This window comes from Anomaloglossus baeobatrachus, chromosome 3 (genome assembly GCF_048569485.1).
Source record: "Anomaloglossus baeobatrachus isolate aAnoBae1 chromosome 3, aAnoBae1.hap1, whole genome shotgun sequence".
Classification (NCBI taxonomy): Eukaryota; Metazoa; Chordata; class Amphibia; order Anura; family Aromobatidae; genus Anomaloglossus; species Anomaloglossus baeobatrachus.
Genome location: NC_134355.1, coordinates 365,573,006 through 365,717,184, shown reverse-complemented (window position 1 = coordinate 365,717,184; position 144,179 = coordinate 365,573,006).

The following is a 144,179-nucleotide window of genomic DNA, read 5'->3' as shown; positions in this document are numbered from 1 at the left end:
TGTTGGTGCAGAAAGTGAAAAAAACGGTGCTGTACAAATGTCCGCCAAGTGACGACGTTTCAGCTAACAAGACTAGACCTCTTCACTATGACCCATACTTTCTCATAGGATCTGATCCTACATGCCGGTAATACCCAAGGACTCCATATAGGGTATGTCCATGCATACATCATTAACTGAACTCCTATTATCACCTCTCTCTTTCCTCTTACGTATTTATCTTCCCTTTTAGTAGTTTCTGTACGGAGGGCACTGTATCATTACAGTTATTGTACATACTCACCAGGCTCCAAATCTATCGTAAGTCAAGGTGAGCGTCCTTACCATGTTCTCCATGCCTGACGGTCACTCCACGTCACTCATCTCTCTTGTATTCACTGTGCTATGTTATAACGATAATCAACGGGTCCCATTCACCTGGTACGTGGTACACCCCAGGTTCAATCTCTATACATTGAGTCCTGCACCCTTGTCTCTACGGTTCTGTCATTACATACTTTTTCTGATTTTCAATTTTGCCTTATGTACTTTGAAAATGCAGTTATGATCCAAATTGATTGATCTCCTTTCTTTGTTTTGTCTTTTTTTCATTTTGTAAATATGGTATTCAGTCTGTCTGACCTGATGAAGGCTTGTTAGCCGAAACGTCGTCACTTGGCGGACATTTGTACAGCACCGTTTTTTTCACGTTCTGCACCAGCAAAATAAAAGAAAAGGATTTTGACATCTAATTACTACGTCCTCCTTTGGTTCTTATGGGAAATCATTAGTGTGCCGGAGTTAGCCTCCAGTTACTATTTATTTTTCTCCTGAGCACCCATGAGAGGTGATGCGAGGTCTTCTCTCTTTCATTATCAGTTCAGAGGTCAAGGCCGGTGTCTCCTTCTGCGTGTCCTTTCCAGTGGTTTTCCCTCCACCCCAGTTCCTAGACGTGGAACGGGTCACGGACGCCTGCTGCACTCCCCACAAACCCAGGGATCCCCCTTCTTCCTAAGAACCCGGGTCGAGCTTCCATCTCTTGACCATGAACCCCTTTCTGTGCAGTGTCTTGCAACGTCTCTCCCTGAGTCTGACCTGGTGCTTGCTGTGCCCGGAGCTAACTGAATGCTGTGTGAGATGGCTCCTCACTTCCTCTGCAGGTGCCCCGCCTCCCGGGTTGCTGAACTAGTGATACCTCATAATGGCTACCCCTGGCACCTACCTTGGCCCAGTTACAGTGACAGAGCTCCTGTTTTATGTGTTGGATGTGTTGTGGTGGTGATTTACTGGCGATTACCTCATCTGCACCCGAGATGAATACTGCACCTCACCCGAGAATATAAGGAGACAGGGAACCCAAGATATCAGTGGTGCCAAAAAAGAGAGCTATTGAGCTCTTTCCATGATCCTCCTTATTGAAGCACTTTGCTTCTGCTCTTTTTTGGCACCAAGGTCTACAGAAAAGTGCGGGTTACAGATAAGTGCTTCATAGTTTAAACACAATAACATAGTTTGACACAAGAACATAGTTTGAATTTATCCTTATACGTTTCTCATTATTTTCTTTTAATTGTTTTTCAACTTTACTGTCTATCCCCATTTAATAGCAGCTCCATGGACAATGCTACCAGGTGTGTATCTTGTCAGATGTATGCATGCCTTGAGAAGCCGTTCGAGGGTGAATATGTCTGCACTCGATGCAAGCATGTTGCGTATTTGGAAGCCAAGGTAACTGATCTAAATAAGCAGCTTGCAACACTCAGGGGCATTGCAAACCTGGAGAGGAGTTTAGAGCTTACTGAGCTTTCTCTGGCTGGGGCCAGTGATATGGAGGAGGGTGGAGGTAGGGAAGATCAGGACCCAGAGGTAGGTAGCTGGGTAACAGTTAGAAGAAGAGGTAGGGGGAAAAGTGTCAGGGAGCCTAGTCCTGACCTGGCACAACCTAGTAAATATGCTTGTTTGGCTGATATTAGGAATAAAGGGCCAGGACTAGGGTCACTACAGCAGGACGTTGCTCCTAGCAACCAGGAGAATAACTGCTGTAGGAAGGAGGGAAATAGGAGTGCAGCAAAGCCCAGACAGATGTTGGTGGTAGGGGACTCTATAATTAGGCGGACAGACAGGGTCATCTGTCGCCGAAACCGTGAATGCCGAACAGTGTGTTGTCTGCTGTGTGCTCGGGTTTGGCATATTACGGATCGGATAGACAGGTTGCTGGGTGCGGCTGGGGAAAACCCAGCAGTCATGGTGCACATCGGTACTAATGACAAAGTTAGAGGCAGGTGGAAGGTCCTTAAAAATGATTACAGGAAACTAGGAGAGAAGCTGAAGTCCAGGACCTCCAAGGTGGTGTTTTCAGAAATACTACCGGTGCCACGAGCGTCACTAGAAAGACAGTGGGAACTTAGGGAGATAAATACGTGGCTTAGAAATTGGTGCAGGAAGGAAGGGTTCGGTTTCATGGAGAACTGGGCCGACTTCTCAGTTGGCTACAGGCTCTATGGTAGGGACGGGCTGCACCTCAATGGGGAAGGTGCAGCTGTGCTGTGGGAGAAAATGCTCAGACGGATGGAGGAGCTTTTAAACTGGGATCTGGGGGGAGGGAGGGTAGTGGAGCAAATAAGGGGATAGATAGAGCAGATAGAGACAGTGAGAGGGTAAGGGTCAATGAAGGATTAGGGGGAGATGGGACATGCAAGGAACGTAGGGAGGCTAGGAGTAATAAAGGTGTTAATAGTATTAAATGTCTACTGGCAAATGCAAGAAGTCTTGTAAACAAAATGAATGAATTAGAGACTCTTATGTCAACCATGGATTTTGATGTGGTGGGCATTACGGAAACCTGGCTGGATGAAAGCCATGACTGGGTGACAAACATACAGGGTTATACTACATTTATGAAGGACAGAAAAGACAAAAAAGGTGGTGGGGTGTGTATATTTATCAAATCTAACCTAAAACCTGTGTTGAATGATGACATTGGGAGGAACTGCAACAATGTGGAGTCAGTATGGGTAAATGTACATGGGGATGGGAATAATGGAAAAATGCTAATTGGAGATTGCTATAAGCCTCCTAACATACCTGAACAAATAGAGGGTGAAATGCTGGAACAAATTGAAAAGGCAGCTAATAATAATAATCGGGTTCTTATTATGGGGGATTTCAACTATCCAGACATTCAGTGGGACATAGAATCTTCTGGTTCTGCTAAAAGCTGTAAATTCTTATCTACCATTCAAGACAATTTCCTCTCTCAGATGGTAGATGAACCGACAAGGGGAGATAATCTGCTAGATCTGGTCCTGTCAAATAGACCGGATACCATTTCAGACCTACAGATCCGGGAGCACTTGGGAACCAGCGATCATAATATGGTAAGCTTCAAAGTAATATTCAATAGAACATTTCAAAGGGGAAATGCAAAAACCTGGAATTTTAGGAAAGCTGATTTCAACAAATTAAGGGAAGAACTTAAATGTGTAGATTGGGACAAAGTCATAGTAACTGGGGATACTGAACATAAATGGGGTAAGTTTAAGGATATACTGCTAGAGTCCTGTAAAAAGCTTATACCCTCTGGTAATAAAATGTCCAGGAATAAAAAGAAACCACTATGGATAAATAAGACTGTACAAAGTATAATAAAACAAAAACAAAGGGCGTTTAAAATCTTAAAGGCTGAGAATACAGAAAAAGCATTTCAGAAGTATAAAGATATCAATGGGAAATGTAAAAAAGAAATCAAGCAAGGAAAACTAGCTACTGAAACAAAAATTGCCAAGGACATTAAAATAAATCCCCAAATCTTTTATAAATACATTAATGCCAAAAGGAAAACAAAGGATAGTATTGGCCCCTTAAAATATAATAACAAGTTAGTTATAGAGGACAAACAAAAGACTGAGATATTAAATAGGCATTTCTCATCTGTGTTCACCAAGGAACTGACTGTACCAGGGATCATTCAACAAGAGAAAAATCAAAGTTCATCACCCGATATAATTAAGTTAACACAAGAAGAAGTACGCCTACGTCTAAGTAAACTAAACATTGACAAATCCCCAGGGCCAGATGGCATTCATCCACGAATATTGAGGGAATTGAGCTCCATTATCGACAGACCGCTATATCTCATCTTTTTAGACTCGCTTGTAACAAGGTTGGTGCCTCAGGATTGGAGGATTGCTGATGTGGTACTGATATTTAAGAAAGGTAAGAGGGTAGATCCAGGCAACTACCATCCAGTAAGTCTGACATCGGTAGTATGCAAAGTTTTTGAGGGCATTTTAAGGGATGACATGCAAAAATATATTGCAGAAAGTAATATAATAACTGACAAACAGCATGGATTCATGAAAGATAAGTCGTGTCTAACCAACCTGTTGGGGTTCTATGAGGGGGTATGTGCAAACCTGGATATTGGTAATGCAGCTGATGTGATTTATTTGGACTTTGCAAAGGCATTTGATACTATACCACACAATAGCCTTATACTAAAGCTCCAGAAGCAAGGACTAGGGGAAACTATATGCAACTGGGTAAGGAATTGGCTAAAGGATAGGAAACAAAGAGTAGTCATAAATGGTACATTCTCTAAATGGGCTGCAGTCAGCAGTGGGGTGCCGCAGGAATCTGTGCTAGGACCGATTCTTTTTAACCTCTTTATTAATGACTTTGTGGATGTGATTGATAGTAAAGTGTCAGTCTTTGCTGATGACACTAAACTATATAGGATATTAAAAACTGACCTTGATAGTACAATATTACAAAAAGATCTGGATAAGATGTCAGAATGGGCAGATACTTGGCAAATGAGATTTAATGTTGATAAATGTAAAGTAATGCACCTAGGACGTAGTAATTCTATAGCTGCATATACATTAAATGGAAGTAAACTCGGGACTACAGAACAGGAGAAGGACTTGGGTATTCTTATTACAAATAAGCTGAGCAGCAGCACTCAATGTCAAGCAGCAGCTGCTAAAGAAAACAAGATTTTAGGGTGTATAAAAAGAGAGATTAGATCCCGTGATCTCAACGTATTGTTACCCCTCTATAAATCACTTGTAAGGCCACATCTGGAATATGGGAACCAGATTTGGGCTCCACATTTTAAAAAGGACATTAAGAAGTTAGAGGCAGTTCAAAGGCGGGCAACTAGACTATTACAAGGAATGGAAGGCCTCCCATATGATGAGAGCTTGAAAAAGTTAGATATGTTTAGCTTAGAAAAAAGACGTCTCAGAGGAGATCTCATTTATATGTATAAATACATGTGTGGTCAATATAAAGGACTGGCACATGACTTATTTCTTCCGAAGACAATACTAAGGACCAGGGGCCATACACTGCGAGTGGAAGAAAAGAGATTCCGGCAGCTAAATAGGAAAGGGTTCTTTACAGTTAGAGCATTCAGACTGTGGAATGCCCTACCACAAGAGGTAGTAATGGCAGATACTATAACAGCTTTTAAAAAAGGGCTGGATGATTTCCTTTCTACACATAACATTGTCTGTTATAAATGACTTAGTGACTAAATGTAGAATTGATGGAGGAAGGTTGAACTAGATGGACCTAGGTCTTTTTTCAACCTAAGTAACTAATTATGTAACTATGTAACTGCTATCTTAGGTTCCCTGTCTCCTTATATGCGGTTCCCTGCTCACATACTTTCCATGATTATTTCAACATGATACCGGTCTCGGTTGGTAATTATGTGTGATCCCAGGGATACCTTTTCCCCTATATACCACATACATGTGTTTTATATGGGGGCTACTTTTGGAGTGGTGAACCTCTATCATATTTATTTGTGCTAGTACTCATTATATTTTGTGTGGTGTGGGACATTTATTATATAGACCCTTGCATTATACAATGATATTGGATTTTATCCACTACGTCTATAATATTATTGACATTAATCATTTGGTCATGATGTTTGTTAAAATTCATTGACCCACATAGCCGGATTTGCTGATAGGGTAACTCATTATCATCAATTTTTTTTTTGGTCATTAAATTCACCGGTTTATAACACTGCATACCAACTTGATTTGTTTTAAAAAAAATAATTAAAAATTGTGATGTAGATCTATGTGTATATAAATGGAAATCAGACCACTACGTGGTTTATGATCTATAGACATGTATCACCTTTATTAATTATTTTCTGTCTGATGGGTTACAATTAACCATATCTGCACCTTGTGTACCTATTTTTTTTAACTACACCATATTATTAGTCTATCTAAAGTCTTTGAGCAACATATAGTTATCTTGTGGAGGTCATTCTTATGGTTCATGCATGGCTTTAATTGTTTTTATATGTATGTGTTTTCTATGGATCTAATAAAATTATTCATTATTCTTATTGGATGTGCGCCTCTACTATGTGTGACCTTTTCTTCCAATTGATTCTTGCTTTTCACACATGAGGCAGCACTCAATGTTGCTTATGTGAGGCTGTGCACCCCCCTCCTCTTATATCCAGGTTGCTTGGTCTGGGACTTCTGATCATGCGCACTGAGCTGAAATCCAGTGTTGGGTGTGGTGGCAGAATAGAGCAGTGAGATCAACCATACCACTGATGCTGCGCATCATTAGCATGTCAGCACGCCACAGGTGTGTGCTTTCATGCTAAGGGTGCCGACTAGCCAGGGAAGTAACGCCCTTGGGACTAGTCCCTGGCTTCATTAGAATATTATAAATAATCTTTAGAAATACTTTTTCTAAAGATCTCTTTATCTATGCTACTAAATGCTGGTACAGTTAGGCAGGGATTAGAAATATGCACTGAGTACTGCTCAAGGTTCTGGGTGCATATTGCATCTGGATAGGTTCACTTTAAGATTAAGGATGTAACGTGAAAAAATATGAAACATTTCTTTGGTATGAATAGTTTTTCAATGCACTGTACATGAAAATTGCAGTCTCCTATGAAGCTAATCCTATGGTCGACTGCCATCAAATGTGGATGGCCAGCCTATACATCTGTGTATAAAGCCCCCTTCATATGCATGTTTTTTCTAGTATGTGTGGCATCCTTTTTTTCACAAATGCCACAAGTACCTATTACACATGTCTGTGTTTTCACATGGACCTTGTGTCCATGTTTTCCACAGATCGTGTGCCCTTGTGAACCACACGGTGACATGTCTGTTTTTCTTTTTTCTGGCAGAACAGATGACAAGGGCTAAAACAAGTAAATGGGTCTGTATAAACATGTACAGCACACAGATGGCATCCGTGTGCCGTCTATGTATTATATGTGTTTAGAGGAACTGAAGAAAGGAGATCATTTGCTAGATCTGGTCCTGTCAAATAGACCAGATACAATATCAGATTTACAGGTTCGGGAGCTCTTGGGCACCAGTGATCATAATATGGTAAGCTTCAAAGTAATATTCAATAGAACATTTGTAAGGGGAAATGCTAAAACCTGGAATTTTAAGAAAGCTGATTTCCACAAATTAAGGGAAAAGCTTAAGCCTGCTTTACATGTTGCAATTTCGCATACAATATCGTATGCGATTTGCAACGCCCCCATCGTATGTGTGGCATGTTCAATTTGTTGAACGTGCCGCACAAACGATTAACCCCCGTCACACATACTTAAAGTCATATGAAAAAGTTTGGGCACCCCTATTAATGTTAACCTTTTTTCTTTATAACAATTTGGGGTTTTGCAACAGCTATTTCAGTTTCATATATGTAATAACTGATGGACTGAGTAATATTTCTGGATTGAAATGAGGTTTATTGTACTAACAGAAAATGTGCAATCTGCATTTAAACAAAATTTGACCGGTGCAAAAGTATGGGCACCTCAACATAAAAGTGACATTAATATTTTGTAGATCCGCCTTTTGCAAAAATAACAGCCTCTAATCACTTCCTGTAGCTTTTAATGAGTTCCTGGATCCTGGATGAAGGTATATTTGACCATTCCTGTTTACAAAACAATTCCAGTTCAGTTAAGTTTGATGGTCGCCGAGCATGGACAGCACGCTTCAAATCATCCCACAGATGTTCAATGATATTCAGGTCTGGGGACTGGGATGGCCATTGCAGAACATTGCAATTGTTCCTCTGCATGAATGTCTGAGTAGATTTGGAGCGGTGTTTTGGATCATTGTTTTGCTGAAATATCCATCCCCTGCGTAACTTCAACTTCACTGAATTCTTGCACATTATTGTCAAGAATCTGCTGATACTGAGTTGAATCCATGCGACCCTCAACTTTAACAAGATTCCCGGTGCCGGCATTGGCCACACAGCCCACAGCATGATGGAACCTCCACCAAATTTTACTGTGGGTAGCAAGTGCTTTTCTTGGAATGCCGTGTTTTTTTGCCTCCTTGCATAACGCCTTTTTGTATGACCAAACAACTCAATCTTTGTTTCATCAGTCCACAGGACCTTCTTCCAAAATGTAACTGGCTTGTCCAAATGTGCTTTTTCATACATCAGGCGACTCTGTTTGTGGCGTGCTTGCAGAAACAGCTTCTTTCGCATCACTCTCCCATACAGCTTCTCCTTGTGCAATGTGCGCTGTATTGTTGACCGATGCACATTGACACAATCTGCAGCAAGATGATGCTGCAGGTCTTTGGAGGTGGTCTGTGGATTGGCCTTGACTGTTCTCACCATTCTTCTTCTCTGCCTTTCTGATATTTTTCTTGGCCTGCCACTTCTGGGCTTAACAAGAACTGTACCTGTGTTCTTCCATTTCCTTACTATGTTCCTCACAGTGGAAACTGACAGTTTAAATCTCTGAGACAATTTTTTGTATCCTTCCCCTGAACAACTATGTTGAATAATCTTTGTTTTCAGATCATTTGAGAGTTGTTTTGAGGAGCCCATGATGCCACTCTTCATAGGAGATTCAAATAGGAGAACAACTTGCAAGTGGCCACCTTAAATACCTTTTCTCATAATTGGATACACCTGCCTATGAAGTTCATAGCTCAATGAGGTTACAAAACCAATTTAGTGCTTTAGTAAGTCAGTAAAAAGTAGTTAGGAGTGTTCAAATCAAGAAATTGATAAGGGTGCCCACACTTTTGCACCAGTCAAATTTTGTTTAAATGAGGATTGCACATTTTCTGTTAGTATAATAAAACTCATTTCAATCCAGAAATATTACTCAGTCCATCAGTTATTACATATATGAAACTGAAATAGCTGTTGCAAAAACCCAAATTGTTATAAAGAAAAAAGGTTAACATTAATAGGGGTGCCCAAACTTTTTCATATGACTGTACCTTCCATACGACCTCGCTGTGGGCGGCGAACGTCCACTTCCTGGAGTGGGAGGGACGTTCGGCGTCACAGCGACGTCACGCGGCAGCTGGCCAATAGAAGCAGAGGTGCGGAGCTGAGCGGGACGTAAACATCCCGCCCACCTCCTTCCTTCCGTATTGCTGGCCGGGAGCCGCAGAACACAGGTAAGATCTGTTCAATATTCCAGGGGTGTCACACCCTGCGATGTGTGCTACCACGGTTACGATGAACAATCTGACGTTCAATTCTAGAGAAATGAACGATGTGCGTGCGATGAACGTTTTACCGTTCAATTGCAATCGCACTTACCTGTCACACACTGCAATGTATCTTACGATGCCGGATGTGCGTCACTTACGACGTGACCCCGCTGACACATTGTAATATACATTGCGGCGTGTAAAGCGGGCTTTAATTGAGTAGATTGGAAAAATGTCATGGTAACTGGGGATACTGAACATTAATGGAATACGTGTAAGCATATACTACTAGAGTCCTGTAAAAACTTATACCTTTTGGTATTAAAATGTCCAGGAATCAAAAAGGAACCATTATGGATAAATAAGACCGAACAAAGTATAATAAAACAAAAACAAAGGGCGTTCAAAATCTTGAAGGCTGAGAATACAGAAATAGCATTTTAGAAGTATAAATATCTCAATAGGAAATGTAAAAAAGAAATCAAGCAAAATTAGCTACTGAAATAAAAATCGGCAAGGACATTAAAATAAATCCCCCAAAATTTTATAAATACGTTAATGCCAAAAGGAAAACAAAGGATAGTATCGGCCCCTTAAAATAGAATAACAAGTTAATTATAGAGGACAAAGAAAACATTCAACAAGGCAAAAATCAAAGATCCCGAACTGATATAATTAATTTAACACAAGAAGAAGTACGCCTGTGTCTGATTAAATTAAACATTGACAAATTCCACGAGTGAGATGGCATTCATCCACAAATATTGAGGGAATTGAGCTCAGTAATTGACAGACTGCTGTATCTCATCTTCTTAGGGGTACTTTGCACATTACGACATCGCAAGCCGATTGTTGTGATGCCAAGCGCAATAGTCCCCGCCCCCGTCGCACATGCGATATCTTGTGATAGCTGCCGTAGTGAACAATATTGCTACGGCAGCTTCACATGCACTTACCTGCCCTGCGACCTCGCTCTGGCCGGCGAACCGCCTCCTTCCTAAGGAGGCGGATCGTGCGGTGTCACAGCGACGTCACACGGCAGGCGGCCAATTAGAAGCAGAGGGGCGGAGATGATCGGGACGTAAACATCCCGCCCACCTCCTTCCTTCCTCATTGCAGCCGGAACGCAGGTAAGGAGATGTTCCTCGCTCCTGCGGCTTCATACACAGCGATGTGTGCTGCCACAGGAACGAGGAACAACATCTGCTGCTGCAGCGACATTAAGGAAATGCCCGACACTACACCGATCATACAATTTCGACACTTTTGCGCTCGTTAATCATAGTAAAACGGATTCACATACTCCGATGTCAACAGCAACGCCGGATGTGCGTCACTTTTAATTTGACCCCACCGACATCGCAGCTGCGATGTCGTAGTGTGCAAAGTACCCCTTAGGCTCTCTTGTAACAGGGTTGGTGCCTCAGGATTGGAGGTAAGAGAGTGGATCCAGGCAATTACCGCCCAGTAAGTGTGACATCATTAGTGTGCAAAGTTTTTGAGGGCATTTTAAGGGATGACAAGCAAAAATACAGTGCCTACAAGTAGTATTCAACCCCCTGCAGATTTAGCAGGTTTGATAAGATGCAAATAAGTTAGAGCCTGCAAACTTCAAACAAGAGCAGGATTTATTAACAGATGCATAAATCTTACAAACCAACAAGTTATGTTGCTCAGTTAAATTTTAATACATTTTCAACATAAAAGTGTGGGTCAATTATTATTCAACCCCTAGGTTTAATATTTTGTGGAATAACCCTTGTTTGCAATTACAGCTAATACAGTTAGGTCCAGAAATATTTGGACAGTGACACAAGTTTTGTTATTTTAGCTGTTTACAAAAACATGTTCAGAAATACAATTATATATATAATATGGGCTGAAAGTGCACACTCCCAGCTGCAATATGAGAGTTTTCACATCCAAATCGGAGAAAGGGTTTAGGAATCATAGCTCTGTAATGCATAGCCTCCTCTTTTTCAAGGGACCAAAAGTAATTGGACAAGGGACTCTAAGGGCTGCAATTAACTCTGAAGGCGTCTCCCTCGTTAACCTGTAATCAATGAAGTAGTTAAAAGGTCTGGGGTTGATTACAGGTGAGTGGTTTTGCATTTGGAAGCTGTTGCTGTGACCAGACACCATGCGGTCTAAGGAACTCTCAATTGAGGTGAAGCAGAACATCCTGAGGCTGAAAAAAAAGAAAAAATCCATCAGAGAGATATCAGACATGCTTGGAGTAGCAAAATCAACAGTCGGGTACATTCTGAGAAAAAAGGAATTGACTGGTGAGCTTGGGAACTCAAAAAGGCCTGGGCGTCCACGGATGACAACAGTTGTGGATGATCGCCGCATACTTTCTTTGGTGAAGAAGAACCCGTTCACAACATCAACTGAAGTCCAGAACACTCTCAGTGAAGTAGGTGTATCTGTCTCTAAGTCAACAGTAAAGAGAAGACTCCATGAAAGTAAATACAAAGGGTTCACATCTAGATACAAACCATTCATCAATTCCAAAAATAGACAGGCCAGAGTTAAATTTGCTGAAAAACCCTCATGAAGCCAGCTCAGTTCTGGAAAAGTATTATATGGACAGATGAGACAAATATCAACCTGTGCCAGAATGATGGGAAGAAAAAAGTTTGGAGAAGAAAGGGAACGACACATGATCTAAGGCACACCACATCCTCTGTAAAACATGGTGGAGGCAACGTGATGACATGGGCATGCATGGCACTGGGTCACTTGTGTTTATTGATGACATAACAGCAGACAAGAGTAGCCGGATGAATTCTGAAGTGTACCGGGATAGACTTTCAGCCCAGATTCAGCCAAATGCTGCAAAGTTGATCGGACGGCGCTTCATAGTACAGATGGACAATGACCCCAAGCATACAGCCAAAGCTACCCAGGAGTTCATGAGTGCAAAAAAATGGAACATTCTGCAATGGCCAAGTCAATCACCAGATCTTAACCCAATTGAGCATGCATTTCACTTGCTCAAATCCAGACTTAAGACGGAAAGACCCACAAACAAGCAAGACCTGAAGGCTGTGGCTGTAAAGGCCTGGCAAAGCATTAAGAAGGAGGAAACCCAGCGTTTGGTGATGTCCATGGGTTCCAGACTTAAGGCAGTGATTGCCTCCAAAGGATTCGCAACAAAATATTGAAAATAAAAATATTTTGTTTGGGTTTGGTTTATTTGTCCAATTACTTTTGACCTCCTAAAATGTGGAGTGTTTGTAAAGAAATGTGTACAATTCCTACAATTTCTATCAGATTTTTTTGTTCAAACCTTCAAATTAAACGTTACAATCTGCACTTGAATTCTGTTGTAGAGATTTCATTTCAAATCCAATGTGGTGGCATGCAGAGCCCAACTCGCGAAAATTGTGTCACTGTCCAAATATTTCTGGACCTAACTATAATCGTCTTTTATAAGACCTGATCAGGCCGGCACAGGTCTCTGGAGTTATCTTGGCCCACTCCTCCATGCAGATCTTCTCCAAGTTATCTAGGTTCTTTGGGTGTCTCATGTGGACTTTAATCTTGAGCTCCTTCCACAAGTTTTCAATTGGGTTAAGGTCAGGAGACTGACTAGGCCACTGCAACACCTTGATTTTTTCCCTCTTGAACCAGGCCTTGGTTTTCTTGGCTGTGTGCTTCGGGTCGTTGTCTTGTTGGAAGATGAAATGACAACCCATCTTAAGATCCTTGATGGAGGAGCGGAGGTTCTTGGCCAAAATCTCCAGGTAGGCCGTGCTATCCATCTTCCCATGGATGCGGACCAGATGGCCAGGCCCCTTGGCTGAGAAACAGCTCCACAGCATGATGCTGCCACCACCATGCTTGACTGTAGGGATGGTATTCTTGGGGTCGTATGCAGTGCCATCCAGTCTCCAAACGTCACGTGTGTGGTTGGCACCAAAGATCTCGATCTTGGTCTCATCAGACCAGAGAACCTTGAACCAGTCTGTCTCAGAGTCCTCCAAGTGATCATGAGCAAACTGTAGACGAGCCTTGACATGACGCTTTGAAAGTAAAGGTACCTTACGGGCTCGTCTAGAATGGAGACCATTGCGGTGGAGTACGTTACTTATGGTATTGACTGAAACCAATGTCCCCACTGCCATGAGATCTTCCCAGAGCTCCTTCCTTGTTGTCCTTGGGTTAGCCTTGACTCTTCGGACAAGCCTGGCCTCGGCACGGGTGGACACTTTCAAAGGCTGTCCAGGCCATGGAAGGCTAACAGTAGTTCCATAAGCCTTCCACTTCCGGATGATGCACCCAACAGTGGAGACAGGTAGGCCCAACTCCTTGGAAAGGGTTTTGTACCCATGAAAGATAAGTCATGTTTAACCAACATATTGGGGTTCTATGAGGAGGTAAGTGCAAATCTGGATATTGGTAATGCAGCTGATGTGATTTATTTGGACTTTGCTACTTTGGCATTTGATACTGTACCACATAATAGCCTTATACTGAAGCTCCAGAAGCAAGGACTAGGGGAAACTATCTGCAAATGGATAAGGAATTGGCTAAAAGATGGGAAACAAAGAGTAGTCATAAATGGTACATTCTCTAAATGGGCTATAGTCAGCAGTGGGGTACCGCAGGGATCTTTGCTAGGACCGATTCTTTATTATAATAATTATTATTATTAATCATTAATAATAATTTTTAATCTCTTTTATTAATGACCTTGTGGATGAGATTGATAGTAAAGTGTCAGTCTTTGTTGATGACATCAAACTATGTAGGATATTAAAAATGGACCTTGATAGTTATTACAAAATGATCTGGATAAGATATCAGAATGGGCAGACACTTGGCAAATGAGATTTAGTGTTGATAAATGTAAAGTAATGCACCTAAGACGGAGTAATCTTATAATTGCGTATACATTAATTGGAAGTAAACTCATTGCTCCAGAACAGGAGAAGGACTTGGGTATTCTTATTACAAATAAGCTGAGCAGCAGCACTCAATGTCAAGCAGCAGCTGCAAAAGCAAACAAGATTTTATGGTGTATAAAAAGAGAGATTAGATTCCGTGATCCCAACATATTGTTACCCCTTTATAAATCACTTGTAAGACAGCTGTAGTGCCACCTTCCCTAGTATGCCGGTGCTACTCGGCGTCCTGGCCCCATGTTCCTGCCCCTCCTCTTACCTTCAATTCCATCCACGTGCAGTGCGGTCCCCGGCTGACCCCTCCCGCAGATGCCCACATGTGATGTCTTCAGCTGTTGTCTAGGCCCCAGGATCTGCACATGTTGTGTGGAGTTTCTGTACCGCCCTGAGAGGGGCCCGGCCGCTTCTCCTCTGCTCGGGCCGAGCCGCTCGAGGTCCGGGCTCGGGTTGTCGGTGGCACGAGCGCCTCCGGACCGGGGGCCACGTTGCTCTGTTAAAGGGGAGGCAGTTGCGTGGTGGTGGTGTGGGATGAGGCGCGCAGCCGGGTGGGCCGCGTTGTTGTCCTACGGGTCGTGACTCCACCCACGGGTCGTGGTGACGGGATGCACCACCGCTGCGGTTGGAGTGAAGGTGGGCTTGTCCGGGATCGGTGTTGCGGCCGCAGCTTAGATGTTAGCCTCTCCGTGGGTAGGGGCGGTGTGTCCCGGGGCCCGGTGGGGAGGGACTGAGGTGATGGCGACGGTGTTGTTGTTGGGGTGCAGGGTGCCGTGCTGCGGTGCAGTGTCGTGCCCGGATGGCACTGGTGTACTCACGATTAATTCACACTCAGAGTCACTGGTAAACCAAAGTTCGGGTATGGTCGGGTCCCGCAGCTGGCTGCTTGTGTCCCCTGTGAGGTTGATGGTGGCCCCTTTCCCTTGCACCTCTTGTTGTGGTTTTTTTTTTTCTGCCTGGACAGTGGTAGCCTGCTCCCCGGCATTGAGCGGCCAGAGGAGCCCTCGGTTGCCCGCAGGCGCTGGCCCATCGGATGTTTGGCGCTTGGCGGTGGCTCTCACCCGGTATCGGTGGGCTTTTGCCTTCTTTTGGGACTTTGGATGTGGATGAACCCATGAGGTCCAGCCAGTAATCAGTCAATTTGCTTAAACTCAGTGGCTTCTAAGCTAGGACGGGGTCTGAGTACCCGGTTTCTGGTGCTCCGGTAAACGGTTGACTCCCTGGTTCAGGGCCGGCAGGCTCCAACCCTGGCCCGGCCCCTACGGTTCCGCAAGTTGCTGTACCGGTACTCCTGCAGACGGCCACCACCGTCTGCCTGTCTGACGTTTCAAGGGTCCCAGGCTCCTACCCGGGTCCCTGACAGCTCTACAACTCCACTCCTCTCAATGTCACTTTCCAAACAGAACTCCTTGTATTTCCTGCCTCAGGACAGTAGTCTCCTCGGTGGGCATGCCTTTCCGCCTGACTCCGCCCACATGGTGTGCCCTACTGGCCCTGAGGGAGGCATCAGGTCTCCCTTTCGGGTGACGGGTGTGTCCTCACAGGGGATGGGGGTGTGTTTGTAATGTGGTAGGTGTTGTTACCTGTAGCCCCTGGGGTCCAGGGCGTCACATTTCCTGCCCTCAAGCCTAGGGGGCACACCCGCATGCTTCCTGTCTTGCCTATGGCTGGGAGGCATCTGGTATAAAAGTTACTCTTTCCTGATGAGCGTTTCTGAGCAACTTCCTTAGGTTACTAAACCTAGCTCTGTGTTGGTCCTGCCATATTGCTCTGGTCTGCCCATTTTCTGCACCAGTCCTAATTGTATGTAGTTCTGGCATGCTGATGTCTGCCCTGGACCTGTCCTGTACACGTGTTCCCCTGGTACCAGTTTGTATCCTGTTCCTGTAGTCCTGCTGTGTCCTGTACCTGTAACATTGCTGTGTCCTGTTCCTGTGAATAAAGTTCTGTTTATGTTTTGAACCTGAATTCTGCAGTCCCTGCTGTGACTGTACAATCCTGCTATGGTCAAAGCCTGCTATATCTGCACAACCCTGTTGCAGTCTAATTCCCCTGTGCCTGCACTACCCTGTTGTGGTCCAATCCCGCTGAGCCTGTAATACCCTGTTGCAGTCCAATCCCGCTGCGCCTGCACTGCCCTGTTGCAGTCCAATCCTGCTGTTCTTGCACTACCCTGTTGCGGTCTAATCCTGCTGCGACTGGACTACCCTGTTGCGGTCAAATCCCGCCAGCGCCTGCACTACCCTGCTGTGGTTTAATCCCGCCTGTGCTTGTACCTCCTAGCTGCAGTCCAATCCCCCCTGATCCTGATTGTGACTGCACAATCCTGCTACGGTCAAAGCCTGCTGTATCTGCACCACCCTGTTGCAGTCTAATTCCCCTGCCTGTACTACCCTGTTGTGAAGTTGTGTCGCCAGGGGTTAAGGGGATACCCAGAACCGGGCCAAGGGGTTGCTTCTGGAAAGGGGATCACGGTGTCGTGGCCCGGTCCGTGCTCCCTGGTTCCACAATAAAAAGGGGGGTTATGTTCGTGACGCCACCCGTGGAATGTGATCAGAGATGACCACCGCTGCTGCAGAACCTCCGGGGTGATGGAAGGCAGCTTGAGATGGGACGGCTCCCCACGGGTAGAGCCTTTTCCCCGGGGCAGTGTGTTAGTCTATGGGGGGAGTGCAGGACACGAGCACAATAAACAGGCAGACTCACGGTTTTGCAGTTTCTTTGTCCTTTACTGTAGATGGCATTCAGCAGAGTACTGTCCACGGAGTCTGTGAGGGGTTCAGGGCTTCTCCCACCCAGCCGGGCCGTTTTGGCTTCCTTGCCTGCACTGTGTGTCTGTGGCCCTGCGGCTGTGTGAACTATGCAGCTGGCTCTGCTCTGCTCTGCTCCTAGGTACCGACCTGACAGGCAACTCGAGTCCTTACTAGTATGTTCCTGAACTCTGCGCTTGTTGCTTGTGTCTGTGGTACAGGTGAAAGATCTGGAATCTTCACTTATCTGGTGGTAACTGTGCAGTATGTAACCTGCAGTCTCGGATCCAGCACCCGTTCTGTGTGCTCCACTGGGGATGAGCTCAGCAATGCTCTGCCTCCCAGGAATGTTCTCTGTGTAATCTGTCTCCTTTCCTCAGACCCTCAGCTAGGCCTGGAATTGGTCAGTGGATCCTGAGGTGAGCTAAAGCCAGCTTCCAACCTGCAGAGATCTTGTCTCCTCAGTGCTCTGCACTGAACTCCCAAACTGAAACTACTCCTGACCATTTCCTCCCCCCCAGCAGAATGTACAGGGAAGCAGCTTGGTCTCCCCCTTCTGGCCAGGAGGTCTTGGTGTTGTGTGTGGGGAGTTAACCCTTTGTGTTGTTACTGTGGCAACCCTGGGGTGCCACATTCCCCCTTAGTGAAGAACAGTACTCCGGGACTGTGAAACAAACAAACAAGTTATCACAACAATTATATATATATATACAGAGTCTCAAAAGGAAAAAATACAAAAACCTTAAAGTTCAAAAAGAGTCCAAAATGTTCAAGAATATGTAAGTGGTCATACCGTATAGTCTCTGTAGGTACTGGGCTTTTGGTCTTAACGTTGCAATTAAATAAACATTTCAATCAACAAACACTTCTTAAAGGTGTCTCTACTCTGGTCATAAGTGCAGTAGGCCTCACGGCCCTCGGGCCACCAACATGTGATCAAGTTGTAACTCTCCGTGCTGCCACCTTACACCACTCTTCTCTCACCTTTACTGTACACTAAACTGTTACGGTTTTTCATATAAACATAACATATGTACATTTTATATGCAATTCCACATTAGTCTTTATATCTTGCTGGTATCTGACCCTGAGTACTACGCTGTGACCTGCGTACTGCTGGTGTACTGGGTGTACTTAGCATAATGGTGTGGGTGGAAGTGTACCTATTTGGTGTTTCTGGTACTTGTGAGGATGGTGGACTGACTGTAGGACTGGCAAGCTCACTGGGACCAGGAATCTGTTCTTCCTCTACGGTTTCAACTTCCAGTTCTTCATGTCTTGGGACTTCTTGTGGTATGGATTCTGATTGTGGTTCCGCCACTTGAGGGAAGGCGATCATTGGGACTACTACTGCTCCATAGTAATTTGGCCATGTTTTTGGGAAATCTCCTAAGACTGTATGGAATACATCTTCTTCCTTCTTGACAGGTTGTACCTGTATGGGTAAGGTGACTTCTGGTGTCTTCAGGGTTTCAGGACATGGTTTGAGTTGATCTCTTGACACGACAGCTGATGTCCTTCCTTCATCCTTACTGATGAGACACACTTTGGGATTATCCATACTGGACGGTAAGACTGTATATGGGGTGGTTTCCCACTGATTATCCAATTTGTTTGTGCGGCGTTTCCTCTTGAGAACTTGGTCACCAGGTTGCAATGGGGTTGCTAGAGCATGCTGGTTGAAGGTTCTCTCCTGTCTTCCCCTAGCTTGTTGGAGACTTTTCTCTATGCACTCTTGTACTTGGCGATACTGCTGCTGACGTAGGGTATCCCAATTGGATTCTTGAACTTCCGCATCTGGCTTCAGAATTCCCATATCTAAATCAATTGGCAGTTTACCGGGCCTTGCACGCATAAGGTAAGCGGGGGTGCAGTTTGTAGAACTCACCGGGACATGATTGTACAAGTCCACTAGGTCTGGCAACTTCTCTGGCCATTGATTTCTTTCTGACTCTGGTAAGGTCTTCAACAGGTCAATCACAATATGGTTCATCTTCTCACATAAGCCATTTGTTTGGGGATGGTATGCTGTTGTGCGGATCTTTTTACAGCCATACATGTTGCAGAATTCTTGGAAAATCTGTGATTCAAAAGCTGGACCTTGATCTGCAAGGACTTGTTCTGGGTAACCATGGGGTCTGCAAAAGTACGTCTGGAATGCTTTAGCTGCTGTTCTAGCTGTAAGGTCTTTCACGGGTACCACCACTAAGAAGCGTGAGTAATGGTCCACGATGGTTAAGGCATAGACATAGCCGGACCGGCTTGGTGACAACTTGACGTGGTCTAATGCGACTAGCTCGAGTGGTTGCTTGGTTACTATGGACTGGAGTGGAGCTCTCTGGTTCTGTTGATCCTTTCTTCTGAGGTTGCACGGTCCGCATTTTCTACACCAATCTTCAATTGATTTTCTCATGCCAACCCAGTAGAATCTTTCTCTTAAGAGCACTTCCAACTTTTTCCAACCAAAATGACCAGCACCGTTGTGGTAAGCTTCCAGAACCATCTTGACATCTCTCTTGGGCACGATGATCTGCCAGACCAACTCATGTGTTTTTGGATTGGTGTGCCTTCTACAGAGCTTCCCTTGGTACAGGAACAATTTACCTCTCTCTTTCCAGAGATGTTGTGTCTCAGCTGGGGCATTCTGATTAGGGTATGCACCTTGTTGTGTAAGCAGTTCTTTCACTAGCTTCACAGCTGGATCGCTGTCTTGTGTATCAGCCCATCCATGGTGTGCTAATGGGTTGAGAGTTGCCTGCTGTTGTTTTTGGTAGACACTCGGTTGATACTGTCCCACCTTAGGACGGTGAAAGGCCGGCAGCTCAATTTCTTCCAGTCCCTCCGGTTCCTCTTCCACGTTCCCCGAGTGTGGCATCCGGGATAAGGCATCCGCATTCCCATTCTTGTGGCCTGCCCTGTACTTGATGACAAAGTTGTAGTTTGACAGTCGGGCTATCCATCGCTGTTCCAGCGCACCTAGTTTTGCAGAGTCCAGGTGGGTCAACGGATTGTTGTCAGTAAAGATGGTAAATTCTGCAGCTGCCAGGTAGTGTTTGAAACGCTCTGTTACAGCCCAAACTACTGCCAGTAGTTCTAACTTGAAGGAGCTGTAATTCTCTGGGTTTCTTTCTGTAGGCCGGAGCTTCCTGCTTGCAAAGGCAATAACTTTCTCCTTGCCTTCCTGCTTTTGAGACAATACTGCTCCCAGTCCCACGTTGCTGGCATCCGTGTACAAAATGAAGGGTTGATGGTAATCTGGATATGCCAGGATCTCTTCTCCTGTCAGTGCCCACTTCAACTTCTTAAAGGACTCTTCTCTCTCATCACTCCACTGGAAAGGAGGATTTCGGGCTGCAGACTTCTTTGACTGTCCTACCAGGATGTCTTGTAGGGGAGCTGCTAGCTTCGTGAACCCTTTTATAAATCTTCTATAGTAGCCCACCAGTCCCAGGAATTGCCTCACCTCTTTCACGCTGGTGGGTCTCGGCCAATCTCTGATCACGGTAACTTTTTCAGGATCTGGTGCTACCCCTTCTGAGCTCACGACATGTCCCAGGTACTGTACCCTTGGCTTTAGAAGGTGACACTTGGATGGCTTGATTTTCATGCCGTATCCGGATAAGGCTTCAAACACTTCTGCCAGGTCTTGTAGATGCTGTTCATAGGTCTTGGAGTAGACTATGACGTCATCCAGGTACAGGAGGACAGTTTCAAAGTTCTTATGTCCTAGGCAGCACTCCATCATTCGCTGGAAGGTACCAGGCGCGTTGCAGAGTCCAAACGGCATACAATTGAATTCACAAAGGCCCATCGGCGTGGTGAACGCTGTCTTCTCCTTATCAGCCTCTGCCACAGGAACTTGCCAATACCCACTAGTCAAATCTAGGGTGGAAAAGTAAGTAGCGGATTTTAATGCAGCCAATGACTCTTCTATCCTAGGTAATGGGTATGCATCCTTGTGTGTAATGCGGTTGATCCCTCTGTAGTCTACACACATCCTCATGGTCCCATCTTTTTTCTTAACTAGCACTAGTGGGGCTGCCCAGGGGCTACAACTGTCTCTTATTACCCCTGCTTCTTTCATTTCTTTGAGCATGTCTTTGGCGCATTGGTAGTGAGCCGGTGGTACTGGTCTATACCTCTCCTTTATGGGTGGATGGTTACCTGTGGGTATAGTGTGCTCTACCCCTTTGATCTGCCCAAAGTCTAATGGGTGTTTGCTGAATATTTGTTCATATTCATTCACTACCCTGTATACTCCATGCTTTTGATGGGAGGGTGTAGAATCGGTACCTACATGTAGCTTTTGGCACCAATCCTCCAGCTTTCCCTCTGAGCCATTGTCTTCCGCCTGACTTGACGGCTTCAAGGGCTCAACGGTGGTGATGGCGTTGTTATCAACCGTATATAGCTTAGCCATGGTAGCATACTTTGGTAGGGTGACCTCATCTTCCCCACAATTTAGAAGGCGTATTGGCACTCTTCCCCGATGTACCTCAACTATTCCTCTGGCCGTCAGTACAGTTGGCCTACTGTCTGAGTACACGGGTTCTACCAGGGCCTGATAGTCTCGCCCTCTGATGCCTATTGCGGCTCTACACCAGACCAGCATTTCTGTTTTGGGAGGAATTACAATAGGTATTGGGTCACTTACCCTTGCACTGCCAATTTCACCTCCTGACATTTCTACCTGCTGCTTCAGCATCAAGGCTTTAATTTCCTTCTGCAGGAGTCTCTGTTGCCCAGGTTTGGCAGTCTCGACGATCTGCTGCAAGACAGTAATTACCTCTGCAAAACAATTTTCAATTACATTCATTCCTAGCAGCATAGTTGGTTCACGTTCTCGTCGGTCAACATCAACAATGATAATACCCTGATTCTGCAATTCTACTCTCCCAATCTTAATGGTCATTTCTCTGAAACCAACCTGTGGTACTAATTCACCATTGCTAGCCCATATATTCAATGCAACATTAGATGGACCACTGCTAACGTCTGAATCAGCCCAGTACCTCTTATAAAGGACATGCGGAATTGATGATATTTGGGAACCAGTGTCCAGCAAGGCGTTGAGCGGAATGCCATCCAGCACGATGGGGATGACTGGACGTCCCCCCACATACTTGTCGTGCCAGGGTGAAGGACCTTGAGAGTTCATTCCTGAGGAGCGGCCCGCCTCCCCAGGGGATCCCCATTTAAAGCACATTCACGGGCAAAGTGACCTGGCTCATTGCAACGGCGGCAAATGGGCTGTCCATCCGGCTGGTAGCGGTCGCTGGGTCGTCCTCTCGTCGCTTGGTATCTCCTAGGCCTCATCCATGGGACATCCTCCTTGCTGGTCGCCAGCTCAATCTTGGGTGCAGACTTGGATCCACGCAGCTCCTGGACGATTCTAGCCATGGAAGCAACAGTGTCTGTAAGGGCTTCAAGCTTTTGATGTAGAGCCTCATTAGTGATGGGCTCCAGGTGGTTAGCAGCAACCGCTGACATGGCTGATGTCACCGGCATTACTGGCTGCTGGGGTGCCACTGTAAGGTGTTGAACAGAGTCTATATCCTGCGGCTCCTCCACCTGCTGGAGGCGGATGGCTCTATCCTTTAGCTGGGCAAATGTTAGTCCTGGATCCTGGATCACCATCATGCTCAGTTGTCCCCGGTGGGAAGGGGATGAGAGTCCATCCAGGAATTGGTCTATCAGCAGCTTATCTGCTCCAGGGGCTAAGGCAGGTTCTGCTACTTTAAGTGCTCTGAGCGCCTCCTGCAAGTTTAAGGCAAAGTCTCTTGCGCTCTCTCTAGGTTTTTGCTTGCATCCAAAGAACCTCATTTTAGCCCGGCTGCCAGCAGTGGATTCAAAAGCTGCTTTTAGTCCAGCTATTATATGCTCTACAGTGTCCTTTGCATCGTCCGGCCAGGATGTAGCCTCCCGCTGGGCATTGCCAGTTAACTGTCCCATAAGCATACCAACACGCTGGGCTTCTGTCAGGGGGTACATGCTGTAGTAGATTTTTAGCTTTCCGATAAAGTCATTAAGTGTGTTGGGCTCACCTGAGTACTGCGGCAGCCACACTGCACCCGGGGTGTACGGCATCAGGAACGGCATGATAGGTGCCGCTGCACCGCCGGGTACAACAGCGTCTCCCTGCTGCGACATCTTTGCGCCCCCTTAGTTAATTTCACCAGTCTTCTTGACAGCAAGCCTGGGACACTTTTTTGCGTTTTCGTTCGGGTCGCAGCACCGAGCGCACCTCCTCTGCAAGCGGTGGGCGGAGTCTTAGTTTAGGCGCGATGTTTTCCCGCGCGTAGCAGGTAATGGCGTGATTAAAGATGGCGCCTGGAAAATTTTACCAATGATGTTTTTGGATTTTTCCAGGTATCTTTGCAAAGTTTAAAGTCCGTTCTTTGTTGCAACAATTCACACTGCAAGTCTTTTATGCGATGCAATAAGTCTTTACAGGCACACGTCACCCGGGTTGCAGCCGGGTCCAGTCCGCATCCTGTTCGTGACGCCAAAGTTGTGTCGCCAGGGGTTAAGGGGATACCCAGAACCGGGCCAAGGGGTTGCTTCTGGAAAGGGGATCACGGTATCGTGGCCCGGTCCGTGCTCCCTGGTTCCACAATAAAAAGGGGGGTTATGTTCGTGACGCCACCCGTGGAATGTGATCAGAGATGACCACCGCTGCTGCAGAACCTCCGGGGTGATGGAAGGCAGCTTGAGATGGGACGGCTCCCCACGGGTAGAGCCTTTTCCCCGGGGCAGTGTGTTAGTCTATGGGGGGAGTGCAGGACACGAGCACAATAAACAGGCAGACTCACGGTTTTGCAGTTTCTTTGTCCTTTACTGTAGATGGCATTCAGCAGAGTACTGTCCACGGAGTCTGTGAGGGGTTCAGGGCTTCTCCCACCCAGCCGGGCCGTTTTGGCTTCCTTGCCTGCACTGTGTGTCTGTGGCCCTGCGGCTGTGTGAACTATGCAGCTGGCTCTGCTCTGCTCTGCTCCTAGGTACCGACCTGACAGGCAACTCGAGTCCTTACTAGTATGTTCCTGAACTCTGCGTTTGTTGCTTGTGTCTGTGGTACAGGTGAAAGATCTGGAATCTTCACTTATCTGGTGGTAACTGTGCAGTATGTAACCTGCAGTCTCGGATCCAGCACCCGTTCTGTGTGCTCCACTGGGGATGAGCTCAGCAATGCTCTGCCTCCCAGGAATGTTCTCTGTGTAATCTGTCTCCTTTCCTCAGACCCTCAGCTAGGCCTGGAATTGGTCAGTGGATCCTGAGGTGAGCTAAAGCCAGCTTCCAACCTGCAGAGATCTTGTCTCCTCAGTGCTCTGCACTGAACTCCCAAACTGAAACTACTCCTGACCATTTCCTCCCCCCCAGCAGAATGTACAGGGAAGCAGCTTGGTCTCCCCCTTCTGGCCAGGAGGTCTTGGTGTTGTGTGTGGGGAGTTAACCCTTTGTGTTGTTACTGTGGCAACCCTGGGGTGCCACAGTCTAACCCTGCTGTTCCTGCACTACCTTGTTGCGGTCCAATCCCGCTGCGCCTGCAATACCCTGTTGCAGTCCAATCCCGCTGTGCCTGCACTGCCCTGTTGCAGTCTAATCCTGCTGTTCTTGCACTACCCTGTTGCGGTCCAATCCTGCTGCGACTGCACTACTCTGTTGCGGTCCAAATCCCGCCAGCGCCTGCACTACCCTGCTGCAGTTCAATCCCACCTATGCCTGCACCACATAGCTGTGGTTTAATCCCGCCTGTGCTTGTACCTCCTAACTGCAGTCCAATCCCCCTAATCCTGCACTGCCCATCTGCGATTTGTGCCCACTGTGCTTGCACTATCCTGTTGCAGTCCAATTCTGCTGGGCTTGCACTACCCTGTTGCGGTCCAATTCAGCTGTGCTTGTACTACCCTGTTCCGGTCCAATATTGCTGTGCTTGCACTACCCTTACCCTGCCTCAGTCCAATCCCACTGTCCTTCCACTACCCTGCTTCGGTTCAATACTGCCTGTGCCTGCACCACCTAGCTGTGGTTCAATCCCGCTTTTTCCTGCACAGCCCTGCTGTGGTCCATGCCTGTCTGTGCCTGCACGGCCCTGCTGTGGTCCATACCCACCTGTGCCTGCACCGTCTTGCTGTGGTCTGTGCCTGCATCGCCTTGCTGCGGTCCACGACTGCACCATCCTGTCACAGTCCACACCTGTTGTGCCTGTGCTACCCAGCTGCAGTCTACGTCTGTTGTGCCTGTACCAGTGCCTGATGACCTCTGCCCGATGTCCGGTGCCTAGTGACCTCTGCCTGATGTCCGGTGCCTGATGACCTCTGCCTGATGTCCGGTGCCTGATGTCCGGTGCCTGATGACCTCTGCCCGATGTCCAGTGCTTGATGACCTCTGCCCGATGACCAGTGTCTGATGACCTCTGCCCGATGTCCGGTGCCTGATGACCTCTGCCTGATTTCTGGTGCCTGATTACCGATGTCCGGTGCCTGATGACCACTGCCCGGTGCCTGACGACCTCTGCCCGATGTCTGGTGACCTGCCTGATGTCTGATGTATGATGACCTATGCCGAAGTCTGGAGCCATGCCTGATGTTCGGAGTATGATGACCCATGCCGATGTCCGGAGCCCTGTCTGATTTCCGGTGTATGATGACCCATGCCGATGTCTGGAGCCATGCCCGATGTCTTCCTGTATCCATCCTTTTCCAGTGTCTGTTGTCCTGAGTTTCTGTTTCCCCGGCCGGGACCAGCCAGTGTCCCTGATCCTTCCTGCATGAATTTTTGTGTCCTGGGACCAGCCTGAATCCTTGTTTCATCTTGCCTGAGTTTCTAGTGCATTTCTGTGTCCTGGGACCAGCCTGATCCTGATCCATTCCTGAACTGTCTACCGTGCCTGAACTGTAGTGTGTTCACGTGCCAGTCCTGTTTGACCTTGAACTGTCCCCTATCCTGTGGTCACCTAGCTCTCGCTCATCTGCCACAGTCCCTGGACACCGCCGTTCTCATCTCTGGGTGGGTACGGGTTCCCTCTGTGGTCCAGTGGGTCTACCTCACCCTTTGGGATGCGCTCGTCATCCCTGCGCTCGCCACCTCATCCCTGGCGGTGAGCATTGTGAAAGCCACATCTGGAATATGGGAACCAGTTTTGGGCTCCACATTTGTAAAAGGACATTCAGAAATTAGAGTCAGTTCAAAGGCGGGTAAGTAGACTACTACAAGGAATGGAAGGCCTCCCATATGATGAGATGTTGAAAATGTTGTTTAGCTTAGAAAAAAAAAATCTCAGAGGAGATCTCATTTATATGTACAGAGTGGGCCATAAGTATGGATACAGCCTGGGAGGGCCATAAGTATGGATACACCCTGATAAAAAAGATGGCCCCCATAGGCGTCACCTGGCCTCAAATGTTTTGCCCCTCCCATATTCTAATATGCCACAAACGGTAAGGTCAGCTTCCACTTCCATTTTATCAGGGTGTAGCCATACTTATGGCCCACCCAGGGTCTATCCTTACTTATGGCCCACCTTGTATAAATACAGTTGTGCTCAAAAGTTTACATAACCTGGTAGATGTTTTTGTTTTCTTGACCTTTTTACAGAGAATATGAATGAAAACAGAAAATCTTTTTTTCCACTCATGGTTAGTGGTGGGTGAAGCCATTTATTGTCAAACTACTGTGTTTTCTCTTTTTAAATCATAATGACAACAAAAACATCCAAACAACCATGATCAAAAGTTCACATACCCCAGTTCTTAATACAGTGTATTGCCCCCTCTAAAATCAATGACAGCTTGAAGTGTGGTAGTTGTGCTTGAACTGCACACTTGAGTTCTCCCCAGAGTGGCTTCAATGATATTGCGGTCAGGAGACTGAGATGGCCACTCCAGAACCTTTACTTTGTTCTGCTATAGCCAATGTCAATGCAACTTGGCCTTGTGTTTTGGGTCGTTTTCATGTTGGAACGTCCAAGTACGTCCCATGCGCAGCTTCGGGCTGATGAGTGCAAATTTGCCTCCAGTATTTGCTAATAACGTGCTACATTCATCTTTCCTTCAACTTTGAACAAGTTTCCTGTGCCTTTTGTAGCTCACACATCCTCGGCAATTTACAGTAGGAATGATATTCCTTTCAATATAGGCCTTGTTGACAACTCTCCAAATGTAACGTTTATGGTTGTGGCCAAAAAGTTCGATTTTGGTCTCATCACTCCAAATTACCTTATTCCAGAAGTTTGGAGGCTTGTCTCTATGCTGTCTAGCATAATGTAGGCGAGATACTTTGTGGCATTTATGCAGTAATGGCTTTATTCTGGCGACTTGACCATGCAGCCCATTTTTCTTCAAGTGCCTCCTTATTGTACATCTTGAAACAGCCTCACCACTAGCTTTCAGTGAGTCCTATATTTCAGCTAATGTTGTTATTTGTGGGTTTTTCATTGCATCCCGAACAATTTTCCTGGCAGTTGTGGTGAAAGTGTTTGTTGGTCTACCTGAACGTGGTTTGGTTTTTACAGAGCCCCTGATTTTCCATATGTTAATCATACTTTGAACACTGCTGACTGGCATTATCAATTCTTTGGATATCTTTTTGTATCCCTTTCCTGTTGTATACAGTTCATTTATCTTTTCTCCTAGATCCATTGACAATGCTTTAGCTTTCCCAATGACTCACAATCCAGAAATGTCAGTGGCCGGATGAAAGATGCAAGAGTCTGTCTGGATCCCAGAAACTCACTCAGCTTTTATGCACACACTTATTACAAGCAAACAGGTCACAGGAGAGGATGTTACCTTTATTAGCCATTCAAACCCATTTGTGTCAACTTCTGTGCATGTTATCAAGCCAAAATCACCAGGGTATGTGAACTTCTGATCAGGGTCATTTGGATGTTTTGGTTGTCATTATGATTTAAAAAGAGAAAACACAGTAGTTTGACAGTAAATGGCTTCACCCAACCAATAACCATGAGTGTAAAAATATATTTGTGTTATTATTCATATTCTAAAGCAAAAAAATCTACCAGAGTATGTAAAGTTTTGAGCACAACTGTACATGTGTCGTCAATACAAAAGACTGGTACATAACTTATTCCTTCCAAAGACAATACTAAGGACTAATGAGCACTCACTACGAGTGGAAGAAAAGCGATTCCGACAGCTAAATAGGAAAGGGTTCTTTACAGTTAGAGCAGTCAGACTGTGGAATGCCCTACCACAAGAGGTAGTGTGGCGCCCCTGACTATATCAGGGTGCCACAGGGTACTGCAATCATTACCCAGGGTGCAGGGCCTACCCCCCATGGTTCCAGGTTCCCAATCACCGGTGTCGCACCATCAGCATCACAAATCCCAATCACACCTCACATCAAGCCTGTCAGACACACCAGTGGGATTGGCTAAGCTGGAATAGGGCCACCCACCTAGGGGCCAAGCAGGCTGCTGGGAGGGAGGAAGTCAGCTTAGAATCAGAGGAGTCGAGTAGTAGCCCTCAAAGAGTGAGAAGCTGGGTGTTGTAGCTCCTGGGGAGCGAGACCAAGGTTGGGCTGCAGACGGTGGTCCGGGACCACAGGAGTAGGGGACCGGTAGCAGTCATATTGGAGAGGGTGCGACGGACATAGCCTAGGAGGACTGTCGGCATCAGAACCCCAAAAGAACTGACCGGTACCGAGCAGGGCGGGGTACAGGACCCTAGATCAGGGAAGAGCTTCAGGCGCCTTGATAATTAACCTGTGGAGAATAGTCTCTTTATGAACTTTCCCCAAGAGCTCAGAGATTGAAGGCATCAGCACAACACAGGGGATAGGGTTTTCCAGAAAAGCAACCCAACTGAAATCCCAAGTGCCAGCCATCAAGAGCACAGCTGCTATACACACGGGTAGCGGGACCCCAACAGCTTCACGCCAAGGGGCCACAATGGACACTAAAAATTGTGCACGGAGGTAACGGTCCAGGCTATCAAACGACACCGGTGGGAGAGGACACCTGGACGGGCTCCCCTGTAGTGACTGTGATGCACAGAGATTCTTGTTTATTTACAGTGTGAGTGTCTGCTTTATAATCTCCAATCTCCAGCACCACGACTACCCACAGTGAGTACTCTGTTCCTCTGCACCCAGTGCTCCCAATTATTGCACCAATACCCTAGAGGCCGGGGCCTTCCCTGCCTGCGGAGGGACTAACATCTTGCTGCCCCACACCATCTGCCCCGGTACTCCCATCATCAGGGGCGGTACTCCCATTACCGCAACCCGCAGGTGGCGTCACGAACTTCTCCCCTGTAAATACCCACTTTCAAGGATCGGAGTGTTAGTTGGGCCCGGGTCCGGACCCCTCGAGCCACGACCACCCCAGATCTGAGCACCCCGGTCTGCGCTGGGGTGGCACAGTAGTAATATCAGATACTATAACCGCTTTTAAAAAAGGGCTAGATGGTTTCCTCAGCACACACAATATTGTTGGGTATAAATGACTTAATGACAAAATGTATACGGTAATTGGTGAAGGAAGGTTGCACTAGACGGACCTAGATCTTTTTTCAACCTATGTAACTATGTAACAATAAAAGTATAGGAGAAGCTTTGTAATTTCATTTTATAGATTCATACCAGAAAAACAATGGCACATGGATGACACACAGATGATACGTTTTTAAAAATACACACAAGAATGCGTGATAAAAATGAATGGATGGTCAAAATGGACCGTGCCACATGTACTTGTTTTTACACAGACGTGTGAAGGGGGCCTAATGTAAGCTCTGTAATACAGTCATCCACTTTAGAGATACTATATATACATGGCACTCACCTAAAATTGTGCAGATTGTTAATGTAATTGTGGAGTAGCACGGTGGCTCAGTGGTTAGCACAGTTACTTTGCAACGCTGGAGTCCTGGGTTTAAATCCCAACAAGGACAACATCTGTAAAGAGTGTGTGTGTTCTCTTCATGGGTAGGTTTTCTGCTACACTCCAAAAACATTACGATAGGGAATTTAGATTGTACACCCCAATAGGCCGCCGCATATGATAGTAACATATAAGCAAGCATAATAAATAGTGCTTTTTTGCTATTGTCTCCCAGCAATATGCATTCTTTCTCGTGTCTATCATTGTTAGTATGGTTGCAGTCGTGTTTCTGCATTTTGCATGTTTATCATTAATGCTCCATGACTGCTCACTTGATTCTTTCATGATTGTGTTTACTTATTGATTCCTTCCATTGATTTCCTGCAGTTTGGACATCACTTTCATTAAATTGAAATGTTCTTATTGTAATGGTTTTTAATCTTACACAATGCAAATGTTCCTACAGGGTGTTGGTAAAATGAGAAATAGTGATAATGAAATCATGTAATGGTTTATAATATTTATCTTTCATCTCAGAAACATATCTACTTCTAACAAAACATCTAAAAAAATCCTGTCTGAACTTAAATATTTGTAACTGAAAGGCTAAATGATCTGTACTGAGAATAAAGAAGAAGTCATGTTGAGTCAAGTGCATGAAACCTTTATGTGAAAATGCCAGTGTTTAGTCAGGCGTTTGATATATGGAGGCATGCATTGAATGCTCAATGAAGAGAACACAGATTTGTTATATTAGGACCATAACTCAATGTCTCACACGGCCATATTAAGCTCATGCACACAGCAATGTTCCAGATCTTTATCACACGGCTCTAGATGCCCATGCTGTTAATCAATGTACATCATTTTATACTCATTCCATGTATTTCTGTGAAAAAAAGTCATATTTTAACCCATTATTTCTCCCTAAGAACATTGTTTTAGTTAGGCATCCTATAGCAGAACATAGAGTACCTACAGACTCCTGTCTAAATTAAGTGGCCAATGCAAAGTGGCTTGTTGGTTCCCCCTTGGCATCTAGTACCAGCCTGCCGAACATGCAATATTCTTTATTAAGTGAGTGTAGTACAGAGTACAATTGGAAAAATTCCTTGCTAAAGTTTAGCTATAGTGACACGCCCACACCGAGCCTATGGGGTGACTCGTTATCAAGCAGCGGTTCTGCTCCTAGGGCACCGCGGTGGCATGGCCCGGCTCCGTGACCCCGGCGGTGTCGTTTAGTAAATAGGAAGGGGATGATGATAGTTTATTCGTGACGCCACCTGTAGTATGCGGCAAGTTAGGTGCTGCCGCTGTGGGATGGGGACCTCTGGGGCAGATGGTGACGCAGCTTGGATGGTGCAGCTCTCCACAGGTAGAGCTGGGCCGCAGGGCGGATGGAGGGTGGTAATAGTCTTAGGGGTACTTTGCATGTTGCGACATCGCTACTGCGATCTCGTCGGGGTCAAATCGAAAGTGACGCACATCCGGCACCGGTAACGACGTCGCAACGTGTAAAGCCTAGAAGCAACGATAAACGATCGCAAAAGCGTCAAAAATCGGTGATCTGTGTAGTGTCGGTCATTTCCATAATTTCGCTGCAGCGACAGGTACGATGTTGTTCCTCGTTCCTGCGGCAGCACACATCGCTGTGTATGAAGCTGCAGGAGCGAGGAACATCTCCTTACCTGCGTCCCGCCTGCAATGAGGAAGGAAGGAGGTGGGTGGGATGTTTACGTCCCGCTCATCTCCGCCACTCCGCTTCTACTGACCGCCTGCCGTGTGACATCGCTGTGACGCCGCACGACCCGCCCCCTTAGGAAGGAGGTGGGACGCCGGCCAGAGCGACGTCGCAGGGCAGGTAAGTGCGCGTGAAGCTGCCGTAGCAATAATGTTCGCTACAGCAGCTATCACAAGATATCGCATCTGCGATGGGGGCGGGGACTATCGCGCTCGGCATCGCTACAATCAGCTAGCGATGTCGCAGCGTGCAAAGTACCCCTTAGTCTATGATGGTGGGCGCAGGTGAATAACAGAGTAACACAGGGATGCAGTCTCAAAGTTTTTACTCACTGTAGCCGGTTCCAGGGTAACATGACATTCCAGTGACTGCATTTGGAGTGCTGGGGCTTTGTTGTGCTCCAGCCGATCCCGGTAGTTTGAAGGTCGAGTCCGGTGCACCTTTTTTAAGTGTCTCTTCCCTGGTCATCTTCCTGCTCTTGCTTCGCCATCCTGCCTTGCGCCCTCGCTCACTGAACCCTGTGCCAGTGCCCGTGGACCCTGTTGGGTGGCATGAAGCTCTATCGCTTGGTCCTTTTGGGTCACCTTCCAGCGAATTTGTGTGCAGTGTTTGCCTTTGGTGCTTGAAATCACCTCAGCCGCTGGTTTTGCTAGTGGAGCATGTAGGTTCTTCTCCTCTAGCCTAGGAACCAGTCCCTGTGTTGCAACATAGTCCTTCCACCCGTAGATTATATGTGGAACAAGGCCACAGAAGGTTAGCTCCTGTGGTCTCTAGGATCCTCTCTGTCTGTGCTCGGGCCAAGCTGCACCAGCAGCAGGTCGCAGGTCTTCGCTCCTCCACTTCACACTGTGTTTCCACTTGTACTTTTGTGTTCCCACTCCTAAGACTCCACCCCCTAGCCTGGCTTAGGGTATAATCACGCCCTTGCCATGTCTTATGAGGTGTTTCTGAGCCTGGGTGTTGTGCTTTTGTGTGAACCGGTGATGACCTCCTCCTTACCCAGGATGGAATACCACACCTCTGGATGAGGTGCAGTACCTCTGTGGCGACTGAAGCTTCAGGGGCACCACAATAGCATCTATGCGATTCAGGTGGCATAGCACAAATATTCATAATTAAGTTTAAAATTAACAGTGATACGACACCTGAAATGTGAAGATGCTACAAGGGCCACACATATGACCAACATGGGGGTTGGGAGGTCCAAATTTTGAATTGGGGCCCATCGAAGTCTAGTTACGCCACTGGGTGGGGGCCATTATATTGTATGGACATCTGTGTGGGAGCCATCATATTGTGTGGAGGGCTGTGTTGGGTACACTGTAGGGGCATAATACTCTGTTGGGGTCACTGTGGGGGCATCTGTCTGTTTCGGGGTCACTGTCGAATTATTATTCTTTAGGGGGTATGTAGGGTTATTATACTGTGTGTGGGGTATGTAGGGTCATCATACTGTGTGTGGGAAACATACTGTTTAGAAATTCAATATTATGCTGTGTTTAGAGGGCACATTTTCTAAGATCATACTTTATAAGGGGTCATGAAAAGGGAGGGTAATTTAAGGAGTGGGAGCACTAAGGGCTTTCAATGGGACTAAACTTACTTTGTAAGAGCTGCAAAGTTGTGAAATATTCTCCCTATGACCCTATCAAAAATATTAATGCTGATTACTGGGCATTAATACCGTGATATGCATTACTGTGGCCATGAGCATTTTACATGAAAGCATCCTGGAACCTGAGATGTAGGTTGCTGGTGTAGATACTCCTGTGTCTGTAGAAGGGATCACCAATGTTTTTCTTTCTCTGACTAACAAAATTTTGGCTGACAATGCTTGCTATCACCAGTAGCCCAAGAGATTGCTTAAGAATCCTTGATGTAGGACATCCTAAGTTTCCCTGAACTCTATTGATAATTGCATTAGGGGAGTTAAGGGGACTTTACACGGTAGCGATATCGGTACCGATATCGCTAGCGTGTGTACCCGCCCCATATCGCTGCCCGTCGTGCACAAAATCGCACTCCCCCATCACACAGGATAATAAAGTTAATGTTCGTGACGCCACCTGCAGTAGTGCTGCAAGGGAATAGGTGCCGCCGCTGCTACTTATGAGGGACTGGGCCTGATGTAATCAGCAGCAAGTGTGTTAACCCCCTCCGCAGGTAGGGTAAACCCCAGTGTCCTCTAGGTGCTGGATGAGGTGGATAGTGCAGGAACAAGCTATGAGACCTCTTTGTGTTGGATGAGGTACACAATGCAGGAAACAGGGACACACACTGCTGGTTACCATGGTGCGGAATGAGGTGCAGGATGAAAGGAATCCAAACAGGCAACGTCCGAGTAAAACAGGGAGTCTTTACTGATGATTTTTACTCACAGGTTACACTCCCATGGTGCTGGGGACAGATTCCTGGTTCCTTTGTCCCGGCTCTGTCTGTGTAGCCTGGCTATGACCCCGTCCGTGCACTTGTCTTGTACAGCTCTGTCAGAGTCCCTTGCAGACCCTGCAGCCAGCTTCCTCTCCCCTGGGCACCATGCGATGATCCTCAGACCTCGCACCCAGACCTGACACCCAGCCGGGGATCCTCCTCCTCCTCCCTTCTCCTCGCTCTGTCTCTGTCTGGACTTATCTGATTTTCTCCTCCACTTCACTCACCAACCCCTCCCCTTCCCTCTAGGGACTTAGCTAGGCAACCTCCACTTCCTGGACAGGCTTTACACAATAGGATGGCCAACCCTCTTGTGGTTCAGGGTTGTGTGAGTGTTTTAGGTGTGTGCATGTTTAGCCAGAGCTAGGACTCCAGGAACCAGGTTGAAGATCTTAGTAGCATGACCGCAGGGGCGCTACATTCCCCCTTGGTTAAACACAACATGTCCTCGGGCTGAAAAAAAACCCAAATAACACATATGCATCACATAGGCACATTACTTCGAACGTTGCAACTGAGTGGCCAACACTGGGGCACCTGGAAATGCTAACAGTTGTAGTGGTAGCCGGGGAATCATCCTGCTCTGCTGCAGTTCCTTCCTGCGACAGTACTTTTTCCATAGTCCCCTCCCCTTTGACCCGCCACCCAAAACACCTGGATTCCTGGTGTCACCTCTAGCCATGGTGCTGCACCACCCAGAGTCCCTTGTGTTGTCTGTGGTGACTGGTGCAAGGAGTAGTTACTGCTGGCTCACTCCTGTGAGGCGCACAACTGGTGAAGCTATTTTCAGATATTATGCAAACATTTTTCAAACCTGCAATAAAGCAACATTATCACAAAGTTCTGGTAGCTACCTGGTTCAAGTTACCATGGCTGTGCCTGGGAACCAGTCCCGGCTCCCTGGTCCTGGACGCCCTCCTTTAGTGGCAGGGTGCTTGGCATGTTCGGTGCCACTGCACCAGATGCTGCAGCTCCTGGGCCGTCGCAGTCTCCCTGCTCCTCCATCTTGCCAGTCCCCCTCGGTTATTTTCACCACTCTTGCGGGGACTGGGGCACTCTGGGTGCTTCCGGTCCGGTTACTGCCTGCTTCCGCCCGTACTCTCAGGGTTCATGGGCGGGGCTTCTATTCACGCGCTTCCGCAGTTTCGCGCTCTTTTGGGCACAGTAATGGCGCAGCCATTTTTTTCACAATTAAAGATGGCGACAATTTTTGCACAAACAGTCCATCAGATAATGTTCTTAAGGCACACGTCACCCAAGTTAATGGGCCTAGTTCGATCCTGTTCATGACGCCAATTTAAGCTGTGTCGCTCAGGGAAGGGGGTACTCGGTCCCGGGTACTAACAAATGGGAATGTCACTCTAGTGACCGTTGCCCCGTCCCATGCCCTGGGGACGCTTAATGAAATGGTAGGGGCTATTTACAAGGGATAACAAAGTTAATGTTTGTGACGCCACCTGCGGTAGTGCGGCAAGGGAATAGGTGCCGCCGCTGCTGCTTATGAGGGACTGGGGCTGATGGAATCAGCAGGAAGTGTGTTAACCCCCTCCACAGGTAGGGTAAACCCCAGTGTCCTTTAGGTGCTGGATGAGGTGGATAGTGCAGGAACAGGCTATGAGACCTCTTGGTGTTGGATGAGGTATACAATGCAGGAAACAGGGACACACACTGCTGGTTACCGTGGTGCTGAATGAGGTGCAGGCTGAAAGGAATCCAAACAGGCAAAGTCCGAGTGAGTGGCCTCGCACCCAGACATGACACCCATCCGGGCGTCCTCCTCCTCCCTTCTCCTCTCTCTGTCTCTGTCTGGACTTGTCTGATTTTCTCCTCCACTTCACTCACCAACCCCTCCCCTTCCCTCTAGAGACCTAGCTACAGGAGGGTTGGATTCACACCTCCTATCAACCTCCACTTCCTGGACAGGTTTTACACCATAGGACGGACGACCCTCTTGTGGTTCAGGGTTGTGTGAGTGTTTTAGGTGTGTGTGGGTTTAGCCAGAGCTAGGACTGCAGGAACCAGGTTGCAGATCTTAGTAGCGTGACCGCAGGGCACTACATTAGTGTCTCATTCATACTAATGACAACTCATTAGATGGTAGAAGGAATGGAATCACTCTGGACATTAAAGGATTTTGATGTCATTACTAGTGTGGATAATATGTAGGAAGAATGAAAGATAATCCACACAGTAGGTGAAGTGTATTACTGCTGGAGTAGCACCATATACATTTTGTGCCAGTGCTTCACCAAGAGCAGCATCCTGCACAATTATTCGACAAAGCTCAAGGGAATTATGCAACTTATAAGCACTGTAGGCTTCCTATTAGAGATAAGCGGACCCGTGGAAGTTCGGTTTGGAGGGGTCTGCTGAATTTTTAAATTAAGATTGGTTTGGGACCTGAACTTGACCTAAGCCCCAATGGAAGTCAATAATTGGGCAGTTTGAGTCTCTGCCCACATGCACCCGGCTATAAACAGATTACTTCTGGGAGGAAGGTGGGAGGGGGTTTTCCTTTTTTTTGTATTTATGCACACTACATCCGATCATGCTGCTGTTTACCCAAGTGCGAGCTGATCAAACAGTGCAAGGGACTCGCACTGGGCTGAGCACAACCACGGGGCAGGTGCATTTAACCAACTCGTCGCCGGGCCATCGAATGTCATTGTCACGGGTGGCCTAGCCTGGCTCCGTTGCCCCGAGGTGTACAGAAGATGGTTGGGGAAAGATGATGGGGGTAGTAGTGAGGTGAATGTCATGACGCCACCTGTGATATGCAGCCAGGGAATCGGCTGCCTTTGCTGTCGCTGTCCTCCGGGGCTGATGGTGGTAGCAGCTATAGATGGTATTGCTCCCCACAGGTGGAGCGGGCCCCGGGGAGGATGATGAGGGGAGTAGTAATGGCGGCGCGGAGCAGCAGTTCCGGAAATAAAGAGTCAGATTCTATTGCTGTGGTTCCAGGTTGTTTACTCACTTTTGGTCTTGTGCCACTCGCACAGGTAATACCGGTCACTTGCTATGATGGGCTCTGTTGAACCCGAATCCCTTTAGAAATCAGTACGGTTTGGTGTTCGGTGGGTTCCCTTTTTATAGCGCCTGTCAGTGGATCCTCTGGCTTGAAGCTACATGGGGACCCGGGTTTTCACGAGTAGTACTCTTGTCCCTATATGCAGGTGCTGCGGTTCCGAAATGGAGTCCTCTGTAGAACTGCGCTGTCAGCTGTTGTGTGGCCAGGGAAGCTTGAAACTTTCCCCGTCCAGGCAGATTCTGGAAAACCTACATGAAGTATGATCTTCTCTAGGGTCCTGTCGCCCTGTGTGGCGCCGGTTCTGAGGGGAGCAGATGCACTCTCCCCACGGCAACCGTGTGAACTCTTCCTCTTTCCCACTGGAACAGCTGTGAGGCACGTCTGCTTCGTTGCTCTCCTGCTGGAGAACTCTAACTGTAGTGTTGGCTCCTGACTCCCCCTGCTGACTGCTCCTCCTCCCTCCCAGGTCCTAAGCTAGGAGGACTGGGGCCCCTGTATGAGGGCATCCTGTAAATACCACTCTGTCGGCGACCCCTTTATTACCCAACTCTAGCCCAGTTCCCAGTGGGAACAGGGCAACCTGGTGTGTATTTGAGTGTGTATGTGGTGAAACCGGGACTGACCTCCTCAGGATCCGGGTTTAGCAGTACACCCAAATTTGGGTGCAAAACTCTGTGGCAACTGAAGCCTAAGGGGTGCTACACTCCCCCACAGCAAATGGCGGCACTCCCGGACCGCAACAAATTAAAGTTGCTATGATCTGGTAACCGTGGACGATCACAAAAAATCCCATTAATCAGGAAAAAACAAAACCACAAGAGTAGTTGGAAACTAAGCTGACCGCAATCCCCCATCTATCAGACAACACTAGAAGAAATAGTGGGATGTTCCTAACACACCTAGACACCTCGTCACTGCCGAAGAAACTTGCTACATTTCAAAGATAGAAATGAGGAATCCTAACTTGCCTCGGAGCAGTCTCCAAAGAAATAGCAAGCCTCCAACATGCAACAACGGTGCTGTAAGAAAACACAATACACGAATAGAAAATATAGTTTAGCAAAGGTGAGGCCCGACTTACTAGATACGACAGGACAGGACAGATAACTGATTGCGGCCAGCATAAAACCCTGCAAATAATACCAAACTCCTGATAGGAAAAAAAAAATACTAAGACCACTGGGTCTTTCCCCGCTATATCAGGTACTCTTGTGACAGACACTTTAAAGTGAACTGCAGATATAATGGGAAGAAACAAAATCACAGAACAAACAATATTCTAAAGTGCAAATAATCCAAACATAAAGAGGGAGCAAGCTCCCTTTCTTGCTGCAGGAACTGCCCTGCTCACAAAAGCAGAGAGACAAACACAGAACCAAATGGAAAAAGCAGAAACAACCTTAAGTGCAATTTCAGCAATTAAGCAAAGAAACTAGCAAACGTATCTGGAGTAGATTCAGGCACAGAATAAATGGGAGATACTAAAGGGAAAACTCCCAGGCATCTTCAGAAGAAGCAAGAAAATATCTATCACCAGCAGCCGCCAGGCAGAGAACGCTCTCCTAAATACACTAGGCTGATTTGCAATAGGATTTCCTGGATTCCCAATTAACTCCAACACCTGTCTGGGTCACAGATTCAGACCATTCCTGGCCACCAAAGGGAGCTCAACACCAGCACCCACTCAGATGACATTCACAACAGGAAATCCACCTTTAGAGTCTGGATGTACATTTCCCTGGTCCAAGGTACTTGATGGGATGCGAGGACTGGCACTGGATGCTCCGCTGGCTCGGAGACCGGTTCAGCAGCTGCATTCTCCCTTGTTTCAAGTTCCACATCCAGGGCATACCAGCCATGCTCTCCTCTGTGCCATGTCTATGTCACCCGGTCACCAGTATACAGGTTGCGTCCAGGGTGACCCTTACGGAGGCAGGAGGTCACATCCTGGCCGGACACAAAGACTTCCTTCGAAAGTCTGGCTCCGAGATGAAGCCCCACCCCACTTCAAGTCAAATTAGGTTACTGTACCGGTCTGCAGCAGGCCACTGTCCACCGGGTGAGCCTTCCTCAGTCGCTGCTTAGCAGCCAGGTTACGGGCCTTGGTTGCCACCAACTGGTCCTTGCGCTCCTGTTCCTCCTTCACCAGTTAGGAGATGATGGCTTGGCAAGCGGCCCACTCCCTGCCCACCTTGATAACGAAAACTGGGGTTAGAGTCTCTGATTCAGCACAAAACTCTCCCCACTCCATACCCAGGTACATGCTGTCCAGATCCTCCTACTCTGTCTCACAGATAAAAAGTAGCCAGCACGATCTGAAATTGGAATGCATCATATAAAAAGTGAAAATTCACAGATTTATTCCAACTGTACTATAATAAAAAAAAAAATGAGATTTTTAGCAAATAATTGATCAATTCTTTGAGCCACCCCTGCCAACGTCACGGCAAATCTCAATAGGGGGGTCCTAACCTATATTACGTATTTCATGTGCCATGCGGCCTCCTAGATAAAGTTAAAAGCAGAACCATAATGGAGCAGACATACCTGTAACCTGTATATAGCCGCTTCCATGTTGCAAAAAAGGCAATTGTGGATAGAGACCAGCCCAGGTCCCAGCATGTGGAGCAAGCTCTACACATACCAGGAGTATATCAGAACTGACCCTCCCAGTGCCAGACAGCAACCATTGATAAAGGCGGACCAGATCCAAGAATGGTGCTTAATTGCATTGCCTGTGGAAAGGGGTGAGGTAACTGAATCTGAACAGCTACCAACAGGAGGAATACATTGCAAACCAAAATCAGGCGTGCATGGTATGGTGATGGTCAGTCATCAGAAATTATAGCATAACTACAGTCATAACAGAGAAAAAGGAGCCAGCAAGATCTGAAATTGGCATGCATCATATAAAAAGTGAAAATTCACAGATTTATTCCAACTGTACTATAATAAAAAAAAAAATGAGATTTTTAGCAAATAATTGATCAATTCTTTGAGCCACCCCTGCCAACGTCACGGCAAATCTCAATAGGGGGGTCCTAACCTATATTACGTATTTCATGTGCCATGTGTCTCACAGATGAAGGTCATCAGGACCTTTCAGCCCAGGTTGCAGTAGCCAGGTCCTCAGCTACCAGGAATACAGTAGCCAGGTCTTCCTTCCACTGCTTGGGGGTTGGCAGCCAGGTCTTCAGCTACTAGGGGGTCGAAGGCTTGGTTGGGTGCTTCTGCTATTAAGGATGCTGGGCTGTTCGGTGGGGCTTGAAGGGTGTCGCCGGTGACAGGGGAGACAGGGGTTTCTGCAGTTTTCTCCACAGAATCCTCCTCCTCCTCCAAGGTTAGTGAGTCCTGCTCTTCATGGGCCCGCATGGCTCCCACCGATCCCAACATGGATGCCTCCTAGTCACAGATGGCATCTAGCTGTACCCTTCTCAGCATCTGGCTCAAACGAGCCACCTCCGCTTCCATGTCCCGAGCGCTCCAGAACAGGGGTCGCACGGTGTGGCCCCATGACGGCCAGGATTTGCTATCGCTGACACCCTACACCCCAGGTGGTCCCAGTACGTCCGACTCCTTTGCACTCTAGACTCTCACTCCATAAGTTTTGTTTTTCAGTTGACTTGCACACCAGGAGGCGGGGCTTGTCTTTTCTGCCCCTCTCCTCATGTTAATTTCGTTTTCCTGTTTTCCTGCGTCTGTGAGGGGGATGGGCCTTGATTTTTCGTGCCACTGTCATTGCCAGCCCATGATGGGCGGGAATTCTTTAACCCCTTCTTGTTCAATAATGACTACCTATTACAAGCTTTTCAATAAACAGTCTTTCAAACATGCAGTTCAAGAAGGCGCACAGTACCCAGGTTTTTGTCTCGGTACGGTATCCTGTTCGTGACGCCAAATGTAGCGTCCCACGGGGCAGGTGCATTTAACCTACTCGTCGCCGGGCCGTCGACTGTCGTTGTTACGGGCGGCCTAGCCCGGCTCCGTTGCCCCGAGGTGTACAGAAGATGGCTGAGGAAGAATGATGGGGCCCCTGTATGAGGGCATCCTGTAAATACCACTCTGTTGGCGACCTCTTTATTACCCGACCCTAGCCCAGTTCCCAGTGGGAACAGGGCAACCTGGTATGTATTTGAGTGTGTATGTGGTGAAACCAGGACTGACCTCCTCAGGATCCGGGTTTAGCATTATGTGATGCCCTGGCCTATCAGGTCGCCACAGGGTATTGTGCAATCTGCCCTTCTGCACGGTACCCACCCTCCTTGGTTACGGATCCTAGTCCTTTTAGTGTTGTTAACAGCTTGGCCAATCAAAATCGTAGGAACACTTCCCACTTGAACCTACCAGACACACCATTGGGAGGCCTGAAGGGAATAGGGCCGCCCACATGGGGGGTTGGTGAGGAGAAAGTGAGGATAGTGACAGTTGAGAGTTGAGAGTTGAGAGTGGAGAGTGAAGGAGAAGGAGGTGAAGTGGCTCTCGTGAGGAGAGGCCACGGAGGAGAGCTCCTGTATACTAGCTGGCAGATGTTGGTCTGGGCCTGGTAGGAGCTGGAACCCGGTTGCAGGGGACAGTGTCAAAGGGCACGGACTGCCCCGGAGGGCAATCGGCGGCCTTGAGCTATCACCGGGTAGGGGACAGGGCACGACGGGGTACGTGGACCCCAGGCCGGAAAGTAGCTTCGCGCGTTCCGGTAATTTACCCAACGAGGGTGAAGACTTCAAGTGTCATCCCCAACCCGCTCCAAAATCGGGGTACTAGCGCACCGATGGGATAGGACTTTCCCACTACAGTCCAAAGAGATCCTACGCGTGAACCCTGAGAGCAAGCTCACTCCGTTAGCCATACGGGTGAGTGGGATCCGGAGAGTTTCATACCAATGGGTCCAATCAAGACTAAGGTGCTAGGGACAGAGCCACAGACCAACAAAAACACCAAGGGCATGGATCCAGGGGTGCTCCCCGCAGACTACAGTGGAGCTCAGAACTTTGGTTTACAAGCTGTCGGTGTGGTTATTCTGGGACTAAGTGAGTACATTGGAAACCCCTGTACCTATCCCCCAACGGCACACAAAGACCATCCATCATCAACGGGCCCCGGGACACAAACCCCCTACATCAGGCTGCAACACCATCGTCACCAGGCTCCCCAACAGCAGCGGCGGTCCCTCACATTACCACGCACCGTGGGTCGCGTCACAAACTTTCTAAAATCCCCCTGTACATATCTCCCCCCCTTCTTTTAATCGAGTGGCCGCGCGACCCCCACGTCCGGAGACCCCTCGAGCCACCACGGATCCGGATCCGAGCGGCAGCAGTAACCCGGCTGCTCGCACGGGGGCGGTACAATTACACCCAAATTTGGGTGCAATACTCTGTGGCGACTGAAGCCTCAGGGACGCCACACTTGTACAAGTGGTCAGCACACGTAAAGCTCCTGGACTCCGAATCCAAACTCTGTTTTTTTTGTGTAAAGTCTGTGTTTGGTACGAACACCGAATCTCAGGTTCCCTCATTTCCATGTCCTATTTAATTCATCTTGTTTTATTAGGAGGATAACCTTACTTTCAGGATTTGGAAGATTTTTTTTTGTAGGTTTCAATAATGCATATAAATGTGATTGTTTTTGTCTTTAGTATTGCGTCCCTGTACTCCTCCTCATCTGTTGTGTTTCATTCTTTATGAGTCTACAATATAAGATTTATAATTCTACATGAATATTCTTAGAGGTCACACCGTACATAATATAAAAGAACAGACAGATCATAAAATAGATATTCTCATCTTTTCAGAGGCTCCTTGGGCACAAGTGTGAAAGATGGACAGATAGATAAATGCAGCAAATAAATGTAAATGACCTCACCATTGATATGAAAGCGATGCATTTGTAAAAGAAAGCAGAGCATTCAATATCACTCAATACTCTTCAGTATTGTATCGCATGAGATACTATGATGAACCAGAAACTAGTTGTCATGGAAACAAGACAAGCACTGAGCATACAAAGTACATTACACCTAAGAAATGGAGGAAAGCAGGAAAGACTGATGCTAGAAACAATGCTGTTTATACCCAGGGGTAGAACATTGCTGTTTATCTGAGTCCAGCACAGGCACTTAAGACTCAGTAAAACCCATTAGAGCATCTACTCACATACAGTACTGTGCAAAGTAAGGGACCACCCTTTCATCCAACAGGAAAAAAAGCAAATGGACAATTAACAGCAGAAAATGACACATAACCTTCAATAACACATAACCCACTCAACATTCACACCTATAGAATAAAATAAAGACACAAGAGAGAATCAAGTGGACATAAATTGCCGTGTTGTTTTATTAAGAGTTAATTCAAAATTACTAAAATGTTTCATTAAAACCATAAATATAATTCACCATAAGTTATTAAAAATTCCATATCCATAACTAACCAAATCCACCCAAATACTTGGGCGATTCTTCCTCACTAATAAACAACACGACAAAATGGAACAAGTTCACAAACATTAAAAAAAGGGGTGGGTGGGCGGGACAAAAACCTGTCTTGTCAGCTGTGACTGGCACCCAGCTGACAAGCACGTGTATTTATATACACAAAAAGAGGCGCGCAGAAAAAGCAAGCACCAATCCTATCACTAAAAAGTGGCGCGCAGCAAGCCCATTTGCCATCACGGGCTTGCTCGCGTTACTATGCAGAACACTTTTAATCCTTTACTATAAAAGTCTACTGACTCGCCCACCCCAGGGCTATGGGACACCCGGTGCCGGGCCGGACTAGTCCGGTGGTAGTCAGTGGTGGCTGGGCCCGGCTCCGTGGCCCTGGTGGGTGTCAGTTGAATATGTGGCTGATGACTTTAATGTTTGTGTTCGTGACGCCACCTGTGGTATGCGGCTATTAAGCCGCCGCTGCTGTGTGAGGCCACCGGGATGATGTTATGGCAGCAATGTTAGTACTGCTCCCCACAGGTGGAGCAATGCCCGGGGCACAGTTGGTGCTTGTGGAAGTCTATGGTGCTGCGTGACTAACACGGTGCAGGGCCGACAAGCAATGAAAGAAACAGGCACAAACAGTAGTCTCTTTACCTTCTCCTCTTTTACTCGGCAGAAACTTAGTCCAGGGAGACCGTCACAGATGGTATAGATGATCCGGCCGGCCTGGAAGTGCCTGGGGTGATCTTTGGCCAGTTGAGTATGAGGCCTACTCCTTAATCTTTCTCTGCTGTTTTAGGACACTGCACTTTGGGTTAGCAATTGCCCTCTTGCTGCTGGGACTTGTTGTTCGTCCCCTCTTCTGTGTGGTAGACTGCGCAGGCCCTCTCTGGTGCTTCTCTGCTGGAGCCCACACCAGGCCCTTGGGATGCAGTTGTACCTTCAGATTGCTTCTGGGGCAGGGGGCTTACAGCTCTCCTGCCCTCCGGATTCAGCTACCAGGGATGGATTTTATGCCCTGGCAACTACAGACTCCGATGTCCGAGTCTCTGCTGTGCCTCTCTGCTCCCCTTGCTTCACTGGGCCAAGCTATCCCAGCTCTAGGCCCCAGTTTACAAGGCAGCACTACTCTGCGTCTGCACTCTTTCACTCCTGTCTCCAAACTAACTAACACTTCCTCCTTCCAGCCAGACTTAAGGAATGCTCCCTGAAGTTCCAGGTTCAGAGCTCCCCCTGCTGGCCGGAGGGAGAACTGTGTTGAGTGTTAACTTACTGGCCAATAGATCTCCCAATTACCTCCAGGCTCAGCATTAACCCTTTTGGGAGGGCAATGCTGTTGTGGCGACCAGGTCCTGGGGCGCCACACTCCCCCTTAGTTAAATTCAGTACTCCCGGACTGTAGAGACAAACATGACATGTTAGAACATTTCATCCCATTATGGGAGGCGCAATTACTTTAACGTTACAACCTTAAACATTACTATAAGAGTCCAGTGTGGCTCCCTGCCGGGTGTCCATTACACTGCTCCATGGGGGACCCGCCGCGTTCAAACCCCCAACGTAGGCTCTGGGCGTGCGTCAGAGCATTGATGACCCCACTCTATGCACGCCGGACGGGTTTTTCTTCAGGGGTGTTGAGCACACTGGTGCTAACTATGAACAATTTAGGTGTTGGCCACCCATAGTCCAGTGGCCCAATTGTCCATTTTCACAATCAAAGAAAACGAAAACATTTTGTACACAACATGGCAGACATTTTGCATAACTATTTACATCCTAATAAGTACTCTTTCCCTTATACAGTTGACTCCCTATACCTTAGAGGGGGTTGTCCCCGAGTGCTGCGCTGGGACCTACGTAGCTCTGGTGTTTGCCCCTGACTACGTGGTGCGTCTTCTATCTCAGCACTACAGGTGGGCCTAACCCCCATAGGTAAGCGTGATGGTTGCCTTTGTGATCTAGGAGTCGCCAAGGGTATGACAGGTTCACCACTGACAGGGAGTTGATCCTCCTGCTCCACTGCTGGCGTGTCATCTCGTGCCGGAGCGGACGATTCTTTAGGTGGATCCGGAACCTTTTCTGTTTCTGGCTCGACCAACTGCGGAAACGTCAAAACTGGTACCACTATGGCATTGTTTATTCGGGTCCAAGTTTTGGGGAACTTTCCAAGGATGGTTTGAATCATCTCCCCTCCTTTCTCTTGACTTTGGGGACTTCCTTGTACTCCTTCCATTTCTCTTTGGATTCTGCACCGTTCAGGGCACGCTTTCAGGCGGTCTCGGGAAATTGCTTGATAGGTCTTGCCTTCATCTTTGCTTATGAGGCATACCTTACTATTGTCAAAGTTGGAGGGGATAATGGTGTAGGGCTCGTTTTCCCACTGATCATCCAATTTATGCGTCTTCCGCTTCATCTTGAGGACTTGTTCTCCAGGTGCTAAGGGAGTTGCTGGGGCTGTTTGATTGTAATGCTGTTCTTGCCTCGTTCTTGCTTGAGACAGGCTCCTCTCTACGCACTCCTGGACCTTACGGTACCGCTGCTGCCGTTCTGTATCCCAATCCTCTATTTCTTGAACCGCCTCAGGCGACACAGTCCCCATCTCAAAGTCTACAGGCAACTTGCCTGGTCTGGCTCGCATCAGGTAAGCGGGGCTGCAGTTGGTCGAATTCACTGGGATGTGGTTGTACAGGTCTACCAGATCTGGCAACTTTTCTGGCCATTGGTTCCTTTCCTCCAGCGGCAGGGTCTTCAGCATATCAATAACCACATGGTTCATTTTCTCGCACAGTCCATTGGTTTGGGGGTGGTACGGTGTGGTTCGGATTTTCTTACAACCGTACATGTTACAGAACTCTTGGAACACTTCAGCCTCGAATGCAGGACCCTGATCAGTCAGTACCCTTTCCGGATAGCCGTGAGGTCGACAAAAGGATGCCTGGAACGCTCTAGCTGCTGTCCTGGCTGTCTGGTCCTTCACAGGCACTACTACCAGGAAACGAGAGTAATGGTCCACAATGGTGAGGGCGTACACATAGCCTGACCGGCTTGGTGTTAACTTCACGTGGTCCAGGGCCACCAACTCCAGGGGCTGCTTTGTGACAATTGGCTGTAGGGGAGACCTTTGGCTGGCATCGTCTTTCCGCCTCAGGTTACACGGGCCACAGTCTCGGCACCACTTCTCGATCATCTTTCTCATGTGCACCCAATAGAACCGATCACGGAGTAGGGCTTCCAACTTCTTCCACCCGAAGTGTCCTGCGTTATCATGATACGCTGCTAGGACCATTGGAGCATCTCTCTGCGGAACCACTATCTGCCAGACAAGTTCATTTGTTCGATAGTTGACATATCTCTTGCAGAGCTTGCCTTGGTAGGTGAACAGTCGTCCCCTCTCCTTCCACAGCTGCTGGGCTTCCTCTGGAGCGTCTGGGCCAAGATGGGTCTCAGCTTGCGCTAGCTTCTCTTTGACCAATCGCACGGCCGGGTCACCGTTCTGTGTTACTTCCCAATTATGGTGGAGTAAGGGGTTGACCGAGACCCCGTGCTGGCTTGAGCGCTTCACTCCTACAGCATGCTCACACTGGGACACACCTTGGTGATGGAAAGCCGGTAACTCTATCTCTTCGAGTTCATCCATGTCTTCTCCAGACTCGGGCAAGTGAGGCATTCTGGACAGCGCATCAGCATTGTTATTCTTCTTGCCAGCCCGATACTTGATGGTAAAGTCAAAGTTAGACAGCCGGGCCATCCATCGCTGTTCCATCGCACCTAACTTGGCTGTTGCCAGGTGTGTCAACGGATTGTTGTCCGTGAAGATGGTGAACTTGGCCGATGCCAGATAGTGCTTGAAGCGTTCAGTCACTGCCCAAACAATAGCGAGGAACTCCAGCTTGAAGGAACTGTAGTTTTCTGGATTCCTTTCTGTGGGCCGAAGCTTCCTACTGGCGTACGCTATCACCCTCTCTCTGCCTCCCTGTACCTGGGACAGAACTGCTCCCAGTCCCACGTTGCTGGCGTCTGTATACAGTACAAACGGTTGGCTGTAGTCAGGGTAGGCCAGAATTTCTTCTCCCGTGAGAGCCCCTTTCAGCCGGACAAAGGATGTTTCCAGTTGGCTGCTCCATTCAAATGGAGGGCTCTGCTTCTTAGCCTGCTTTGGCTGGCCCACCAGGAGATCTTGAAGGGGCGCTGCTATCTTGGTGAAACCATCAATGAACCTTCGGTAGTAGCCCACCAGTCCAAGGAACTGCCGCACCTCCTTCACTGTGGTGGGTCTTGGCCAGTCCTTGATTACAGTGACTTTCTCCGGATCAGGTGCCACACCTTCTGCGCTGACCACATGACCCAGGTACTGTACCTTTGGCTTCAAGAGGTGACATTTGGACGGCTTGATCTTCAGGCCATATTTCGACAAGGATTCAAACACTTCTGCTAAGTGCTTCAGGTGGTCCTCATAAGTCTTGGAGTAGACTATTACGTCATCCAGGTACAACAGCACGGTTTCAAAGTTGTGATGGCCCAAGCAGCACTCCATCAACCTTTGGAATGTCCCTGGGGCGTTGCAGAGCCCGAATGGCATACAGTTGAACTCACAGAGACCCATTGGTGTCGTGAATGCAGTCTTCTCTTTGTCCGCCTCTGCCACGGGAACCTGCCAATACCCACTGGTGAGATCCAAGGTGGAGAAATAGTTAGCTGACTTTAAGGCTGTTAGTGACTCCTCTATTCTGGGCAGTGGATAAGCATCTTTATGTGTAATGCGGTTAATTTGCCTGTAATCTACACACATTCTCATCGTACCATCTTTTTTCTTTACGAGCACTAGTGGAGCTGCCCAGGGGCTACAACTATCTCTGATAACCCCAGCCTCCTTCATTTCCCGTAACATTTCCTTGGCACACTGATACTGTGCGGGGGGTACAGGGCGGTATCTCTCTTTAATGGGATGATGATCACCCGTGGGGATTTGATGTTTAACCCCTTTCACCTGCCCAAAATCTAGGGGGTGTTTGCTGAAGACCCGCTCGTACTCCTGTACCACCCGGTAAACCCCATGCTTTTGGTGCGAGGGGGTGGAGTCGGTGCCTACATGTAATTTTTGGCACCAGTCTTCCGGCTGCCCCTTGGAGCCATTGTCTTCCGCCTGGTCGGACGGGATCAAGGGTTCCACTGCTTTAATGGTATTGTTACTGACAGTGTACAGTTTTGCTACAGTGGCGTACCGGGGCAATTTGGCCTCCTCCTCCCCACAATTCAGGACACGGACGGGCACTCTCCCCTTGCGGACGTCCGCTACCCCTCTGGCTATCAGGACTCCAGGCCTACTGTCTGAATACACTGGTTCTACCAAGGCATGGTAATCCTGACCCTTGAGGCCTATTGCTGCCCGACACCATATCAACATTTCACTTCTTGGGGGTATTACAATGGGGAGGGGGTCACTTACCCTCACACTGCCAATTTCTCCTCCGGCTAGCTCTACTTGCTGCCTCCTCATCAGGGCTCTGATCTCCCTCTGTAGGACACGCTGCTGCCCGGAGCTGGCAGTTTCAGACGCCTGTTGCAACAAAATTATCACTTCGGCAATACAATTTTCTATCACATTTGTACCAAGGGTTAGCAGTGGGTCAGATTCTTTGCGATCAATATCTACAATTATCATCCCCTGACATGGCAATTCCACCCGCCCCACTTTAATGGTTACTTCTTTGTACCCAATTTGAGGTAAGGGCTGACCATTACTGGCCACAATCGTTAAATCATCATCTGGGCCATGGTCAATGTCTGAATCAGCCCAATATCTTTTGTACAGTTTGTGGGGGATGGTTGTTACCTGGGACCCCGTATCCAGGAGGGCATTCAAAGGGATCCCATCCAGCACAATGGGAAGGACCGGTCGTCCTCCCACATACTTGCTGCGGCTGGGGTTTGAGCCGGGCTTCCTCACACCTGGGGGTTGGCTCCTGGCCCCAGGCTCAGCCCGTTTAAAGGACAGCGTCGTGCAATGTGGCCCGCCTGGTTGCAGTGGCGGCAGATCGGTTGTCCTGTTGAATCATACCGGTCTGTGTCTCTGCCTCGGGTCGGCGGAATCCTCCTCTGTCGCATCCATGGGACGTCTTCTGGGCTGGAGGCCAACTCGATTTTTGCAGGCGAGGGGGTCATTTGTAGAGACTGCACGGTCTTGGCAAGGGCAGCCACAGTCTTGGTCAGCTCCTGGAACTGCTGTCTGAGCTCTGCCGTGGGATCCTTATCCAGGGACTGCGCCTCAGCCCCTGCAGTGGCTCGTGTTGCAGGCACCACCCCGGGGTACGTGATAGCAAGAGGCCGGAGGGGTACTGGGTCATTCGGTGTAGATTCTCTCAGTACCCTGATGGCCTGGTCCTTAAACTTTGCAAAGTCCAGAGCAGGGTTCTGCAGGACCATGATACGCAGCTGTGTCCTGTGGGCGTCTGACAGGAGCCCTTCTATGAACTGCTCAGTTAGGAGTTTGTCTTCTTCACGTACACTCTCTGGGTCCACCTGTTTAACTGCTTTCAGGGCCTCCTGCAAGTTTAAGGCATAGTCCCTTATGCTGTCTGTGGCCCGTTGCTTGCACCCAAAGAATCTCATCTTTATCTCTGCTGCGGTGCGGGTGTCAAAAGTGCTCTTTAGTTTGGCCAGTATCTGGGCTGCTGTCCCTTTATCTGTATCAGGCCAGGACTTCGCTTCACGCTGGGCTGCGCCGGCTAGCTGTCCCATTAATATGCCCACCTTCTGGCTCTCAGTCAGAGGATACACCCGGAACAAGCTGTGCAGGCTTTCTCTGAAGTCACTCAAGGTATGGGACTCCCCGGAGTACTGCGGCAGCCATTCTGCTCCTGGTATGTACGGCATGGTGATCGGCATTACCGGCGCTATAGTGGGGGCTGGGGCGACGGCGACTGGGACTACTTCGGCCGGTGCTGCGGCGCCCTGGGCGATGGCAGCCACCTGCTCTCCCTCGGATTCGGACATCTTCCTCCCCCTTAGTGAACCTTACCAGGCTCCGTTCACTTTTCAAATTTTCTTCCGGGTCGCGCGGGGTTAACAGCGCTCTGCTCTGATGGCGCGCTCCCTTCGCGCTCTTTGTCAGGCACGCCCCCCTTCTTCCTGCGCTCGGCGCGGCTAATGGCGGCGGCAATTTACAACCAGTACACAGTCTTTTACACAGTTCTTCAGGCGCACAGTACCCGGTGTGACCGGGCACGAAATCCTGTTCGTGACGCCAAAAGTTGACTCGCCCACCCCAGGGCTATGGGACACCCGGTGCCGGGCCGGACTAGTCCGGTGGTAGTCAGTGGTGGCTGGGCCCGGCTCCGTGGCCCTGGTGGGTGTCAGTTGAATATGTGGCTGATGACTTTAATGTTTGTGTTCGTGACGCCACCTGTGGTATGCGGCTATTAAGCCGCCGCTGCTGTGTGAGGCCACCGGGATGATGTTATGGCAGCAATGTTAGTACTGCTCCCCACAGGTGGAGCAATGCCCGGGGCACAGTTGGTGCTTGTGGAAGTCTATGGTGCTGCGTGACTAACACGGTGCAGGGCCGACAAGCAATGAAAGAAACAGGCACAAACAGTAGTCTCTTTACCTTCTCCTCTTTTACTCGGCAGAAACTTAGTCCAGGGAGACCGTCACAGATGGTATAGATGATCCGGCCGGCCTGGAAGTGCCTGGGGTGATCTTTGGCCAGTTGAGTATGAGGCCTACTCCTTAATCTTTCTCTGCTGTTTTAGGACACTGCACTTTGGGTTAGCAATTGCCCTCTTGCTGCTGGGACTTGTTGTTCGTCCCCTCTTCTGTGTGGTAGACTGCGCAGGCCCTCTCTGGTGCTTCTCTGCTGGAGCCCACACCAGGCCCTTGGGATGCAGTTGTACCTTCAGATTGCTTCTGGGGCAGGGGGCTTACAGCTCTCCTGCCCTCCGGATTCAGCTACCAGGGATGGATTTTATGCCCTGGCAACTACAGACTCCGATGTCCGAGTCTCTGCTGTGCCTCTCTGCTCCCCTTGCTTCACTGGGCCAAGCTATCCCAGCTCTAGGCCCCAGTTTACAAGGCAGCACTACTCTGCGTCTGCACTCTTTCACTCCTGTCTCCAAACTAACTAACACTTCCTCCTTCCAGCCAGACTTAAGGAATGCTCCCTGAAGTTCCAGGTTCAGAGCTCCCCCTGCTGGCCGGAGGGAGAACTGTGTTGAGTGTTAACTTACTGGCCAATAGATCTCCCAATTACCTCCAGGCTCAGCATTAACCCTTTTGGGAGGGCAATGCTGTTGTGGCGACCAGGTCCTGGGGCGCCACACTACGACTACAACATGTTGGGTGGGGGGTCAGTGTTATCATGCAGCCCCTGCGCTATGCTGTAACAGGGGCTGTTCATGATAGCACATAACCGACTCAACATTCACACCTATTGAATAAAATAAAGACACAAGAGAGAATCAAGTGGACATAAATGGCCGTGTTGTTTTATTAAGAGTTAATTCAAAATTATTAAAACATTTCATTAAAACCATAAATATAAATTCACCATAAGTTATTAAAAATTCCATATCCATAACTAACCAAATCCACCCAAATACTTGGGTGATTCTTCCACCAGGGACACTAATAAACAATTAGTGTACCCTCCCATAACAACACAGCCATTTCTCCACTGTATTCTGTAGCCCGAGATTGAAAATATCCAAACCAATATCGGACAGGTGAACCCCATCGTTCCTATACAAACCTTCAACAAAACCTTACAGCTCCGTGTGCCTATAAGAGAAATCACCTAAGGATATTAAAAACTTCTCGATCAGCCTATTTACCCTTTTCCTGATTCTTTCCAGGAAATGAAAACCGTTCTGTAACCAAACTATTCTCGGAATGCTTTCAGAAAAAACTATTCTAACACCCGGGAACATATTCTTTATTAAAACCAAATCCCTTCTCATAGAATATAACAGATCCAAAGTCTTCACTTTACCCAGGTCATTACCAGATAGATGAATAATCAAAAGGTCAGGGGGTGACACTGCACTAAACTGAAATTTGGTTGCTGGGTCCCCATTACTATGAACAAATAAAGAAAACAAAAGGGCGAATTTGTAACCAATACTTCAAATTGCTAACTGGACACAATCGAAAACCTTCAATCGCCAATAATTTAATAGACCTACCCTTACCAAACTGATCCGTTTTAGACCGTGATATAAAAATAAAACAACAAGCAGGACCCAAATTCACATCCTGCAACAACAGCCCACCTACTTCAGCCTTACTGTTCGAGACCAATTCGCTGACCCAAAGCAAAAATAAGGAAGGCTTGAAGCCAATTATGAAACTATCTGAAAATTTTCTTTTTATCCCCTTCGCATTCCCCCTTAGCATCAGGCCCACCAAAACGTGTCTGCTCTTTGCTGAATGGGAGTAATGAAAAAATGACGATATATTCCCTCCTCCAAATTTTTTCTTTTATAGATGTACTTAAATGGAAGCCCAAAGGGGATAATTGACAAGTTAAGGCTTCCTTAAATAAAACTCCAGGAACCTTCTCCAAAGGAGGACCCTGCTCCCGCTCCAAATTATTTGCTGACAGAAAATCCTTGCATAGATTAAAGACTAAAGCCTGCTTTACACGGTACGACCGATTGTGCGATTTCACAATCGATCGTACCCGCCCCCGTCCTTTTTGCGTCACGGGCAAATCGCTGCCCGTGTCGCACAAAGTTAGTAACCCCCGTCACACATACTTACCTCTCGTGCGACCTCGCTGTGGGCGGCGAACGTCCACTTCCTGGAGTGGGAGGGACGTTCGGCGTCACAGCGACGTCACACGGTCGCCGGCCAACAGAAGCGGAGGGGCGGAGATGAGCAGGATGTAAACATCCCGCCCACCTCCTTCCTTCCACATAGAGCCGGCGGCGGCCGCGGGAGGCAGGTGAGCTGCTCATCGTTCCCGTGGTGTCACACGGAGCGGCGTGTGCTACCACGGAAACGATGGTCAACTAAATTAAACGATATTATGGAACCTAGCGAGCAGTACCCGACTCACGATTTGTGAGCGATACTGCGTCGCTAGGAGGTGTCACACAGGCCGGCATCGCCGGCGATGCCGGATGTGCGTCACAAAATCCGTGACCCCGACGATCTATCGCACGATAGATTGTCTGGTGTAAAGCAGCCTTTAGTCCTTAATGGACTCAGCATTAAAAATACTAACCCTGGAGGAGGTATTAAAAACATTCTCATCGTCCTGCCATTGAAGGTTGGTCTGACCTCTGGATCCAGATGGGTGTTGTCCAGCTGGGGGCGCCATGAAAGGAACCCCGATCCATGCTGAATCCTCTTCACTGGAAGACTCAGATGCCCAGGTCTGCAGCACCGCCGCCGCTTCAGGTAAGCTCTTTTGCAAGGAAGCCAGCGGCAGGTTGCTGCTGCCCGCGCTAAAGTCCCCACAGGCAGCGGGCTCAGAGCTGGAAGTAGGTCGCCGGCCACTGGAATCATCAGGCTGCCTCGGGCCCAAGCCGGTCGCAGGATGATGACGTTGGCGAGACTCAATCACCTCTCGCGATATCCTTGAAACATCTTGAGATGTACTTGAGCGCCCTCTTGTTCCCGGAACCCGGCCTCTCGATAATTCTGCGGCTTTGCTCCCGCCTCTTCTTTCAATGCGGGATCTGGACTGCTTTCGACAGCCGACAGTCTTCTTCCAGATGGACACCGGCGGTGAGTAAGTTTCTCTTCTCCTTCTTCTTCTAGATTGCCGCGACGCTTGATCTTCTCCAAGGTCAGTCGGCTGGGTACCAGCGGCGGTCGCACATCAGAAACACCAGCAAGACTCTCTGCAGTACCTTCCAGGCATCTCTGGATCCAAGTGGCTCCATCTTCCTCTTCAACTCTCCTCACGATTTCCTGGATAAGGTCCTCCATGACAAAAACCTGTGTTGTCAGCTGTGATTGGCACCCAGCTGGCAAGCACGTGTATTTATATACACAAAAAGAGGTGCGCAGAAAAAACAAGCTCCAATCCTATCACTCAAAATTGGCGCGCAGCAAGTCCACTTGCCATCATGGGCTTGCTCGCGTTACTATGCAGAACACTTTTAACCCTTTACTATAACAGACTACAACTGCAACATGGGAGGGGGGTGTCGGTGTTATCATGCAGCCCCTGTGCTATGCTCTAACAGGGGCTGTTCATTACTGTATATGTATATACAGTATATACATATACAGTAATACTGTATATATATACATATATATATATACTGTTCAAAAAAATAAAGGGAACACTTAAACAACATAATGGTATTTTAGTGCTCCTTTAATTTTATTTCAGCAGTATATATATATATATATATATATATTATATATACTGGATATGCTTACTTTCAGGACCGATCCTTCGTCTTTATTGTAGATTATTATTGTTTCCTTTTATCCTGAAGTATAGCTGTGCATTTATCATTAATATCTGGAAACATGTTCTACCCCAAAAATGTTCTATTTAATATTTTAAATCAATGGAGAACGATGTGGACTGAAATGCACTTAGAATTTTAAACATGATTTTTATTGCTGTTATTATTATTATTATTATTTATAGAGCACCATTAATTCCATGGTGCTGTACATGAGAAGGGGTTACATACAGAATACATATACAAGTTACAGTAGACAGACTAGTACAGAGGGAAGAGGGCCCTGCCCTTGAGGACTTTTATTCTATAGGATTTGGGGAGGAGACAGTAGGTGGGGTGTAGATTGGGCGGCGGCTCCGAACGGTGGTCGGGCAGTGGCTCCGCACGGTGGTTTGAAGTTTGCAAGGGTAGGAGATAGTCTGACGTGTTGGGCCAGCGAGTTCCAGGAGCCTGGGGATGCTCGGGAGAAGTCTTGGAGTCGGTTGCGTGAGGAGCAAATGAGAGTGGAGGAGAGAAAGAGATCTTGGGAGTACCGGAGGTGACGTGTTGGAGTGTAGTGGGAGATTAGTTCGGAGATATACGGAGGAGACAGATTATGCACAGCTTTGTAGGTCAGTGTTAATAGTTTGAAGTGAATACGGTGGAAGATTGGGAGCCAGTGGAGAGACTTGCAGAGAGGAGAAGCGGGGTGGTATTGAGGAGAAAGGTGGATCAGTCGGGCAGCAGAATTAAGGATGGACTGGAGAGGGGCGAGCGTGTAAGCAGGGAGACTACAGAGGAGGATGTTGCAGTAGTCGAGTCGGGAGATTATGAGGCCGTGCACTAGCATTTTTGTAGATTGCGAATTGAGGAAAGGACGAATTCTGGAAATATTTTTGAGTTGAAGGCGGCAGGAGGTGGTGAGGGATTGGATGTGTGGTATTGGATTACATTAACATTTTATAGACATGAAAAACATTAATAAGGACAAAACATACACAAAAAATTGGTACAAAAAAAGACAACGGTATTGAGATGGAATAGTGAAGAATGGTACCAAAATCAAAATACCAGTAATGATACAAATGTCAAAATGTAAGAAAGAAAAAATATTCCTGTATCTCAAATAGAAAACCACATGTATAGAAATCAGAGGGGATTTCCAAAAAGTAATATGGATATATGTCCTAAAAGATAAATAGAGTCAATGGGTTAAAGGAAAAGACCGGTGTGGTGCTAAACCTTTTCTTTTAACCCCTTGACCCTATATATCTGTGGTAGGGAGGGAGGGGGTAAAAGATCAGGGCTGGTCAGGAGCAGGGTCATGTTGGCAGCTAAGACATCCTTATCTTCAGAAGTTTAGGAATATGGGCCCAGCAATCCATGCAACCTTGTGAGATTAGTGATTTGACATTGCCCTCTGCTGGCTGAAGAAAGAATAGCCAGAAGAAAAGAAATAACCTAGGAATTAAAAAACGGGGAATTGGTTCCCAGGGGGGGAAGGTCTTGGAGAGGAGGACCAGTTAAGCAGGAAGCAAGGGAAGAGGATTGAGGAGCCTGAGAAGTGACCGGAAGAGGAAATCCTGGTGCGAAGGAGGGCAAGTGCATGGACGTGGATGCAGAGGTGAGGAAGGTTGCCTCCTCCGCAGAAGAATTGAGCAAGACAGTGACGGCTCTGGAGCAGATGCGAATAAACAGCACACAAGACAAAACTCCACGCACCATCAGGCAACTCTTCAAGTACAGTCCGCAAGACCCAGACCCCCACTATGCTAGTCAAGACCCAGACCCGCACTATGCCGATCAAGACCCAGACCCCCACTATGCCAGTCAAGACCCCAGGCCCAGACTAAGTGGTCAAGCTGCAGATGTCTCCAGTCAAGATAGCCAGCCATGAGTGACCTGAATCCGCCAGGCTGTTACCTTCTGCCCAGCCATGCAGTACTTAATGCGGGGAATGTGAGGATAGTAATTGAAATTACTTCATTTTGGGATATAGCTACTGTAAACCATAGAGACCAAGGTTTAGTAACTTAGGACTACGAACGTAGGCCGTGACTGGTCCATACTCTTCTCTACAGTCCCTGACAGAAAATCTGTTGCTTATCCATGTTATGTAAATAAAAGCTTATAACCTGACTTTAAATTCTTCCATTGATTTCATAAATTACTCTTTTTAAATTTGGTTTAGGTTATGAAAATAAAGTTGCTGCAAAGCTGAAATATTGATCATTTAATGAACACAGAAAGGTCTGATTTTTGCAAGACAAATGATTTGTGGCCCACAGAAAGTAATGTGAAATTCAAACAAATAATTACTTCTCATACAAAGATATGTTGCATAACATTGGTGAATGAACTTATGGTGCTATTAGAGCCATATTTAATGTTTTGTGTGACTTCCATGAGCTTGAAGGACTACATCCATGCGGTTCAACAATGATTCATACAATTTATTGATAAAGTCATCAGGAATAGCAAAGAATGCAGTCTTACATGCCTCCCAGAGTTCCTCTTGATTCTTTGGTTTTGTCTTCTAAGCTTCCTCTTTCATCCTACCCCAAACATGCTCAATGATGTTCATGTCTGGTGACTGGGCTGGCCAGTCTTTGAGCACCTTGATCTTCTTTGCCAGGAGGAACTTTGTTGTAGAGATGTATGTATGAGATGGAGCACCATCCTGCTGCAGAATTTGACCCCTTTTATGATTGGGAATGTAAGAGGTAGCTAATACTTCTTAATATTTTAAGCTATTGCTATTGCCTTCCACCTTGCAAATGTTTTGCACACCCCCATACTGAATGTAACCCCAGACCATGATCTTTCCACCACCAAATGTAACTGTTTTCTGGATCCATATGGGCTCCAGTAGGTCTCCTGCAGTATTTGCGGCGGCTGTGGAGTAATTCAACTGAAGATTCATCAGAGAAATCCACCTTCTGCCACTTTTCTAGCGTCCATCTGTTTAGCAGGCTGTGGGACTTGGCAAATGGCTCACGTTTTTTTAATTGCCTTTTGTTTAGTGCTGGCTTCTGGGCACTGATTTGACCATGGAGGCCATTTTGAGACAGAATCCTACAAACTGTTCTAGTTGACACAGGGACTTGAGGTGACCAGGCATTTTGGAGCTCTGCTGCAGTGGAAGAGGGGCTGGCTTTGGATTTTCTAACCAACAAACGTTCCTCCTGAGCAGTTGTTTTGCGGGGTCTGTCAGACCTGGGCTTGTCAAAAATATCTCCAGTCTCTTCAAATTTTTTTTTAATTCTTTGTACTTGATGCTGAGACACATTAAAGGTGCCAGCCACCTCGGCAGTGGATCTGTTCTTCAGCCTCTTGATAATCAAGGCTTTGGACGCAGGGTGGATTTTTGGCATGTTCTCAGAGGTCAAGTTGCAGTTCAACTGAAGGTCTGGGGAGCTGGGTTTATTTTTATACACACCCACTAATTAACCGATCATTTAGGCCTCCGTCACACATCCGTGCCTCCGGTACGTGTTTGCCACTTTTTACACGGACCGGAGACACGTGCTTACGTATAATCATTTATTTTAATGTTTAAAGCCTCACGTCAGTTTTTTGACACGGAGCGTGTGTACGTTCCGTGCATACGTGTGTCCATGTTGCTCCGGGATCACGTACTCACGGACCCATTAAATCCAATGGGTCCGTGTGGACATGTACGTGATACGGATGTTGTCCGTGTGCTATCCGTGCGGTCCGTGCCCGTGTTGCTTAAATCAAGTTTGTTACAATTTTAAATACTTTCAGGTGGCGAAGCTTCCATATTTTTTAAGCTCAAAACAACTTCTTGCTTTTGCAGAAGTATTCAGCAAGCCTTGTGGTGGTGTTCTGCAGCCTTTTATCCAGCTTTTGTGAATAATATCATCTTCCTAAAAATTCATGGCTCCACGGGTGGACACAGAGAAGCTGATTGCAGCTGTTGAGACTCACCCCCCATTATGTTATACACGTGTTGAGGGTTACCATGACAGACTGACAGTTGATCGCAATTGGCTTCAAGTGGCAGAGGAAGTGTACCCCAATAATGCTTGGGACAGATGCTCTCCATCTAAGCGGTCTAAATATCACAGTATCATAGTATCATAGTTTTTAAGGTTGAAGGGAGACTCTAAGGCGGGCTTTGCACGTTGCGACATCGCAAGCCGATGCTGCGATGTCGCACGCGATAGTCCCCGCCCCTGTCGCAGGTACGATATCTTGTGATAGCTGGCGTAGCGAAAATTATCGCTACGCCAGCTTCACATGCACTCACCTGCCCTGCGACCGTCGCTATGGCCGGCGACCCGCATCCTTCCTAAGGGGGCGGGTCGTGCGGCGTCATAGCGACGTCATACGGCAGGCGGCCAATAGCGGTGGAGGGGCGGAGATGAGCAGGATGTAAACATCCCACCCACCTTCTTCCTTCCGTATAGCCGCCGGCGGCAGGTAGGAGATGTTCCTCGCTCCTGCGGCTTCATACACAGCAATGTTTGCTGCCGCAGGAACGAGGAACAACATCGTACCTGTCGCGGCAGCGTAATTATGAAAAAGTCAGCGCCTGCACCGATGATATGATAACAACGCTTTTGCACTCGTTAATCGTATCATCTAGAATTTACACACAACGATGTCGAAAGTGACGCCGAATGTGCGTCACTTTTGATTTGACCCCAACAACATCGCACGTGCGATGTTGCAACGTGCAAAGCCGCCCTTAGTCCATCTAGTTCAACCCGTAGCCTAACATGTTGATCCAGAGGAAGGCAAAAAAAAACCCAATGTGGCAAACAAGTTCCAATAGGGAAAAAAAATGCTTCCTGACTCCACATACGGCAATCAGACTAGTTGCCTGGAACAACACCCTGTCATAAAATCTAATATACATAACTGGTAATGTTACATTTTTCAAGAAAGGTGTCCAGGCTCTGCTGAAATGTTAGTAGTGAATCACTCATTACAACATCATGCAGCAGAGAGTTCCATAGTCTCACTGCTCGCACAGTAAAGAATCCTCGTCTGTGATTATGATTAAACCTTCTTTCCTCAAGACGTAGCGGATGCCCCCGTGTTCCAGTCGCAGACCTAGGTGTAAAGATCTTTAGAAAGGTCTCTGTACTATCCCCTCATATATTTATACATTGTGATTAGATCCCCCCTAAGCCTTCGTTTTTCCAAACTAAATAACCCCAAGTTTAATAACCTGTCTTGGTATTGCAGCCCACCCATTCCTCTAATAATCTTGGTCGCTCTTCTCTGCACCCTCTCCAGTTCAGCTATGTCCTTCTTATATATCGGTGACCAGAATTGTACACAGTATTCTAAGTGCGGTCGCACTAGTGACTTGTACAGAGGTAGAACTATATTTTTTTCATGAACACTTATACCTCTTTTAATACATCCCATTATTTTATTTTATATTTTATATGGTAAGTGATTGTTTTTTTGGTCAATTTATCATTTATAATATGAAATGCATTTAGCATAATTCCACTATATCTTTTATATTCATCATTCACTTGTGTGTTGTTTTTGGTTTTTTTTTAGTTTGTTTCATAACCATATACAAAAATAGGTTTTTGCTTTATTTTTTGTACATTAATGGTATAAATCATCTACTTAGTCCATTACATATAATTAAAAATTACATTACTGTACAAAACAGGCAGTTGTTGGGTAACATTGATTTATAACTGATCTAAAATTCTTGTCATTTTATTTTTTGCTTAGTTCACAGGATTTGCAAATTATGCTTGCTCTATAGTATGGCTTTGTTTAATCATATTAAGGGATTTTGATTTTAAATTTAAAGGGGTTATCCGGCTTCTTTTGACTTTTTTTTTTATTACCCTATTGGGCTACATTGGGGCAGGTAAGTAGATAGAGAGCACTTACCTACCCTGCTGTCAGCCCCTCTCCCCCAGCTCAGAGTAATCATGTGACCGCTACTGCCGCGAATTTTGCTGCTTCCGGTCATTTCATGTCAACATGGGCAGGACCATGTTGACATGCAATTCTGGAACAGTATGTCGCCTCCCTGCTGGGCGGCTACAGGGCAATGAGCCCCGCCCCCCTTCCCTGCACCCTCTCACACATTCCCCCGCACCCCTTACTCTCCCCGCAACCTCCCCCTGCACTGCTGTGCGGTCCGTGACCTGGGGGAGGGGCCTGGTGGCGGCTGCCGTGGTGTCAGCGCCAGCACCGGGCCCCTGCTCAGGATCGCACATTCAAATGTACCGGCATCACAGATTACAGATGCCGGTACATTTGAAATAGCTGATGAGAGGGAGCGAAGCGCTGCTTCTCATCACTGTCCCGCTGTCTGTGTCTGACAGATCAGGACAGCGGTGACTTCACTACTGTGCTGATATGTCCAGACCAGACAGCGGACGAACATGCAGGAGCGGCGGGGACCGAGGACAGGTGAGTATGTATTCCCTACATGTGTTCCCTATGGGGGTAGGGGGGTTGGTACAGAGCGCCGTGTGTGTGTGTGTGTGTGTGTGTGTGGTGCAGAACCCTATCTGTGTGCGGTGCAGAGCCCTGTGTGTGTGGTGCAGAGCCCTGTGTGTGTGTGTGGTGCAGAGCCCTATGTGTGTGTGCAGTGCAAAGCCCTATGTGTGTGTGCAGTGCAAAGCCCTATGTGTGTGTGTGCAGTGCAGAGCCCTATGTGTGTGTGTGGTGTGCAGAGCCCTATGTGTGTGCGGTTCAGAGCCCTATGTGCGTGTGCGGTGCAGAGCCCTATGTGCGTGTGCGGTGCAGAGTCCTATGTGCGTGTGCGGAGCAGAGCCCGATGTGCGTGTGCGGTGCAGAGCCCAATGTGCGTGTGCGATGCAGAGTCCGATGTGTGTGTGCGGTGCAGAGCCCTATGTGCGTGTGCGGTGCAGAGGCCAATGTGCGTGTGTGTGGTGCAGAGCCATATGTACGTGTGTGTGGTGCAGAGCCATATGTGTGAGTGTGTGTTGTGCAGAGCCATATGTGTGTGTGTGTGTGGTGCAGAGCCATATGTGCGTGTGCGGTGCAGAGTCCGATGTGCGTGGGCGGTGCAGAGTCCGATGTGCGTGTGCGGTGCAGAGTCCGATGTGCGTGTGCGGTGCAGAGCCCAATGTGTGTGTGCGATGCAGAGCCCAATGTGCGTGTGCGATGCAGAGTCCGATGTGCGTGTGCGGTGCAGAGCCCTATGTGTGTGTGCGGTGCAAAGGCCTATGTGCGTGTGCGGTGCAGAGCCTGATGTGCATGTGTGTGGTGCAGAGCCATATGTACGTGTGTGTGGTGCAGAGCCATATGTGAGTGTGTGTTGTGCAGAGCCATATGTGCGTGTGCGGTGCAGAGTCCGATGTGCGTGGGCGGTGCAGAGTCCAATGTGCGTGTGCGGTGCAGAGTCCGATGTGCATGTGCAGTGCAGAGCCATATGTGCGTGTGCGGTGAAGAGTCCAATGTGCATGTGGGGTGCAGAGCCCTGTGTGGGGTGCAGAGCCCTATGTGCGTGTGTGTGGTGCAGAGCCATATGTGCGTGTGTGGTGCAGAGTCATATGTGCATGTGTGTGGTGCAGAGCCATATGTGTGTGTGGTGCAGAGCCATGTGTGTGTGTGATGCAGAGCCATATGTGCGTGTGTGGTGCAGAGTCCGATGTGCATGTGCGGTGCACAGTCCGATGTGCATGTGCGGTGCAGAGTCCGATGTGGGTGTGCGGTACAGAGTCCGATGTGCGTGGTGCAGAACCATATGTGCGTGTGTGTGGTGCAGAGCCACATGTGTGTGTGGTGCAGAGCCACATGTGTGTGTGGTGCAGAGCCATATGTGTGTGTGCAGTGCAGAGCCCGATTTGCGTGTGTGTGCGGTGCAGAGCCCGATGTGGTGTGGGGTGCAGAGCCCGATGTGGTGTGGGGTGCAGAGCCCGATGTAGTGTGGGGTGCAGAGCCCGATGTGGTGTGGGGTGCAGAGCCCGATGTGGGGCTGTTATTTGCAATGCTGTAGTGATAACAGGTCAGGTGCTGGGGAAGAATACTGACAGGGTGTAATGCCTGATAGGAGCCACAGACTCAGACTGACTGTAAGGGGAATCTAGTGAAAAGCCGCTCACAAAGCAGGACCCCAAGAACTCTACAACCCTTTAACCCCTGTACAGGGATTTGGAATTACACAGAGCCTCAGAGATCGCTACCTGTGGTAGACTGTAGTCCGTGGTCGTCAGGCAGGGTCAAAATCCAGGAGATGCAAAACAGGAACAGAATCGGCAGGCAAGGGAGTAGTAAGGAGACAAAGCAGGGGTCAAATCCGGAACTGGCAGCAAGGTACAAAAATGACAGGCAGGAGGGTAGTCAAACACAAGCAAGGTCAGCGCACAGGAATCACAATACAAACAGCACATGAGCCAGGAGAACAGAACTATCACTGTCAGTGATCATGTGACAGGAGAGGGAATAAGAAGGGTGTGGTGTCTTCCCATAGGCTGCAGGTGAATGTTGGCCACTTCAGCCGGGAGACACACGCCACCTACAGTCAGCCAGTGGTACTGCAGGTTCCAGGGAAACCCAGGCTAGTGGATGAGCGGAGCCTGTGCTCCGCAGAGCCACGGGCACCGACTCCTCTCCCATCGCCACCACTATCCATGGTGGGAACATGGCGTCGTCTGGCGATCGGAGCAGAAGTCGCAGGAGCGGACTCCGGTGGGGTCGTGACACTGTGCTCCGCAGAACCACGGGCACCGACTCCTCTCCCATCACCAGCACTATCCATGGTGGGAACATGGCGTCGTCTGGCGATCGGAGCAGAAGTACCGAAGGGAGTACAACCCTATACCATCTACCTCAAGCCTAGGCCGCAAAAGGAGATGTGTATTTTGAACAAATTAGCTTCCTTGCACCCATCTTAGAAGTGACACAGTAAGTAAAAATGTCCTGTGATTTCCTTTACTAAAATTATTATATTTTATAATGATTTTAATTTTATATTTTTTTTTTAAATTTCAGCAAATTGCCCATCAATTAAAAAAAACAAGAACTGAGGACAACCTAGATGATTCAGATGACCAATCAACAGCTGGACCCTCAGCTTCTGAACAAGAACCGGCCAGAGATGACAGTGAAACACAGGAACAGCCTCATGATGACCCAGTTGCAAATGAGTCTACTGATGGTGGTACAAAGAGTGCCCTAAACAACACAGAATCCACATCAATAACACAGCAAAACACACCTGCAACCCAAGCCACACAAACCAACGTACAACCACGTTTTGCACCACAACTTCTAAGAGCCAGAAGATTACGCAGACCTGAGGAAATTAGATCATTACCCGAAATAATAGACACCCGCATTATACGCATAATGAACACACTAATTCCAGATGCTGAACGTTTTTGTCGCTCATTGTCTACTAGCTTGTCAAAAATACCATCAGATAGGCAGGAATGTGCTCGCGCAGCTATGCTTACTCCTTTCTGCAAGCCAAGCTTAACAGGAACCAGTTGGAGTATTTGAAGCAATAGAAAATTGGCGTAACTTGCTACAAACAAATACAATACCAAACACATCTGATAATTTGATAAACATTTCAACACAAACCACAATGCCAACTATAATAACCACATATCCACTCGCTCAACAAGTTACCCAACCTTCTAGTGCATCAAGTACGGTTTTTCCTACACCAATTAGACAAGGTTATGCAACCACAAATACAGGCGGGTTAAACGCTGTACTAAGTACAACTCCCCAGCAGCCATTAACATATCTTAATGTACAGCCAACGCAAAGTACAAATTACTTTAGACAACCCACAAATGTAGGGGCTCTTCCCAACATGTATTCTGGCACAGCATACCCACAATCATTCATGATGCCACATTATCCTATTCAACCATGTTGCCCACTCATCACTTACAAACATCAGTCAACTATCCACAAGCTCAACCACAGACACACACACAATACCCCTTGACCCATGTTGAACCACAGGTGTCCTCAGCTGCAGGCAATGTTTTTGTGCAAACATCCATGCAACCAACTGTTTCAAACCCAAATGCAGTGAGTAATACAAATGTTGGGCAGAGCACATCTGCATCTTTTTCTGAAAATACCATTTCTGGGGCAGCACAAAGCAACATCCTCAGCAACACTCAGGTTACTTCTCTTGAAGATCTTGTTGAATTATAGAAATTCATTGGTCAATGAATTATTTCATTGTTTTTGACAATTTTTTTTAATTTCACAATCTCAGTCACATTTCTTGTGTTAAATATTATGAAACACATTCGTAATATTCATACTATCTTATTGGTTTCTAATTCTACCTGTTTACATACAAAGCTTGATATTTTGTAGTAAAATATTTCAAAAGTTTTTTGAAAATTTAAATTTAATTTTTTTTCATAAAAAAACAAGGGTTTGCGTAAAAAACTAAAGTGACCTTGTATGTTTGTTTGGCTAGTTGTCAAAATTGTGAAACCTCTTTATTATCTAAATAATTTATTTTTGGGTTAAAAATATAAGCCCAAAATAAGCAATATTGTATCCTTCCAAATTCACAGTTGAAGCCGTAAAGGCCAAAAAAAACAAGATGCTTTATTTCAAAGGATATATATTTTTCAAAACAAAATTTCCTTATGCTATATTTGTTGTTGTGATGTATGATAACAATAAATAAGTGGTAATAAAAATATTTATTTTACCAAAATAAAAATGTATTTTGTTTATTTGTCTCACCAAATGTTTTCTGTTAATGGATATTATACAATTAACAATGTGGACACGTTTTTAAAGGTTGAACATAATTTTCTAATGTTTAATTTTTATAAACATACAAACACTATAATATTTTATAAACAAAATTAAGGGAAACCTTTAGACAACAGAGTTTATTTAGGCTCCCATAGTGTATTAAATTTTACACATGTTTTTAATCTTTGTTTTAGTTTTTTAAACATTGTGGGGGTAAAATGATTTCCTACAATATTTGAAAATTTTTTTTTTAAAAAAACATAAGCCTTACTACACATTTGTATTTGCATCAAAAAAATTAAAGTAATCCGTAAATAAATTACGAATTTGTAAATCCGAGGAAACAGAATTATTAGACATCGGCTGGCCAGTTGGATTAGCATCATTGTATGGCGGAACTTCATCATCGACATAAGGTGATCCTTCATGATGGCGACAGAAATTGTGTAGCACTATGGTTGCCTTGATGACTGATTGGACTGAAGTAGGCTGCAACTGAATAGTTGTCTGATAAATGCGCCATTTGTTGGCTAAGATACCAAATGCACACTCAACATAACGCCTGGCTTTGTATAAGCGACTATTAAAATACTGTTTCCTGTCATCGATTGATCTCCTTGGATATGGTCGCAATACATGTTTGGATAATGCAAACCCTGCATCTGCTACCATTACATATGGTGCCAACGGACATGAGGTACCAGGAAGGGGAAGTGGGGGTGGAATCATTAACGAATAATCTTGTAGGCGTTGGGCTAATCGTGATGAACGGAAAATACGGGCATCAAAGGCACTACCATAGGCACCAATGTCTGCATAAATAAAACGATAATCAGTGTATACCAATGCCAAAATAACAACTGAAAAATACTTATGAAAATTAAAAAACGGGATCCGGAGTTTGGTGGTTTTTTAACTCTGAAATGCTTCTTATCCAAGGCTCCTATGCAGTTTGGGAAGTTCAGAGTCCATGAAGCCCTTTGAAATTAACAACCATTTTTGGGTGTTTGGCTGAGGCATCATCTCTTCTTTTAAATGTGTCCAAATCATGTTGCATGTGTGATGTACTATTCCGGCAATGGTTGATCTTCCCAACAAAAAATCAAAATGTAATGCACTAAAAGATTGACCTGTTGCTAGGAATCTAAAAAATGAACAGAAATGAAAACTAATTTCAATTAATAATCAATATTTTTCTTTTTTTTTTTAACCAATCTCTACATTAGATAAATTAAAAGAACAACATTCTAAAGCTAAAACAACCCAAAAAAACAAAAACTAAGCCTTGAAAACATGGTCACCATTAATCTCTCCTCTGGTGAAATTGAAAGCCGCATCCAAGTGTCCTGGTGTTGCAAATGAGGTTTCAAAATATTTTAAAGTTAATCAAAACTATGTACTGTTAAACGGCAGTAGGAAAAAAACTTTTCAGGATAATGCCGCAACTCAAAAAATAAAGTATGGAAATGACCATGCAGAGGTCGCATCAGGATTAGTGGATGAACCCACATTCTGTGTCTTCGTGGATTTTCATATTGTAACATGTGCCGTCTAACACCAAATCGACGAGACAATATCCAACATAAAAATAATAAGGACTCCGTGGATAATGCCATCGTTGCAGCAAATATCCAAACACATTGGTTAACCAAGTCAAAAGACCAGCAGGTTAATTTTTTGGGTCTAATTATAATAATGTGCTAATCACATCCACCTATGTGTCATTAATCCTAACAGATAACCATTAACTCCATTAGTAAAAGATGAGAAAAACGGACATGATACGGAAAGCATACGGAACAGACACTGACGTATTACACGCACTGAAAAACGGAAACACGTACACACGTAGGACACACGTAATGCACACGGACAATACACCGAGAGGAAAAACGGACTCCAAAAACGGAACACGGACTTCAAAAACGGACATCGTCACACGTACGTTTTTTTCACGTGAGTGTGGCAGAGGCCTTAGTGAGCACAGGTGAGGATGTAAACTAGGATTGGGTGCATTATATGACAAGGCGACAATACTTTTGTCTTGCCAAAATCTGACCTTTCTGTGTTCATTAAATGATGAATATTTCAGCTTTGCAGCAACTTTTTTTTCAAACCAAACCAAATTTTGAGGGTTTCAGCTTTCAGAAGAGAAATTTAGACAAGCAATGGATGAATTTAAAGTCAGGTTATAAGCTTTTATTTACATAACATGGATAAGCGACAGAACTTCTGTCAGGGACTCTATAGCAGTGGGCCATAAGTTAGTAGAAAGGAGTGTTCCTTCCCTGAAGTTTGGTAGACTAAAGCCCGCTTTACACGCTGCGAGATCGCTAGCGTGCGTACCCGCCCCCATCGTTTGTGGGTCACGGGCATATCGCTGCCCGTGGCGCACAAAATCGTGCTGACCCGTCACACATACTTACTTGCATAGCGACGTCGCTGTGACCGGCGTACCTCCTCCTTTCTAAGGGGGCGGTTCGTTCGGCGTCACAGCAACGCCACTAATCGGCCGCCCAATGAGAGCGGAGGGGCGGAGATGAGCGGGACGAACCCTTCGGGACGCAGGTAAGGTAAGGTTCCTCGTTCCTGCGGTGTCACACATAGCGATGTGTGCTGCCGCAGGAACAACGAACAACATCGTAACTGCAGCAGCAACGATAATTGAGATTAGGGGGGATGTCACTGATTAGCGATTTTGAACGTTTTTGCAACGATTCAAAATCGCTAATAGGTGTCACACGCAACGACATCGCTAACGCAGCTGGATGTGCGTCACAAATTCCGTGACCCCAACGACATTGCTTTAGTGATGTCGTAGCGTGTAAAGCGACCTTAAGTCTTTATTGATTATTGTGTTAATTCCTAGCATAACCAAATACTGTAAGATTTCCCTTGTGATAAGTTTCCCCCGTATTTTCCCAACCACTGCTTGTGTATTAATAAATATTGTTGTGCCACCACTGTGTCTTTCTTCTCTGTGTGCTGCATCCTAGGTCTGCTGTTACAGTAGCTAGGGCCCCCCAGTCTGAGGGCCAATCTAGGAACCCCAGTTCCCTTCTCTCCCTATTCATTGTGAGATTATAGGCTGCCTATATTTAAACTTTTTGGCATGGACCCAGTTGCTACACTACTAAGGCAGTTGCTTGTCCCTCCAAATGGTAGTGTGACGCCCTGGCAAAACCAGGTAGTCACATTTAGGCCCCCGCATAACACCTTCCCTCATTAGGAAACACACAGCCAACCAGTAAACCCTAGTCACCCCCCCTTGGGGAAAGATAGACACACCAGTGGACGTGACCAGGAGGTTGGAACACGCCCACCCAGGGGTCCAGACAGCCCGGGGCGGGAAAAACAGCAGTTCAGTTGAGATAAGCTTAGAGTTCAGTTTGGAGAGGAGTGTGGGCTGGAGCTAGGGGTAGCTCCAGCGGTGAAGTTCAAGTTGAACGGTACCAGGGTAGGAGCCCTGGTGCCTTGGCTAGGAGGCAGACGGTGGTCTCCGTCAGCAGCAGACGGGAAGATGGCTTGGTGGAACCGAGGCGGACTGGGCCAGGGTTGTAGCCTGCCGGTACCGACATGGGGAACCGACCCAGAAACCGTAGCACAAAGGGGGGTACTTGGACCCTGAAGCCAGGAACCAGAAACAAGTGGAACTGCTTAATTAACCGATTGAGGCCAGGACTAAAGGTCCTGTCCCACCCAAAGTCCCTCATAGAAGACAACAGCCCACTGATTAGGGATAAGAGGTCACCACCAGGGCCCATAGATCCCATGGGCCAGCGTCTGCGGGCACAGCTCATTAGGCCACATCCAGCCGGGAGCGGACTCCTATGTTTCAAACTGGGAAATCATTTCTACTAAAACAGTGCAGAGGACAGAGATAGAGACCACCAGCTGGGTGGGGGATCCCGAACGCAACCAGCCGTGGCACCAGCCACTGCCACCTTGGTTTACTAGAGGCTTGTGTGTTTTACTAACAGTGAGTACACCAGCACCCTCTGCGGTCGTCATTTCCCCTGCATGCACCAACCGCGTCCCGTGGCCAGCATCCCTGCCCATGGAGGGGTTAACAACTTGCTGCACAACATCTCCCCTGGGCGACCCGTAACAGCAGTGGTGGTGTCCCACCTCACCACACACCGTGGGTGGCATTGACCCGCCCCAGGGCCGTGGGGTACTCGGTTCCGGGTGTTGGTTAATGGGATTATGTCACGGGGGCCTGTGCCCGGTTCCGTGGCCCTGGTGGTCGCTGAAAGTCAATAAATAATAAAAATAAAAAAAAAATAAAATAAAATAAATAAAAAAAATAATAAAGAAAAAATAAATAAATAAATAAATAAATAAAAGTATTTTGTGACGCCACCTACGGTTCCAGTATGGTTACTGGGGCTGCAGGTCAGACCTCTGGGGTGATGGTTAGGCAGCCAGTTGTTTACGCTTCCCGTAGGTGAAGCGGGGTCCCCAGGGCAGTTTTAGTAGTACACAGATATGGCGGTTTTTCTTCACAGCCTTTTCAACTGTCACTTTAGTGCAGCAGCCTATGGCTCCTCAGATGAAGAAATAAAGTGCATCACACCAATTCATTAACTCTGACCAGATTTTACTTGCAGGTGTTAAAAAGGGGTTCAGTTTCTGATGTTACAGTTTTTGGTGATCTGGGAACAGTTCAGGATCTCTGCACCAGGTCAGTTGTGAGGCCTCCCTGCTGCGCTGTGTTTCTCCTTGGTACTAGGCTGCCTGTAGCTATACCTTGTCCCTCTCTCACTGTCTTCACCTGTATGGCAGGCGGCGGGAGCTTCTCTAAGGGGCACTGCTGTACTCACAGCGATCCCTAAGCTCTGTGTAGTGGCTTTGCATTCAGGTGCTGCTGCGGCCAGGAGATCTGCAGTCTCCCTGGCCCCCGGTCTTTATTGCTGGGCAGATTAGATCCCTCACAATCTCGGACGCCGGTGTCCGATAATCAGCGCTGTTCCTTGGGGATGAACCGGTCTGGCTCCACCTCCCCGGTCACTCCTCTTTTGCCTCACTCTTGATCCCTCAGGCGGTCACACAGTTACTTGTGCGGGCTAAGCACTGCCCTCTCCATTTTGATGTCTCCCCTCACTCTCTGCTCGCACAGTCTCCATTTCTCCAACTGTCAACTGTCTCTCTGACTCCGCCTCCAAACCTGGGTTTAAAGGGGACATCACCTGAAGTCGACTTGTAGAGCTCCCCCTCCAGGCTTGGAGTGGAAATGTTGTATGTGGGATTACCTGATGTGGAGATCCTTCCCTGCACAGGTACAGGTATATTTGTGGCAACTGAACCCTGGGTTGCCACAGCATCACGACCTTACTACGGCCTAGCCCGTACATCTACGTCCCCCCTATTTATTCGGCATGTCCGCGAGACCCTCGAGCCACCACCCCTGAAGTCCGGGCCCGAGCAGCGACCGGCTGCTGACACGGGGGTGGCACAGCGGAATTAAAGGAGGCAGTACAGCAACAAGTGCAGTTCTCCTTTTCGGTACAATCCACGGTAGTTGCCGAACCCAAAACATCCCTTCCAGGAAGATTTTCTGTGGGGTGCAGCTGGTTTGTTTGTTTCAGGAAAGCATGCAAATGGTATTTACATCTTCATCCTCACTCATCTGGTTTTGAGGCGCACCTAGGGGGAATTGTGGTCTTACTCCTGAGTGGGGACTCACAAGCATGGGTTTTTCCTTGCCCCCCTGAGTCATCTGTGTTTGTGTTGGTGGATGGATTTTCCTCTGCACTTGGTTTTATCTATGATGACCCCAAAAAGGTATGTTTAGCTGAGTTTAAAATCCGTTTACTGCACTAGGGAAATTGGCCAGCAGAGGAATATTGTGTGGAATTCACACGCTGGTCCATGGACATTCAGTGGAACAACCCTGCTCTCAAAAAATATTTTTTTCTCGGTTTGTCTATGTGGGTAAAGGAGGCGTTGGCGATGCTTGAAACTCCACCTTCTTTTGAGTGTGCCATGTCTCTTGTAATCCGCATTGATCACCATTTCTGATAGGTCTCATAATACCAAGACTCTCTGGGAGGGGGTTACTGTACCTACTTTACCTATTGAGGCCTCACCCGAGTCCATACAGCTTGGAGGGACATCCCAAAATTCCTCTACTGTTAAAAGGTGAGAAGTTTGTTTTTATTGTGCTAAAAATGGATACTTTATTAGCAACTGTCCCTTGGTGCCCAAGAAAAAAATTGCAGTCGAAAGACTTTTAGACCCAAGTGCGTTGGTGGATTCCAACCTGCGTTTACGTATTTCCTCCACAATGGTGTCTCAGTGTTTATTACCAGCCAGGGTTAAAATAAAGAGCCAGGATGTCTTTATAAATGTCTTTCTTGATATTACTTCTGGGGCAAACATAATTGATGAACAGTTTGCATGGTCCTCAGGGTTAAAGGTGATTGGGTTATCTAGCCTGGTCTGGATTTTTGCAATTGACCCCTCACCTCTCTCCCAAGGGGGACATCCAAATGCAGTCCAATTTCCATTTTGTTTTCCAATCTTCTCCTCACAGTGTGCTCTGATTTTCTTATCTAAGAGAATCGGATCACACTATGCTGACACTCAGATCAAACTCTGATCAGAATTTGATCAGTGTGTCATTTGCGTAATCAGCCTGATTCTCTGGAGTTACAGAAAGTCTATGACCATCTGCCCCTGCTCTTGATAATGAATTACTTGGGTGTGGGCATAGTTGCACAAAGAGAGGTGAATTCGGATTGCATAAGCATCACATTACACGGGTCATACAATAAAGGGTCATATACTGTATATTGCGCAACTCTAATATATAACACATGATAGCATGTGTTTTAATATTATTATTAGAACTATTGCTGGTTTAGTAGTCTGAACAAATGCCAACAGTATGTAGAAGTTGACAATTAGTTAAAAAACAACATTATTATTGTCTCCCATGTCCAAATTGTATAACATATACTTGGCACTATATCCAGTAAGAACTAGGCTGTGCACCAGGAGAGACCTCTGCTCTAGACCTTTACAAAGTTTAATAGAAATGGAGAAAGAAGCACTGTCCCCCATGGCACTGTTATGGCAAATCTGATAAAGTCTGAATATGTTTCATTTTAATGTATATTTCTATACTATGCTGGTTTTCTTATTTCAAGCACAAATCTTTTACACTCTACAGTGTCACATTTACTGCTTTTCCAATATTCATTGAGCAACTAAATCCATACTCCTAATGTGCTTTGTTGAGATTATCCCCTTATGTGATACATTTTCAGGCTTTCACTGTATAGTGTAAACCATTTTAGCATATTTTTTAGCTTAGTGTACTAGAATACTTTTCCTTCATTTTTTTCATGGAAAGGAGAAAATATTTCTTAGCTGCTTATTCATTAAAAATTATTAAAAACATTGGCATTGCCTTTAATAATTATTTTGCTACTATCTCTCCATTCAGAAGCAGAGGGTAACTTTGGTTGTCCAAAAACAAACACCATATCATATGAATAATAATAATTATTCATTTATATAGCGCTATTGATTCCACAGCGCTTTACATATGTGGCGCCCCTGACCTGGTCAGGCACCACTGAGTACTGCACCCATGCTGGGGACAGTACAATACAGGTAATCCAGAAGGCTGACAGGGGTGTGGAACACAGGCGCATAGTAATCAGGTCTCACACATGTACCCATGAGAGGACCCCTGGGGATCCCAGGAGGGGGAAAAGCCTTGACCTTCACTGGAATAGTGGAGGGGGCCAAAAGCCTCCATCTCCTCTCAAGGGGTGTGGTAAGAGAGTCTGGTTGCTAGGTGGCGTAGGCAAGAACAGGAGAGGAGGGGCAGTGAGTCAGTTAGAGGAGAACTCCATAGGGCTCAGTGAGGAGCAGACCTGTGGGGCTGTTGCTGTCTAACAGCGCCCGCGCAGTGGCTACTGACGGGGGAGAACGGTCAACTAGGAGGGCTACCCGAAACCCATCTTCAGCTAGAGAGAAGAGCACGGAGTGGGAAGTAAGGAGACTGCTAGAGAGTACCAGGCCCAAACGGGCGGCAGATCCCGAAGCGGAGATAGATCCAGCTTTCTTTTGCTAAACCTGCCGGTGTGGGGCTCTCAAAGCCCACGCCACAACACCACAAAAGCCGCAGCCACGTAGCCACAGTTAGGGCCCATAGCTCACAGGAGGCAAGAAGCTGGAGTGATCTGGCCCAGGCGACAAGCACACGGCGAACGAAGGGGAGAGAGGCTTCAGCAACTTCCCTGGGTGACCCCCATAGGGACTCAAAGTCGGGGTCACCCCAAACCACCAAGGGCTAAGGAAGGCGAGTTAGTAGTCACCCTCACAAGTCAGCCTGAAGGACACCTGGTTCCCACCTGGTTCATCTCAGCTACGCCCGGGCTACTCACCCTGCCATCAAATGTGAGTAAAGCCCTTGAAAGACAGTTCTGCCTGTGTGGAGTTATTCTGCGCCTTGTGGTACTACGCACCTACATCGGGCCCTGGGGCTTGCCTCACTCTCAGGAGGCTATTCCAACTAACTGCACATACCATCAGCCCCAGGCGACCCTCAACCTGCAGTGGCGGTCCCTACTGGCCGCAATACTGAGAGTGGCGTCACGACAAGAAGAAGATCTCCTACCTGTGACCAGATCCAGCCGAGTGGAGTCCCTGAAGGTAATGCACCGACACAACACCGGTGGGGCTTCACATCTGGCGTCCCCGAACAGGATAAGGACTAGACCTGTCCAGACAGGTGACCATGTGCCTGGGCGGTCCGCTTGAAAAATTGGAAGCGCCGCCATATTGCCACCATGAAAAGCGCGCTGAAAAACAACAGCAGCCCGCGCTGGAAGAAGTTACCGCCCACGAAGAGGTGTGGCTACCCAGAGATCCCCTGCAGAGTTCTGACCTTGCCAGCTATGAGAGTGGAAGCGTCCAGAGACGTCGGGACAGAAAGGGAGCCACAAGCCTGCTGCTGGGAGAGGAGCTGCTGAAAGAGGCAGAGCGGAAACTGAACAGTTTGCTATCAGAGGCAACGGCGAGTCCACAGCTGGAGAGTCGTGCAGAAGAGGGCGCAGAAGAAATGGCGTCTGACCGCAGAAATCCAGAACCGGGCTCCGCTGCCTGGTGGTATCGGGAGCTGGCCCAGTTCTGCGACCGACTGGAGACCCGGGTTGTGGAGCAGATCCGGGAAGAACGAATGGAAATGCTGGAGATGACCGCGGCGGTTCGGGCCTATGAAAGGAGAGCCGCGCGCCGAGTGCCAGACAGGACGGCGATGACGCAGACCCCGATGCTGCCACCGGTGGGTGAGTCGAGTGATGCCCCGGCCAGCGCAAGTGCCCCGACCCCTGCTGCCACGCCCGCGGTCCCCGAAGAGGCGTCCGGTGCGGCGACGCTGAAGCAGGCCGCAGCCACACCAGGTGCGGCCTTCCAAGCCCCAGCGGCCGCAGCGATGCCCTGCTCGGCCCACCAAGACCCGGTCCCTGCAGCAACGCCCAGTCCGGCCCGCAAAGAACCGGCTGCCACCGCGACCCTCATCCGCGCCGCAGGCGTAACGCTGACCCAGGCCGCCGCCCTGCTAGGCCCGGCCCGCCGAGACCCCACCGCCGCAGCAACGCTCGTCCGCGCCGCAAGTGAGGTGCTGAACCAGGCCGCAGCCACGCCAGGCGCGGCCCGCCAAGCCCCGGCCACCGCAGCGATGCCCTGCTCGGCCCACCAAGACCCGGTCCCTGCAGCGACGCCCAGCCCAGCCTGCACAGATTCCATCACAGCTGCGACGCCGATCCAGGCCGCCGCCATACAGGGCGCGGCCCGCCAAGACCAGGCCGCCGCCAAACAGGGCGCGGCCCGCCAAGACCAGGCCGCCGCCATGCCAGGCGCGGCCCGCCAAGAAGAGATTACCTCATCATTTACCCCGGCCTGCAAGGCCAGAGCAGACACCGCTCCCCAGTCCAAAGAGGTCCCTGCTAGGAAGACCCTGATAGGAGAGGACCCCGAATACTGGAAGCTGAAGGCTGACCTAGAGGCCCAGTTCCCACAAGAGATGGTGGATCGGTATCTGCTCCCTCCGCATACCCCCAAGGAGATTCAGGCAACCCCTGCAGCCGCGCCAGAGAGTCCACCGCCCAGACCAGCTGAGGACCACTCATCTCCAGCGCTACCACAACCAGAGTGCTCAGAAGCACTAAGGGGGAGAGGAGGCCAGGAAGCTGAGGAGCTGACTCCGGAGCCACCGGCAGTGGAGCAATACTCAGAGCCGGAGATGTTACCCTATTCCCGTTGGGATGAGGAGGACTTGACACCGTCTGCTGACGAAGACCAGCCCAGAAACCTCACCTGGGGCCCTGCAGGCATTGAGGTAACAGCCCAGCAGAACCCAGCCCGCAAGACAAGGCGTCGTAACAGAACAACGCTGTCCCCTGCACCACAGTCTCCAGAGCAGAGAGAAGTCACAGCCAGAGACCTACAGGAGAAAAGGTTCCTGAGAAGAGCCAAAGCCCAGGTCAGAGGACCCCTTTGCAGAGGAGTAGTAGAGGATTTCAATTTGAGAAGTGGATATGGATTCATTGTAGCCCCTGGTATCAAAGAAGGGATATTTGTCAACAGAAGAGATGTGAACGCTCATCTGCCTAGAGGACACCCTGGCAGAAACTTAAAGATGGGAAATACAGTACAATTCACTATGCATGAAGGCGAAAGAGGATTGTATGCGCTAGATGTAGTACCATGTCCCAAAGAAGAAAGGAAAGACAGTAATAAAGAAAGAAAAGACCAAAGACCTAATGATGAGACCACTACAGATGAGGAAAAAGGTCAAGAAACCAACAGGTGCCGCAGCCCTACAGGCCCAAGCCCTGGTGAAGAGGAGTCTGCATAAGTTTAAGTAAAGTACAGCAAGTTTTGACCAGTTTGGGAAAGTTTGTTTTGCAACGTTTTAAAGTTCAAGTAATGTGCCCACAAAAACTATTGTGAGAAAACCATAAACCTTAAGGCTATGAACTGGCTATAGCCACAAACTCTCGCAGTGTAAATAGTTACACCAAAAGGGCACCACCACCACCAGAGTCAGCCTGTTTAGGGGCTTGGCTCGTCTGCAACCAGGAGGAGCCCGTCCGTATATAGGGCCTTGGCTCGCCTGCGACCAGAGAGCATGCCTGTTTATGGGGCCTGGCTCTCCACCACAAAGAGGGTACCTGGTCAGCACCAACTGTGGAGGCCGCCTCTGCATCCTGCCAGAAGAGGCTGAAGGCGCGGATCCACCAGGCCAGGTATACCCTGAAACCACCAGCCCATGTAAGCCGCCTCTACATCCTGCCAGAAGTGGCTGAAGCCGCGGCCAACGTGAAAGGGTTTTGGGTGGGTTAACGGACTTGTGGGTGGAGGGTGGTGATGTATGGTACCTGGTGCTTTTAAATGTTTTACATGTTTTAATGTTTTATGCATTTTAAAATGTTGTCTTGCAGCCCGAGGACGTGCTGGTGATAACTAAGGGGGAATGTGGCGCCCCTGACCTGGTCAGGCACCACTGAGTACTGCACCCATGCTGGGGACAGTACAATACAGGTAATCCAGAAGGCTGACAGGGGTGTGGAACACAGGCGCATAGTAATCAGGTCTCACACATGTACCCATGAGAGGACCCCTGGGGATCCCAGGAGGGGGAAAAGCCTTGACCTTCACTGGAATAGTGGAGGGGGCCAAAAGCCTCCATCTCCTCTCAAGGGGTGTGGTAAGAGAGTCTGGTTGCTAGGTGGCGTAGGCAAGAACAGGAGAGGAGGGGCAGTGAGTCAGTTAGAGGAGAACTCCATAGGGCTCAGTGAGGAGCAGACCTGTGGGGCTGTTGCTGTCTAACAGCGCCCGCGCAGTGGCTACTGACGGGGGAGAACGGTCAACTAGGAGGGCTACCCGAAACCCATCTTCAGCTAGAGAGAAGAGCACGGAGTGGGAAGTAAGGAGACTGCTAGAGAGTACCAGGCCCAAACGGGCGGCAGATCCCGAAGCGGAGATAGATCCAGCTTTCTTTTGCTAAACCTGCCGGTGTGGGGCTCTCAAAGCCCACGCCACAACACCACAAAAGCCGCAGCCACGTAGCCACAGTTAGGGCCCATAGCTCACAGGAGGCAAGAAGCTGGAGTGATCTGGCCCAGGCGACAAGCACACGGCGAACGAAGGGGAGAGAGGCTTCAGCAACTTCCCTGGGTGACCCCCATAGGGACTCAAAGTCGGGGTCACCCCAAACCACCAAGGGCTAAGGAAGGCGAGTTAGTAGTCACCCTCACAAGTCAGCCTGAAGGACACCTGGTTCCCACCTGGTTCATCTCAGCTACGCCCGGGCTACTCACCCTGCCATCAAATGTGAGTAAAGCCCTTGAAAGACAGTTCTGCCTGTGTGGAGTTATTCTGCGCCTTGTGGTACTACGCACCTACATCGGGCCCTGGGGCTTGCCTCACTCTCAGGAGGCTATTCCAACTAACTGCACATACCATCAGCCCCAGGCGACCCTCAACCTGCAGTGGCGGTCCCTACTGGCCGCAATACTGAGAGTGGCGTCACGACAAGAAGAAGATCTCCTACCTGTGACCAGATCCAGCCGAGTGGAGTCCCTGAAGGTAATGCACCGACACAACACCGGTGGGGCTTCACACATACATTGGCAACACTGTCTCCATTGGGGCTCATAATCTAAATTCCCTTTCAGTATGTCTTTGGAGTGTGGGAGGAAACTGGAGGAAACCAACACAAACAAAGGGAGAACATACAAACTCCTTGCAGATGTTGTCCTTGGCGGGATTTGAACCCAGGACCCCAGCGCTGCAAGGCTGCAGTACTAACCACTGAGCCACCATGCCACCCTTATGTGATGTATATTTCAAGTCTGTTCAATAAAACCTGAAAAGTTGTACAAATATCAGTAACTCACCCCAGGGCTATGGGGTACTTGGTCCCCGGCTGTATATTTATGGGGTCAGTTCACTGGGTGGCCATTGCCCGGTTCCGTGATCCTGGAGGCTGCTTGAAGGGTGTTATATACAGGGGAGAAATAATAAAGTTTTTGGCGTGACGCTACTTGCGGGTTGCGGCTAGGGAGATGGAGCTGCCACTGCACAGTCTCTCACTGCTGGGGCTGATGTTAATGGGAGCCTGGATGTTGGGCCCTCCACAAGTAGGGTGATCAATTCAGTAGCTAAATTTCTCTTGATTCATATGTTCATGGCAGTAATGCAGATTCCATTTTTCACATATTCACTCTTTCATATAGCTATTGGATTTTTCAAGTCAGTATTCACACAGCAGTTTCTGCTATTCCATGTATTCCCCTTACATAGTCACTGGTGTGCATACCTTATCTCCCCATAGTGATTTTTTTTAGGTTTTTGCACCCAGTTTAGACTTAGAATGGTGTTCCAAACGTTATTCCTTATTTAATTTTGATGCAATGTCCGGTGTATTTTCTGAGCACTGACAGGTTGATTCTCATACTTGTAACCTCTGAAGCAATGCAGGCACTCATATTTCTATTTTGAAAAGACAACCTCTGGATATGATGCTGAGCATGTGTACTCAACTTCCTTGGCTGACCATGGCCGCTGTATGGTCTTCTACTGTGCTCCACCTCAGTTTCAGGGTGTCAGTCATTTTATTATAGCCACGCCATCTTTCTGTAGAGCAACAGATCATTTTTCAGATCCTCATCCTTTGCCATGGAGGTGCCATGTTGAACTTCCAGCGTCCAGTATGAGAGAGTATGTGAGTGATAACACCAAATGTAACAACACTGCTCACTATTCACAGCTGAGACTTTGTAACACTAATGAGTCACATGACACCAGGGACGGAAAATGGCTAATTGGGCACAATTTGGCCACTTTCATTTAGGGGTGTACTTACTTTTGTTGCCAGCGGTTTTGACATTAATGACTGTGTAATGCGTTATTTCGAGGGCACACCAAATTTACACTGGTATACAAGCTGTACACTGATTACTTTACATTGTATCAAAGTGTCATATCTTCAGTGTTCTCCCATGAAAAGATATATTAAAATATATACATAAATGTCTACCAGTAAAAGACCTTTATTTTTACTTATTTTCACATTTTATAGTAATGCTAAAATCCTTAAAGGATTAGTCCCATCTTATATGATAGGTGGCGCAGAAGATAGGCATGATAATATTAAGCAAGTTAGCAATTATTTTTTTCTTTTAATTTGCTACCTAGTCCTGCTATGGGATTTATTTAGTTTAAAGGGTTATTCCCATTTCTAAGATCCTATCCCAGTATGTAGTACGTGTAATAATAATAATAATAATAATAATAATAATAATAATAGCAAATACTTTCCATTGGAAATGTAGTATAGTTCTCCTGATTAGCTATGTCGCTTATTAAGATTTCTCCATGCCCAGCTCATAAATAAAGCCCCATTCTTTTTGGAAGTTGAAATGCCGGACCTGTCCTTGGTAGTTCGGGCCCCGCACCTGGAAGGTTGCCTGCCGGAGATTGTCTTTCTCCCGGTAGGTGCAGGTTAACACTTCCGCCTTCCGCTTTTCTCGGGCAGCGATTTCGACCTTCAGCTGCTGCCGTTGCCGCTCCCAGTACGGGGCACTGGTTCCGTGCTCCGCTTCTCCTGCTCAGGGGCTTGGCTCATCCGGATAACCTCACTGCCGGCTACGACCGGCCTCCCTTGAAGTGGAGGGCTCCGATGACTCGTGGCCTGCTCTGCCACCATACAGGTGCATCCCGGCTGCGCCTCAGCCGGGACCGGGTACTGGGGAGCGGTCGGTGTCTTTGCTGTGGCTGACTTCCGGTCGGGTGTCGCCTCTGTTGCGGCCGGGCGGACTGCCGGAGCCGACGTCATCAAGCGCGCAGCCATCCTCGGGACCGGGGGTGACGTCATCTTAGGCGCGGCCGGGCTCGGGGCCGGAGGGGATGTCTTCCGGGCTTTGGCCTTGCGCGGGGCTGGTACGGGTGCCGGAGCGGTGGCGTGCTCATGGCCTGAGGACCCCATTGCCGAGTCCTCGCAGGCAGATGTAACGGGTTCCACTGCCGTAGCTTGAGGCAGCGGACCGAGCGGGGCACTAGCTACAGGTACGGGCAGCGAAGGAGGCGACATGGCGGACGGGGGCAGACCGAGCTCCTCAGCCGGTTGGGCCGGTTCCGGTGGAACATAGGGGTGTGGGTCGCTTACCCGCTCCTCCAAGGCAATCTCCTCTTCGCGTGCCCAGATGGCTGCAGCCAGATCCCTCATCTCGGCCGTCCATCTTGCTAGCATATGATTGGCCTGGGACTGGATCCTGCGGCACATCCTCGCGGTCTGGGCTTCCACCCAGTCAGCAGTCCTGGGAGCAGGTTCCTCCATTGTCGGGTTGCCGGACCGGGCAGACATCCTCTCGAGATGGTGTCCAGGAACAGAAGATGGTCCTGGTGTCCCTGCCTCTTATCTCCTTGGGTCACATGCCGCAGTTTCACCCTCCCCCTAGTTTTTCGGAAGCAGTCCTTTAGCGCGTGTTTCTAGTTTCGTTTTCAGACTCCGGAGGCACTTCCTTCCAGCCATATTCCCAGGGGGCGGGGCTTCTCTTTCGTGCTCTTTCTCGGGGAAGAAGACGCTGGGTTGGCATTTTTCGCACCCAAAAATGGCTTCAAAATCGTGGCTTTTCAAAACCGCTGACAGTCCAGAACAAGGTGCACTTCCACCAGGTAGGTGGATGGGTTACAAACCTGTTTGTGATGCCAGGTTTCGAGGTGTGCTACCCCCGTGCCAGCAGCCGGGCTGCTCGGATCCGCAGTGTGGCTCGAGGGATTCTTCCGGACCCGGGGGTCGCGCGGACACTTTGAATAAAAGGGGACGTATTTGTACAGGACTTGCCGTAAACACTCTGTGACGCCACCCATGGTGTGTGGTGAAGTGAGGCCACCGCTGCTGTTGTGGGGCACCCGGGGGCGATGGTATGGCAGCTGGATGTTAACCCCTCCATGGGTAGGGATGGATGCCCCTGGACCCAGTGTCTCTGTGCTGAGGATGGTGATTGCAGGGGCCGACGCGCCGGGGGATGTTAGTTTTTCTCACGATTGAATAAATCACACAAGTCCAATGGTAAACCAAGATGCTGGTGGCCGGCCGCAGTGACCGGGTGTATTCTGGTCTCTCACCCGGGGTGATGGTCTGTGTCACTTTCCTCTGCACTGTGTTTTCGGTGTGGTGGACTTCCCGGTGTGGAACATGGGAGTCCGATCCCGGTACTTTTGCTGGGAGCCTTGCCCGCAGACGCTGGCTCTTGGAATCTACCGGGCCTTGGCGGATGCCCTATCCCTCGCGGTGGTCTGTTGTCTGCTTTTGGGACTTTGGTTGGGACAGGACCTATAATCCTGCCCTCAATTGGTTAATTAGCTAGGTTGTTGGTTCTGGTCTTAGCTTCAGGGTCCAAGTACCCCCTCTGTGCACGATTTCGGGGTCAGTTCTCCGGTGTCGGTACCAGCGGGCTCTTACCCTGTCCCGTTCCACCTCGGATCTCCGGCAGCTGTCTTCCCATCTCCTGACAGACACGGACCACCGTCTGCCACCTAGCCAGTACGCCGGGGCTCCAACCCTGATGCCTTTCCTTTCTGACTTCTCTTTCACTTCACTTTCCCCTCTCAACTACTCCACTCCACTAGACTGACACCTTTCCACTTGAACTACAACTTTCAACTACTGCTTTTCCCGCCCCGGGTTCTCCAGACCCCTAGGTGGGCATTCTCCATGCGCCTGGTCCCGCCCACTGGTGTGCCTTTCTTTCCCTGGGGTGTGACTAGGGTTTTTGTTGGCATGATGTAACCTGGTGAGGGATGGTGTTATGCGGGGGCCTTTTCTGTGTGACCACCTGGCGGCGCCAGGGGGAATCACATACGCCAAGGTACCACTTTGAACCAGAGCACCGATGGGGCACAGGGCCCTAGGTCAGGCGAACGCTTCAGGCTACCTGACAAATACCTGCACAGTGAGGGGACCATCCAGGACCTCACTGACCCAAGAATCCGGGGGCACCAGCAGTAACAGGAGAACCAGGGACTGGAACAGATCACCGACCCTACAGGGTTCACGCTGCCCGCAGTACGGACCAGAGACTGAACGACAAACAGGACGGGACCCCCAGATGCTGCAAGCCACGGGGTTCCACCAACCAGTGAGAGGTGTAGGGGAAAGAAGCCACCAGGTTACCACACCAACACTGGGACGAAAGGGACCAGAGGTCAAAACCAGCCATCCTCAGTGAACCAGCATTACCACCGCTGGGAATAAACACCAGTTGTACTGCATCCCCATTGTGTGGTTTCCCTTCTTTCCGCACCTAACTCCATCATCCAACCCTGGGGCTCAGCCCTACTTATGGAGGGCCTAACATCCAGGCTGCCATAACCATCAGCCGCAGAGGCAAAAGACTGTGCAGCGGCGGCTCCATCTACTTAGCCGCAATCCGCAAGTGGCGTCACGACATAAACTCTCTAATCTCCCCTGTATATAACCCTTTTTCAAGCGACCCCCAGGGTCACGGAACTGGGCATCGGCCATTACGAACCCGTGATATAGCATACATATATTTCTAATTAGAGGTATTTGTTAATATTAGTATTATTATTACTACTATTTTTACACCTACTACATATTGGGATATGATCTTGGAGATGGGAATACCCTTCTAATTGTTTACTACTGATTGCCAAATGGACAAGCTCATCGTCAAGAAGTGATGGTCAAGAATGCACTTATAAGTTTATATGTTTGGTGCTGAACTTGTAAGCACTGCATTGATGCTGGCCGGGATTGCTGGGGAGCACTGTTACAGCTGATTCCAGTCAAGTTTCAGCCCCACGTCATTTCAGGTTATACAGAGGCAATGCTTGGATTAAACAGCAGCATCAGAGTGCACATAAGTCAGGTCAACAGCTCAACCATGCTGCTGGCCTGAATTGACAGTGAAACAGGAGTCTGACCGCTCTACCAAGAAGATGGGTTGCTGAGCAAGAGTACATTCCTGAAGTGAGAAGATGAGACCAATTTTTAAAACAAAATAATTGCATACATATCAGAGCTTGCTGGCTACTTCTCATTATCCAGTCAAAAGACATGATTGGGTGTTACACACATCCCGAAGTTCCTATGTGCGTCTCATTTACAACAAACAGGGAAAACAAGAGTAGTAAAAGTAAAAGCACGTAAGAAAAAGGGATCTTAGCAGTAATATAAGTTGAAGCTTGTAGGCACCAATGCACAATTTCCAACAGGGCCGACAAATATCGCAGGTCTTAAATAGTAATAGTCTTTTTGTATGGACCAATGGACCTTTTGGGCTCCATAGGTTCTAGGTCCAGGGTGAAATTGTAAACCCTGCACTTATTGTAGTAATAACCCTGGGTCCATGTAACATTCAATAAATCATTTTGGCTGGCATTTGCGCTCTTTTGCTTCTGTTGTTTTCTGGGGCATTTATTGTCCTAGCCGTATTTGCCCAATCAGGCATTTCCAACACTGGTGAAGATATTTTCTTTACGGGTCCTGTTATTGTTTGTTATATCTTTGCTATTGTACTTGTTGCATACCAAGACTAGTATTCCAAATCTCCTGTTGTGTCCATCTCTGCAGTTTTGGCCATTGTAATTTCTATCTGATGTTTATTTGGCTTCATCCTTGCACCTTTCTTTCAGTTGGTGTTTTACTCACATTGTCTCTTGATTCTGTGACGCCTGGGACTAGGCAGGTCGTCCCAGGTAGTCCCATTCACACACACCCCCTCCCTAGAAAAGGTGACAGCAGCCAACCAAGAAAACCCTTGTCACCACCGTCCAGGTTTGATGTCCAGGGGGGTGGAGCCAGGTGGTTGGCTCTGCCCATCGATGAGTTCACAGGCCTGGAGGCAGGAAAAAGACAGAAGTTCTAGTACACAGGGAGAGTAGTCTTGACAGTGAAGGAGAGAGGTTGAGTTCAAGGGCAGACCTGTGACCAGGCCTGCCAATAGTCTACTCAGGTGGCTGGGTTGGAGCCCAGTTACCTCAGGCAAGGAGGCAGACAGTGGTGGCCGCCTGCAGGAGCTGGGATTACAGCAGGTGGAACCGTAGGGACCGGGGTCAGGCGGTGGCCTGCCGGTACTGAACCGGGGAGCCGATTGGAAACCGGAGAACCAGGAGGGGTACTCAGACCCAATACAAAGCCCCGAACTGACAGGGCCGAGTCAAATCAACTGATTGAGGACTGGACTTAAGGACCTATCCCACACAAGACCCGTTAGAAGACAACAGCCCAACCATACAGGGTAAAGCTACCGCCAAGGCATAGAGACCCAAAGGGCCAGTGTCTGTGGGCAAACAGGGCTCTTCCGACAACCAGCAAGCCGGGGAGCGGACTACCGTTGCTTAGGCATAGGAGTCAAACATTCATACAAAAAGGTGCAGGAGAAAGGCGGAAACCACCAACCTGACAAGGGAGAAGCTGCAGCCGGCTGCGGGCCCATTCATCACCCCATTTGGTTTACCAGAGACTCCTGTGTATTGTGTCATAGTGAGTACACCAGTGCCTCGGGCCGCGCACTGCGCTGCACCGTACCAGCATACGCCCGCACCTGCTCCCCCGCCTCCGCACCTCCCTCGGGCCCCCTGGACCATCACTCCCCTACCCACGGAGGGGTCAACACCAAGCTGCTCAACACCATCCCCGGGAGGCCAAGTCAACGGCAGCGGTGGTGTCCATCTATTCACCACAACCCGTGGGTGGCATCACGAACTTACACCCCTACCAAGCCACCGTGGCCCCGACCGTGAAACTTCCACCACCGAGGTCCCTGCGTGTAGCGCCAACCCCCTTGCAGAGCGATGTGACCCCCGGGTCCGTGTGAGGAGCTCGAGCCACCACCCACCGTACGAGCACGGATCCGAGTGGCTCGGCGGTCGCAGCCGAGCCCGCGGGGCGGTACACATGCCTACAGCAAAGTTCAGATCCCTGAAGTCAGTGGGTGAATACTAGGGAATCCCTTAGGGGGGAGGGGGTTTGTTAGACGATTATCGTGAATAATTGCCTTCCATATAATCAGGTTGCTGAAACAAAACGCACGTTTGTTGGGTGAAAGCTTGCTTAAAAATCATCGTTCTTTGTAGTTCATGGTATGTAGAAGCAGTCTATGGACAGAGAAATATTACTTGTTGTTTTGGGCACATAGAACACATAGTCATCCTGCCTAAACAGGCTATTAAATGACCGCCAACCAGCGGCTGTTTAATATCATGGGTTGGATAGGATAAACTATGCCCTATGCTTTAAGGGGTACCTATTAGATTAAGGCTCTCATGTAAACACTGTGTGCACAATTATTAGGCTAATGAGTATTATGACCATATCATCATTATTATGTGAATGCTTATTGGATGAAGCAGATCATGTGATGTGTATTTATGTAATGATGGAGGGTGTGGTCTAAGGATATCAACATCATTTATTAAGGTGTGCAAAATTATTAGGCAGCTTGCTTTCCTGAGCCAAAATGGGCCAAGAAATAAAGAAAAACCATGTACATTTCTACTGACATGGTCACAAAGACCCCCTAAACAGTAATATGACAAATCTTAACATATAACTGTGACGACATGGACACCCAATGCCTCTCATTGTGACGACATGGACACCCAATGCCTCTCATGGGTTAAAGTTTCTTAACATTCAGCCAGACGTATTGTTCTTATGTGTGCTAAGTCGTGTTTGCTTAGCTATTGTTTCTCCAGACCCTTCCAGTAATCATTGTATTGTAGTTGTGTATTGATAATGTAATTACCTTAGTAGTCATTGTCTAGTCTGTGCATTCCAGACTACATGTATACTCTCAGTCTTTTTGTAGACATCATTTGGATGAACATTGTCCATGCAGCTTGAGATTCATCCAATGGGAGAGGCGATCTTGTCCAACCAATCGATGAGGACGCAGTGTATCCAAGTGGAAGGCTGTGGCTATAAAAGGGATTTCTTTAAGCCACCAGGTGGTGGTTGATGGATGCTGATGGATCCAGTCTAAGCTCTTAGGAGCTGACTAGAGGATCAGGATACCCTGTGGCTTCAATCTAGGGACTCCGGTTCCGATTGGAGACCATATCCACAGTCTAGGAATTTCGACTCCGGCTGCCAGGATTATATCATCATACCAGGACTACCTAAGGAGGACACTCAGGTTGGGACAGGTCAGTCACCTGCTACAGACTTTGCAGACCTCAAACAGCTTCCTAAATCTGGCATTATTCCTTTCTCGGTGGGTGCCCACCAAAAGCGGGGTGCTGCTGGATTGGAGTAAATAGCCCTGGGACCTCTGAGGCATGGACATTCTAAATCCCTGGTGAGCTAGCGGAAGGGTGAGACTCTGTTGCGTGTTACATTTGTGTTTTGCTGGTTATGTGTTATGTGCCGTTAATTGTTTGGGAATCCAATAAAGTCTAATTATTGTGGTTCCCTCACCCTGTGTTGTCTGAGTAGTGTTCGGCCCACGGTTAGGAAGGTCGGCGTTCAGTTGGGATGAGCCCTGAGCCACGCTGTCTTTCTAAAGGTGGCTGGTTCAGTGGACAAGAGCACCTACTGAGCCCCGTGTCTCCACAATAACATAAATAAAAATAATTAAACCCAAGTGTGCCACACACAAAACAACACACCTAAATAAGAAATGAAAACTCAATTCAGTGTCTAAATTATATGAAAACAGGGAGGACATATCATTGGAGCAGCCCGTGCGGCTGCATATAGGTCCAGGAGGTAAGAGGGCCCATTTCTACCTCCAAATCAGGTATAATTGTGCATTTTGATTTTTTTGATAATTGTGCCTTGGGCTACAAAGGGCCCATATATTGTTCTCGCACAGGGGCTCTTTTCTGTCTGTGTCTGCCAGTATATAGAAATAGCACAAACCTAAAATACTTAAAGTGGTTGCCGTGGCTAATGATATTAGGTCACTGAAATCCTAACGGTGTGTGTCTCATCGATCTACTACTTTCAGCTCTGGCCATGTTTTGCTGAAGGCAGTCAATGGAACTGATCCACACAGGTAAGTGATTTTCAGATTGCCTATTTATTACATTATTTATCAGATGAGATCAAGTTGTCTGAACTTTGTGACTTTTTAATTGTCATTGTGCTCCTTGTGTGACCTGGTATAGACTTTCTGACCTGGTATAGACTTTCTAACAGATTTGTGTTCTAGCGCACGTCTTAATCCTGCTTTACATCTTTCAGTATGTCGTGCGATCGTACCCGCCCCCATCGTTTGTGCGGCACAGGCAATTGGTTTCCCATGTCACACAATGCTGTAACCCCATCACACGTACTTACCTTCCAAACGACCTCGCTGTGGGCGGCGAACATCCACTTCCTGAAGAGGGAGGGACGTTTGGCGTTACAGCAACATCACACAGCGGCCGGCCAATAGAAGCGGAGGGGCGGAGATGAGCGTGACGTAAACATCCCGCCCACCTCCTTCCTTCAGCATTGCTGGCGGGACGCAGGTAAGCTGTGTTCGTCGTTCCCGGGATGTCACATGGAGCGATGTGTGCTGCCTCGGGAACAATGAACAACAGGACGTTCGATTTTTAGAAAATGAGCGACGTGTCAACGATGAACGAAGGTGAGTATTTCTGCTCGTTCATAGCTGTCAGACGCTACGATATCACTAACGATGCCGGATGTGCGTCACTTACGACATGACCCCGACGACATCTCGTTAGATATATCATAGCGTGTAAAGCCCACTTTTCAAATTCCCCTTTGAATAAATAAGCTCCATATACTGTACATGGGTGTAATATACAGCATCCAGGGTTTGAGAAAACAATTCATTGCTTAAGTGAACAAAGAAACGAATTCTGTCTGTACATATTGCTCTTTTACATGCTATGCAAATGTCACCCTGCATTTACTGAGCCATAATAAATGCCATTAATTGTACGACGCATTGATCGGAATTACTACTAATCAGCTCCGCAGCTCCAGACTAATGCACAGCACTCACGCAACAACTATTTATTATGTAACATATGCAGTTTCATTTAGTAACTAATGGTTATGGCTAGACATAATTTCAGAGTGGATGCTGTTCATTGTTTCATGCAGACGTAATATTCATTTTATTTTGTGTTTTTTTTATATCAACTAGTCATAGAGGAAATGTTTATTGCATGTTAATGGGTTAAATTTGTTTATCCTAGCTCCAGTACATCAAATATCTAGATTTATAGAGATTATTTACGTGTTACCTTGAAGTTATTGTTGCAGCATATGCCGTCCACCAACCTTGCTTCCTCTTTAAAGAAGCACTCCCCTGAAACCTGTGTATTTCTATATGTGGTGTACTGTGTATCTGATAATATACTCACCTAACACTGTCTTCTCCGGGATCCAGCACCATTCTACTCCTCTTCTCAGTGATGTCACTCTTCTCCAGCCTATCCAGCTCACTCTATCAGCCAGATAGTCTCTTTTACAGGCCACGTTCACACTTTCAGTTTTTGGTCAGTATTTTACCTCAGAATTTGTAGCCAAAACCAGGTTTTGGGATATATGAGGTTTCTGCTTTATCTGTGTTAAGGCATACTGTCATGCTCCCCGGGTCCTGGCGCCGTCTGTCACTCACCGCTCCGGTACCGGTCCTCCTGCCCGCGGCTGCTCCCCTCACTCTCCCTCCTCTGCGTTCTCCGTGCCTCCTGCCCGCTGGCCCCGGCGTCTCCCTGCGACCCAGGACACTCTGTCTGGTCCCCTTGTATCTCCTGCACTGCTTCCTGCTCTGGTCTCCGGCACACGAGCCTCGCACTTGCGCATTAGGGCGCACGAGCGTTCACTCACCTCTTCTTAAAGGACCATCATCCCGGAAACAGGATATGGCCAATTACAGGTACAGGGTATATTAAGACTTCCTTTCCATGTGGGCGGTGCCTGATCAATGTGTTCCCATAGCTAGGTGTTCAGGTCCCTTTGTGCCTTGTCTCTGTTTAACTCTGTCTCTTCCGCAGAGCCTACCTGCTACCCTAACCCGGTCCTGACGGCTGATTCCCCAGGAAGTCTCCCAGTGACTGTCTGCTGAGGATCCCGCCATCTCCCGTCAGCCTGAACCCGTCACCGATCCCCGACTTCACCTGGTAACATCAGCCTGCATGTCTTGCTGGACCCAGACCCCGTCTGCTGTTCCTACCCAGCACCTGAATTCCGTTCCAGTCATCCGTCCTGCCTACAGTGCCCGTTGGACAGATCCCTGAAGGGCTCTTATCCCGTACCCCTAGTGTTCCGGCTACAGTGCATCTAGGCCCTCTGGTGGGGTGATCGGACAGTCCATGTATAGGGGTTAGCTCCGGGTTGCCTCACTGGGAAAGTCCGGTGCATGGTCCAGTGAATCCACCTCCAGGATGTTACAGATTGATCAGGCCATGGATTCCGCCAAAGCACTAGCGTCCCAGCTGGCTGGATTACAGCAAGAACTGGTACGACAACGCGAGACCCAATCTCGCATGCTGGCCTTTATGTCTTCAGTGAACACTCGCCTGAATACTCTTCAAGCAACAGCCACATCCCTGTCGACTCAGAACACGGCAGCGGCTTCCGTAATGGCTTCCTCTGCGACCTCGAAACTTTGCCTGGCTTCTCTGCCCCGGTATGCCGGGGACCCCAAGACCTGTAGAGGTTTTCTAAATCAATGCTCGTTGCATTTCAAGTTGCTTCTACACCTCTTTGCCTCTGATCAAGCAAAGGTGGCCTTTCTGATGTCCCATCTGGAGGGTGAAGCATTGGCCTGGATGAATCCCTTGTGGGAGAAGGAAGATCGTGTGATTACTGACATCCGGGGCTTCCTGGAGGCCTTCCGTAACACCTTTGATGAACCTGGACGCACCTCCATGGCCGCTTCTTCACTCCTCCGGCTACGCCAAGGGACTTTAACGGTTGGCCAGTACGCCATCCGGTTCCGTACGCTTGCCTCTGAGCTAGGGCGGAACAACAAGGCATTGACAGCAGCCTCCTGGGAGGGGCTCTCCGGCCGCATCAAGGATGAGTTGGCCGGTCGTGACGTTCCTCCTACCCTGGATGCTGTGGTCTCTCTAGCAACCCGGATTGATCTCCGTTTCCAGGAACGATCCAAGGAAGTATCCCGGGAGAGGCGACCGACACGTCACACCTCCCCTCCGCAGAGGTCCACCGCCCCTCAGTCAGTGCCGTCCGGCACCTCTACTCACGAACCTATGCAAATAGATCGACTGGGACAAACCAAGCTACGCCGAGCAGAACGGCTCACCAAGGGTCTGTGTTTCTACTGTGGAAACGGTACCCACCTGCTTCGTTCCTGCCCCGAGAAGCTGGGAAACTCCATATCCTAGGGTTGGTAGGAGAGGCCACCCTAGGTACCGGAAACCTCTCAGACCCAGTTACATGGACCGTCCTAGTGACGACGGAGGAGACCCGGTTCACGGCAGAGGCGTATCTCGATTCGGGGCCAGCTGGTAACTTCATCCAACAGGCTATGGTGGACAAGTACCAGGTACCTGTCATCCCGCTTGCAAACCCCCTTGTGATTGCTTCTGTGGATGGGAAACCCCTATCCAAATCCTTGTTGTTTATCACCAATTCTGTGGAACTCCGTATTGGTGCTCTGCATACCAAAAAGATTGCTCTATATGTCCTCCAGAAACTGGCTCACGCACTCCTGCTGGGCCTACCCTGGTTACAAATACATGAACCTGTCGTCAGTTGACGCTCTGGAGAGATTACCCGTTGGGGCCCGTCTTGTCACGAGAGTTGTCTGCAGTCTGTTCGGCCCATCCATCAGCCTCTGGCAACGGAGTCCCTACCGGGACTGCCTTCCGCATATTGGTCATTCGTGGATGTTTTTGACAAGAAGGAGGCAGAGGTATTACCGCCACATCGACCCTACGACTGTGCCATCGACTTGCTGCCCAGAACTACTCCTCCTCGTGGACGGATCTATCCCTTGTCCCCTGCGAAACCAAGGCCATGTCAGACTACATTGCAAACAACCTGGCAAGGGGGTTTATCAGGAGGTCCTCGTCTCCTGCTGGAGCAGGCTTCTTCTTCGTCAAGAAGAAAGAAGGTGACTTACGCCCCTGCATCGACTACCAGGGCTTGAACCAGATCACCGTGAAAAATAAGTATCCTCTACCTCTGATCCCAGAGCTAATCGATCGGCTCAGGGGGGCTCGTATATTCACCAAGCTAGATCTTCACGGAGCTTACAACCTGGTCCATATTCGCCCGGGAGACGAATGTAAGACGGCATTCAACACCCATGACGGGTACTATGAATACTGTGTGATGCCCTTCAGTCTCTGTAATGCCCGGCTGTCTTCCAGGAACTGTTGAATGACGTGTTCAGGGATCTTCTCTATGTCTGTGTGGTCGTATATCTGGACGATATCCTGGTCTATTCCTCGGACTTGCCGACCCACAGAAGGAACGTACGACTTGTTCTTCAAAGGCTTAGGGAGAACCGCCTGTACACCAAGTACGAAAAATGTGTGTTTGAACGGACGTCCCTTCCCTTTCTGGGCTACGTGATCTTTGACACGGGCTTGCAGATGGATCCCGAGAAGGTGTCTTCTATCCTTAAGTGGCCCCCTCCTTCCAGACTGAAAGCCATCCAACGTTTCCTAGGCTTCCCCAATTATTATCACCAGTTCATCCCTCACTTCTCTGCTCTGATGACACCTCTCTCCGCTTTGACCAAGAAGGGGGCCAACCCGAAAGACTGGTCACCTGAGGTCGACGCCGCGTTCTGTTCCCTGAAGCGGGTGTTTGCCTCCTCCCCGTTCTCCACAGACCGGAGTTGAAACCACAATTCACCTTGGAGGTGAATGCCTCCTCCTCAGTGGCTGGGGCCGTGCTCATGCAGAAGTCGTCCACCGGGAAGATGGTCACCTGCGGCTTCTTCTCCAAAATCTTCTCAGCACCCGAACGCAACTATACCATTGGCGATCAAGAGTTCCTGGCTGTCAAACTGGCTTTGGAGGAATGGCGTTACCTCTTGGAGGGTGCGGTATACCCGGTTATCATTTACACCGACCATAAGAACCTGGAGTATCTGCGATCTGCTCGAAGACTGAACCCGCGACAAGCCCGTTGGTCTCTGTTCTTTGCCTGGTTTTACTTCCAACTACATTTCCGGCCTGCGGACAAGAACGTGCGGGCTGATGCCTTGTCCCGGTCCTTTGTGCTGGTAGAACAAGATGAAGAGACGAACTAGTCCATCATCTGTCCCAGTAACGTCATTCCGGTGGCTCCCGTCACTCTGGCACAGATACGTCCTGGGAAGACTTTCGTCATGGAGAACGTCAGACTTAAAGTCCTTCAATGGGGGCATTCTTCGAAAGTGGCCGGACATACCGGTCAGAAGAAAACGTGGAGTGCTATCGTCCGTCACTATTGGTGGCCGTCCCTCCGTAAGGATGTCGTCTTCTTTGTCTCCGCTTGTCCATCCTGTGCCCGGAACAAGACGCCCAAGCACTTGCCCTATGGCCGTCTCCTGCCTCTTCCAATTCCCTCTGTTCCATGGCAACACATAGCCATGGATTTTATCACGGACTTGCCTTCGTCCTCCGGACATACGGTCATCTGTGTCGTGGTGGATCATTTCTCGAAGATGGCTCATTTCGTCCCCATGGTCGGACTGCCCTCTGCCCAGGAGCTCGCTGATGCCTTCATTCAGCATATCTCCCAGCTGCACGGCTTTCCCTTGCATATAATGTCCAACAGGGGAACTCAGTTCACCTCGCGCTTCTAGAGGGCGCTCTGTGAACATCTGGGAGTATCTCTGGACTTTTCCTCGGCCTACCATCGCCAGTCGAATGGCCAAGTGGAACGTGTCAACCAGGTCCTGACTTCCCTCCTTCGACACTACGTCAACGTCCATCATGACGACTGGTCCACGCTACTCCCTTGGGCTGAGTTCTCTCATAATCATCACGTCAGTGAATCCTCCTCCAGCTCTCCCTTCTATGTTGTCTACGGTATTCAACCTTCCGTTTCATTACTGGAATCCTCGATTTCTGATGCTCACGCTGCAGATGCTCTGTCCCGGGACTTCTCTACTATATGGAGTTCTGTCAAAACCTCCCTTGAACGTGCTTCCGCCCAGATGATGAAACATGTGGACAACAGACGCCTTCACCCTCCTCGCTTCTCTCCTGGGGATTAGGTATGGCTTGCCTCCAAACACGTCCGGTTGAAGATTCCATCTTACAAGTTGGGTCCGCTGTACATCGGTCCTTTCAAGGTCGTCAAACGGATCAATGAGGTCTCATACAAACTGCAGCTCCCGGCCACGATGCGGATCCCTAACTCCTTCCATGTTTCCTTGCTCAAGCCTGTCTTCCTTGGTCCCTTTTCCTCTGAAGCCGGTACTCCTCCTCCTCCTCCCATTGCTGACGACGCTGTGTACGTGGTAAGAGATGTAGTGGCCATGAAGACCGTGCAGGGTAAGCAGTTTTTTCTTGTTGATTGGGAGGGCTACGGTCCCGAGGACCAGTCTTGGGAACCCCGGGAGAACGTTGGCACTCCTCTAATACGCGACTTCTTGTCCCACTTGCAGGGAGGGGGGAGTGAGGGAGGGGGTACTGTCACGCTCCCCGGGTCCCGGCACCATCTGTCACTCACCGCTCCGGTTCCCGGTCCTCCTGCCCACGGCTGCTCCCCTCACTCTTCCTCCTCTGCGTCCTCCGTGCCTCCTGCCTGCTGGTCCCGGCGTCTCCCTGCGACCCAGGACACTCTGTCTGGTCCCACTGCATCTCCTGCACCGCTTCCTGCTCTGGTCTCCGGTACATGAGCCTCGCGCATGCGCATTAGGGCGCGTGCGCGTTCACTCACCTCTTCTTAAAGGGCCAGCGTCCCGGAAACAGGATATGGTCAATTACAGGTACAGGGTATATTAGGACTTCCTTTCCATGTAAGCGGTGCCTGATCAACGTGTTCCCATAGCTAGGTGTTCAGGTCCCTTTGTGCTTTGTCTCTGTTTAACTCTGTCTCTTCCGCAGAGCCTGCCTGCCACCCTAACCCGGTCCTGACGGCTGATTCCCCAGGAAGTCTCTCGGTGACTGTCGGCTGAGGATCCCGCCATCTCCCGTCAGCCTGAACCCATCACCGATCCCCGACTTCACCTGGTAACATCAGCTTGCACGTCTCGCTGGACCCGGACCCCGTCTGCTGTTCCTACCCGGCACCTGAATCAGGTTCCAGTCATCCGTCCTGCCTACAGTGCCCGTTGGACTCACATACATTCCTGTATAGATCCCTGAAGGACTCTTATCCCGTACCCCTAGTGTTGCGGCTACAGTGCATCTAGGCCCTCTGGTGTGGTGATCGGACAGTCCCTGTATAGGGTTTAGCTCCGGGTTGCCTCACTGAGGGAGTCCGGTGCACGGCCCAATGAATCCACCTCCAGGATGTTACACATACTTTATTAGGCCACATTCACATCAGCGGTATTTTGCCGCAGGGCCGAATCTGGTACAAATACGTTTCAGCTCCATTCATTTCCTAAGTAATCGAGGCAACATGTGGTCACATGCGGTCACATGCGGTGCAACTCCATTGGAGGTGAACTGAGCTGAAACACATTTGTACCGGATCCGGCCCTGCGGCAAAATACCGCTGATGTGAGTGCGGCCTTAGCCTAGATCTCACTTGCTGAGCTATGGTTGCTGTTTTGAATTTATATCATTTAGTACACTTTATATATATATATATAATACTGGTCAGATAGCATATGCACTGTGGCAATTGTCAGCTAAGCCATGATTATATTATATGGAGGTCGTCTTTGTATATATGTGTGGTTTTAAATATTTTTAATTGTTGGTGTTTTCATGGATTCAATAAAATTTTGATATTTTTTTCATATAATCTGGATGTGCGCCTCTGAATTTGTGTAGCCTTTCTCTTCCCTATTGACTGTGGCATTTGTATGTCATAGACATCTATTTGGGGCCAAATTGATACATTTGGAAATTTTGGAAAAAATTTGTTCCAGCAAACTGGCCCCAGAAACACCAGTTTACATGTTTCGAGGCGTGCGCTTCTTAATCATAACAACCTATAATGGTTATGATTAAGAGGCGCATGCCTCGAAACGCATAAACCGGTGTTTCTGGGGCCAGTTTGCTGCTTTTCCACATACCATCCGTGTGTGTTTTTGACTATATTTTTCTAATAAAGTAAGGTTATACTCTCTATGTGCTGGAACAAAGTTTTTCTTGGATTGTCCTGGACAGATGCCGTGCACTTGGAGGAACAGGTGAGCTGGATACCTTTGAACTTTCTTGCATTTGGAAATTTTGGCAGCACTGATTGATCTATATGTTATGATCTGAAACCATATGCACTTTATTGCCTATATGCACTTTATATATAAACAAAGAGCCCCGTATGGTCTTATTTTCCACCATTAATACCTATGTCTTTATCTGTATCTTACTGTCAATATGAACTTTATGTAATGAGAGGAGAACCATGGTATTACACTTTGCATTGATCAACTGCTCTATTTACATATAATTTATGCAAAGTGTTTATATGTGCAACTATGTAGTGACATGTTAAAAGGATAAAAAAATCAGTTGAAGTGTCTATGACTTTAATATATGATATACTTACTGTGATATTATATGTGAGTTATTTTTCTGCTTGTCTTTGTTTTTGTGTGATGTGCACTGATAAAATTCTGTTTTTAATATATCAATAATAAATAATAAAAAAGATATGTTTTATCTTTTTGCGCAATTACGCCTGCATTATTTCATATATGTGTCCAAGGTTATATGGAGCTAGCATACTATAGATTGTTAATATGCAAATCCAGAAATTTTTTATATTACTCAATATGCTAATTCTATGTGCACACGTCCAGGATTTACAGCAGAAAATTCTGCTGTGTTAGCAGGAAAATGACTGCATAAAATATGCACATTTTTGCCATGCCTTTTTGTTGTGTATTTTTCCCCACTCCTTTGTATGGGTGAAACCTGCTGCAAGAATCATCATGTTGCAGATTCAACTCTGCTGCAAATCTTTAAGGAAAAAATAAACATATTTATGATATTTCAGAAACTCATCAATTTTAATGGTGTATATTTTCCGCACCAAATCCATACTGGTAAAATGCAACAAAAACGCAAATGTGTACACATTGCCTTATAGTGCAAAAGCCAATTTTAGGTTATACAGAATGCAGTGTGTAACACATTTGGGGGGCTTTCTTACCTATTCCCTTTCCCAACATTTTAGTGGTAATAATGTAATTATTTTTTCTTCACCACCCAATAGTATAACACTTTGTGACACACCTGTAGTGTCAATATGCTCACTGCACCCCTGGATGAATTCACTGAGGGGTGCAGGTGGTAAAATGGGGTCACTTGTGGGGGGATTCTGTTGTTCTGGCACCTCAGGGGCTCTGCCAATGTTAGGCTATGTGTCCACGTTGCTTTTTACCTGCTTTTTTGCTGCTTTTTCAACTGCTGTGTTTAATGCCAAAATGGATGTGTTCTGCTTTTCAAGCATAGTCTATGGGAATTTGGGTTTCTTGTCCGCACTATGCAGTTCAAAAAGGTGCCTTTTTGTGGCAGAAATTTGGGCAAAAACTCTGCTTTGCAGTGCAAAACCCAAATGGCAAAAACAATTGACATATTGGTTCTTTGAAAAGCAGAGTTTTTGCTTAAATTTCTGCCACAAAAAGGCACCTTTTTGAACAGCATAGTGTGCACAAGAAACCCAAAGTCCCATAGACTATGCTTGAAAAGCAGAACACATCCATTTTGGCATTAAACGCTGCAGTTGAAAAAGCAGCAAAAAAGCAGGTAAAAAGCAACGTGGACACATAGCCTTACATGGCACCTGCAAACCATTCCACTAAATTCTGAAATTCAATATGGCACTCCTTCCCTTCCTAGCTTTGCACTGTACCTCAAAGTAGTTCCCAATTACATGTAGGGTATTGGAGTACTCAGCAAACAAACAACAAACTGCATGGTCCTTTATTTTCTTATTATCCTTGTAAAAATTAAAAAACTAGAGTTAAAACCTCATTTTAGTGAAAACATTTTTAAATACTGTTTCTTCACCGCCGAACAATATAAAATTATCCAAGGTCTAAGAGCCATGCGCTAGAAACACATCTGGTGTGCGGTTTAAAGAACCTTTGGATTTTTCCTGACCCAGAGATGGTATACGTTTGTGGCTTATCTTTATTACAAGAAAAATATTCTTTGTATTTTAAAAAGGTTTTTCATTAAAGTTTTGTTTTTATGCAAATGTGAAGCTGGATCATTCCTTTGTTCACCTGTGAATAATAGCAGGAGCAGATACCCAAAGTAATTGAATGTGATTAGCAGGGTACAGATAAAATAATAACTTTTAATAATCCTATTAAAAACAGGGGGTGAACACAGACAACAAACACATAACGGTGATAATCCGGTAAAGGAGAGCTGTAATGAACAGCAATGATCGTCAAACCTAAACCAGAAAATCACTATAAGCCTGTTAATAAATATATAATTGCAAAGGCTGAATAATAAACCTTCAACAATAAGGCAAATAATAAAGGATTGGTCTCACCGGTATCTCTTTTTCATTCAACACCCTGGTGAAAATGGGATAGCAGAGGGAGAGCTATTGAGAGCTTAGCTACCACAAACCCCTCAGATGTAGATCCGCTACAGGCGTGCTCCAGTTCTCCCTACGTGTTTCGTCATTTCTAACTCATCAGGGGAGCCTATCTGGACTGTGGAGCCAAGAGTGAAAGACCTCTTGTGCAGAGGTAGATACCTAACCAGATTGAGGTGAATCAGAGGTTTAAATAGAGGCGGGGAACACAAAAGTGCTCTCATTGGTTGTCAGAGGGTACAACCGCATGGGGTACGAAGTACTGCGCATGCGCCAGTTATAAAAGTGTAAAGCACCGATAAAATTAATGACAGGATGATGACATGATCATGATACAGCGTGGAAGTAAAGATCGCACGCTGCGTTTTGAAAAAAGACACACAGTTTATCAAACAGATTAAGAAGCCTGAACGCGCGTGCGCACCCGGCCAGACGGACCGGTCATGACAATGCATGCGCGCCCAATTGTATACATAGCAACGGGGGCCGGGACAGCAGCCGCACGTGGAGCGATCACCTGGGTAAACAGTAAATCCTACTGGGCGGTGCTGCAACAATGGCTGGCGAGCGGTAAACTCAGTGTACAGAGCATGCGTGCCCCGCTCGTCTAACGCCGTCCATGGAGCAGAGAAATAATAATAGCCCAGACATCCTAAGATGATGGTACAGTTGCATGGTGACAGCTGAGTATAGTAGTGTGCCTGATGGGGTGCTATAAGGGCATGGGGGTCACATGAAAGGCATAGAGGGTCACCCCTGATAGATAGGCTCAAAAAACAAAAATTGTGTCAAAAACAGGTGAAATTCACACCCGCTGACAGACAGTTTCTTATAGCCTTTATTAACCCAAATCAAAATTGGAACAAGATCAAAGCTCATGGGTATTTGGCAAGAAGTATGGGGACTGACAAGGGCAAGAGGGGGTGGGACATTCCTGAAAAGGGACATGATTGATGTGAATGTAATAGGAATTAGTGTTGATATGCATGATCACATCAAAAGAGATCTAAAGCAGATGGATCTAAACATTAAGGAGAGGGAGGGGGCGATGCCCTAATGAACAAACTTACACTGGGCCCTAGGACTACCCTACCTGACAACGGAGTTGACACATCCTAAAGTTAACGATGCCCCCATTCCTCGGCGGCTCTCCCTAAAGTAGCTGACACTGTCTCTAAATCAAAGGAAGCAGCCATAGGTTAAGGTCTCATTGAGACCTAATGGGGCCTGTGTCTTAAGTATGAAGATCCACCTACTTTCCTTTTGCAACACCCTCTGGTCCCAGTTGCCTCCACATACAGGGCGCTTCACGAGGTCTATCCCCATGAAGCTGAGACCGGAGACGTTGCCATTATGTATGGTGTTCATGTGTGTTGCCAAAGGTGTATCCCTCTTGTTGGCTATATCTCTGAGATGTTCACCTACCCTTCTCGTCATCTCTCTGACGATTTTTCCAATATATTCCAAATTGCATTAGCATCTTGCTTGGTAAATAACGTCTTTGGAACGACAATTTATGAAAGAACGTATGTCATAGCGTCGTCCCGTGACAGAACTGTAAAATGTTTTACCAGTCAGGATGCGGGGCAAGCGATACACCCTGAGCATCTTAAGCAGCCCTTAGGGCTAGAGGGGATCCAAGTGGAGAGAGGGGGAGTAACAAAGTGGCTGTGCACCAAACAATCTCCAATCGATCTCCCTTTCCTGAAAGTACACAGGGGACGAGGGACGATTGTATTACTGATGTCATCATCCATCTGCAGCACCGGCCAATGTTTGGTAAGTATTGATCTTATCGCTGGTGAGCTATTGGAGTAGGTTGTGATAAAGCGGGTAGATGGTTTTTCCAATTTAGGTTGTGATGGAATAAAGAGACTCGATCTCCCTCTTGAATTCGCTTCGATCGGTGTTTGTTCACCTGTGCCTCAAACGCTGAACAGCAGCGGGATCTCGCACTTCAAAACCGCCAGGAGTGCGGACGTCTTGAGGTGAGCTGTATATTTGTTTCTTTGCACTTATAAAATGATGGTGCTAATACGCTCACTACACATCTAGATGAATTCATTCATTGAGGGGTGTAATTTGTAAAATGGGATCACTTGTGGGGGGTTTCTGCATTTCTGGTATGTCAAGGCTACTCCCAATATGAAATTGCAATCTCAAACCATTCCAACTAAATCTGTACTCCGATATGATGCTTTTTCCCTTCTGAGCTTTGCCCTGTGCCTCAAAAGTAGTTTTTGATGACATATGGGGCAGTGGAGAACTCAGGAAAAATTGTGTAACAAATAAAAACTCTCTGCCACAAAGTTGCAATGCTTGATTCATTGCTAAAATTTAAGAGAGGCCTGAATGCCTTTCTTGAAAAATATATTACTGGTTATATGCTCTAGATTCCGTAATTGGGCATTCATCCAGGGGGCTAGTCTGATTGCCGTATGTGGAGTCAGGAAGGAATTGTTCCCCTAATATAGAGCTTAATATCTGCCCTATGGGGTTTTTGTCTCCCTCTGTATCAACATGTTAGACTACAGTGACAAGCAAAAGGGTAACAATGTTTTAAGCTTTTGACTTTCAGGCTCCATATCTCACAATCCACTTCAGCTTTGAGCAGTAGAGACTACCTTCAATTTATACGCAATCATCTTGGCTATCTCATACCTAAATTTGACTTGCAACTATTTAGCGTATCATTAGTTATGCAGATTCTTGTCATTTTACTGCATTGTTACTGTTTTACTCCTAAAAATCTAAATATTTTGTTAGTATTTAGTGCCCCGGTCCACTTAAAGTCCGGATCTGTGTCGCCTGTGGCCCTGCTCTGCTGTCTGTCACCTAGTCAGCTTAGGTAGTCCAGTAGTCCAGGAGCTACAACCCCCGACTACCACTTCACTCCTCTCACTTCCACTCCTAGACTCCACTGTGTGTTGCCTCCCCTTAACACCTCAGGGCCCCTAGGTGGGCGTCACCATCTGCCTGGGCCCCCCCACTGGTGTGTCCCTATTGTCTTGGGGGTGACTAGGCTTTTGTGGCTGGTGTTTGTACCTGTGTGTGGTTGTGTTGGAAGGCCAAGGAGGAGGGAATCCTGCATCTGGAAGATGGATGCTATTTTCTGTGATACCCTGATTTTGTCAGGGCGTCACACATCTACTATTTGTACTGCACAAAGCAGCCTCTTTAGCATATGTGGAGTACAAACTGGGGGAAAGTGTTAATAAATCACGGACTGTGCTTTCTTCTGCTGGACGCTATGGACGCCAGAGAAAAGCACCCGGGTTTTACTACTAATCCATCTAACAGGCCAAATAAAATGTGTGCCTCCAAATGGTACTTGTTGTTGATGCATTGGTCCTGAGGAAGAGGTTGTCACCTTAAAACGCGTAGACCTATGAAATAAAAGAATACTCATCTTCATCAACATTATACGTCTTCATTTGGCTGATGCGCAGCATTAACCCCTTTTCTGCCTTATCTTGTAACCTCCTAACAAGAAAAGTTTAAAAAATGGTGCTGATGTAGAGTAGACATGTTATTTATTAATAATTTTGTGTGATATAACGCTCACCTTTAAGTGCATAAAAATTAAAAGTTCAAAAGTTGAAAAATTTCCAAATATTTTGTAAAATTTTCAATATTTTCATAAATAAACACAATCTTATAGGCCAAAATTTACCACTAACATGAAGTACAAAAAGAAAATAATTCTTTTATTTACCTATAGATCAAATTTTTTCACCAAATATCATCTTTATAAGGGCTATACAGTACCATACTCCGGCACTACTAGGTACAAAGCGTTCAGGTAGCCGATATAATATAAACATTGAAGAGTCTGCAATGCTTACACTTGATCGGTGGCGCCATCAAACCGATACGCCACCGATCCGACGCCACCTATCTGATATTGATGGCCTATCCAAGTATAGGGAAAAAAGAGAAGACCGGCACTGCTATTAGACTGGGTTAGGCCAGCGACAACGGGAAGTGCAATTAGGGGCTGTTTCAAATGCCACGATTGTGTGAACTGTAGGTTTATTGAAGAGGGCAAGGAGTTCACGGACCACCATGACAATAGGAGTTTTCCCATAAGATCAATGATCACCTGTAAGTCAAAGGGGGTCATCTATAGGATGAAATGTGTATGCGGAAAACTCTATATTGGGAAGACTATCAGGGAGCTGCGACGAAGAGTGGGGGAACACAAGAAAGACATCCTCAAGAAAAATGATACCCCGGTCGCCCGACATATCAACAACTTTCACAATGGTGACCTGAGAAGCTTGAGAATTATGGGGATCAACCTCATTCATCCCCCGGCCAGAGGTGGGAACTGGGACAAGAAAGTACTCCAGAAAGAGTGCTATTGGATCTACAATCTTAACACGATGGCACCAGCAGGTCTAAATGAGTCACTGTCTTTCACACCCTTCCTGTAGGAGCACCTTAGCATATAGGGTAAGTATAGGAGGGTGAGACGACGGCCGAGTGGGGGCACCATCTACGTGGGCTCTTCTAGGGTGCCGACCCCCACATGATAGGCAGGGAGAGAATGGTTTGTAAGGGTGTTTTTAGCGGGCACCTTAGTTTCTCTGTTTCTACCCTTGCTGTGTCTGTATCGCCCCTCTTGTTCCCTGCGTTTTCGTTGGCCGACCCTCAGTTTACACATGTTAGGTGTTGAATGTACCCTCTGGTCTGGGTGGATTGGGTATAGCGATGGTTGTAACCCTTGGGCCAAGTATCTTGGATTTCAATTGATATTTTTTACTTTAATCTATGCTGTCATATAAGAGGTACTTGCCTCTATCTGACTTACAGTGGTTTTTACTGCTTTAAGTTATATGGCTTTTTGTGTGACCCTCTGGGACACCCTCCGGTTTGACACTCTGTTCCCAGGATTACCCCTCAACCTCTCATTATTATCATAAATATATCTCTTCTACCTTTTATGTGGATGTCTGTGTCAGGGTTAATATTGATACACTGCCATGTGTAGCCTTTATGCCTACCATGCGGCGATTTGCCGCCAGCATGTGTAAAATTTTGAACCGCCGTTCTGTATCTGTGAGAGCGCATTTTGATTGCGATGGCAACGCGCTCTATTCTTTCAGCGCGAGCGGTTTTCCAGGATATGATGTCACTGGACTGGGCTACGTTCTCCTTGTGAGACACGGCGCCCGGTGACGTGCACTTCCGGCTCTGATGCATCCTGGTATGCACGTCACTGAGTGTTGTTGTGCCATTGCGCATGCGCCGGGATATAAATTGAGCATGCTTCCGGGACGCCAGCGCGGCACTTTCAAAACGGTTCACTATGACACACGCTGTGTGCGGTGAGTTTCTTGTCTATGGGGCATTTAGATAGGCCTTTCTAATATGCTGCTTTGGGCTTATATCATACATTTTGTCTTACCTTTTAGTGTCTTGGGCATGATATTACTGCACTATTGGAAAGATTTGAAGCAGTACCCAAGGCCTTTCACCCATACTCCCCTGATGATTGATCCCCAAGAAACGCGGTGGGAGTGAGTGTTTCTGACATATACATGGAGTTTTCCTTCGTGGCATTCCTGTGGGATTTGAAGAGCTGATTGACAGCTCCCCTAGGAGACCTGAATAATCTCGTATAGTCGCCCTGCCACCTCTCAAGAACGTTCCCTATAGGGGATTGAATGATAATTAAGTTTTCTTGATCCATAAGAAGCAGTTTTGGGACACAATTGCTCTCCACTGTGGCCCTTAGTTTTTGGCAATAAGGAGGTATGTGTCTCTATTTTTGTCTTATCATCCTCTGGGTAATTCATAGGAGGCTCCTTAGTTGTTCTGAAGGTTGTCACCTAGTGTAACTCTCTACCAAGGGTGATCTGACTTGGGCTTTTATATATGCCCTGTTATAGCACCATTACTGGCTGTGTGCTGGTTATTGTTTTTACTCACCTTGTGAGCTTTCGCTCATTTTATGTATATCTAATAAACGTTATATTTTAGGTCTTGTTTATCCTATTGTTCATTGCTCCTCTTGGATTCAGCTATTTATTACTTTGCTACTGTGGATCCCCAGGGCATTTTTGCTATTTCTGTATCTGTCTGATAGGACCCACAATGTCACTTCAAATGTGATGTGCTCCCTAAAAAAAATAGGATTTGTACATTTTGTTGAAAGAATGAGAAATTGTTGATGAACTTTTAATTCTTCTAACCTCCTAACAAGAAAAGTTTAAAAAATGGTGCTGATGTAGAGTAGACATGTTATTTATTAATAATTTTGTGTGATATAATGCTCAACTTTAAGTGCATAAAAATTAAAAGTTCAAAAGTTGAAAAATTTCCAAATATTTTGTAAAATTTTCAATATTTTCATAAATAAACACAATCTTATAGGCCAAAATTTACCACTAACATGAAGTACAAAAAGAAAATAATTCTTTTATTTACCTATAGATCAAATTTTTTCACCAAATATCATCTTTATAAGGGCTATAGAGTACCATACTCCGGCACTACTAGGTACAAAGCGTTCAGGTAGCCGATATAATACAAACATTGAAGAGTCTGCAATGCTTACACTTGATCGGTGGCGCCATCAAACCGATACGCCACCGATCCGATGCCACCTATCTGATATTGATGGCCTATCCAAGTATAGGGAAAAAAGAGAAGACCGGCACTGCTATTAGACTGGGTTTCTGTGCCATACACCCAAAAGTATGAAATATAAATATAATACTCTAATACACCCGCAAGTGTACAAAGTGGCATCAAAAGAAAGGAGACAGAGGAGAATCTGCCCTGCCACTGCGTGTGTTCGAGGCCAGGCAGAGCTACTGCACATGCACACACATGCTAGCAGCCTTCAGACAGTGCTCTCTCTGAGAAGAAAGCACTGTCAATCAGAACCAGGGGAAGGCCCCCAATTGGCAAATGAAGGGGCATAATGGCCCACCAAACTCTTGTTCACACCAAGGGTGCACCAAAGACTTCTCAGTTCCATATGTGGTGCCCCGAGGCTTCAGGCGCTACAGGGTACTGCACCTCACTTAAGGTGCAATACTCATCTCGGGTAAGGAAGAGGTTAATTGCTGGTGTTTCTTACATTCACAAACCACACACAATTAGGTGCTTTCACACTGGGGTTGATCTAGTGTAGACAGGGGGGTGGCGATCACGAGGCATGGGACTTTCCCGGTCACTAGGACAACCACCTGGGAGGCGGGTACCACTTGGTGAAAAGGAAGGAGCATATTCACACATAGTCAGTTTACCCCGGGCATAGCTTGGAGTGAGGAGGACAGTCGGGACTTCGGTCCAGGCATCATCTTTTACACTTCTGGGAGCACTACAAGACCAGTGGCTTGGAGCAGCCTGCCAGTCTGGGCTCTCTCCAGCTACCGGGGATTCCAGGGTCTGCAGAGAGTGCTGGAAACACCAGCAGCCCGTTCCACATTCCATCCAAAGGACTGGAGGGACCCCGATCAGAAAGGAAACACTGTGGGAACACCAGCGGGGACCTTTGAATTATCCGGGATTGGCTGGAGCCTATCACGGCGACAACCGGCACATCCGGGCACCTTACAGACAGTGATAAAGCTGTACAAAGATAAGGTCCTGCACCACTGTGCGTTACCTGTGGTGTCCTGAGAACGCCTTGGAGTCTATCTGTGCTCCATGAATAGATCTACAGCGGGGTGCCCGTCAAGATACAAAGTCCATGAGGTAACACGGTAATAAGGAAGACCGCACTCTGCCTCTGTGCTGGATGTTGGTTTATTAAATCAAGTGGAGGATAAAAGGCTGGAGGCAACCAGTATGCCGGCTCCTAGCAGGGGACGACGACCGTTTCGCCTATCAATTAGGCTTCCACGGGTCCACATGTGGTGACACAACAGCGCCCCTTTTAAAGGAGTGCTTACCAGTTGCATCACAAACCGCATAAAAACAATCATAGAATGCATAAAAATAAATACAGGTGCCCTTACACATTGTATCAAAACACAATTACAGACATCACATGAATACAGTTAATGTAACAGGTCCAGAGGAACATGTACACAAGGAGTTACAAAAATACTGTGAGGTCAATACGGTCATTCAAACCCAATTCTCCCTGCGCTCCATAATTTATTATTAATCTAGCCTCTGCTTGTAACAATAATTTGTGTAAATCGCCGCCCCTAGGAGGGAGGGTGACCCTCTTTAGACCGGCAAAGCGCAAAACGTCCGGGGAACCCTCATGTTGATCTCGCACATGGGTAATCAATCTAGGGGAACCTTTACCAAATAAAATCGAATTGTAGTGTTCCCTGAACCTTACATAAAGGCACCTTATTGTCTTGCCTATGTAGAATCTGCCGCAAGGGCAGAAAACCACATAGACTACGAATTTATTCTTGCATGAAATAAACTGCTGAACTCTATGTAGATGTGAACCAACCTGCAGTGATCTGCCAGTGAGGTGCAAGGTACAAAACCTGCAACTACCACACCCGTGGTTGCCTGGGGGGCAGCACTTATCCAACCACGTAGAAGGGCTGGAAAGTCTGTTTCTCACTAGCATATCCCGCAGATTGTTGAATCGTCTGAACGTAACCAAAGGGTTATCCTTGGTCATCTCTATTAAATCAGAATCCCTTTCTAGGATGTGCCAATGCTTACAAAGTGTTTTTCTTATCACATTCTCTAGGGGTCCAAACTTGAAACTAAACACAAATCTTTTTGTATTGTCACTCCTCTTTTTTTAAGGGGTCTGTATGTGCAGATTGCGGATCACCAGATCTTGCCCTCTTGCATGCACTATTTACTAAATCAGTAGGGTAATCCCTTTGTTGTAACCTTATTTTGAGTTCCGAGGCCTGCTGAAGAAATGTATCCTCATTATTATTTACTCTCCGTAACCTCAAAAACTGGGCGTACGGTAACTCTGCTTTGGTATGATAAGGGTGGGCGCTCTGGAAGTGAAGGAGTGAGTTACAAGCCGTAGGTTTTCTAAATACCTTAGTGTGGATCTCTCCACTACAAATGTATACCTCCACATCCAAAAAATTCAGGACATCACCACCAAAAGAGGGAGTGAACGACATATACATTGCATTGTTGGTGTTAAGGTGGGACACGAAGCTGGAGAACGATGCCTCTGTGCCGACCTTACAGACAGTGAGTAAACACCTGGAACCGCAACTACCATGTCAGTCTTCAGTGCCATTACCGTCGCCCCGCGCTTCGGCGCCAATGGCCACTACTACCTCCATCATCCTCCCTGGGGCCTAGCTTCACCTGCGGAAAACTGAACTATCCTAGCTGCGACACCATCCGCCCCAGAGGACAGCGACCGCAGCGGCAGCTGATCCCTGGCTGCGTACTACAGGTGGCGTCAGGAGACAACTACAACTCCCAATTTCCTCCACCTCCATCATCCCACGATCATCCCATCCTCCATCCTCCTCCCTTTTATTGTACACCTCGGGGCCACGAAGCCGGACAGGGCCACCCATGACATCCCAGACCTGACATCACCGGCCCGGCGACGAGTTTTTAACCCCCTGCTCCATGGGTGCTACACATACAAATGAAACGTTATTTTCTCAAGCATTGTATGAGGAGCAGGTTCAGTGTTAGCATAGTTGTTATAGACGCTAAATCCACTACAACACACTATAGTTCATTTAAAATGCATTTTGGAGGATACAGGCTCCCTTTAATTTACTGCTAGAAGAGCTTTCAGAAAAATGCTTGAGACTCATATTGATTTTCATTATACTCGGTACATGAGTCAAGCCCATCTGAGCATCCAACTGCTCGTTATGAGTACCAAGCACCCAAGCATGGTAGTGCTCACTCATCACTAATTGTGTCAAATTCACAGTTCTTTTTATACAATTTCAGAGAGCTGAAAAAAGCACATGCTTTTGGTGCAATGTGTAAACCCACCATTCCCAATGTATTGTTACCCCTCTATAAATTACTTATAAGGCCACATCTAGAATATGGGATCCAATTTTGGGCTCCACATTTTAAAATATAATATTCAGAAATTAGAGTCAATTCAAAAGCGGGCAACTAGATTATTACAAGGAATGGAAGGCCTCCCATATGATGAGATGTTGGAAAAGTTGGATTTGTTTAGCTTAGAGATAAAACATCTCATAGGAGATCTCATTTATATATATATAAATACATGTGTGGTCAATATAATGGACTGGCACATGACTTATTTCCTCCAAAGACAATACTAAGGACCAGGGGGCACTCACTGCGAGTGGAAGAAAAGCAATTCCAGCAGCTAAATAGGAAAGGGTTCTTTACAGTTAGAGCGGTCAGACTGTGGAATACCCTACCACAAGAGGTAGTAATGGCAGATACAATAACAGCTTTTAAAAAAGGGCTGGATGATTTCCTCAGTACACACAACATTGTTGGTTATAAATGACTTAATGATAAACGTATAATTGGTGGAGGAAGGTTGAACTAGATGGACCTAGGTCTTTTTTCATCCTATGTAACTATGTAAATATATAACCCTTCATTTAAAAGAAAAAAAAAGTACCCAATTCAGCTTTGCAATGTCAATTTTAGTCTTAATAAATGAATGCATATGCTACTAAGACTGTTAGTAGTTTATTACTACACTATTAATACTACTGTCACAACTATGACACATGAGCAAAATATATCCCTTGCCTTTGCTTGTGGCCAAAGAAATTAGTGCATCTGGAAATTATCTATCAATGTGTGCATGCTCATGTGACTTCCATCACAAAACTGTCTCCAGAATATGGCCCTTGTTATCATTGAAACTGGGAAAACTGTTGCTGTGGTTATGATTAATTTTCATTTTAATAAGTGCAGCACAATGCTAATTATTCTTCGTCTTACTAAACTCTATGATCCATCATGAATGCAGCAGCCATTCCCTTACTTCTGTCCAGCCATTGCACCAATGTCTTAAAGGGAACCTGTCAGGTAATTTATGTGTTCGAACCTAGTAGCAGTGTGATATGTGGCCTAGTAACACCTTCCTACTCATCCCTGTGTTGTAATATTGTGTAATATGAATGTATAAAAATATATTTTATTACTTATGTGTACCCTATGTAAATGAGCAGCGGCTCTAGCCCCATGGGCGTCGCGTCACCCTGTGGGCATTTGCATGTTTTCCATGGTATCACGTGCCTGTGAGCGTGATACCATAGATTTACTATACGTTACTGTCAGCTCCTAGAGATCCCACGTGTGTGCACTTACCATTCCCGCAGCCTTGTTATCCAGATGCTTGCTTCTTGTCTTGTAAGGGGATGGTCGCCATGGTAACAAGTCCCTGGGATTAGCCAGCCTGGTGGGAGGGGTCAGCAATCAGTAGAGAGTCTAGAGAAGTGTGGCACACAGGAGAGGTGTGCAGACGTGCCTGAGCTGGGTCCGTGTAACGGGGACCCCGGGGGCACGGAAGAGAGGTCGCCAGGTTGGGTACTGGAGATACCGCTGGAACTGGAGCATGAACGGGGCACAGGGCCCTAGATCTGGTGCCATTTCTACACGGCTTGATAAATACCTGCCCGGTGAGGACACCTTCACAGACTTCACCGAAGCAAATAATACGGGGGCATCAGCAGTAAACTAGGATCGGGGTTCGGACACTTACCTCCCCACAGGGTCCGCACTGTCCGCATTACAGAGAAGAAGACTGTACCTCAAAAGGGACAGTCGGGCCCCAAACGCTCCACGCTATGGGGACCCAACCAACAGAGAGTGCCGGGGACAGAGCAACATGGGTCACTACATTGGCACTGATACTCCTGAGACCTGAACCAGTAATCCAAGGGTCTGAGTGAGTAGAGACTGTTAAAGACAACCTGGTGTGGTCTCCGTTATTACCCCGTTACATCTCCCAGGCACAGCCATACCTGTGGAGGGCCTAACATCATTGCTGCAACCACCACCAGCTCTGGGAGTACCCACCTTCAGCAGCGGCGGTTCTCCATCCTTAACCGCAACCCTCAGGTGGCGTCACATGACAATAACTCTTATCACCCCTGTAAATATTTCCCTTACAAAAGGGGCCCAGGGCACGGAACCGGGCAACGGCCACCAAAGTGACATTCCCAATTATAAATACTGCCCGGGACCGAGTATCCCATTCCCTGGGTGACACATATGTATTCTGTATTGAATGATATTTATAATGCAAATGCTTAATTCAGTGCATCATACCTACCATGCACAGTTGAGAACAGGACCTTTTTGAGAACCTTTTTGTTTATCTCACATTAAATAGGACTAAAATTCTTAGCATAACCCAAGGCTCTGAAGCACCAAGTCAGGCGCACAACTCCTACCTCAGCTCCAATACATACAATTACATGATATAAAAGTCTTCAGTTCCATGTTAAATTGCCTGTTATGTAAAAAATCAATTCAAGGAGAATCATTTCAGCACAATTTCCATCTTTAATGTCTCCTACAAGGTGTACTATTCAATTGAAGAGCAAACTGATATAGTTTGGGGGGTTAAAGAAACAAAAGAACGAAAATAATGTTGTTGTTTACATTTGTACAAATACCATTTGAACTTTTTTTGGAAACGAATCTATCAGTATACACGCACATCGCACATCTAGATATGCTAATCTTTGCCCTCTCTTTCTTGAAATAGTGCTCCAAATCTGTAAGGCCCCCTTCACACGTCAGTGATTCTGGTACATATGTGCTTTTTCTTAAACGTACCAGAATCACTAACATACACAGACCCATTATAATCAATGGGTCTGCTCACACATCAGTTACTTTTAACTGAACGTGACTCCGTGCAGCGTACACCCGTGGCCGTGTTTGTGCACGGAGACAAGTCAGTTTTTTTCTGGCATCACTGATGACCCACGGACCACACTATGGTGTGATCCGTGTGTCATCCGTGAAACACGTACCTGAAAATCACGGACATATTAAATATTTTCAACTTACCTTGCCTGTGATTCGCTCTGCAGCCTCCGCTCTCGGCAGCTCCTGCCTGGCTCATGAATATTCATGAAAGCAGGAACAGCCGACCAGGAAGTAGCTGCTGAGAGCGGTGGGCGGATGCTGGAGAGCCGAGGAGTTCAGCCCCATGCACAGCAGTAGTGAAGGCAGGTGAGTAATGTCCATATGCAATCACGGATCACGGATTGTACATGGACAACCCACGTGTGACGGGAATCACGGAACACGGAGGGACATGTGCGTGTTTTACACATCAGTGAAGAACGTCAGTGTTTTTCACTGACGTGTAAAATCGGCTTTAGGCCCGTTTCACATGTCAGTGAAAAACACTGACGTTTTTCACTGGCGTGTAAAACACGCACATGTCCCTGCGTGTGCCGTGAATCACGGCACACGTGGGTTGTCTAAGTGCAATCCGGGCTCCAATCTCCGTGGCCCGTGATTGCACTTAGTAATCAACTCACCTGCGCCCGCTCCCGCTCTCCATGGTGCTGATCGCTCCCACGGTGCAGCATCTGGCTGGCGCTGACCCCCGCAGCAGCTGCTTCCAGGTCGGCTGTGTCGCGCATCATGAATATGTGCGACAATAATGAGCCGGCTCAGAAGCAGCAGGCTGCACGGGCTGCAGAGGACATCGCTGGACGCCGGGTGAGTTAAAATGTTTTTCTATTTTAAAAGCACGTTTTTTTCTGGCACATGTTTCACGGACCACACCACTGCGTGGTCCGTGGGACATCAGTGATGCCAGAAAAAAATGGACATGTCTCCGTGCAGCAATCACGCACACGCGGGTACGCCGCACAGAGACACGTGCAGTGAAAAATCACTGACGTGTGAGCAGACCCATTCATTATAATGGGTCTGCGTATGTCAGTGATTCTGGTACGTTTAAAAAAAAGCACAAACGTACCAGAATCACTGACGTGTGAAACAGGCCTAAGATGTATGTATAGCCTTCTTCAGCTCAACTTACGGAATTTAAAATATATTTAGATCTGGGCTCTGGCTGAGCCATTCATTAACCTCTATCTTCTTCTGGCAAAGCCATTTCTCTGCTAATTTGGTGGTATTAACACAGCACATTAAACTGTGTAAATGAGGCCATGAACTAGTTAATATTATAAACAACAACAACAACAAAAAGTATAAGGCCTAAAAGATTATTTTATTGAAAATAATAGTTAAAAGTTATTACAAAGATATATTAGGTGCCACCAGATATGGGGGAGGACAGAAACTAGTTATAGAATATAGATCACAGTATATCTGGTGGCACCTAATATATCTTTGTAATAACTTTTAACTATTATTTTCAATATTTCAATATTATTTTAGGCCTTATACTTTTTGTTGTTGTTGTTTATAATTTGGTGGTATGCCTAGGGTCATTGTTGTCCTGAAAGGTGGAATTCCTCTTCAGCTTCAACTTTTTAGCAGAGACCTGAAGGTTTTGATGCAAAATTGACTGATATTTGGCAATGTTTATAATTCCATCCACCTAATTGCATCTGCTGAAAAGTAACCCCAAATCATAATACTGCCTCCACAATGCTGCACTATGGGTATGGTATTCTTATATTGATGTGTAGTGTTGGCATTGCACAAAATGTGTGTTGTGGAATTAGGTTAATTTTGGGAACACAGCTGGGATTGAATGTTTCTCTTTGTCAGAAAAGACCACCATATCCTACAGGCCAGACATTTGAATAACATAGGAAATTGTTGATAGATGAAGCACACAACTTGTAATTGCCAGAAGTTCCTGCAACTCATTTAATGTCGCTGTTGGCATTTTGGCAATCTCCCAAACCGATTTTTTTTTTCTTTAAATCAATTTTAAGGGATGTAGAGTTATAGGAAATGTCACTGTTGTACTAAATTTAAGTCCCTGCTTGATCACAGTGTTGTATGCTACATCTAATGGCTTGAATTATTTTTACCCTTCTTCTGACTGATAATGTTTAACAATGAGATCTCTTTGCTGTGTTGTAAGCTGTTTATGAACCATGGCTTTTGCTTTTTGCCAAAATGTGCAGCTAAAAAAATGTCAAGATAATCCTACTAGAACAGATAAACTTTATACAACATTAATCAGAATCACTCTAAATGATGGTAGCTGTATTCTGAATGCTATTTAACATGAGTTAAAAAGTGATTGGCTAATTCTGAAAACAAGTGCTCATTTATAAGCGGATGTTCACACTTATGCAACAGCATTATTTTAGATTTATTTTTATTTCCCCCCCATAAAATTATTTCAGTTTGTTTTGCAGTGGATTTGTACAGATTATGGCTATGTGCGCATACAGTGTTTTTTTTAATGCTTGTTTTTGTGCGCTTTGGGCCGCAAAAACGCAAAAAACGTACCTGCGGCAAAAAAAACTGGAAAAAACGCATACGTTTTTACCGCATTTCGCTTTTTGCTGCATTTTGATGCGTTTTTGATCACTGCATTTTTCTGCGTTTTTCCAAAGCATTGCATGGGTGAAAAATGCAGTAAAACGCAGGAAAGAATTGACATATCCATTTTTTTTAAACTCAAAATCGCAGCTAAAATAAAAAAAGTTGTGTGCGGACAGCAAAAATGAAAAGTCATAGACTTTTCTGGGGAAGTAAAGTGAGGCAGTTTTGAGCCCAAAAATGCACCCGTAAAAACGCGCAAAAATGCCACGAAAAACGCCTAGTGCACATATAGCCTATAGGTTTCATTAAAGGTGGAAATAGTTCTAATATGATTCCAAAATCTGGCATTTTGTTTATTAATTATTCATTATGCATTGCTTATATAGCGCCAACATATTTACAGAGATTATCATCACTGTCCCCACTGAGACTCACAATCTAAATTCCCTGTATGTCTTTGGAATGTGGGAAGAAAATGGAGATCCTGGAGGAAGCCAATGCAAACATGGGGAGAACATACAACAGGGGTGTGTAGACTTTTTGTTTTCACTGTATATTCCTAGGCACATGTACAACCTAAATTGCTCGGAAAATGACTTCTCTACTGGCAGAATGTAATATGTAATACAGAAAACACTATTTCTAAACAAGTATAAATTTTAATAATAAAAAATCTCATAATTGGAAACATGTCTAGCCACAATGTTCTCCTTCAAGAAGGTCAGTGAAACAAATTATGGTGCATAAGTGCAGTACACGATGTTCAAAACTCGTGAACCTTAATTAATTTCCATGTTAGTTACTTTCTAAATGAAATAGATGTGGGTCAGGCTTTGCTTTTCTTTTCAGCCTCATAATAAGCAGAAAGTACACATGGCTTATTTTAACAGTATTTTACTAAAGATTTCTTAGATCCAGTCTTCAATTTAAAATAGCTTTGAAAGCAGATTAGATTTCAATGGGAGCATATTTGTTTATTGCATCCATTTTGATCAAGGATTTTCAATATTATCAGGTGGAACTGAGCTGAAGAACTATAAATTGGCTCCCAAGTGTATAATCAAGCGCTGCGCTTCATAACTACAGACTCTTGCACTCAACAAGAGAAATTGCAGTAGAGAGCAGTAAAATGTTGGTATCACGCATTTTTTCAGCTTCTGAAAGTGTAAATATAAAAATCAACCGCTTCCTGTGAATATTACTACTGCCTTTCCATCAATCATTCAAAAGAAAAAAGAGAATATTACCTTGAGAGATGGGTGGATAGTGCTCTGACAACTTAAAGGGAACCTGTCATGTAAACAAAAACTATTAACCTGAAGACATGGGGTTAATAGCCTTCTGATGCCATGCAGCCCTGCTGCTGGAAGGAAATGAACTTTATTAGTCCAGACAGACTCAGGCTTTCATAAGAAAAAAAAGGATGACAGCGTCCTACTGGGTGAAATTTATTCCATATTTATTCCATTGGATGGACAAACAGCAACGTTTCGATCGGTTTGGTCTTTTTCAAGCCTCAGGCTTTCAGTCATAGGGGTGCTGCCAGCATGGTTTTAGTCACCACTGAAACCATATGGTGTAACCATGCCCCCAGCACTGACTGACACTGAACTAATGCAATTTTGAACCGGCTGTCAGTCAGTGCTCAAGGTGAGGTTACAGCTACCGCTCACTCTGCGTAGAGTTGTAATTAAAAATGCGCCAGCTGTGCTTCTCTAACTGAAAGCCTAAAGCTGCTGAGAGTAGTATAGTTAATTTCCTCCTGGCAGTGGGGCTCTCAGTGACGCAACCATATGGCGTCAGAACACTCTTAACCTGTAGATTATGCCATATCTGCAGGTGAATAGTTTTTCTTATATGAAAGGTTCCCGTTTACGATTTCTGTTGGCTATCCTTGTAACTGAACATATTCAGGGCATATGTAGCACCCCACAGAACCTAGGGTGTTTACTCGTCACCGGGCCAGTGGTTTTGTGTGGTTGCTGTGACTGGCCTGACCTGGCTCCATGGCCGAGTCGGCTACATGTAAAGACAAACAGGTTGAGGGTGCAAGGTGGCCGGTGTACGGTGGAGGGAAGGAGGGTGAAGATCCCTGGGAAGCGTGTCACCAGTTGCAGCGGTGACAGGGGTCCCGGCCTCCTCCGCCGCCGACCCTCCCTGTGACTTCCTCTCCCAGGAGTGGTGTTGGATGGGAATGGGGGATGCTTTGCAGCGCCACCTGTGATGTGCGGCCAGGAATCAGACGCCGCTGCAAGATGTTGCTCTCCTTCGTGGCTGGTGTTGACGCAGCTCAGGTAGTCCAGCTCCAAACAGGCGGAGCAAGCCCCGAGGAGAACGGTGGCGACCGAGGAAAGGGGCTGCTGGCGCCAAAGCGTGGGGTGACAGCACCAGTAATAACAGGCCGAGGCAGTGGGTCCATGTCTTTTACTCACAGTTCGTTAGAAGGCTGCCCTGGGGGTACCGGTCACCGCCGTGCTGGGCCTCAGCCAATCCCAGATAAGCAAGGAGCAACCACCGGTGTCTGTGAACATGTAAGACCTTTCTCCTCTGCGCTCATAGTGCAGTGTGGATTCCCGTGGCATGAAGTGACTTGGGGACTCCAGTTCCACGTTGTGTTCAATTCCAAATGGGGTTAGCCAGGGGACTACCTAGTCTACCCGCAACCCTGCAGAATCTGATGATGGTCCATCCTAGAGCTCTGCAACCTGTCTGCGAATGCCCCAAGGGAGCGGTTCAGCTTCCCCTCAGTTGCTGTGTCCTCCTCAATCTCACAGGCTCACCCGGTGGTCACAGTTACTCCCAGTCCACCTGGTTCCGGTTCCCTCCAGCCTGCCCGTTTCTATGAGTCCATGGTGTTCTGGTACTCTCTCTCCTCTCCCCCTGGAAAAGCTTTTAAGCACTTATTCCAGTTGGTCCCCCTGAGGGGAGCCATCCAGTGCGCCCCTCAGTGGCCTGTCTCCTTCTGTGTCCCATGTGATGACATGGACTCTCATGGGTTAAAGTTTCTTAACATTGAGCCAGATAGGATGATAGATTGTTTATAGACGAGGGATAAGTCCCTCATTGTTTTTACAAGACTCTTGCTGACTCATGTAATTGTTTTGGCCACTGAAAGCCAGACGTATTATTTCTCCAGAGCCTTCCAGTAATCATTGTATTGTAGTTGTGTATTGCTAATGTAATTACCTTAGTAGTCATTGTCTAGTCTGTGCATTCCAGACTACATGTATACCCTCAGTCTTTCTGTGGACATCATTTGGATGAACATTGTCCATGCAGCTTGAAATTCATCCAATGGGAGAGGCGATCTTGTCCAACCAATTGATGAGGACGCAGTGTATCCAAGTGGAAGGCTGTGGCTATAAAAGGGATTTCTTTAAGCCAACAGGTTGTTGTTGATGGATGCTGATGGATCCAGTCTAAGCTCTTAGGAGCTGACTAGAGGATCAGGATACCTTATAGCTTCAATCTAGGGACTCCGGTTCTGGTTGGAGACCATATCCACAGTCTAGGGATTTCGACTCCGGCTGCCAGGATTGTAGCATCATACCAGGACTACGTAAGGAGGACACTCAGGTTGGGACAATTCAGTCACCTGCTACAGACTTTGCAGACCTCACACAGCTTCCTAAATCTGGCGCTATTCCTTTCTCGGTGGGTGCCCGCCGAAAGCGGGATGCTGCTGGATTGGAGTAAGCGGCCCTGGAAGCTCTGAGGCAAGGACATTCTAATCCCTGGTGAGCCAGCAGAAGGGTGAGACTCTGTTGCCTGTTACATTTGTGTTTTGATGGTTATGTGTTATGTGCCGTTAATTGTTTGGGGATCCAATAAAGTCTAATTATTGTGATTCCCTCACCCTGTGTTGTCTGAGTAGTGTTACGCCCACGGTTAAGGAGGCCGGCGTTCAGTTGGGATGAGCCCTGAGCCACGCTGTCTTTCTAAAGGCGGCGGATTTTAGCGGACGAGAGCACCCACTGAGCCCCGTGTCTGCACATCCCAGACTGATCTTTCTCCCCGACTGTTCTGAAGTGATTTGCTGTCTGCTCTTTCTCCTCACTCCTAGTGCCCCCACCCTCTGGTGACTCACCCTGACCGAGAATTCCCCACTGCTATGATAACCACATCTGCACTAATTTCAGTGTGAAAACACCTGGTTTCCTGATTGTGTAACTTGATATGAACACAGGATGTTATGCAAGTATAAAGGTGGTGTCACACATAGCGACACGGCAGTGATCACGACCAGCGATCTGACTCTATCAGGATCCCTGCTGCGTCGTTACATGGTCGCTGGTGAGCTGTCAAACAGGCAGATCTCACCAGCGACCAGTGACCAGCCCCCAGCCAGCAGCGACGCATGGAAGCGTAACTAAGGTAAATATCGGGTAACCAAGGAAAGCATTTCTCTTGGTTACCCGATATTTACCTTAGTTACTAGCGTCCGCCGCTCCCATGCTGCCAGTGCCGGCTCCCTGTTCCTTGCACTCCTAGCCAGAGTACACATCGGGTTAATTACCCGATGTGTATTCCAGCTACGTATGCAGGGAGCAGGGAGCCGGCACTGGCAGCGCAAGAGTGGCAGACGCTAATAACTAAGGTAAATATCGGGTAACCAAGGAAAGGGATTCTTGGTTACCCGATGTTTACCGTGGTTACAGCTTACAGCAGGCTGCCAGATGCTAGCTCCCTGCTCTCTTCAGCTCGTCGCTCTCTCGCTGTCACACACAGCGATGTGTGCTTCACAGCGGGAGAGCGATTAGCAAAAAATGAAGCAGGACATTCAGCAACCACCGGCGACCTCCCAGCAGGGGCCAGGTCATTGCTGGATGTCACACACAGCGACAGCGACGGGACATCGCTGCTACGTCACAGAAAATGGTGACTTAGCGACGACGACAACGACGTCGCTGCTATGTGTGACACCACCTTAAAGCTGCAAACACCAGCGGTTAGCTCCCTCTTACCTGGATAAGTACAGCATCCTAAATCAAATGCAGTACCCTGTGGCAACTGAGGTCTCAGGGGCGCCACACATGCATAGATGCAGAAGATTTTGCTATCTGTATCTTGTTATGTTTTGAATTATCTCATTTTTTGTGTTGAATGAGCAATGAGAGCATGAATGAATTAATTGACTACTGCCATCTTGTTTCCTGTGGATAGATGGTAATGCCACACTGATTACCAAACCCAAGATGTGTAGCCTTGTACTGAAAAGCTATGGAGCTTTTCAGTTTATATTTTAATAAAGTTTTAGGAGCTAGTAGCAAATATTTTTACAATATGGCCAACCCTTTTAAACAATTTATAATGACATAAGTTGTGATTTAGCTCTTCACAAATTTCTATCATTTTTCATTATCCTTAAACCAAGTACCCCCTAAGTTTCGGTTCCATGGCTGTATTTCATGGTTCATATACACCACATGCACAATTCTTAGACAACATGTATTTTGGATGAGTAATTTTAATATTGAACAACTACAGTACTGTCAGTCAATACAACAGGTTAATAAACCTGAATATTTAGGAAAGTAAAAGATGTTTGGGTTTTCTTAGTAAAATACACTGGTGAGCAAAAGTGTAAAAAATGTTTTGAACTTTTGAATTTCATATCTCACCATCCACTACAGCTTCAAATGGGAGACTACCATAATTTTATAGACAATCATCTTGGCTATATCATACATAAATTTGACTTGCAACTATTTAGCATATGATTAGTTATGCAGATTCTTATCATGTTATTGCATTATTACTGTTTTGCTCCTAAAAAAAAATCTAAATTTTTATTACTTTGTTAGCATTTTGTAAATCCACCTTTGGGCATTCAACAATACCTGAATCCTTCTGGTCATGTTCTTGATCAGATTCAAGCATGACTTGAAATTTGATCCCAGGCCTCTTTTAGAGGTTCTCAATGTTGGTGCATACTGGTCGACTCACTTGGGTAAGTATACAGTTTTTTCTTCAACTTTACCCACAAGTAGTGATGGGTGACTCGCATATACCTGGGATAGGCGGGTCCAACCAGGTTTAAAACCAAACGTTTTGAGCCCGGAATTGATCCCAGATATCTGGCCGTATGCCAGTGATGATCAATGACGTCACTCAGGTTATTTGCTGCCATAGCTGGAGGTTCCCACAGTCCTCCACCTGTGACTACAGGCCACCTGACCTCAGCTGACCTCATTGGACTGAGTGACCTCACTGAGTTCACAGACCTACCTTTCCTGGCAGAAAACCACATTTTTTTGCCAAGAGATGCAAATTTGGTGCTGAAATTTCTACACCATATTCCTGCACCCAATCTACAGCTACTGGCAAAAAAATGCATCAAAACATCATGTGCTTTTGATACCATAGTGATATGATTTTTTGACAGGAGGTGTAGATTGGGTGCAGGAACATGGTGTAAAAGCCCCTTAAGGCCCCTTAATGTTAGGCTGTGTATATTGGAATTTTTTGTCCCTGTACTGTGCACTAAGGTAGTATCTGGGCAGCCCGCCTGATCTAATAGTATGGGCATAACTAATAGGCTGCTAGCCGGACACCGTGCACGTACTTGTGTGTACAACGCTCTATGCACGCCACTAGTGTACAATTTTATCATCTAGCATCACCTCCTCCATGATTGGTACCTGTGAAGCCTCCATCTTCATTGAGGGGTTTGGCTGCATTCTGTCAGTGCATTAGATTTTTTGGCCTGGGCAGGCTTGAACTACTGCCACTTGTTGCTGTAAGTATATTAAATTTGTGGGGGAGTTTTAACTCCTCTTTCTGTTGCTTTTTTTGGACTCTAGATGTGGCTCATGTCCAATGCCCACTTTAGATCTGAATTTGCGGCTATAGGGATGGAGCCGCCGCTGCACAATGTTCATGACTGGGGATGGTGTTAGTGGCAGCCTGGATGTTAGACCCTCCGCAAGCAGGGCCAGGCCCCAGAGGATAGGTGAGGTAAACGGATGCGGAAAGAAGGTAGGCCACAACAGGAGTTTCAGTGTAACTGGTTCTTTACTCACTTTCTGGTGGTAACTGGTCACCCAAGACTAGCTGGTCTTAACCGCAGGTCCCCATAGTCCCAGTGCTGGTTTAGTTACCTGGTGGCTTCTTTCCCCTGCACCTGTGTTTGGTTGGTGGGTCCCTGTGGCTTGAAGCAGCTGGGGTCCCCTCCTGGTTGTCTTCTTCAGCAGTCCGTATGACGGTAGCGTGAACCCTGTGGGGTTTTAGTCTCTGGTCTTGTCCCCGGTTCTCCCTTTGCTACTGAGTCCCAAACTTCAAGGTCAGTGAGGTCCCTGATGGTCCCCTCACTGTGCAGATATTAACAGGTCTGCCTTAAGCTTTTGCCTGACTTAGGATTATGTACCCCATTGGTGCGTAGTTCCGGGAGTACTCCACCGTACTCCACCAGCAACTAACTGCCTGGTCCCTCAGGTCACTCTTCACTCCTGTCAGTCCATCTGCTCACCTTCACTGTCAAACTGTTTTCTGACTGTCCACTGTCTGCCGCTCCCACCTAGTCGTCTAGTGCAGAGGTTCCCAACTCCAGTCCTCAAGGCACACCAACAGTACATGTTTTCAGGATTTCCTTAGTATTGCACAGGTGATAATTTAATCACCTGCAAAGGTGCTGAATCCAACACCCATGCAATGCTAAAGAAATCCTGAAAACATGCACTGTTGGTGTGCCTTGAGGACTGGAGTTGGGAACCTCTGGTCTAGTGGACTGGATTGGCTCCACCTCTAGGAGGCCATCTGTCACGGGCGGAGGAGGGGACGCCGCGCTCTCCCACCACTGCTTGGGTCCGGCTGCCGCGGCTGCTGCGGCCTGCTGCTTCTCGGTGGCTCGAGCGATGAGCCGGATCCCGGGGACTGTAGCGGCGCTCCTCGCCCGTGAGTAAAAGGGGGTTGTTGGGTGTGGGGATTGTTTATTGTCTGTGACGCCACCCACGGTTGTGGTGATTTGTTGGCACCACCGCTGCTCTGTATGGGGGATCCCGGGAAGGATGGTATGGAGCAGCTAGATGTTGTGTTGCCCCTCCGTGGGTAGGGGTTGGTGATCCCGGGGCCCAGTGATGAGTTGGGAGATGCAGGGCTTGGTGTTCGCAGGGACGCGGGGGCAGCGCTGTGCCTTGCGGCACTGTGGTACTCACTCATCCTGAGACGTTGACACAGTTTTACGGTAAACCACATGGCTGGAAAGACGGTTCCCACGGACGGCTGCACTTGCTCTCCCAGTAGGTAATGGTGATGTCCCCTTGACCTGCACCTAGTGTTTCTGTGTTGGTAGCGATGGGTTCCCACCGGTAACCCGCTCCCCGGCTTGGATATGGGCCGGAGGAGCCCTACTTTGCCCGCAGACGCTGGCCCTGGGGAACTGGTGCCCTGGCGGTGGCGGTGTTCCTCCTTAATGGTTGGACTTTTGCCTTCAGTCGGGACTTGGTTGTTGGGGGATCGACGTCCCCTTCACTGACGGATTCGGCAAATTATGGCGACTCCTAGCCTTGCCGGGGTCCGAGAGGCCCCTGCCCTGGTGCTGACTGTCCTTTGTATACTGCTCCAGACCGCCGGGCCACTACCCGTCCGCGGTCCTTCCAGCAACCTCCGAGCAGTCCAACTCCAGACGATCACCGCTGTTGCTGACCTTGCTGACACTGTCCTGCACTTAGCTGGACTAACTTCAGGTCTTTCTACGCTCACTTTTACTCCTTTTCTTCTTTGCTCCACTACCACTTCACTTTCACTTAGCTCCTCTACCACTTCCTTCTACTTTCACTTCCCTCACTTGACTCTTGGTTTACTCCACACTCAAGCCCTGCCTGGGCTAAACTTCCACTCCTTCCACTTCCTCCTCCAAACATTATCTGCCTGGTTCCTCCCGCCTCCAGGGCTGTGTACTCCTCGGTGGGCGGAGCCAACCGCCTGGCCCACCCCCTGGTGTGAACATCAGCCCCTGGAGGAAGGCAACAAGGATTTGAGTAGCTTTGGTGTTCCTAACTGGGATGTAGGGTGTGGTGGTGTGATGACCTGTGACCCCTGGCTTGCCCAGGGCGTCACATTCCCCCTTAGCAAAATGCAGACCGTCCGCGGGCTGCCCGTCCAACACCGGTTTTATTTTCTGTAAAGTATAAAAAGTAAACATATAAATCATAACATCATCCCACAACGGGAGGCACATTTCTTAAACGTTACTAAACGGTTTTACGGGTACGGTTTCCGCTCTCTGCCACCCAAGCAACCTGGCCCTGATGCTGCCCCTAAAGCCCAGGCAGCATCCCTTGACCCACAGTCCAGCACAAGTCACCCGAGCGGGATCTGTCCTTCCCCTCCAGAGGGTAGCCACCGGTTCCTGTGGTGGCTGGGCCCCAGCCTGCTCTGCTGAGGGCCCTCCCTCCAACCTGCCTCTCCGGAGGCGGCAACTGCGGAAAACGGTACGGTAAAACAACATATTTACAAGCCACTTAACGTTTGTGGTTGCCCTGCAAGTTCACGGGCTTGTCCATGGATAGTTCCCATGCTAACTTTTTAAACGGTCCCCACGGGGACAACGGTGCCGGCTCCGGCCGGTTCAATCACTGTTAATCAGGTTAAACTTCGGTTATTATTTTGCTTATCATTTTCAAAACTTTCAAACACTTTTAAACATGAACGCACACAGACTTCCTGACCCCCCCCCCTTTAAAGGACAGTCTCCCTGTACCTAAGTGGGGGTCTACCTAGGTTGGGACGGGTGGACCTTCGGGGTCCGGTGTCAATGGGGCTATGGAGTGGGGCAGAGGGAACAACCGGTTCCTCCTCCCTTCTGTTGTGTGGGGCAGGCGGAGGCATAGGGGAGCTGGGTACAGGTTCATCCCTGGGCACTGGCACTGGTTCTGGCTCACGGTCGACCGCTTCCACCACTTCTTCATCCACAGGTTGTGGGAACAGTATCACTGGAAGAATCACCGCGCCGTTCTGTGTAGGCCAGTCTGCTGGGAAGTCACCCATCACAGTGTGGATCACCTCTTTTGCCTTTTCTGCTGATGGAGGAATTGGTACGTCAGCCGTCGCCCTCAATGCTGGTGGGCACCTTTTCAGATGGTCCCGGGAAACCGTGGCCAAAGTGCCCCCTTGGTCACGACTGATCCGGTAGGCCTTCCCATCTTCCCACCCTGTGGGTTGTATGACGTATGGGGTTGGTTCCCATTGATCATCCAGCTTGTGGGTCTTCCTCTTCCGCTTTAACACCACATCTCCTTGCTGGAAAGGGCCCGCAGACGCTTTCTGGTTGAATCGCTGCTCTTGTTGTTCTCGGCTTCGACTTAGGTTCTTCTCCACATACTCCTGAATCTGCCGGTATTGTGTTCTCCGCCGAGTTTCCCATTCAGCTGTCGAAGGGAGTGCTTCCGGGGACTCCAACCCTATTTCCAGGTCCACCGGCAGGCGGCCGGGACGAGCCCTCATTAGGTATGCTGGGGTGCACTTTGTAGAGCTGGACGGGATATTGTTGTACATATCGACCAAGTTGGGTAGCTTCTCCGGCCACAGGTTCCGCTCTTCCAGCGGTAACGTCTTGAGGAGTCCCAGGACCAAGTGGTTCATCTTCTCACACATGCCGTTGGTCTGGGCATGGTAAGGGGTGGTTCGGATCTTTTTACAGCCGTACAACTGGCAAAACTCGTGGAACACCTCCGCTTCAAAAGCCGGGCCTTGGTCAGTAAGCACTTTTTCTGGATATCCATGTGGGCGGCAGAAATAAGCTTGGAACGCTCGAGCAGCAGTTCGACCAGTTAGGTCCTTGACAGGGACAACCACCATGAATCTTGAATAGTGGTCTACGATGGTCAATGCGTAGGCGTACCCACTTCGGCTGGGGGTGATCTTGACATGGTCTAGGGTGACCAGTTCCAGCGGCTGATGTGTGATGATTGGGTGCAGGGGTGCCCTCTGGCTGGTCTCGTCCTTCCTCCTCAGCGTGCAAGGGCCACACTCCCGGCACCAGGCTTCTACCGACTCCCGCATTCCACTCCAGTAGAACTGCTCTCTCAACAGCATCTCCAGCTTTTTCCACCCGAAGTGTCCAGCACCATCGTGGTATGCCCGCAAAACGGTAGCCACATCAGCTTGGGGAATAACCAACTGGCAGATTTTCTCATGAGTCTTTGGGTTGATCAGCTCACGGTACAGCTTCCCTTGGTGTATATATAGCCGCTTCCGTTCTTTCCACAAGCGCTGGGCTTCAGCCGGGGCGGCAGGGTCTATCCCAACAGCACCTTGATCCACCAGGGTCTTGACGAGGCGGACAGCCGGCGCCTGGTTTTGAGCTTCCTGCCACTCTTGACTGGGCCGTGGGTCCAAGTCCACCCGTTGTTGGTGTACCTGTATCCTCTCGGTTGAGGGCTGGTGAAATGCAGGCAACTCGATCTCCTCGAGGTCATCATCCTCGCACCCTTCTTCTGACAAATGGGGCATTCGGGAGAGTGCATCAGCATTAATGTTGACACGACCAGCAAGGTACTTGATGGTGAAGTCATAGTTGGCTAGCCGGGCCACCCACCGCTGCTCCAACGCGCCCAACTTGGTCGTATCCAGGTGAGTCAACGGATTGTTGTCCGTAAAAGCGGTGAATTTTGCTGCGGCCAAGTAGTGACGGAATCTCTCTGTGATAGCCCATACCAATGCCAGAAGCTCAAGCTTGAAGGAGCTGTAGTTCTCCGGATTCCTTTCAGTTGGCCGAAGCTTCCGGCTAGCATATGCAATCACTTTCTCTTTCCCATCCTGGACCTGGGACAAGACTGCTCCTAGCCCCACATTGCTGGCGTCTGTGTAGAGGATGAAGGGGCAGCCATAGTCGGGATACGCCAGGATCTCTTCTCCGGTCAAGGCCGCTTTCAGCTGGCAGAAGGATTCCTCATGCTTTTCTTCCCACACCAGTGGGGCTCCGATGGGTCTACCACCTTTGGTCTGTCCCACGAGGAGATCTTGCATGGGGGCAGCCATCTTCGTGTACCCTTTGATAAAGCGCCGGTAGTACCCCACCAGACCCAGAAACTGCCTTACTTCCCTCACGGTGGTTGGTCTTGGCCAGCCCTGGATGGCAGTGATCTTCTCAGGGTCAGGGGCAACACCTTCTGCACTCACCACGTACCCCAGGTACTGCACTCTGGGTTTCAGCAGGTGGCACTTAGAGGGCTTCAACTTCATCCCGTATTTGGCAAGGGACGCAAACACTTCGGCCAGGTGCTCCAGATGGGCTTCATACGTCTGGGAGTAAACAATCACATCATCCAAGTACAATAGGACGGTCTCGAAGTTTAGGTGTCCCAGACAGCACTCCATCAGCCGTTGAAAGGTTCCTGGGGCATTGCACAGCCCGAACGGCATACTATTAAATTCACAGAGCCCCATCGGGGTGGTGAAGGCGGTTTTCTCCCGATCTTCCGGGGCCACGGCCACTTGCCAGTACCCACTGGTGAGGTCAAGGGTAGAGAAGTAATTTGCAGTTCTCAGCGCGGCCAAAGACTCTTCAATCCGGGGCAGTGGATAGGCATCTTTATGGGTTATCTGATTAATCTTCCGGTAGTCCACACACATCCGCATGGTACCATCCTTCTTCTTGACCAGTACCAACGGAGCGGCCCAGGGACTACAGCTGTCCCGAATAACCCCTGCCTCCTTCATATTCCTCAACATATCCTTGGCACACTGATAATGTGCAGGGGGAATAGGCCTGTACCTCTCTTTGATAGGAGGGTGTTCTCCGGTGGGGATATGGTGTTGAACCCCCTTGATCTGCCCAAAGTCTAGTGGGTGTTTGCTGAAAACCTGTTCGTACTCCCTCACCACCCTGTATACCCCTGCTTTGTGATGTGTAGGGGTATCATCAGTGCCCACGTGTAACTGTTGGTGCCACCCATTTACCTCCCCTTGCAACGGGGAAGTGCTGGTAGTAGGTGGGGAGACTGAGGGACTGGCCTCGTGGATGGTGGGGGGATCTAGGGTGAGTAGCTTGGCAATGGTGGCATACCGGGGAAGCCTGACTTCTTCCTCCCCACAGTTCAGCACCCTCACGGGCACTCTCCCCTTCTTCACGTCTACCACCCCTCGGGCGGCCATTACCGTGGGCCAGTGCTCAGAGGGTATGGGCTCCATCATGGCAGGGTAGTCACACCCCTGAGGCCCTACCGCTGCTCTACACCAAATCATCATCTCACTCCTAGGGGGCACAAGCAACGGGGCCACATCCATCACTCTCACTCCACCAATCTCTCCTCCTGTTGAGTTTACATGCTGGCGGTACATCAAGGCTCGGATCTCTCGCTGCACAGCCCTCTGTCGGCTCCCCGCCGCCGTGGTGGCCAGCTGCTGCAGTAGGGCCAACACATCACCCATACAGTGCTCCATCACATTGGTTCCTAGCACTATCTTCGGGTTATGATCACTGGGTTCATTCATGATCACAATCATACCCTGGTGTTGCAGTTCAGCTTGCCCTACTGTCATAGCCACCTGTTTATACCCCACTTGGGTCAATGGGAGTCCATTGGCAGCAATTAGCGTTATACTAGTATCTGGGGGTGCCAGCTCGTCTATCCCCCAATACCGTTGGTACAACGTATATGGTATGGTAGTTACCTGGGATCCAGTGTCCAAGAGAGCCATCACCGGTATGCCATCCACAACCACGGGAATGATGGGTCGGGCCCCAATATACCGGTCCCGCCAGTCCGAGGGGCCACGGGGTTCTACTCCTGAGGGTTGGCCCGGGGCCCCAGGGGTTGCTCGTTTAACGGGCACTCTCGGATGTAGTGCCCAGGCTTACGGCACTTGTAGCAGATGGGAGGCCTGCTCCGCGGGTTGTTATTACTCCTCCGCTGCATCCAGGGGACATCTTCGGGGCTGTCGGCAAGCTGTATCGGTGTTGAAGGCTGAGATCTGGTCAACGGTTAGAGTGCAGCAAGAATCTTGGCGAGGTCTCCGTCCATGCGACGGACCTGGGCTGCCAGTTCCTCCATAGTGCTGCTTGGGGCTGCAGGCGTTGTAGAGGTTGGTAGAGCAGGGGCCACCACCACGGGAGCTGTCTCGATGGGCCACGGGGCTGGCTCCAGGGCTTTTGAGGCTGGGGGCTGTAGTGCTTTAATGGGCCGTTCCTTTAACACAGCAAAGTCCACATCAGGGTGTTCCAGGGCCCACAGCCGGAGTTGTTTACGATCCTCAGGGGACCTCATCCCCTGCGCATATTGCTCTACTAACATCTTGTTGCTATCCGCCTCATTAATAGGATTCACTCGCTTCAGCGTGCGGAGGGCGGTTTGCAGACGTAAAGCATAGTCCCGAATGCTATCCACAGCCCGTTGCCGGCACTGGTAAAACTGCATCCTCAGCTCAGCTTCAGTCCGGGTCTCGAAGGCAGTCTGTAGCTTCGCAAAGATGGTGGCTACAGAGAGCCGGTCCCCCTCGGCCCAGGTCTCCGCTTCCTGCTCAGCCGCATCGGTTAACTGGCCTAGCACTATCGCTGCACGATGCTTATCAGTCAGGGGGTACAGTTCTAGCAACGGGTTAAGCTTTTTCCGGAAGGCCTGTAAGGCATCCGGTTTCCCGTCATACTGCGGTAGCCCGGCAGTTCCGGGCGCATAGGGCAAGGAGAACGGCATGACCTGAGCGAGCGCGGGGGCCGCAGCACCTCCCGCCAGTGCGGCCGGGACCTGGGCAGGCCCATTCCCATCCGCGGGTGCCATTGCGTCGGGCGCAGACATCTTGTTTCGGTCCCCCTTAGCTTCTTTCCGGCCACTCCTCTATTGGGGCGGAGTTTTGGCCTTCGCGCCTCTGCTACTCGAGAAGACGCCCGAGCGGGAACTTTTCGCGCCAAAGATGGCGACTTCTGGAAATTTTCAGCCAGATACCTCCGGCGGTCACAAGGCGCACCTCTACCCAGCGGCAGAGCGGTAAGATCCTGTTCGTGATACCAAGTTGTCGCGGGCGGAGGAGGGGACGCCGCGCTCTCCCACCGCTGCTCGGGTCCGGCTGCCGTGGCTGCTGCGGCCTGCTGCTGCTCGGTGGCTCGAGCGATGAGCCGGATCCCGGGGACTCTAGCGGCGCTCCTCGCCCGTGAGTGAAAGGGGGTTGTTGGGTGTGGTGATTGTTTATTGTCCGTGACGCCACCCACGGTTGTGGTGATTTGTTGGCACCACCGCTACTCTGTATGGGGGATCCCGGGAAGGATGGTATGGAGCAGCTAGATGTTGTGTTGCCCCTCCGTGGGTAGGGGTTGGTGATCCCGGGGCCCAGTGATGAGTTGGGAGATGCAGGGCTTGGTGTTCGCAGGGACGCGGGGGCAGCGCTGTGCCTTGCGGCACTCTGGTACTCACTCAGCCTGAGACGTTGACACAGTTTTACGGTAAACCACACGGCTGGAAAGACGGTTCTCACGGACGGCTGCACTTGCTCTCCCAGTAGGTGACGGTGATGTCCCTTTGACCTGCACCTAGTGTTTCTGTGTTGGTAGCGATGGGTTCCCACCGGTAACCCGCTCCCCGGCTTGGATATGGGCCGGAGGAGCCCTACTTTGCCCGCAGATGCTGGCCCTGGGGAACTGGTGCCCTGGCGGTGGCGGTGTTCCTCCTTAATGGTTGGACTTTTGCCTTCAGTCGGGACTTGGTTGTTGGGGGATCGACGTCCCCTTCACTGACGGATTCGGCAAATTATGGCGACTCCTAGCCTTGCCGGGGTCCGAGAGGCCCCTGCCCTGGTGCTGACTGTCCTTCGAATACTGCTCCAGACCGCCGGGCCACTACCCGTCCGAGGTCCTTCCAACAACCTCCGAGCAGTCCCCCTCCAGACGATCACCGCTGTTGCTGACCTTGCTGACACTGTCCTGCACTTAGCTGGACTAACTTCAGGTCTTTCTACGCTCACTTTTACTCCTTTTCTTCTTTGCTCCACTACCACTTCACTTTCACTTAGCTCCTCTACCACTTCCTTCTACTTTCACTTCCCTCACTTGACTCTTGGTTTACTCCTCACTCAAGCCCTGCCTGGGCTAAACTTCCACTCCTTCCACTTCCTCCTCCAAACTCTATCTGCCTGGTTCCTCCCGCCTCCAGGGCTGTGCACTCCTCGGTGGGCAGAGCCAACCGCCTGGCCCACCCCCTGGTGTGAACATCAGCCCCTGGAGGAAGGCAACAAGGATTTGAGTAGCTTTGGTGTTCCTAACTGGGATGTAGGGTGTGGTGGTGTGATGACCTGTGACCCCTGGCTTGCCCAGGGCGTCACACATCCATTGGTCCAACCCTAGCCTTGTACCATTCTATGGGGGATGTTGGGGAAAAACAGGGATTATCTGGAGTGTTTGTGTGTGACCGGCACTGGTTTTCTAGGTCCCTAGGGGGTAGGCCCTGCATCCTGGTGAGGATGCAGTACCTTGTAGCTCCCTGATGGCTTCAGGGGCGCTACACTACTACATGTATTTGTAAACATGGTTGAGGAAAAACAGCTGAATATATTTGTATAGATTTACTGACAACTTTCGGCCCTGTGCGCACTTAACGTTTTTTGCCGCGGATTTCCTGCGGATTTGCTGCATGTTTCGCTGCATGTTATGTTCATAACATCTCTGCAGTGATTCAGCAGCAAATCCTATGGGGAAAAAAAATGCTGTGCGCACTTTGTGGATTTTGACAGCTGCATGTTTTGCTGCGGGATTCCCGCAGCAAAAGCAATTGCATATCACTTCTTTTCCGCACGTCGCTGCGGCATTTCACTCCATTGACTGCAATGTAATCGGGAAATCCCGCAGGGAATAACGCAGGTAGCAAATTCTGTGCGGTTCATTGCATTTTCCTGCGTTATTCTCTGCGGTATTTCGCAGTTTCGGGACATAATGTTCATCACTGCCTGCGATTTGCAGGGAAGTGATGTCGTTATGACAGGAAGAGGAAGCGGAGCAGAGAGTAAACACACACATATCAGACACAGACACAGAATGCACACATATCGCACTCACACACAGACATATAGAATACACATACAAATCAAACGTACATATAAAAATAAAAAAACGTGGGCTCCGCCGTATTTTTACCGTCCAGCCAGGTAAACACACAGCGGCGGCCCGGTATTCTCAGGCTGGGCAGGGTGAGGGCAGGATTAATGCCCCCCTCCTCCTGCAGCCCAAAATATCAGCCCGCAGGTGCCCCGGGACTGTCGCATCCATTATGCGGCAGTCCCGGAGTGTCCCCGGCTCTTCCAGATTGCCGTGATGCGGTGGCAATCAGGGTAATAATGAGTTAATGGCAGCGTATCACCGCCACTAAGTCCAGGCTTTAATTATGGCAGCGTCTATGAGACAGCTTTCATGATTAACCCGTAAGTAAAGTGAATGAACACAAACACTGAAAAATCCTTTATTTTTAATAAAACACAAAAAAAACCCTCTTTCACCCCTTTATTAACCTCCCCAAACACACAGCTCTGGTGTAATCCATGGAAGTCCCACGACGCTTGCATCCAGCCGTGACTCACACTGTACTGAAAACAGCCTTGCAACGAGCCTGCAGAGGTAGTTACAGGTCATTTCCCACGGCCGGTAATGTGAACACACTACCGCTCAGGAGAACTGCAGCGTGTCGATTGTTGATTGATCTGTCCTCTATCTATTCTTCTATCTGTCTATTTATCTATCTATCCTTCTCTCTATCTCAGAAGGAAATTATTATTTTTTTTCAATGTGCTTTATTGCATTGAATGCATTAAAACACATGTACCAACCCACGGCAAAACCGCGGAAAAACCGAGGCAATACCGCGGCCACATTGAGGCCTATTTTAGGCCCATGGTAAGGTTTTAATATTAGAGAGTGTAGGTACTATCCCAACTGGGTACACCTTGACGTTTGGTGGGATAGCTTTATGCTTGTTTTGATCAAAAACAGTGTTTACTAAGTACCCTATGTTTATATGCACTGTGCTTTTATTTAGTTACAGCAGGGTATGTTTTCACAATTTTTTCCTTGGTTTCTCTTTGTCTTATGGCCAGTGTGAACATGGTCTCACAAGTTCCATGTATACCATCTCATACTCCGGCTCACTTTTTTGCTTTTATGTAGTTTTTGGGTGCGGTTTTTTACCGCGGGTGCGGTAATCTTTCGGACCCTGCTGAATTTTCTTAAGAAAAGTCTGTTTTCCAGTGCGCACAGGGCCTTAAACTGTATTTTGAACCAAGTTATGTAGTTTGAGTCAGAATTCAGACATCTTGTCCTCCTTTTTGCTCCAGTCTTATATTGATATTTGGCCATGCACTTACATTTATTTTATGTTGACTCTTATCATAATAGTATTTTGCCATGCGCAGACTCTACAATAGTGTTAGGGCCAGGTGGACGGGCAGACCCAGGAGGTGGATCCACTGGGCCGAACTCCTTGATGATGGTAAGGGGTCCGGTAGCTGGAGCACTACAGGTAGCAGGACAGTCCGTGCACAAGAGTATAATGGAGAAGTCCCTGGGACCACGGAGTCACTGATGGTAGTCTGGGTGACGGAGCTCAGGTTCGGAAGCCGAGATGATGTCAGGCGGAGTCCGGAACCGTTAGAGTGAGATGACGGGTCACCGCAGGGATCAGAGATGGTACGGACTGTCAGGATGGCAGATAGACAGCGTTCGGGGTTCGGGATTCGGCAGGACCGGATGGCAAGGCAGGATCGGCTCTAGAAGAGAGAGAGGTGAGTATCTCACAGGAACACAAGGAGACCTGACTCCTAGCTTGGGAAACACGAAGAACAGACCCCGCCCACTTGGACACTAAACCCCTTTATACCCTGTACCTGTGTGCTTCATTTCCTGTCAGTGGACGCTGGCCCTTTAAGAAAGGGTCAATGACCGCGCGCGCGCCCTAATGCGCATGCGCGAGTCCCGGGTGCCAGAAGCCAGAGCAGGAAGCGGTGAGGAGGAAGCAGCAGAGCCGGGCTGGGGCTGAGAAGCCGACGGGCGCCGGGAGCGGGGACCAGGACGCCTGGGAAGCGCAGGCAATGGAGGCTGGAGACAGGGGAGCGGCGGAGACCGGACAGAAGAACCGGGGAGCGACGCAGGGAAGCCGGGGAGCGTGGCAGGTGAGCCGGGGAGCAGAGCAGGGGACCCGGGGAGTGTGACAGTACCCCCCCCCACGCCCCCTCCCCGCAATCGGGACAGGAAGGCACGGATCAGAGGAGTGCCCACATTCTCCCGGGGCTCCCAGGACCTATCCTCAGGACCATACCCTGCCCAGTCCACCAGGAAGAACTGTCGACCCCGTACTGTTTTCATGGCCACGATATCCCATACCGCATAGATGTCGTCATCGGCAATAGGAGGAGGGGCCGAAGTGGCAGCAGCGGAGAAGGGACCAAGGACAACCGACTTGAGCAGTGAGACGTGGAAGGAGTTGGGTATCCTCATCGTGGCCGGGAGCTGTAGCTTGTAGGAGACCTCATTGATCTTGCTGAGGACTTTAAACGGCCCGATGTAGCGAGGTCCCAGCTTGTAGGATGGTAGCTTCAATCGGACGTACTTGGAAGCAAGCCAGACGAGATCTCCAGGAGAGAAACACGGAGGGTCCAGACGTCTCTTGTCTGCGTGTCTCTTCATCCGCAGGGAGGCACATGCAAGGGACACCTTAACAGAGTCCCAAATGGTTGTAAAGTCACGGACTACAGCATCAGCAGCAGGGACATCCGAGGAAGAGGATACAGGCAATGGGACGGAAGGCTGAAGTCCGTAAACGACATTGAAGGGAGAGCTGGAGGAGGCCTCACTGACGTGGTTGTTATGGGAGAATTCAGCCCAAGGAAGAAGCGTGGACCAGTCGTCATGATGGGCGTTGACGTAGTGACGTAAGAAGGAGGTCAAGATCTGATTGACCCGTTCCACTTGGCCGTTCGACTGAGGATGGTAGGCTGAAGAAAAGTCCAGAGTCACTCCCAGATGTTTGCAGAGAGCCCTCCAGAAGCGGGAGGTGAACTGAGTTCCTCTGTCAGACACAATGTGTGACGGAAAGCCATGCAAGCGGAAGATGTGATGTATATAGGCGTCAGCGAGTTCCTGGGCAGAGGGCAGTCCTGCCATAGGGACGAAATGAGCCATTTTAGAGAACCGATCCACCACGACCCATATGACTGTGTGTCCGGAGGACAATGGCAAGTCCGTAATAAAGTCCATCGCAATGTGTTGCCACGGAACTGAGGGTATAGGCAGAGGCAGAAGACGGCCATATGGCAGGTGTTTGGGCGTCTTGTTCCTGGCACAAGAGGAGCAGGCAGAGACAAAAGAAGCGACGTCCGTGCGAAGGGATGGCCACCAGTAATGACGTACAATCGCACTCCATGTTCTCTTCTGACCAGCATGACCGGCTGTTTTCGAGGCATGGCCCCAGTGTAACACTTTTTGCCTGTCAGTCTCAGAGACATAGGTCTTCCCGGGCGGTATCTGGGCCAGGGTGACAGGGGCCACTGGAATGATTTTACTAGGACAGATGATGGGTTGGGATGTCTCCTCCTCCTGCTCCATGGGCATGAATGACCTGGACAAGGCATCTGCGCGTACATTCTTGTCTGCGGGTCGGAAATGGAGCTGGAAATCGAATCTGGCAAAGAACAAGGACCACCTGGCTTGCCGTGGGTTCAGTCGCTGAGCAGACCGCAGGTATTCCAGGTTCTTGTGGTCCGTGTAAATAATAACGGGGTACACTGCTCCTTCCAGAAGGTAGTGCCATTCTTCCAGAGCCAGTTTGACTGCCAATAGCTCTCGGTCACCGATGGTGTAGTTGCGTTCAGGCGCTGAGAAGCTCTTGGAGAAGAAACCGCAAGTCACCATCTTCCCGGAGGAGGACTTCTGCATGAGCACTGCTCCGGCTCCCGAGGAGGAGGCATCCACCTCCAAGGTGAACTGTCGGTTTAACTCCGGACGGTGGAGTACAGGAGAGGAGGCAAATGCCCGCTTCAGAGAGCCAAACGCGGCGTCGGCCGCAGGTGACCAGTCCTTTGGATTAGCCCCCTTCTTGGTCAAGGCGGAGAGAGGAGCAGTCAGAGCAGAGAAGTGAGGGACGAACTGGCGGTAATAGTTGGCGAATCCCAGAAAGCGTTGGATTGCCTTCAGTCCAGAAGGAGGAGGCCAGTTGAGAATGGAGGAGACCTTCTTTGGATCCATCTGCAGTCCGGTATCGGAGATGATGTAACCCAGGAAGGGGAGAGAAGACTGCTCAAAGACACACTTCTCGTACTTGGCGTACAGACGATTCTCTCTCAGTCTTTGTAGAACCAGCTGCACGTTCTCTCTGTGGGTCTGGAGGTCCGGAGATAAGACAAGGATATCATCCAGATACACCACCACACAGACGTAGAGAAGGTCCCGGAAAACGTCGTTCACCAATTCTTGAAAGACTGCTGGTGCGTTACACAGGCCGAAGGGCATCACACAGTATTCATAGTGCCCATCGCGAGTATTGAACGCGGTCTTCCATTCGTCCCCAGAGCGGATGCGGACCAGGTTGTAGGCACCCCGAAGATCCAACTTGGTGAACACATGAGCTCCTCTAAGCCGATCAAACAATTCGGGGATGAGCGGCAGGGGATACTTGTTTTTCACGGTGATTTGGTTCAATCCCCGGTAGTCTATGCATGGGCGTAAGTCGCCTTCTTTCTTCTTAACGAAGAAGAAGCCTGCTCCAGCAGGAGAGGAGGATCTCCGAATGAATCCCCTTGCCAGGCTCTCTGTGATGTAAGTAGACATGGCCCTTGTTTCGGCTGGAGACAGTGGATATATCCGTCCTCGAGGTGGTGTAGTTCCCGGGAGCAGATCGATGGCACAATCGTAAGGACGATGTGGCGGAAGTACCTCTGACTCCTTTTTATCAAAGACGTCCGCGAAGGACCAATAGGCCGAGGGCAGTCCCGGTAAGGACTCTGGAACCGGAGGTCGTCGGATGGGTTGTATGGTCTTCAAACAGTTCTCATGGCAAGAAGAGCCCCATCGGGTGATTTCACCAGTGCCCCAGCTGACTGATGGTTCGTGTGTCCGTAACCAGGGAAGTCCCAGCAGGATTTGATGGGACATGTGTGGAAGGACGTAGAGAGCGATGTCCTCGGTGTGCAGGGCACCGATACACAGTTCGACCGGCCTGGTGATCCAGGAGATGGTGTCAGAGAGGGGTCTCCCATCCACAGAGGCAATCACGAGGGGTTTGTCGAGTGGAGTAACAGGCACCTGGTACTTGTCCACCGTGGCCTGCTGGATGAAATTGCCTGCTGCCCCAGAATCGAGGTACGCCTCAGCCGTGAACCGCGTCTCTCCCGTTGTCACTTGCACAGTCCACGTAACCGGGTCTGAGAGAGTTCCAGCACCTAGGGTGGCCTCTCCTACCAACCCTAGGCTTTGGAGTTTCCCGGCCTCTCTGGACAGGAGCGTAGCAGGTGTGTGCCCTCTCCGCAGTAGAAGCAGAGGCCCTTGGCGAGCCGCTCTGCTCGACGTTGTTCAGACTGCCGCACACGGTCGATCTGCATGGGCTCGTGGACGGAGACACCAGATGCCGTTGACTGAAGTACGGCGGGCTTCTGCGGAGGAGAGGAATGCCGTACCGGACGTCTCTCACGGGACACCTCTTTGGATCGCTCCTGAAAGCGAATGTCCACTCGAGTCGCTAGGGTAATCAGGGCATCCAGGGTGGACGGTATGTCACGACCAGCCAGCTCATCTTTAATGCGACCCGAGAGTCCTTCCCAGAAGGCGGCAGGTAGGGCCTCGTTGTTCCACCCGAGTTCCGAAGCCAAGGTGCGAAAACGGATGGCGTATTGACCCACCGTCAGAGTCCCCTGACGTAACCGGAGAAGAGATGAGGCAGACGCGGAGGCGCGTCCGGGCTCGTCAAAGGTGCCACGAAATGCCTGCAGGAACTCCTGGATGTTCGTGGTCACAGGATCCTCCCTTTCCCACAAGGGGTTCATCCACGCCAGTGCCTCACCCTCTAGATGGGACATGATGAAGGCGACCTTGGCTTGGTCGGAGGCAAGCAAATGCGGCAGCTGCGTGAAATGGAGGGAGCATTGGTTTATGAATCCCCTGCAGGTCTTGGGATCTCCGGCGTACCGGGGTGGTGAGGCCAAACGAAGTCTGGAAGCATCCGAAGAGGCTGCCACGGGAGCTGGAGCCGTGGATTGTCTAGTGGAAGCCCGAGATGCTGAAGATGTAACTGACGCTTGTAGCATGTTCAGGCGGGCGTCCACAGAAGACATGAATTGCAGCATGCGGGTCTGAGTCTCACGCTGGCGTGTGAGTTCCTCCTGCAAGGCGGCTAGTGCTTCAGCGGGATCCATGGCCTGTTCTTACTGTTAGGGCCAGGTGGACGGGCAGACCCAGGAGGTGGATCCACTGGGCCGAACTCCTTGATGATGGTAAGGGGTCCGGTAGCTGGAGCACTACAGGTAGCAGGACAGTCCGTGCACAAGAGTATAATGGAGAAGTCCCTGGGACCACGGAGTCACTGATGGTAGTCCGGGTGACGGAGCTCAGGTTCGGAAGCCGAGATGATGTCAGGCGGAGTCCGGAACCGTTGGAGCGAGATGACGGGTCACCGCAGGGATCAGAGATGGTACGGACTGTCAGGATGGCAGATAGACAGCGTTCGGGGTTCGGGATTCGGCAGGACCGGATGGCAAGGCAGGATCGGCTCTAGAAGAGAGAGAGGTGAGTATCTCACAGGAACACAAGGAGACCTGACTCCTAGCTTGGGAAACACGAAGAACAGGCCCCGCCCACTTGGACACTAAACCCCTTTATACCCTGTACCTGTGTGCTTCATTTCCTGTCAGTGGACGCTGGCCCTTTAAGAAAGGGTCAATGACCGCGCGCGCGCCCTAATGCGCATGCGCGAGTCCCGGGTGCCAGAAGCCAGAGCAGGAAGCGGTGAGGAGGAAGCAGCAGAGCCGGGCTGGGGCTGAGAAGCCGACGGGCGCCGGGAGCGGGGACCAGGACGCCTGGGAAGCGCAGGCAATGGAGGCTGGAGACCGGGGAGCGGCGGAGACCGGACAGAAGAACCGGGGAGCGACGCAGGGAAGCCGGGGAGCGTGGCAGGTGAGCCGGGGAGCAGAGCAGGGGACCCGGGGAGCGTGACAAATAGTGACAGCCACAACATCCTAGTCCCTGAACTCAATGACTGTTTATGTAGACCACCACTATGGTGCTGGAAGTTGGGGGGGTGGGGTCTTGGGGCTGGCACTTGCACCCTTCTCTAGTTCAGTTACAAGCTACAGGCTTAGTCATGCACTGTGTAGCCTCCACTGTATTTGCATAGATATGCCTGAGGTACTGCAGTTCAGCCAGAGAGGAGCTGAGGAGCGGCAGGGCAGATGGCATTGGAGTGTGTCTGCCTGGAGACTGCATAAGAAACAATGTCTCCAGCAGCAGCTTTTTATTTGCTTGAGGTGGCCAATGGGTAAATCAGGATATTTACAGGAGAGGGGGAAAGAGTATGGTGGGCAAATAGTCAGCTAGACTTGTATTGATATATTGGGGGTCTGGTGAATCCCCCTTTGGGCCCCAGAACTACGGGTGTGATACATGGTTTTTATCCCTTCTAGTGTGCAGAGGATCTTATGCCTTTACATAATGGCAGCTATTTCCATGCTAAATTAAATCTGCAAACCACCAATCAGGACCTCCATTTCCTCTGATGGATGTCAAGGGACCAATGGAGTGGGCTGATGGTCAGATTAGAGATTGGGCAATCAGAAAAAAAATAGAAGAGCCTTAAAAAAATGTCAGTGCATTTTTAAATGCAAAATCTAAGCTTTTCTGTAGTATTAAAAAGCATTAAAACACTGCTTCATATCTCCACCAAAAATGGAACAAATAAGGGAGAAAACGCATAAAAAACCCAGCAAACACGCAATAATCTGGAAGATTGTTTTTTGCGTTGTGTGGTGTGGACATTTGCAGAAAACATGCAGAAATAAAGCAGTAGAAAAAAATGCAGCATTTATACTACGCGTGAACACAGATTTAGAGTTACATTTTTGTTACATTTTTTATGGGTTTAATAAAAAAAAAAAATACCACTTTTTTAAATCAGTTACTGATCACTATTAATAGCTGATCACTGAGTTGTGTGGGTCATTACAATTATAGGGGCACATTAAATATGTGTGTCAATTGTGGAACAGCGTTTTATAAATAACTTTATTGTACTAATTTTTTTAATCATCATTATTTTGTAGTTATTGTATAGTAGGAAAAAAAAATCTTTCTTTGTTTCTCCCTCTAGAATACAGGGACTATATGTAGCACCCCTGAAGCCATCAGGGAGCTACAATGTACTGCATCCCCACCAGGATGCAGGGCCTACACCCTAGGGACCCAGAAGACCAGTGCCGCTAACAACTTAAGGCTATGTGCGCACACTGCGTCTTTTTGACGCTGCGTTTTTGTGCGTTTTTGGCCGCTAAAAACGCACAAAAACGCAACTGCGTCGAAAAAACGCATAAAATACGCATGCATTTTTGCCGCGATTTGGTTCATTTTTGGCTGCGTTTTGCTGCGTTTTTTATCTCTGCGTTTTGCTGCGTTTTTCAGATGCATTGCATGGGCGGAAAACGCAGAAAAACGCAGGAAAGAACTGACATGTCCATTTTTTTTTTTAACTCAAAAACGCAGGTAAAAAAAACAGATGTGTGCGGACAGCAAAAATGAAAACTCATAGACTTTGCTGGGGAAGCAAAGTCCTGCAGTTTTGAGGCCAAAAACGCACCCGAAAAACGCGCAAAAACGCCGCAAAAAACGCACTGTGCGCACATAGCCAAACACTCCAGTTAATCCCTGTTTTTCCCCAAATTCCCCATAGACTGGTACCAGGCTAGGATTGGACCAATGGATGGCCGCCTAGAGGTGGAGCCACTCCAGTCCAATAGATGACCAGGTGGGAATGGGGCAGACAGTGGACAGTCAGAAAGACCGTAGTCAGTCTGCATGAGTTGGTAACAGAGTAAAGAGGAGAGTCTGTAGTTACAGTGAAAGAGATTCAGACGCACTGACAGGAGTGAACAGTGACCTGAGGGCCCAGGCGGTTAGTTGCCAGTGGAGTACAGTGGAGTACTCCCGGAACTGCGCACCAATGGGGTACAGAATCCTAGGTCAGGCAAACGCTCCAGGCAGACCTGAAAAAATCTGAACAGTGAGGGGACCATCAAGGACCTCACTGACCTTGAAGTTCGGGACACAGTAGCAAAGGTAGAACCGGAGACAGGAATAGAGACTCCAACTCCACAGTGTTCACACTACCATCATACGGACTGCAGTAAGAGACAACCAGGAGGGGACCCCCAGCCGCTCCAAGCCACGGGGACCCACCAACCAAAGATAGGTGCAGGGGAAAGAAGCCACAGGGTCACTAAACTGGCACTGGGACTAAGGAGACCTGCGGTTGAGACCAGTTTCCAGCTTACTGTGAGTAAAGGAACCAGTTACACTGCAACCCCTTGTGTGGCCTACCTTTTTTAAACACCCATCTACATCACCTATCCTCTGCGGCCTGACTCTGCTTGCAGAGGGCCTAACATCCAGGCTGCCACTAACACCAGCCCCAGTAGTGAAAACTGTGCAGCGGCGGCTCTATCCCTACAACTGCAAAACCGCAAGTGGCGTCACATGTGAACTTTATTCAAAAATCCCCTGTAAATATTCCCCTTTTAAAAAGCACCCAGGGCACGGGACCAGGCAATGGCCACCATAGTGACATTCCCCAGTTATACGCCGCCCAGGGTGACGCACATCTGTACATAGCAGTGTATTTCTATCTCTAAGTACCAGTATAATCTACCTGTGGACTCACATCCTGCAGTGCAGCTTCAAGTATATAAAATTCCCACTGCACTTCAGCAGAGCCTGAGGCTCTTAAGGGTACTTTACACGCTGCGATATCGGTACCGATATTTCTAGCGAGCGTTCCCGCCCCCGTCGGTTGTGCGTCATGGCCAAATCGCTGCCCGTGGTGCACAACATCGCTTACACCCGTCACACGTACTTACCTGCCTAGCGACGTCGCTGTGACCGATGAACCACCTAATTTCTAAGGGGGCGGTTTGTTCGGTGTCATAGCGACGTCACAGCGCAGCCGTTCAATAGCAGAGGAGGGGCGGAGATGAGCGGGCCAAACATCCCGCCCACCTCCTTCCTTCCTCATTACCGGTGGACGCAGGTACGGTGAGTTTCCTCGTTCCTGCGGTGTCACACATAGCGATGTGTGCTGCTGCAGGAACAAAAAACAACCTCGCTACTCACCTGTTAACGATTTTTGGTGTTGGAGCGACCTCTCCAATATCAACGATTTTTACCTCTTTTGCGATCGTTTTAGGTCGCTCCTAGCTGTTACATGTTGCAATGTCACTAACAACGCCGGATGTGCATCACAAACACCGTGACCCCGACGATATATCGTTAGCGATGTCGCAGCGTGTAAAGCATCCTTTAGGCTTAGCTGCTGCCTTCAAAATTGTAGGTTGTTGGTTTGAGTCCTTAAAGGAAAATTCCCCCCAATTATGCTTTTGTTTATTTTTAGTAGTTTTATACGAACAAAAAAAATCAGACTTCTTCATCACGTTTAGAATGCAGGTACATAGAAATACACAGCTATGTACAGATGTATCTCTATGTACAAGTATAATCTGCTTCTGGGTTCACGGTGTGCAAAACTGCTAAAGATTACCAAATCTCCTTATCTTCCTCAGTGGGGGCTGTGGCTTATAGCTAGAGCAGTTCCCTGTGAACAGAGAGGCTATGAGATTATTTCCTTCATATTATTATACAGCAAACTGACTGCAACCAAACACAGACACGGACACAGGATGGGGGGCGTGTTTAGCAGTCTGCAACCAATCACAGACAATGGTACAGATGGTGAGTGGGGAAAGCAGTGATTATTCATGAACTTTAATTAGCGGGCCCGGAGGAGAGTCTGACTGCAGCATGATCCTCTGGGAAACATGGTATGCATAACTATCTTGCTCTTATTACCATTTAAGTTTCATTTTCAGCACCCTAGTGCTTACTACGGACATCTCATCCCCATTGACTTGTATGGGGTTTGTTGTTGGGGGTTAAGTTTGACAGCAAGTTCGCTTGCCAATCCCGATGTTTTTTCCCCGTGCTGGATCGGCGAACGGTATTATTCACAGGTTTGCTCATCACTATTTATGTATACTGACCAGTGGGATACTACCATGGAGTATTCTATCCAAATTTGAGCGGATTTACTGTACCATGAGGCAGCGTCGGACTGGCTACCGGAGGAATCTCCAGTAATGCCAGGCCTGGATTCAGGCACCTGCTTTGTACTCCGGAGCTCTCACCTGAGCTCCGAAGTGCAGCCGAGACTGTACCGCGAGTGCCGAGTGATTGATTCCCCGGCGATTGCGGTTCAGTTCATGTCAGCTGCAGACAGGCCGGGGTGATCTCCGGAGTTCAGGTGAGAGCACCGGAGATCACCCCGGCCTGTTTGCAGCTGACATGAACTGAACCGCAATCGACGGGGAATCAATCACTCGGCGCTCGCGGTACAGTCTCGGCTGCATGCCGGAGCTCAGGTGAGAGCTCCGGAGTGCAATGCAGGTACCTGAATCCAGGCCTGGTATTACTGGAGATTCCTCTGGTAGCCAGTCCAACGCTGCCATGAGGTAATGGACTTGAAATCTGTCGAGGAATACTAGCTGGGGTGAGAGGGATACTTGTGTAGTACATCTGAACCTGTGCAGCCATATCGCAAAGTTAACGGTCTGTAAATCTGTGTTATATTGTGTTCCAGAGGAAGCTGTTTATGTGTCCCTTAAAAAACAGGTTGAACATTTAATAAGTGCGTTCATGTATGATATCTCTGAGAGGCAGCCAAGTAAGTAGCTCCCATCACGTTAAGTAAGTGAGCTACCATAAGTGGTATTATTAAAGAATAGAATAGATTTTTAATGTTGCAGCAGCAAAGACTGTAAGGCAATTATCCCTGCCTAGATGCCTCTAATACACTATCTATTTTTCAGCAACTCTTCCTACAGTAAATACAGCTAAGAAGGGTATTATTATAGAATAGCATAGATTAGACTTAGGGGTACTTTGCACGCTGCGACATCGCTAGCCGCTGATAGCGATGCCGAGCGCGATAGTACCCGCCCCCGTCGCACATGCGATATCTTGTGATAGCTGCCGTAGCCAACATTATAGCTACGGCAGCTTCACACGCACTTACTTGGTCAGCGACGTCGCTGTGACTGCCGAAGAATCCCTCCTTCAAGGAGGAAGTGCGTTCGGCGTCACCGCGACGTCACCGCGACGTCACTAATCGGCCGGCCAATAGTAGCGGAGGGGCGGAGATGAGCGGGATGTAAACATCCCGCCCACCTTCTCCCTTCCGCATTGCCGGTGGACGGCGGGCGCAGGTAAGGAGATGTTTGTCGCTCCTGCGGCTTCACACACAGAGATGTGTGGAGCTGCAGGAACGACAAACAACATCGTACCTGCGGACGCACCGACATTATGAAAATGACCGGCGCTACACAGATCACTGATTTTTGACTGTTTCATGCTCGTTCATCTTCTCTCCTAGGCTTTACACATTGCGACGTCGTTACTAGCGCTGGATGTACGTCACTTTCGATTTGACCCCGACGATATCGCAGTAGCGATGTCGCAACGTGCAAAGTACCCCTTAGTCCTCAAAAGGACATTTGGTTTTATGTTGCAGCAGCAAGGATTGTGAACTATAATCACTGCCTAGATGCCTGTAATACACTATTCCTTCTCTAGCACCTGCACTACACTAAATGCAGCTTATAACAGTATTATTAGAGAATAGAATTGACTTTTTACATTGCAGCAGCAAGGACTACCTGCCTAGATGCCTTTAATACACCATCCCTTCTCTATCAGCTCTCCCTACACTATTTGCTGCTAAGAACAGTATTATTAGAGAATAGTACTGCTTAGACTTAAACCAAAAAATAACTTTTGGTTTGACGTTGCAGCAACAAGGACTGTAATCCCTGTCTAGAAGCCTTTTACACACTTTTCCTTCTCCACCAGCTAGCCCCACACTAAATGCAGCCAAGAGTGGTATTATTAGAGAAAAGAACATATTTTATATTGCAGCAGCACGACTGTAAGGGAATAATCACTCTAATACACTATGCTTTCTCTATCAACTCTCCGTACATGGTTTCAGGGGTAGAGTGAGCTGAATGGTGTGTCACCGGGTCTTATACATCATAAAAGGATAACTCCAGCACTCAAGAGATAAAAAGGGTCAAACAGAATTTTGTTTTTTTTTTATTTTTTGATTTGATGCAAAAGGGTACACCTCAACTCATTCAAAATGACGTTTCGGCTTCTAGGAAACCTTTATCAGGATTTTGTGCATAAAGCGTTAAGCTCAGGGTGTCTGTGGTATGGGTATGGTGCCCGAGAGTGCAGAGATAA